The sequence below is a fragment of the Panthera onca genome, chromosome C1, assembly GCF_046562875.1.
Source record: "Panthera onca isolate mPanOnc1 chromosome C1, mPanOnc1 haplotype 2, whole genome shotgun sequence".
Classification (NCBI taxonomy): Eukaryota; Metazoa; Chordata; class Mammalia; order Carnivora; family Felidae; genus Panthera; species Panthera onca.
The window spans coordinates 53,863,441-53,985,336 of NC_138346.1; the positions used below are offsets into that span (position 1 = coordinate 53,863,441).

Below are 121,896 nucleotides of genomic sequence, written 5' to 3' on the forward strand. Positions count from 1 at the left end.
GCCAAACAAAACACACCCACACAGTAAACTCAGCTGTGGTTCTATCTGTTTATTCCCTAACACCTCCTCACACTCCCAAATTCAAGTTTCTGATGCAGTTCTCATGGCCTGGGGAGGGGCTCCAACAGAATATGGCTTGATGGGGTTCTTAGGAATTGGAGTCAAGGGCTCCTGAGAGCGAAAATAAATAAGGCCACCATCTTGGGCAGAACCCTGTCACCCCCTTCCTTATCTCCTAAAAGTCTTGAGAATTAGCCAAGCTAATTCTACTTTTAGTATTATATCTTTTGCTTCTGCCTAGGGCTTTTCTCTGGCCAAGTGAGAAACATGGTAATCTCACAGAATTTACCCTTTTCTCTTGGTCTTAAAGCAAGCATAAAACTATCTTTGTGGGTTTTCTCACAGTTTTATTTTTAATAGTTAAAGATAAAATGGGATTTAAAGATAAAATGTGACTTACATAATGCATATGTATATCAAATCACCATGATGTACACTTTAAATACCGTTAAATTTTATGTCAGTGATAGTGCAATAAAGCTAACAAATAATAAATGAATAAATAAAAATGTGGCTTAAAAGACTGCTACATACCTAGCTTGTTTTCTTCGTCTTTTTCTGCTTCAATGCTAGTACAAAATAAAGAGGACACAGGTGATCAGAGCAGGGTTATGTAGTAAAATATGCCTTGTGTTCAGAAGAATCCTAAAGCAGTTCATAAGAACATATGGGGCATAGTCTCTTGGTAGGAAACTGAAAGGGGAAAGGGATAGTTTTTGAGAAATGAATGGAAATATTCTAAAATCCTGAGACCAGTCCTAGGGCTGAGAGAGAACAAGGGTAAGAAAGGAAACAGTAGCTGCCTCAGTGGCTTATAGGCTTACTCTCCTCCTGCTTCTCTTCAACCTTCTCTCTCTTGCTTCCATAGAATCTACGTTGAAAGATAGTGAGAGAATGAGCAATGGATGAGATGACTTTGAGAAAAAAAAGAAAGACATGAGGTGAGAAGATCCTAAGCTGGATTAGATAGAAGGGAGGGGGTGGCCTAAATCCAGGGGATTCTGTCTGTGTAGCCATTCTAATGAATGGGAAGGAGATCCATTATTAGTCTAGACCAACATCCACTGTTGACCATACCATCCAAGCAAATCCTTCATAGTCCCTCACCTGTATTCAGGGCAGGCACTCCACAAACAAAATAGCAATGATGTGAACTAAGCATTTCCAAAGAAATGTCCAAGGTTATCCAATATTTGAGCAGTGGTTTCATTCTACTTCCTGTTTTAATAGCATAGTTTCAGTTGTCATACAATTTTAGACTCAAACAACTGAGGACAACATTTGAAATATTCATTTGGTTTCAAACACAGGGTTGTTTGTGTCTCAGTGAGTGAGAGAGTGTGTATGTGTGTGCGTGTTTATTTTGGCTGGTTTACATTGCTGAAGTCAAGCAGATAACTTTTCTGTATTCCTTTAGAAAACAATTTAATAAAGAACTTAACTGAAAGGCAAAAACTCTATTAACCAATGAACAAAGGAATCCAGAAAAAATGAAGAGAAAGAGCAGAAGTTGGCCTGTAGTATTCATTTTTGTAAAACTAACCAAAACATACTAACTGGAACTTGTGACCTTCACTGTTTCAACAGGGAAAAAGGAAGTCAACATCTCAGATTGACAATTTTGTTGGAAGCCTCTCTCAAGCAATTTTTAACTTGGTACAAATGTTTTCTGCCAATTAAAATTGTGTAATATACTCATAGATTAAAATATTCTTGGCAAGTACATCTTCTTGGGAAAAAATAAAGAGTTGGGTTTTTTAAGTGCTTAATTTAAGAATGTCTTAAGTAGGTCTAACCACTAAATATTCACTTTAAAATATAATAAACATTTTTAATTACTATTTGGGGGCTGAAAATGAAGACCCAGAAATTTCTCCATTATCAAAACAAAACATAAAATAATCTCTAATGGTTTGCAACATAATTTTATAAGTCTGAGAATTTCTAAAAATTATTAAAGTCATTTCCTGTTGATCTACTATGAGTTGGTCTTTTGATCTGCTACAGGTCCAAACATTGGAAACAAAATTAAAAAAAAAAAATCACTACCCTTTAGGTAATAACGTTTCATCATCAAGTGGCTATGTAAATAAAACAAAGGACAAAGGATACAAAAAATAGATCATTCACATAAAAGGAAATCCACATGGACAATAAACATATGGAAAAAAGTTAATACATAGGGCACCTAGGTGGCTCAATCAGTTAAGTGTCCAACTCTTGATTTCAGCTCAGGGCATGATCTCAAGGTTTGTGTACTCAAACTCCATATCTTCACTGACAGTACAGAGCCTGCTTGGTATTTTCTCTATCTCTTTCTCAAAATAAATAAACTTTTTAAAAAAAGATAACTTAAAATTCTTACGAGCATTAGGCTCTAGACTCAGGTCATTTAAAGTCAAATCTAGGTGACCACTTACTAGCCGTTTGGCTTTGGACAAGTCACTGATCCTTCTATACCTTTTCATCTGCAATGTAAATATCAGATATTCTAACTCACAGGGATACTATCAGGAATAAAGGAAACAATACACGTAAGGGATTATCAAATAATTGTCATGGTATATGCACTCAATAAATGTTGGTTATTATTACTATTATTAGAAAATAGACTCAACCTTATTAGTAATCAGGAAGCTGTAGATTAAAATAAGATTTAATTTTACCATTTTAAAGTAGCAAAATTTTATAAAGGAATTGATAGTACCCAGTGTTGCCAAGACAGTAAAGAAAGTGGTACACATATATACAATAAGTAGAAATATATATTGGTTCTGCCCCTCTTGATAGCAATTCAGGGTAAAGGAGGGAAGTGGGCTATGGGAGAGAAGAGAGGCAAATATATACATGCAGTGTTCCTAAGTACATCTTACTAAGGACATTTTTCATCATCATCATCATTTGTTACACCCTACTCCATGCAAGTCATTTATCAGAAGTTGTTCATTTGCTGTATTTGACAAACCAAAATAAGATCAAAAGAAACTGAACACACACACACGCACACACACACAATCCTGTATTCATGTGAATGCTCTTTTCTAATCCAATGACACAACATTTTCTTTCAGTGAGCCCCTGTAAATCTTTAAATTGACTCTATATTTAATAAAACAACCATGTGGTATCTATAGACTCTTTATTGTAAATAGTCCTTGATATATAATACATAATCTATTTTTTTTTTCTTTCTGCCTCTCTCTTCTTTTTCTATTGGGAAATGTTTTCAAGACTTCATTCTTCTAATCTGAATCAGACTAACTTCATACATTATGGTGGGGAAATTCCCTTGGCCACAACCTTTTATAAAAATAAATAAAACATAAAATAATAAACTATTAAGTAGTAGCCATGGCATGGTAGGAAGAAAACTAGTCTAGTCAAGAAGGCTGAGTTGTGCCATTCTGACACCTCAGGCAGGTTTCTTAACCTGGCTGAGACTCAATTTTCTCATCTGTAAAGCATAAGAATGTTATGATTTCCTAAAATCATAATGGGAAAAATATACCATCCCCAAACTGACGTTTTGTTAATATTTGAAACAACTGTCTCCTCTCAGTCTCTATGGCAATAGAGATATGATCTTGCAGAGGCCTCCCTTGATTTCATCCAAGTTCAAGAAGAACAAGACCTTCTCTAGATCAGTGCTGAAATGGGATTCTCCAGTATTAACATTACCATCATTGTGGGGAAAGGTTAGGAGGGAAGAGAGAGTTGAGAGAGGAGAGACGTAATGATTTTTAAAGGGAATCAAAGTTCATTCTCTTGATTTGATTCTCAAGGACAGAGAAAAACAAAAGGATTATAAATCAAACCAGAGCAATCAGTTCTGTCTTTACTACCCCTGGAAGAATAACATCAAGAGAGACCCAAGAAGGGAAAATGGGGTGAAAGAAGTCTGGGAAGGGAAGATGGAAGGAAGCTCAGGTCTAAACCTATCCTAGACCTTAACCTCACATAAAAATAATCCTTCAGATCTTGGATATGATGAAACAAGAATGAAGTATGAGCAGGTGCAGTGGTTGAGAATTTCCTTTGTCTAATTCTTAATGCTCTAAGCAAAGTCCTAAGTGACTCAAAGGGCATTTGAGATTTTGAGATTGAGGATTTGGTTTTAACTTGCTAAATGAAGTTTCAAGCTTTAAGGTCATGCAAGATCTGGAATTGGCTCCCATCTTTCTTTCCTCCCTGCCTCTTCCTTCCAACACACACACACACACAATATTACATATCCATATATACTGCCTGTGATAATCTTTTAAGAATTTTTTTTAAGTTCACTTATTTATTTTGAGAGACAGAGAGAGAGAAAATTGTAAGTGGTGAGGGGCAGAGAGAGAGAGAGAGAGAGAGGGAGAGAGAGAGAGAGAGAGAGAGAGAGAGAGAATCTCAAGCAGGGCCTCCACTTACTGTCAGTGCAGAGCCTAATGCAGGCCCAAACCCACAAACCTTGAGATCATAACCTTAGCTGAAGTTAGATGCTTAACATACTGAGCCACCCAGGTACCTCCCTGTGATAATCTTTAACTCTTCCAGTCTTAACGTAGGTTAGGACTCTGGAGACAATGCCCAGGGGCCTGGTCTTTCATTCCATGGGGACTCTAGATATGGACAACCTGTTTTTTTTTGTTTTTTTTTTTTTTTTTTTTTAACGTTTATTTATTTTTGAGACAGAGAGAGACAGAGCGTGAACAGGGGAGGGGCAGAGAGAGAGGGAGACACAGAATCTGAAACAGGCTCCAGGCTCTGAGCTGTCAGCACAGAGCCCGACGCGGGGCTCGAACTCACAGACCGTGAGATCATGACCTGAGCCGAAGTCGGACGCTTTAACCGACCGAGTCACCCAGGCGCCCCGACAACCTGTTATTTTTTAACAAGAAGGTTAATTTTTTTTTATGTTTTATTTGTGTTTGAGAGAAAGAGAGAGCAGTAGAGGGGCAGAGAGAGGAATACAGGATTTGAAGCAGAACCCAATGCAGGACTCAAACTCATGAACCGTGAGACCATGACCTGAGCTGAAGTCGGACACTTAACCGACTGAGCCACCCAGGTGCCCCGGGACAATCTGTTCTAACAAGAGTTTGGAGCTTTGGGAACACAGCTTTTGTTATTTTTTTCACCTCCCAGATCAATAGCGCCTCTCTGGTAACTCTGAGTGTAGTCAGAGTCCCCAAAAGAACACTTCCTCTTAGAATTATTGTTTCATTTGGGGCGTTAAAACTGTCTATCAAGATTGCTAAGTTTCTAAAGGTGTATGTTGTAAACCAGGAAGCCCTACAAAAAACTCAAAATAAGTGTTCTATAGAATTGCTGCATTCCCAAAGATTTATTTTCAGTAACTCTGGGGAACAGTATAGGAAGTACATGGAGTACTCATTTGAATCATTAAAAGTGATAAATGTCCACCATTACTTGCTGTCATGGGTTGATGCAATCTGAGACAGTGTCCCAAAATAACAAATGGTGTTATTTAAAAATTAATTAGGTAATACATAACATTTTTACTTTTATATGTTTTTAAGATCCAGAAATTGGTGAAGCCCAGTTTAATGTCAACAGGGCAGAGTTAGCTGTAGGCAAATTTATGAAATAGAAAAGTTTTCTTTGGCCCCCTCCAAACATCATCTACTCTATATTCTGTTACTCTGTGAAGAATCCTCAGCACTGAAATCCCTCTTAATGCCTTCTGGTAAGCCAGATACTCCCATGTAGTGTCCTTCTCTGACTGGCTCACCCTAAGTAGGGCTTCATTAGTTAGGTCTTTACTTCACAGTAACTTCTAATCAAAACTTAACTTGTCATATATTCTACTCTTATTAGACTCTTTTATTTTAGCTTAAAAATTGTTTATGACTAAGAAGTGAAAGTCTGTTAAGCATTATTACTCATTGGTTATAGTCATATTATTAAACACCAATATATTAAAAAGAAATTCATAAGATCTGCAGTATATTTCCACAAGACCCTTTGTCAGCATTAGTGAAAAAGCAATCATCGGCAACACTCTCACTTCAGATGCCTCCAGCAAAGGTTAAGGGTGTGTTATGTATCCAGGTACAAGGCCATTATGAAATGATGCCTTGAACTCTCTCTTCCCCAGTATAAACAAATGGAACATTTTATGGATGAAATTAAAGGATCATAGAAATATGACATTACATCCTGCATTTTTTCTTCTCTTTGGCAAACATCTGGGGATCCAGCCTTTTGTTTTGGGACACCTCTGACTATACCTAGCCAAGGGGAACAAGGTTACTACCCCAAGGAAAGAAAGGACCTCATCTGGATGTCCAGACCTGGGTCTTATGGTAATTTTAAGGGATGGTCATAAAAGAGGTATCAATATTTAACTCGTGGGAAGAAAAGTGGAAAAAGACTCAGGATAAAAGCCCTGTTTAGAAATAGTGTCTTTTGACTAGGGATGTTTTCATCCTCATACCTCTTGAGAATCTAAGTTCCACAATAGTGACTAGAAGGTAAGTGGGTTTAATGGTAGCAAATACGGTTTCTGAGAGAATAAGTCAGTCTCCTCCCCCAAGAGTAAACTACATTTTTCTATCATTATTTCTTATTCCTTTCTTGTTTTGTTGCTTCCACACATAATACCAAAGGAAGAAATCAGTCCCTCTTTATCCCCACTTCATAAGTTGAATTTCTCTTTGTTTTTAGAATTTGATAAGCTAAAAAATCTCTTTCTCCTCTTCTTGCAGTGAGAATTTACCCTCCATCCTCAATCATTGGAAATTAGATCACTAGAAATCCAGAGGTTTCAGAGTAAATAATCTTGACAAAATAAGTTCATATCTGTTGAAACCTTCAGACCTTGTCAGTGGAGACATTTCACCTTGCACCATTTTCCCATTGAGCACCAGAGGCACAATGATCTTGGCCTGTGGTATTTGAGTGCCTTTAAAAAGTGAGATTATAAAAGAGCTATTAGATGGATATGAAAGGAAAAAGAGACAATTCAATAATAGGTGGAGACTTCAATACTCAACTTTTAATAATGGATAGAACGGCTATGCAGAAGATTAACAAGGAAATAGAAGACTAGAACAACACTATAAATCAACCAGACTTAACAGATACCTATGTAATATTTCACCCAACAATGACAGAATATACATTCTTCTCAAGTGCATAAGGAAGATTCTTTAAGATAGATCACATGCTAGCCCATAAAACACACCTCAAAAACTTAAAAGGACAGAAATAATACAAAGTAGATTTTCCAATCAAAATGGGATGAAAGTAGAATAATAGAAAAAGATTAGAAAAATCCTCAAATGTGTGAAAATTGAACAACACACTCCTGAATAATCAATGGTTCAATGAAGAAGTCAAATAAGGAACCAGAAAATATTTTGAGATGAATGAAAATAAAGACACAACATACAAATGATAGATGTATCTAAAGCAGTACTTAATGGGAAACTTATATCTGCAAACGCTTATATGTAGAAAGAAAGATCTCAAATAGTAAAGCTAAGCTTCCACCTTAAAACACTAGAAAAAGAAGAGCAAATTAAATCTAAAGGAAGAAAATAATAAGAATTATTTTATTAATAAAAAGTATAACAGGAATTAATGAAATAGAGAATGCAAAAACAATAGTGAAAAATCAATTTAAAAAAACCTGGTTCTTTATAAAGGTCAACAAGTTTGACAAACCTATGGATAGATTAACCAAGAAAAAATAGAGAAACTTAAAATACTAGAATCAGAAATAAAAGAGAGGATATTACTACCGAACTTAGAGGGGGAAAAAAGTATTACAAAGGAATACTATGAACAACTGTACACTAATAAATTAGATAATTTTGATGAAATAAACTCTTTGGAAGACACAAACTATTGAATTGATTCAAGAAAAAACAATCTCAAAATATCTACAACAAGTGAAGGGAATGAATTATTAACCAAAACCTACCCAAAAAGGAAATCCAAGCCCAGATGGCTTCACTAGTGAATTATACCAAAGAATTAATAACAGCTCTACACAAACTTTTCCAAAAAATATAAGAGGATTAAACACTTCCCAACTCATTACCTTGTATTATCCTGATGCCAAAACCAAACAAAGACATCACAAGGAAAAAAACAAAAAACAAAAAAACTATGGACCAATATTTCTTAAAAATACAGATGCAAATATCCTCAACAAAATACTAGCAAATTGAATCCAGTAACATATTTTTTAAAAAATGATACTCCATGACCAAGTGGGATTTACTCCAGGAATGCCAGGTTAGTTTAACATCTGAAAATCAATTAATTTAATGCATCATATCAATAGAATGAAAAATTAAAATCACACAATTATCTCGATAAACACCAGAAAAGCATTTGACAAAATCCAGTAACTTTTCATAATAAAGCCACATGACAATGAAGGAATACGAGGAAACTTCCTCAACCTGGTAAAGGCCACCGTCAAAAAACATTATAGCTAACACCATACATAATGGTGAAAGACTAGATGCCCTACCCCTAAGATCAGGAACAAGACAAAAATGCTTTTTTCAGCACTTTTGTTCAACATTCTACTGGAGGTTCAAATTAGGACAATATAGGCAAGAAACAGAATACATCCAGATTGGAAAAGAAGAAGTAAAACTATATCCAAAGAAGGGCGCCCGGGGGGCTCAGTCCATTAAGCATTGGACTTCAGCTCAGGTCATGATCTTGCAGTTCGTGAGTTTGAGCCCGGCATCGGGCTCTGTGCTGACAGCTCAGAGCCTGGAGCTTACTTCAGATTCTGTGTCTCCCTCTCTCTCTTCCCCTTCCCAACTCACACTCTGTTTCTCTATCTCAAAAATAAACATTAAAAATAAATTTAAAAATAATAAATAAATAAAAACTATGTCCAAACACAGGTGCCATGATACTGTATAAAAGAAATACTAGGGAATACACTAAAAAATTATTAAAACTAAAAAAAAAAAATTAATTCAGCAAGTTTTCAGAATATAAGGACAATATACAAAAATCAATAGTATTTCTATGAACCAGCAATGAATAATCTCAATACAAAAATAAGAAAAACATAATTTTTACAATAGCATCAAAATGAATAAAACACTTAGGAACAAACTCAACAAAAGAAGTGCAAAACTCATAGGGCACCTGGGTGGCTCAGTCATTTAAGCATCTAACTTCAGCTCAGGTCATGATCTCACCATTAGTGAGTTCGAGCCCCATGTAGGGCTCTCTGCTGACAGCTCAGAGTCTGGAGCCTGCTTCAGATCCTGTATCTCCCTCTTTCTATGCCCTTCCCCCACTCATGCTCTGTCTCTCTCAAAAATAAACATTAATTTTAAAAAAAAGTGCAAAACTCATACTTTGAAATTTACAAAACACTGTTGAAGGAAATTAAGGAAAATCTAAGCAAATGGAAAAAACATCCATGAGCATGGGTTGGAAGACTTAATATGGCAATACTCCTCAAACTGATCTACAGATTCAACAGAATGCCTATGAGAAATTCCATCTGACTTATTTGTAGAAATTCACAGGCTGATTGTAAAATTTATATGTAATTACATAGGACCCAGAATAGACAAAACAATCTTGAAAAAGAGTAACAAAGTAGGAGTACTTATATTTCCTGATTTTAAACTTGCTACAAGTCATTGGTAATCAAAACTGTGTGGTACTCACAAAAGTATAAACATATAAATGAATGGAACAGAACTGAGTCAAGAAATAAAATCATATGTCTATGGCCAACTTAGTTTTTGACAAGGGTGCCAAAACCATTTAATAGGGAGTATTTCAACAGATGGAGGTGGAATTACTGAAGAGCTATGTGTAAAAGATTGAAGCTGGACCTTTGCCCCACGATACACAAAAATTAACTCAAAATAGATCAAAGGCATAATTGTAAAACTATAAAACTCAAAAAAAAGCAAAGGATATGTTCCCTTGGATTTGAAAAAGATTCTCAGATATGACATCACAAGCACAAGCGACAAAAGAAAAATAGATACCTGAATTTCAGCAAAATCAGAAATGTTTGTGCTTCCAAGGATACCACTGAGAAAGTGAAAAGCCAACCCACAAAATGGAGACAAAATAAATCACATACCTGATAAGAGACTTGTATCCAAAGTATACAAAGAACTTTTACAACTCAGTACTAGAGAGACACATAAGCCATTTTTTTAAAAAGAGGTGAAATATTTAAATGAACGTTTTTCCAAGGAAGATATCGAAGTGGGCACCAACCACATAAAAAGATATTCAACACCATTAGTCATCACAGAAATGTAAATTAAAACCACGGCATACCACTTTGTACCTACTAGGACATTAGAATCAAAAGCCAGATAATAACAAATGTTGACAAGAACGTGAAAAAAATCTGAACTTTCCTACACTGCTGGTAAGAATGTAAAATGGTGCAGCCACTTTTCAATAGCAATTTCTCAAACATTTAAACGTAGAGTTTAAATAAGTTACCATATGATCTACTAATTCCACTTCTTATATATACCCAAAAGAACTGAAAGTAGGCATTCAAATAAATAGTTGTACACAAATAATAAAGCAACACTGTTTACAACAGGCAAGAGGTGGAAATAACCCACATGTCCAACTGATGAATGTATAAATAAAATATGGTATATCCATACAATGGAAATATTATTCAACCATAATAATTAATAGATTATTGATACATGCTCCAGCATGAATAAACCTTGAACACATTATGCTAAGTAAAAGAAGCCAGTAACAGAAGACTAAATGTTAATATTCCATTTATATAAAATATCCAGAATTAACAAATCAATAGAGCTAAAAAGCAGATTAGTGGGTGCCTAGGGATGGGCAGGGAGTATAGAGAAACAAGTAGGGATGGTAATACTAAAGTGAATAGGGTTTCTTTTTGAGGTCATGAGAATGTTCTAAAATCTACTGTTGTAATGGTAGGAGTCATTTGTGAATGTACTAAAACCCTTTGAACTGCACATTGTAATGGCACAATTGTACGGTATGTGAATGATCTCTCAGTTAAGATCCTTTTTATTTTTTTATTTTTTTTTTTTTTTAATTTTTTTTTTCAATGGTTTTTATTTATTTTTTTTGGGACAGAGAGAGACAGAGCATGAACGGGGGAGGGGCAGAGAGAGGGAGACACAGAATTGGAATCAGGCTCCAGGCTCTGAGCCATCAGCCCAGAGCCCGACGCGGGGCTCGAACTCACGGACCGCGAGATCGTGACCTGGCTGAAGTCGGACGCTTAACCGACTGCAACACCCAGGCGCCCCAAGATCCTTTTTAAAAAGCATTGTTCTGAGGGCGCCTGGGTGGCTCCATCTGTTAAGGGTCGAACTTTGGCTCAGGTCATGATGCTCCAGTTTGTGAGTTTGAGCCCTGCATCAGGCTCTCTGCTGTCAGTGCAGCAGACAGATCCTCTGTTTCCCTCTCTCTCTGCCCCTACCCCACTCTCATGCATGCTTGCTCTCTCTCTCTCTCTGTCCCTCTCAAAAATAAACCTTAAAAAAAAACAGTATTCTAGTTTGAAAACTAAAGTTATTGACTCCCAACATAAAATAATTAAAAGTCCACAAAATAAATGTGATGTTTATTTCATTGATCATTAAATTTAATATTAATAACAATTTAAGTTACCCAGTACAATTTGTAGATTAGATTGTCTCATTTCAAAATAATTCTCTAGTAAGCATTATTATTCTTTAGAAATCAGAACCAAACACAAATAATTTAAACAACAAAACTATAAAAAGCATTTACATCTTGTTCACTGTGCAGAAATTATACTTAATGAGACGTGAGTACACTTATGAGTTCTTCGTAAGATATAAAACACAATTTTCAAGAGCTAAGTGTTGCACACTAACGAACTCTTAAAATGTCCCTGCTTTTACATGTCTTTCCCCACAGGCACATGCCCAGACATTGTGTTTGTCAGTAAAAAAGCCTTACTATTGCAATGTCATTCCTCTTGACTCAACACATTTTCTTTTCCAGGGACTCTTGGCCCCAGCTTTCTCCTCAAGTTTTGATCATTAATTCTTTTTTGTCATCTTTCAGCACACCAAGGCTTATGCTTTCAAGTAAGAAATATGGAAAATGTGAACTGATAAACCTATTACATGGACTGAACAGATAAAGCACTACAGTATGGATTAGCTCATTTTCATGCAAATGTCTTTATTAAGAGAAAATGTCTTTGTGTCAAGAAAGAAGGGTTAAAAGTGCTACTCTATAAATACCTGAAGTGAAATTCGTACAGTACATAAAGTTATTCCTCTTGAAATAAAATTATAGCTATTAAGTATTTTAAATGTGGCCAATCATCAAGATAGAAAGCTTAGAGACACTTTGGAGATAGATTATCCTAGGTTTGGATCTCTTGTCTTTCATTAACTGGTTGGATGATCTTGAGCCAGTTGCCCAAATTCAGTTCTCTTATTTTTATAAAAGAGAGTAATAAATTATGCATACATCATAACATTATAAGGAAAAAAAAGGACTATGCCTAGCAAAAGTAGGTATTCAAAAATTTTTCCTATCTTAATATTCTATAAAATAGTGATATCCATAATGGCACCACTGGCCATTCAAGAAATGTTGATTCCTAACAGGAATGCTTGATTCCTAACAGCTAAAAAGATCGATTCTGTTTGTTCTAAATACACACAGGTAAATCAGACACTATCGGTAGACGACAAATACATTTTCTCCCTACTGCTTCATACTCCTTAACATTTTATAATATCTAATGAAATAGTTCCCAAAGAGCTTCCTGTGAAAACTGAGGAGTATAGACTCCAGAACAGGGCAATCACTGGAGCACATGTGATAATTAATAGGCAACAGGCACTCAAGTTTACCGACAGTAAAATAATTGATCATCCCTCCCTCTTTGGTGTAGCACTGCATCTACAGACTATCTTACATCATAGGGATGTCATGAAGAACCAAAGACCTAATAAAAACTCATGAGATGATTATAGGCACCAAATGCCTACTGAATTAATGAAAGATAAATAAAGCACAAAAGAAGTAAAGGAAGGGAAGGAACGAAGGAAAGACAAAGTTATCCTCAACTGTAGAATAAAGAAAAAGCAACTTGAGTAAGGTCAAGAAAACATGTTAAATAGAATACTTGAGAGAAGCCTTCTAAATGTTTCTAAATATCTGACGTGATTTTCTTTCTTTCAACTTGCATTTCTTTCTATTCTTCACTTTCCTTCACAAATCAATTCTTGTGAAACTGTCCTGTGCCTATAATGGAAGGGCACACACATAGTGATAGAAATTTTCTAATGAACTATGGCTCAGAAGATAGATTCTGACCTTTTCATACACCTTCCCTGGATCCTTTCAAAGTTAAGCTTAAAAGAACTGGAGTCAGGAAGAGTTGGGGATTGATTTAGTTAAGTCAATTTCTAAAGCGGTCTGGAAATGAACCATATGGATGAGAACGGGATTTACTTGTTTGTGTTTATATTTTCTCTTTGGAAAAATAAGACCATATATTTCCTACTAGTGGAGGAAGGAAAGAGATCGTTTTGAAAGTGTCTTTATGGTCAAAATGATTTATGAAACAAACGGTGGTGTATCTTCAATTAATATAACAAAATCTAAACAAAGAGTTGAAAAACCACATAGTATTTTTAAAGTTTTTAAAATTGTGATTAAAACTACATAACATAAAATTTACCATCTTGGAGAGTGTGGCCAGGTGGCTCAGACCAAGCAGGGTTTTCCTTACCAGCGGATTGAGTAGAACGCACTGCCAGTCTTGTAGTCCATTCACCATGGCTTCTTCTGATATCCCCGTGAAAGAACTGGAGAAGTATGCCTCAGGCCAGGCTTTTAAGCTGATTCTCAGACCTCAGTCAAATGAATCTGTCCCAGAATTCCCCCTTTCCCCTTCAAATAAGGATCTTTCCCTGGAGGAAATTCAGAAGAAATTAGAAGCTGCAGAAGAAAAACACAAGTCCCAAGAAGCCGAAGTCTTGAAGCAGCTTACCAAGGAACGAGAACATGAAAAAGTGCTTCAGAAAGAAACAGCAGAGAACAACTTTGGTAAAATGGCAGAAGAAAAGCTGACCCACAAAATGGATGCCAATAAACAGATCAAGAGGCACAAATGGCTGCCAAACTGGAGCATTTGCGAGAGAAGGGCAAGCACATGAAGAAATGTGAAGTGTGCAAGAACAAAGACTCCAAAGATCCTGCTGATGAAACTGAAGCTGACTAATTTGTTCTGAGAACTGACTTTCTCCTCTTCCCTTTCCCAAATATCCAAAGACTGTACTGGCCAGTGTCATTTCATTTTTGCCGTCCTGACAAATATTCTAGAAGCTAATGTAGGACTATATAGGTAGATCTAGATTGTATGTTGTTGTTTTAGAGGCTAATGGGTAAAGACTCTTCTCCTAAAGTGTTTCTCATGTAGCTATTTTTCTTGTTGTATCTTTTCTATTTCAGTACACTTGGCTGGGTTAATGGCTAGTACAGTACTGGCTCTGTAAAAAAACATGTTTGTGAAAAGAGTATATAGTGGCTTCTTTCAAACTGTTAGATGTTACATCTGTTCACATTTAAATCCCAATTCTGTCCTGATCTTACCAGATGCTCCTGTACTTAACTGGCTAATAAAACTGCATAGTGCTATTGAAAAAAAAATTACCATCTTAACCATTTTAAAATTTACAGTTCAACAGTGTTAAGTATATTCATATTATTGTGAAACAGATATTTGGAACCTTTTCACCTTGCAAATCTGAAACTCTATAATCATTAAACAACTTCTATTTCCCCCACCCCAACCCCTGATAACCACCAGTGTGCTTTCTATAAATTTTATTATTTTAGATACCTCATATAAAAGGAACCATATGGTATCTGTCTTTTTGTGACTGGCTCATTTCACTTGACATAATGTCTTTAAGGTCCAATCATGCTGTAGCATGTGAAAAAATGTAAAAAGGATCCCCCTCCTTTTTAAGGGTGAATAATATTCCATTGTATGTATATATCACCTCTTGTTGATCCACTCACCTGCTGATAAACATTTGGGTTGCTTCCACTCTTAGGTATTGTGAATAGTGCTACCATGAACATGGATATGCAAATATCTCTGAGTCCCTGTTTTCAATTCTTTTGGATATATCCCCCAAAGTAGGATTATTGGACCATATGGTACTTCTATTTTTAAACTTTTGAGGAACTACCATACTGTTTTCCATAGCAAATGCATCATTTTACAATCCCACCAACAGTGTACAAGGTTCCAATTTCTCCACATACTCACCAACACTTATTATTCTGTGTCTTGTTTTTAAATGTTTATTTATTTACGTTGAGGGTGGGGGGAGAAAGAGAATCCCAAGTAGGCTCCACACAGCGCAGAGTCCAATGCAGGGCCTGATCCCACAAACTGTGATATTCTGACCTGAGCCAAAATCAAGAGTTGGACGCTTAACTGAGCCACCCAAGCACCCTATCTGTGTTTTTATTTTTAATAGTAGACATGCTAATGGTTGTGAGGTAATATCTCATTGTGGTTCTGATTTGCATTTTTCAGATGATTACTAATGTTGAGCATCTTTTCGTATGCTTGTGGGCCATTTGTATATCTTCCTTGGATAAATGTCTATTCAAAGCCTTTTTTTAATTTTTAACTTTTAATTTTTAATCAGATTATTTGATTTTTTGTTGTTGAGTTGCAGCAGTTCTTTATTTATTCTGGTATTAATCACTTATCAGATATAGCTTACAAATATCTTCTCCTATTCTGTAGCTTTTCTGTGCTTTTGATGTCGTATTCCAAGAAATCATTGCCAAGTTCAACATGATGAAGTTTTTGCTCTTTGTTTTCTCCTAGGAGTTTTATAGTTTTAGGTCTTGTCTTTATGTCATTAATCCAGTTTAATTTTTGAATACAGTAAAAGATAAGGTCCAATTTAATTCCTTTGCATATATATGCCCACTTTTACCAAAAATATTTGTGGAAGAGATTATCTTTTCATATTGAATAGTCTTGGCACCCTTGTCAAAGAACATTTGGCTATATATGTGATGGTTTATTTGGGGGCTCTCTACTTTATTCCACTAATCTATTTGTCTGTCTTTATACTAATGCCACACTGTTTTGATTACTGTGACTTTGTGGTATGTTTTAAAGTCAAGAAGTGTGAGTCCTCCAACTTTGTTTTTTTTATTACAAAATTGTTTTGACCATTCAAAGTCCCTTAAGAATCCATAAAAATTTTAGGATGAATTTTGCTATTTCTTCAAAAAGTGCTGTTGGAGGGGCACCTGGATGGCTCAGTTGGTTAAGCATCTGACTCTGGATTTTGGCTCAGGTAGATCTCACGGTTTGTGAGTTCAAGCCCTTCATCTAGCTCTGCACTGATAGCGCAGAGCCTGCTTGGGATTCTCTCTCTCTCTGATCCTCCCCTGCTCATGCTCACTCTCTCTCTATTTCAAAATAAATGAATAAACTTTTAAAAAAAAGACTTTAAAAAATTCTGTTGGAATTTTGATAGAGACTGCATTGAACCTGTAGATTACTTTTGGTAGTATGGACATGTTAACAACATTAAGTCTTCCACTCTACAAAAACTTGAGGTGTATTTCCATTTATTTGTCTTCTCTTAAATTTCTTTTAGCAATGTTTTGTGGTTTTTACTGAATAAGTCTTCCACCTCCTTGGTTAAATTTATTCCTAAGTATTTTATTACATTTGATACTACTGTAAATGTTTTCTTATGTTACTCTTGTGGATAGTATATTGTTTCATCTGATAGGTTTTTATAAATAATTTGCCATTAGCTTCCCCCCCCTTTGTTAAGATTCTTTTCTATGGTAGGTGCATATAGTCATGAGGCAGAATGGATGTCAGGGTCTGTGTTCCTCTGATGTACACCCATTTCATTGTCAGCCTCTTCCCTGCTTCCAACCATTGTACCTTCAATACTTTAGGAGACCAGAATCAAAATGGAGAGTCAATGAGATGGGTGACAGAGGAGGCTCCTGAGCTTCCCTCCTCCCCACAGATATACCAAATATGCAGCTATACATGGAGCAATTTCCTGTGAAAAAATACAGAAACTAGTCGAGTTGCTCCTACACACTGGGCAAATGAGAAAATAACATTGAAAGGAGCCTGGATGGCTCAATCAGTTAAGTGTGTCCGGCTTCGGCTCAGGTCATGATTTCGTGGTCTGTGGATTTGAGCCCTGCATCAGGTTCTATGCTGACAGCTCAGAGCCTGGAGCCTGCTTCAGATTCTGTATGTGTGTGTGTGTGTGTGTGTGTGTGTGTATGTCTGTCTATCCCTCCCACACTCATGCTCACTCTCTCTCTCTCTCATAATAATAAATAAACATTAAAAAAAGGAAAAAAAGGAAATATATTGAAATGGGTAGGAAAGGCTGAGACACACTTTTGCCATAAAACCCACACCTAGTACAGCACTATGCAATAAGAATGGAACACGCAACAGCCAACTTCTCCCTCTGGAGCAAAGGGGGTTGGGATCCTACCTCTAACACTCCAACTTTTAAGACTCCCACCTGTGAGACAGGCTCCCAAACACCTTGTTCTGAAAGCCAATAGGACTTTCATCCATGAGATTCACAAGACTGTATCAAACAGAAAAACAGTTCTTAACTGGCTATCCCCACCAAGGCTCAGCACAATGAGAACAGACAAAAAATACCCATCTCCCATTCATTCCCTGAAAAGAGTTTATCTACACATATCAAAAGCTGCTGCCTAAAGGTCAGGCTTCTAATTTAGCAGGCATCCAGGGGCTCTGATCCTCCCTCAGAGACTAGGAAAGTTGGCAAACATTTCCCCCATCTTCTCCCTCCACTCACTCCAAGTCACTAGTATTTCCCTGAAAGAAGCTTGTACATACATCTATACCCCATTTTTTTGCAGCCGCTGACCAAGGGATGGGTCTCTGGATTGTCTGGCTCTGACAGCCAATGGAGTTTCCATTCATGAGCCCCACAGGGATACAGCAAACAAAGAAGTAATTTTTTTTTAATGTTATTTTTGAGAGAGAGAGAAAGAGCACATGCATGCAGGGGAGGGGCAGAGAGAGCGGGAGACAGAGAATCTCAAGCAGGCTCCACACTGTCAGCACAGATCCTGACACGGGGCTAGAACTCAGGAACCCATGAGATCATGACCTGGGCCAAGATCAAGAGTTGAACGCTTAACTGAATGAGCTTCAAGGCACCCTCAAAGAAGCAATTCTTAATGGGCTATCACCCCAGAGCTCAACACAGAGAGAGCAGGCAAAAATACCCTTCTTCCAGTCTATGAGAGGGATTTATTTGCATACTTTAAAAGCTGCTGCCTGAGGGCCAGGTTTCTAATTTAGCATGCATCTAGTGGCTGGCAGCCATCATCTCCAGACACCGGGAAGACCAACAGATACCTCCCCTGTTTTCTCCCTCCAGCCTGCTCCAAGTCACCAGTATTTCCCTGGAAGAAGCTTGTACACATGTCTGCACTCCAACTTTTACACACATGTCTGCACTCCAACTTTTACAGCTGCCACTCAAGGGACAGATTTGCAAATCACCTGGCTCTCATAGCAGCCAGTCCCACAGGATTATAGGAAACAAAGAAGAGTTCTTATTCGGCTATCCCTCCAGGGCTCAATACAGAAGAAGCAGGTGAAAATGCTCCTCTCCAAGTCTTTCCTTGAAAAGGATCTAGCTTCTTAAAAACTAATGAATGAGCGGGGGGGGGGGGGGGGGGGGGGGGGGGGGGGGGGGGATTGGTTTTTGTTTTTAATGTTTATTTATTGTTGAGAGAGACAGAGACAGAGACAGAGTGCAAGTGGGGGACGAACAGAGAGAGAGGGAGACACAGAATCTGAAGCAGGCTCCAGACTCTGAGCTGTCAGCACAGAGCCTGATGCAGGGCTCGAACCCAAGAACTGTGAGATTATGACCTGAGCCAAAGTCTGACGCTTAACCTACTGAGCCACCCAGTTGCCCCACAACTCAAGCTTCTAACTTTAATACATATCTAGGGCCTGACTATGACATAAGTACATACTTTCCCAGCTTCTGCCTGACATTCCAGCTTCTAATCAATCTACATCTAGGTGCCAACTGTAATCCTCCCTTTTGGAACACTGACAAGACTTAACTACCAGGAGCCACTAAAACAAAACAGGCATCTTGGTCAATCACAGAAGTCCGAGAGAAAGTCAAGAGCTTGGCCGGGTTGATTAACAAGTTTGATCTCCTACATGAGATATTATGTCAAGAGGGAAAGAGGTGGCTATTTTATACAATATACAGAAACCAACAAAGTTAGGAAAATGAAGAAACAGAGAAATACTTACCAAACAGTAGAATAAGATAAAACTCCAGAAAGGGACCTTAAATAAAATGAAAATAAGTAATTAATCTAATAAAGAGTTCAAAATACTGGTCATAAAGATGTTTCCTGAGGTCAGAAGAAAAATTCAGTGAAAATTTTGACAAATAGATAGAAAATATAAGAAAATATCAATCAGAAATCATAGAGCTGAAGAAAACAATAACTGACCTGAAATTTTCAATAGATGGACTCAAAAGCAGACTAGATGAAGAAGGAAAAAAAAAAGGATCAACAAAATTCAAAAGACAGGGTAGTGGAATTCAGCCAATTAGAGAAGTTAACAGAAAAATAAATGAAAAAGAATGAAAATAGCTTAAGAAATTCATGGGACACCATCAAATGGGCCAGTATTCATACTACAGGGATCACAGAAGAAGAGAGAGAAAAAGAGAGCATATTCAAAGAAATAATAGCTTAAAAACTTCCCTAACCTAAGGAAAGAAACAGACATCCAGATCAAAGAATCTCAGAGAGTAAAAAAAAAAGACAAATCCAAAGAGACTCACTCCAAGATGCATTACAATTAAACTGTTAGAATCTTAAAAGCATCAAGAGAAAAGCAAATTGCTATGAAGAGAGAACCCTCATAAAAGTATCAGCAGATTTTTCAGTAGAAACTTTGCAGGCCAAAAGAGAGTTGGATGATATAGCCAAAGTAATGGGGGGAAGAAGACTGCCAACCAAGAATACCTTACCTGGCAAAGTAGTCCTGCAGAATTAAAAGAGAGATAAAGAGTTTCCCAGGCAGACGGAAGTTGGGAGAGTTTATCAAGACAGAAGAAGGCAGACAGAAGTTGGGAGAGTTGTTTTGTTCTCAAGCTAAAACAAAAGGGTGCTAATTATTTACATAAAAACATATGAAAGGTTAAATTCAGTCATATAGGTAAATATATAGTTGAATGAAAAATAATATTGTAATGGTAGTAGGTAAACCACTATTACCACTAGCATAAAAGTTAAAGGATAAAAGTACTAAAAATAAATATAACTACAATAATTTATTAATGGATACGCAACATAAATAAAGAGATATAAGTCATCAGGATGCCTGGGTAGCTCAGACGGTTAAGCATCTGACTCTTGATTTCGGCTCAGGTCATAATTTCATGGTTCGTGAGATTAAGCCCCATGTTGGGCTCTGTGCTATCAGCATGAAGCCTGCTTGGGATTCTTTCTCCCTCTCTCTCTACCCCTCCCTTGCTCTTTCTCTCTCTCTCTCTCAAAAATGAATAAACATTTTTAAAAACCATATTTAAAAGATGTAAATTATGATATCAAAAACACAAGAAGCACCTGGATGGCTCAGTCAGGTGAGTGTCCAACCTCAGCTCAGGTCATGATCTCCTGATTCACAAGTTTAAGCCCCCCATCAGGCTCTGGGCTGACAGCTCAGACCCTGGAGCCTGCTTCGTATTATGTGTCTCCCTCTCTCTCTGCCCCCTACTCTGCTTGTGCTCTGTCTCTCTCTCTCTCTGTCTCTCTCTCAAAAATAAATAAATATTAAACAATTTTTTAATGTTGGGGGAAGCAAAAAATGTAGAACTTTTTTATGCATTCAAAGTGAAATTGCTCCAAGCTAAAAACAGACTGTTATAATTTACGTAAGCCTTATGATAACCACAAAGCAAAAGCTATAGTGCATACACAAATAATAAATAGAAAGAAATCAAAGCATACCATGACAGAAAAAAGAAAGCAAGAGAGACAAAAAAGAACAAAGGATTTACAAAAGAACCAGAAAACAACAACATTGCAAGAGTAAGTCCATACCTATCAATAATTACTTTAAATATAAACAAACTAAAATTCTCTAATCAAAATATATACAGTTGCTGAATGTATAAAAATAAGACCCACCTATGTTGCCTACAAAGAGACACATCAACTTTAAGGACACACACAGACTGAAACTTAACACAAAAAAATATCCCATGCAAATGGACACCAAAATAAAGAAGAGGGAGCTGTACTTATGGCAAACAAAACAGACTTAAGCCAAAGACTATAACAAGAAATAAACAAAGTCATCATATAATGATAAAAGAAGTCAATTCATCAAGAGAATATAACATTTCTGGCCAAGGTGGCAGAACACCATGGAAGTTCTGAACTTCTCTCATCCCTGAAATGCAGCTAGAACAGCACCAAACCATCTTGCACACCTAGAAAATTGACCTGAGGATTAACACAACAATCTGCATAACTTGAGCCATAGAACTCAGGAGGTACTCAGTGCAGAGAGGTGAAATGGATGAGAGAAAAGCTACAGAGGGTAGGGAGCTGTTTTTTGGAGAGAAGACAGATGGCGGGGGGCGGGGAGGGGAAGAGTGCAGCACACCGGAGAGTGCAGGAAAAGCACTCTGCCCAAAGGAGCTGGAGAGAAAGAGTAGAAACACAAGGGACTACACAAGAAATCTATTCCCCAAAACCATTGATAAGGAGAAAGGAGAGGGTTTCAATACCATTAGGACTCTATAAACAGGAGAAAACAGAGTCTAAAATTCTGGAACTTAATACCTGGCAGTGCTCTGGTGGGGAGGAAGGGTGAATCCACGGGAGCAGGCAGTGAGGTCTGAGGGGTCTGTAGGTCACATGCGAAGAAGCAGTTCCCCCGCTAGGAGGGCATTTGGTAGAGTCCATTTGGCCACCCCACAAACAAAGGTCCCAGGGGACCCCAGGGAGCAGCCATGTTTGCTGGTATTGGAACAAAGACACCAGGGTGTGATGACACCTGGTGCCAGTTGTGTGTTGTGATTTTCCATAACCCATGAACCACTGCCTCTGAGCAATCGCACACACTTTTTCTGAGGTGCCAGCACATAGCCACAATCTCTGAACCTCTGCCACAGAGAGATTGCAGGAACATCTCTGAGACAAGCCAGCACCCTGCCATTGCTCAGGAAGACCCTCCCCCAGAGGGTTGGCACAGCTCCAAGCCACAGGGCTTTCAGAAGTGAAAAGTTTGGAAACAGCCCCGAATGAAATAAAATTTGGGAGGGAGGAGTCGCCTGGCAGGCTGACAGCTTGGACGCAGACAGTGTACAAGCAGGGAGTGGACAAAAGCCAGAGACAAAAGAGGAGTGCTTAACTGCCAGTAGGTGAGAGTGCAGAGTTCCTGTGCCAGAGACTAGGAAGCTAGGTGATGGCATTTTCACCTCACCCACGCTTTCACATACATATGTACACACACCTCAACAATCCACCCCAGTAAGCCAATCAGCAACAGCTAGTAGATAACAGAGCCTGTACACCAAGCCCCGTCCAACTGCACACAGAAAGTTCATACCCTAGAGGACCACCACAAGTCTCTCCACCTGCTTAGTGTACAGGCTATAAAGTACTTCACAGTTTGACTTCTAGGGGAAACTGGATGTACTTTCATTTGGGTTTCATTCTGTTTGCTGGTCCACCTAATCATTTTTTTCTTTTTTTTTTTTGCTTTTGCTTAAATTGTTATTTCTTTACTTTCTTTCCATTTTCATGGATACTAAAAGATAAAAAATTATTTTTATGTCCTTTTTAAATTTTTTTATCTTTCTGCTATATTTTTTCATTTTTTGCATATTTTTTATTCTATTTCACTTTCTTCATTTCATTCTATTTTATTATGCTTTTTTTTTAATTTTTAAACTTTTTCCTACTTTCTTTTTCTCCTTTTTCTTTACCTTTTTTCTCTATGCTACCATGCTTCTTTCAACAACCAGACCAAAACACACCTAGACTCTAGCTTCCTTTATTTAATTTTTTAAATTTTATTATTTTTTTCTTCCTCCAAAATGATAAAATGAAAGAATTTACCCCAAAATAAAGAACAGGAAGAAATGATAGCCTGGGGCCTAATCAACACAGATATAAGCAAGATCTCTGAACTAGAATTTATAATCACAGTAATAAGAATACTAGCAGGGGTGGGGGAAAAAAGCATAGAATCCCATTCTGTGGAGATAAAAGGAGTAAAAGCTTGTCAGGACAAAACTTAAAATGCTCTGAGATGCAATCTCAAATGGATGCCACAGCAGAAAGGATGGATGAAGCAGAGAAGTGAACCAGCAATACAGAAGACAAAATTATGGAGAATAATGAATCCAAAAAAAAAGAGAGAGAATTAAAGAGTATGATACAAGAATTAGAGAACTCAGCAACTTATTAAAAAGGAATGACATTTGAATGATAGGGGTCCTGGAAGATGAAAAGAGAAAAAGGAGTAGAAGGTTTAGGTGAGCAAATTATAGCAGAAAACTTTCCTAATCTGGGGAAAGACACAGACACCAAAATCCAAGAAATACAGAGAACTCCCATCATATTCAACAAAAACCGACCATCAACAAAACATATCATAGTCAAATTCACAAAATACACAGACAAGGAAAGAATTATAAACGCAGTAAAGGAAAAAAAGTACTAAACCTAAAAGGGAAGAGAGATCAAGTTCATAGCAGATCTATCCACAGAAACTTGGCAGGTGAAAAAGGAGTGGCAGGATATATTCAACGTGCTGAATTGGAAAAATATGCAGCCAAAAATTCTTTATCCAGCAAGGCTGTCATTAAAAATAGGAGAGATAAAGAGTTTCCCAGACAAACAAAAACAAAGGAGTTCAATGACCACTAAACCAATCCAGCAAGTAATTATAGGAGGGACTCTCAAAGGGGAGAAAAGATGAAACAAAACAAAACGAAAACCAAAAACAACAAAGTCTGGAAGGGACCAGAGAACAGCACCAGAAATTCCAACTCTACAGGCGACACAATGGCAAATTCATAACTTTCAGCACTCACTCTAAATGTCAACAGACTAAACGCTCCAACCAAAAGACACAGGGTATCAAAATGGATAAGAAAACAAGATCCATCTATATGCTGTTTACAAGAGACCCATTTTAGACCTAAAGATACCTTCAGATTAAAAGTAGGAGGATGGAGAACCATCTATCATGCTAATGATCACCAAAAGGCAGCTAGAGCAGCCATACTTATATCAGACACTACATTTTATTTATTTTTAATTTTTTATATTTATTTTCGAGAGTGAGAGAGAGAGAGACAGAGGATGAGAGAGGAAGGGGTAGAGACAGAGGGAGACACAGAATGTGAAGCAGGCTCCAGGCTCTGAGCTATCAACACAGAAAACGATATGGGGTCCAAACTCACGAACCGTGATCATGACCTGAGCCAAAGTCAGATACTTAACCGACTGAGCAACTCAAGTGACCCCAATTTTTTAAAATAAAGACTGCAACAAGAGATGAAGAAGGACATTATATCTTAAATAAAGGTCAAGCCACCAAGAAGAGCTAACGATTGTAAACATTTATGCCCCCAACATGAAACACCCAAATATACAAATCAATTAATCATGAACATAAAGAAACTCATTGATAATAATACCATAATAGTAGGGGACTTCAACACCACCACTTACACCAATGGACAGATCATCTAAGCAGAAAATCAACAAGGAAACAATGGTTTTGAATGACACACTGGACCGATGAACTTCACAGATATATTCAGAACATTTCATCCTAAAGCAGCAGAATACACATTCTTCTTTAGTGCACATGAAACATTCTCCAGAATAGATCACATACCGGGACACAAGTTAGCCCTCAACAAGTACAAAAAGATCAACATCATACCGTGTATATTTTCAGACACAACATTATGAAACTCCAAATCAACACAAGAGCAAATATGGAAAGACCAAGAATACCTGGAGATTAAGAACATCCTACTAAAGAATGAATGGTTTAACCAAGAAATTAAAGAGGAAAATAAAAAGGACATGGAAGCCAATGAAAATGATAACACGACAGCCCAAACCTCTGTGATGCAGCAAAGGCACTCATAAGAGGGACGTATATAGCAATTCAGGCCTTCCTAAAGAAGGAAGAAAGGTCTCTGATACACAACCTAATCTTACACCTTAAACAGCTGGAGAAAAAGAACAGCAAATGAATCCTAATACCAGAAGAAGACACGAAATTATAAAGCTTAGAGCAGAAATCAATGCTATCCAAAAAAAATTGAATTAGTAATCAAAAATCTTTCAAAAAAACCAGAGTCCAGGGCTGGATGGCTTCCTAAGGGAATTCTACAAAACATTTAAAGAAGAGTAAACACGTACTCTGTTGAAGGTGTTCCAAAAAATGGAAATGGAAGGAAAACTTCCAAACTCATTCTATGAGGCCAGCATTACCTTGATTCCAAAAACAAAGACACCAGTAAAAAGGAGCACTACAGACCAATTTCCCTGATGAACACGGATGCAAAAATTCTCAACAAGATACTAGCCAACCAGATCCATCAATACGTTAAAAGAATTATTCAGTGCGATCAAGTGGGATTTACCTGGGATGCAGGGCTGATTCAATATCAGCAAATCAATCACTGTGATATATCACATTAATAAAAAAAAGAATAAGGGGCACCTGGGTGGCTCAGCTGGTTAAGCGTCTGACTCTTGCTTTCAGCTCAGGTCATGATCTCACGGTTTCATGAGTTCAGGCCCCACATGGGGCTCTGTGTTGGCAGCAATGAGCCTGCTTGAGGTTCTCTCTCTCTCTCTCTCTCTCTTTCTGCCCCTCCCCCATTCATGCTGTCTCTGCCTCTCTCAAAATAAATAAATAAACTTAAGAAAAAAAGAATAAGAAACACATGATCCTCTCAATAGATGCAGAGAAAGCATTTGACAAAACACAGCATCCTTTCTTGATAAAAACACCCAAGAAATTAGGTATGGAAGGATCATACCTCAAAATTATTAAAGCCATATACTAAAGATAGTATATCATCCGCCTTATGATGATGGTATATCATCATATAAAGACACTAATATCATCCTCAATGGGGAAAAACTGAGAGCTTTCCTGCTAAGGTCAGGAACAGGGCAAGGATGTCCACTATCACCACTATTATTCAACAAAGTGTTGGAAGTCCTAGCTTCAGCAATCAGATAACCCAAAGAAATAAAAGGCATCCTTGGGGCGCCTGGGTGGCTCAGTCAGTTAAGCATTCAACTTCAACTCAGGTCATGATCTCACAGTCCATGAGTTCGAGCCCCATGTCAGGCTCTGAGCTGACAGCTCGGATTCTGTGTCTCCCTCTCTCTGCCCCTCCCCTGCTCATGCTGTCTCTGTCTCAAAAATAAATTTAAAAACATTTTAAAAATTTTTTTAAAAAGAAATAAAAAGCATCCAAATTGGCAAGGAGGAAGTCAAACTTTCATTCTTCACAGACAACATGACACTGTATATGGATAATCCAAAAGATTCCACCAAAAAACTGCTAGAACTGATCCATTAATTCAGCAAAGTCACAGTATATAAAATCAATGCATAGAAATCAGCTGTACTTCTGTACACCAATAATGAAGCAGCAGAAAGAGAAATCAAGGAATTGATCCCATTTTCAATTGCACCAAAACCATAAAACACCTAGGAATAAACCTAACCAAAGAGGTGAATAATCTATACACTGGAAACTATAGAAAGCTTGTGAAAGAAATTGAAGAAAACACACACAAAAAATGGAAAATCATTCCATACTCATGGATTGGAAAAACAAATATTGTTAAAATGTCGATACCACCCAAAGCAACCTACATATTCACTGAAATCCCTATCAAAATAACATCAGCATTCTCCACAGAGCTAGAACAAACAATCCTAAAATTTGTACGGAGCCAGAAAAGACCCTGAATAGCCAAAGCAATCCTGATAAAGAAAACCAAGGCTGGAGACATCACAATTCCAGACTTTAAGCTGTATTACAAAGCTATAATCCTCAAGACAGTATAGTACTGGCACAAAAACAGACACTTAGATCAATGGAACAGAATAGAGAACTCAGAAATGGGCTCACTAACGTATGGCCAGCTCATCTTTAACAATGCAGAAAAGAACACCCAATGGAATAAAGACAGTCTCTTCAGTCAATGGGGTTGGGAAAACTGGACAGCTACATGCAAAAAAATGAACCTGGACCACTTTCTTACACCACACACAAAAAATTAACTCAAAATGGATGAAAGACCTAAACGTTAAGACAGGAAGCATCAAGATCCTAGAGGAGAAAGCAGGCAAAAACCTCTTTGACCTTGGCTGCAGCAACTTCTTACTAAACATGTCTTCAGAGACAAGGGAAACAAAAGCAAAAAGAACTATTGGGACCTCATTAAGATAAAAACCTTCTTCACAGCAAAGGAAACAATCAGCAAAACTAAACAGTAACTGACAGAATGGGAGAAGATACTTGCAAATGACATATCAGATAAAGGGTTAGTATCTAAAATCTATAAAGAACTCATCAAACTCAATACCCAAAAACAAATAATCCAGTAAAGAAATGGGCAAAAGACATGCACAGACACTTTTCCAAAGAAGACATCCAGATGACTAACAGACACATGAAAAGATGCTCAACATCACTCATCATCAGGGAAATAAAAGTCAAAACCACAAGGAGATACCACCGCACACCAGTCAGAATGGCTAAAATTAACACCTCAGGCAACAACAGATATTGGCAAGAATGTGGAAAAAGAGGAACTCTTTTGCTCTGCTGGTGGGAATGCAAACTGGTGCAGCCACTCTGGAAAAGAGTATGAAGGTTCCTCAAAAAATTAAAACTAAAACTACCCTACGGCCCAGCACTTGCACTATTAGGTATTTATCCAAAGGATACAGGAGTACTGTTTTGAAAGGGCACATGCACCTCAATGTCTGTAGCAGCACCATTGACAATAACCAATGTATGGAAAGAGCCCAAATGTCCTCAACAGATAAATGGATAAAGAAGATGTGGTATATATAAATACAACGATTACTCGGCAATCAAAAAGAATGAAATCTTGCCATTTGCAACAGCATGGATGAAACTAAAGTGTATTGTGCTAAGTGAAATAAGTCATCAGAGAAAGACAAATATCATATGACTTCATTCATATGTGGACTCAAAGATACAAAACAGATGAACATAAGCAAAAGGAAGCAAAAGTATTTAAAAAAAACAAAAAGGGAGACAAAACATAAGAGACTTTAAATACAGAGAACAAACTGAGGGTTGCTAGAGGGGGATTGGGTGGGGGGATGGGCTAAATGGGCAAGGGGCATTAAGGAGGACACTTGTTGGGATGAGCCCTGGGTGTTATATGTAAGGGGTGAATCACCGGATTCTACTTCTGAAATCATTATTGCACTATATGCTAACTAATTTGGAGGTAAATTAAATTAAAAAAAGAGGTTATAACATTTGTAAATATTTAAGCAACCAATATAGAAGCAACTTAATATATAAAGCTTATATTAACAGATAAAAATAAATAGGCAGTAATACAGTAATAGCAGGGGTCTTCAATAATCCACTTTCAACAATGGATAGGTCACCCAGACAGAAAATCAATAAGCAAACATTGGAGCTAAAGGTGCATTGATTGGATCAGATGAAACTATCAGACATATACAGAATATTCCAACCAACAACAGTAGAATACACATTTTTCTCAAGCACACATGGAACCACCTCCAGAATGGACCATTTGGTAAGCCACAAAACAAGTCTTAATAAATTGAAATCAGATCAAACATTTTTTTCTAGCCACATGATATGAAACTAGAAATCAGTAAGAAAACTGGAAAATTCACAAATACATGATTGAACAACATGTTCCTAACAACAAATGAGTCAAGAAACCAAAAAATAAATCAACATAATCTTGAGACAAATGAAAATGGAAAGAGAACATACCAAAACTTATGAAATGCAGCAAAAGCAGTTCTAAGAGGAAATCTTATAGTAATAAATGCCTACGTGAAGAAAAAAGAAAGTTCTCAAACAACCTAACTCTACATCTCATGGTACTTGAAAAAGAACAGATGAAGCCAAAGCTTACAGACGAAAGCAAATAAAGATTAAAGTCGAAATAAATGAAATAGAGACTAAAAAGACAATAGAAAAGGTCAGTAATACTAAGACACGTTTTTTGAAAAAATAAGCAAAATAGACAAACTTTTACTAGACTTACCAAGTAAAAAAACAGAGCTGTCTGAACTATATAAAATTGGAAATAAAAGAGATGACATTATAACTGATACCAAAGAAATATAAAGTATCAGAAGACACTACTATAAACAATTATACACCAACTAATTTGACAATGTAGAAGAAATGGATAAATTCATAGAAACATACCACCTACCAAGACTGAATAATGAAGAAATAGAAAATTTGAAAAGACCAATTATCAGGAGACTGAATTTGTAAGCCAAAACCTTCCAACAAAGAAAAGTCCAGCACCAGATGGTCTCACTAGTGAATTCTACCAAATATTTAAAGAGTAACTAATACCCATCCTTCTCAAACTCTTCCAAAAAAATAGAAAAGTATGGAACATTTCCAAATTCATGTCACAAGCCCATTATTACTGCAATACCAAAATCAGAAAAGAACACAAGAAAAAAAATTGCCAGTTAATATCCCTGAGGGAGCAAAGATGCAAAAATCTTCAACAAAATATTACCAGAGTTCAATAATATAAAGGATCATACACCATAACCAAGTGGGATTTATTCCAGGGATGCAAGGATGGTTCAACACCCACAAATCAATGTGACATCACATTAACAAAATGAAAGATATGACTGTCTCAATAAATGCAGAAAAAGCATCTGACAAAACTCAACATCCTTACATGATAAAAATGCTCAATAAACTGGGTATAAAAGAAACATACATCACTTAATAAAGGCCTATTTAACAAGCCCACAGCTAACATCATATTCAATAGTGAAATACTAAAAACTTTTTATCCTGGATCAGAAATAAGACAAGAATGCCAATTTTATTCAATATAGTACTAAAAGTAATGAGTCAGAGAAAATTAGGCAAGAAAAAGAAACAAAAAAATACCCAAATTGGAAAGAAAAAAGTAAAATCATTTCTATTTGCAGAAAACATGATATCATATATAAAAAAAATCCTAAAGAATCCACCAAAAGTCTATTAGAATTAATAAACAAATTTAGTAAAGTTGTAGGCCACAAAATCAATATGCAAAATAACTTTCATTTCTATATATCAACTATCAGAAAGAGAAATTAATACATTTACAATAGCATCAAAAAGAATAAAATACTTAGGAATAAATTTAACCATGGAAGCAAAAGATTTGTACCTCAAAGATCATAGGACACTGATAAAAGAAATTGAAGTCATAAATAAATGGAAAGATATTCCACATTCATTGATTCTAAGAATTGATAGTTAAAATGTCAGTACTACTCAAAGCAATCTACACTTTCAATGAAATCCATATCAAAATTCCAATGACATTGTCTACAGAAATGGAAAAAAACAATATTACAATTTGTACAAAACCACAAAAGACCCTGAAGAGCCAGTGCACCTTGAGGAATAAGAACAAAGTATACTGTTGGAAACATCACACTTGATTTCAAGCCATATTACAAAGCCATGGTAATCAAAACAGTATGGTACTGGCATAAAACTAGACAGATCAATGGAACAGAATAGAGAGTCCAGAAATAAACAATTACATAGATGGTCAATTAATTTCTGACAAAGGAACCAAGAATATACAACTGGGAAAGGACAGTCTCTTCAATTGAAAGTGTTGGGAAAACTGGATAGCCACATGTAAATGAAAGAAACTGGATCCCTAACTTATGCCATACACAAAAATCAAATCCAAATGGTTAAAGACTTGAACATAATACTTGAAATCATAAAACTCCTAGAAAAAAATATAGGCATGTAAGCCCCTTGACTTTCGATGTGGTGAAGGTTTCTTGGATTTCACACCAAAAGCAAAGGTACAGAAAGCAAAAATAAGCAAGTGGGACTATATCACACTAAAAAGCTACTGCATAGCAAAGAAATTATCAATAAATAAAAAGGCAATCTAAAGAATAGGATAGGAGAAAATATTTGCAAATCATATAGCCAACAAGCAGTTAATATCCAAAATATACAAGGAACTCCTACAACTCAATATCAAAACAAAAAACAAAAAACAAACAAAAAGCAATGGCCTGCAGGTACATGAAAGGGTGAATATCACTAAATATCAGAGATATGCAAACTAAACCATAATAAGCTAAAACCTCATATCTATTAGGGTGGCTATTATCAAAAAGAGAAGACATAACAAATGCTCACAAAGATGTGGTGAAAAGGGAATGCTTGATACACTATTGTTGGGAATGCACACTGCTACAGCCACTATAGAAAACAGATGGAGATTCTTCAAAGAATTAAAAACAGAATTACCATATTATCTTGCACTTCTAGGTATATACCAAAGGAACAAAATCATTATCTCAAAGAGATATCTTTACACTCTTTACAATGCTTCACTGGAGCATTATTTACAATAGCAAGGTACAGAAACAATCTAAGTATCCATTGACTCATGAATGGATAAAGAAAATGTGGCATATGTATACAATGACATATGATTCATCCTTAAAAAAAGAAGGACATCCTGACATTTGGAACAATACAGATGAACCGGGAGGGCATTAGTTAAGTAATACAAGCCAGACAAAGATAAACACTACATGTATCGTTTATATGTGGAATTAAAAAAAAAAAAAAAAAGAGTCTCACTCATAGATACAGAGTGGAAAAGTGATTGCCAAGAACTGAGGATTGGAGATAAGGAGAGGATGGCCAAGGGTATAAACCTTCTATTATAAAGTAAAATGAGGTATCAGTATCTAATGTAAAACATGGTGACTGCAGCTAATAACACTGTATTGTGGGGCACCTGGCTGGCTCAGTCAGTAGAGCATGTGACTCTTGATCTCAAGGTTGTGAGTTCAAACCACATTAGATGTAGAGATTACATTAAAAAATTAAATAACCCTGTACTGTATAATTGAAATTTGCTATAAGAATAAAAAGTAAATATGTGAGATGATAGATATGTTAATAAACTCAATGAGGGGAAATCCTCTGACAATGTGTTCATAAATCAAAACATCAGGTTGTATACTTTAAATATCTTATAATTTTATTTATCAAGTATACCTCAATAAAGATGAAAAATGCTTCAGACTAAAAGCAATCCCTCCTCACCAAATATTTAGGAATCCTCAATGACAATATCAATATAAAAAGCTAATCTTAGTAACTATAAACAAAGTAAACCTCACCTTTTTCCTCTGTTTTTTAATGTAAATTTCTCTACCTAGATAATTGTCTTAAATCTCCATTCTATAGTTTAATACATTACCACTACCAGTTAATACCCAACAATCTCTCTGCTTTTATCTCTGAAGAAGAATTAGATGGCTCAGAAGGGTGGAGAGTCATAGTAATTTCCTGAGGAGACTGTTTTAACCTGTGAGGTTCAGGCATGACGCATGGTGGAACAGAAACTGAAGAAGCAGCATAAGACTGGAGAAGGACTGGATGTACTAAATGTGCTCCAAGACTTGGCCTCCTGGTGGGAGGCTGTCCACACACCAAATCTCAATACCCAGAAGAGTTTAACAAGCTCAGAGTCAATTAAGAATGGCATTATTACCATGGCAATGGCAAACCAGAGGTGGTTTAGTGTAGCTACAACAATATCTTCTATGAGTATTTTTGAGAGACAGGCAAAATATAGTACTCTTAGGATGCCTGATCAAAAGAGTCCTCCAATCATGATGTTGGTGACGTGGCTCTAATTTCTGGGGAAAGGAAAGTGCCAAGTGTCTAGGAGTCCAAGCTAAGAGGATGGAGGTTAAGCCAATAAGAAGACAGGTTGGAGTATAAAATCAGAAAACCAAGATAGCAGTTCCTCATTTGGACTTTGCAGATACAATTAGGATTTAGGAAAGGGTTCACTAAAAATACTGAAGCTCAAGGGTGCCTGGATACCTCAGTCAGTTGAGCACCCAACTCTTGATTTTGGCTCAGGTCATGATCCCAGGGTTGTGGGATTGAGCCCTACACTGGGCTCCGCACTGAGTGTGGAGCCTGCTTGGGATTCTCTCTCTCTCCCTCTGCTCCTCTCTCCATCTCTCTCTCTCTCTCTCTCTCTCTCTCAAAAAATAAATATAAAATACTGAAGCCGAGAACTAAGCCTCATCCTAGACATAGCATACCTAGAGCAGAGAATTCTGGGTCTAGTAGCAGGGATAATATGCAAAACATTTAAAAACTAGGATGACATGAGCCCTGACCATCAAAACACATGCTAGTGACAAACACACTGTCTATAGGTACCCATACATACTCCCTGATCTGAACAGTATTCCAGCAAACTAGAATACCTTCAGGTGAAAATAAGTACAAATACCAATCCAAATGTAAAACATTGTGTTTCTCAGTTGGGAACCACTATTAGCATTTTAGCTAGGACAATTCTTTATTATTCAGAACTATTCTTTACATCACAAAATGTTTACCATTCCTGACTTCAGAAACTAAATGTCTGTAGTAATGAGTTCTGACAATAGCACCTCTCACAATCAAAAATAGGGGATAGTATAAACCTTGGTTTAGAATTGCTGCCAAACAGTTCATAAGTAGGCTTCAGGTCAGGCTTAATCTTAACATTTGTAAAGTTAGTAGTTATCTGTTTTTCACAGGCCAGCATTGATCCCAGGTTAGCCCCCAACATAACAATGGCTGCAACAATTTCAGACTTCACATTCCTATCACATTGTCCAGAAGGAAATAGCATCTTTACTCCAGCACTCCTATCAAAAATCTCAAGGCTCACTGTAAGTAGACTGCCTTGGTAAAATCCCATCCTTGAAACAATACTGACTCCAGGGAAATGCAATACTTTCACTGACCTTGATCACATGTCCTCTGGTTGAGTGAAGGGATACAGTTGGTTTCCCCAGGTTGAAAAGCAACCCCAAAGAGAAAATTAAAGTCTTCTGTGAAAGGGACAAGTTGAGAAATGGACACTGGGACTATAATCAACAAATGAACTCTAAGAGTTCAAAATATCAGTGTATGCATTGTTTGTTACCAATTAAGGACAATGTAACAAATGTTGTAACTTAATGTAAATCACTATGTCACTGGAAAAACACAGTTTAGTTAATACTTATTTCATAATAAGACTTTCTCAGCGAAATTGACATCATGTGCCTCCTGACATCATACACTGAGAAAAAAAATACATCATTGCTTTTGGGGCTTTCCTATCAAATGAACACACAGACTAAATCTAATCGTGAGAAAACATCAGACACACCCAAATTGAAGGGTATTCTTCAAAATAACTGGCCCAAGCTCTTCAAAAATGTCGATGTTACAAAATGCAAAAAAACTATTCCAGACCCAAACAGACAAAAGAGGCAAGACAGCTGAAAGCAACATGTGATCTAGGACTTCCTTTTGCCATGAAGGACTGGTAAATTTGCAAAATTTGCCTAAGATCTATAAATTAGATGGTAATATTTTGTGAATGTTAATTTCCGGATTCTAACCATGTTATGGTTACATAAGAGAATGTCTTTGTGTTTAGAAAATAAAAGCCAAAGTATTTAAGGGTAAATACATCATTTTTATAGCTTCCTCTCAAAAGATTCCCACACACATACACACACACACACGCGCGCGCACGCGCAAGGGAGGTGGAAAGACAGAGAAAGGAGAGGTGTGTATACATGTGTTTGTGTATGTGGAGAAAAAGAAAGAGAATGATAAAGCAGATATGGCAAAATGATAAATGTGAGAAATCTTGCTTAAAGGTATATACGAATTTTTTGCACTATTCTTATAAATATTCTGTAAGCCTGAAAGTATGTTTATTTAAAATTAAATGAAAATAAAATTTTAGAATTCATAAACAACAGCAATAATAAGGAAGCTTCTATTTAAATATTCACTCAACTTGCTTAAAATGCATGTGTAATTTTTTAGCTACTGCCTCAAGGTCTTATTTTTATTTTTGGAGTGTATAATTCAATATACATGTGTGCATGTGTGAAGAATATCAACTATCTGAAATAAAAATGCTCTTCTTTTTACAGGAAGCCAGAAAAACAGATACATAGGAGCAGTCTTAGAGTGTGAAAAGTGAAAAGTTTGTACTGGTTTCATGAAATCTGGGATTTTAAAAAAATCTTGCCTGTACTTCCAGTAAACCTCATGAAACCTTTTTAGAGATAATGTTGACAACTTTAAATATCAAATCCAGAAGAAAAGAAAAAAAGAATACAAATTTACTAGGGTCCAGAGCCCTGCAAATGTCCAGAAGCCTCACCCAGAGCAATCTCCAGAAAGGCCCCATCCAATCTTTGGTCCATCACTGCAGAGATGCCTATGGGTACTTGACTTCTGTGCTAGACTTAAAGGCGATGAAATCTTGGCAAACCTGAGGTCTTGCCACCTTCGGTGCTCCATCCGGTCCTTCTTGCAATCCTGCCATCCTCCCAAAACAGGGCACTATCATTGAATGGGGCCTAATTTCCTCATACTTGCAGACTTACCCACCTCTGTGCCTCCGGCCTTCTCCCTCTCTCACTATGTGAGCCTCTCTTCCCTGCCACAACAGCAGTCTTCCCTGCAGATGTGCCTACCTTCAGAAAACAAAAGCCAGCAAAATCTTAGGGCAAGTGGTTTCTATTTCTAGACCTATCACTAACCTTCCTTGAGGAAGGTGGTCTCTATCCACTTGCAGGCTTGAAATGGGGAAATATAAAGGGAAAACAAACTCAGTACATTATCATTTCATATCTATGGGCAGAGACGCTTTTTTGTCAAGGAGAAGAAAGAACATTTGTTCAGTAATTTTCCTGATATGGGGTTTAGCCATTTTTAACTAGCTCTGGAAAAGAACAGTGGTAGCTACTGCTTCAAATGGTTAGAGCAAACACTGTTGATACTGTGACCAATATCCCTTGTCCTCTGCAGAGGTCACCTACACCGTGGTGGACTGTTCTTCTAATGGCTTTTTAGCACAAGCACTGGCATCTCTCTGCCTGAGGCCTTTCTGGCTACAGAAGCAAGCTTAGCTGGAATGCCAGCCTGCCAGAAGAAATTAACTCCCTCAGGAGCAGCTCTTAGTCAATGAAGGATCACACTGTCCCACTAGGGACAATTATGAAGTAAGTTCTCTAAGCTGTCCAATATGGTAGCTACTAACAAATGTACCTCTTAAGCCCTCAAAATGTACCTAGTCCAGATAGCCACTTTAAATGTAAAATATACACTGGACTTCTAAGATGTAGCATGAAAAAAAGGTAAACTACATCATTAATATTTTTATTGGTTATATGCTAAAATTACAAAATTTTGGACATATTTTACAAATAAAATACAACATCAAAATTAATTGTACCTTTTTTTCCATGTAATTTACTAGAAAATTTTAAATTACATATGTGGCTTACATTACATTTCTGTTGGACAACACCATATAGTTTATTACAGGATCTTTCACAGAAATGTGCTGCAATTGCCCACACTAACAGCTTAACCATTTTGATTTTATATCTTCCCCACTTTCATCTGTACTAAAAACATTAATTTAGGAACTGTGACAAATTATAAAGACATGTTTTTTGTGGGTTTTTTTTTATTTTTTGTTTTGTTTTTGGTTTGGTTTGGTTGGAGTCTGGTTTAGATGAAATCAGACTCAAATCTGTGCCTGTAGTTTAGGCTTAGCAGAAAATTTGCATTTGGGGAAAGACAGCTCCTTGGTAAAACACATTATAGACGTTTATGGGCCTTTAAGTTAAGCAAAGCAAAGGAGAAAGTGGGGATGGAATACATGAGACAATGAGAAGGGAATCTGCTCTATTTTACTTAAGGCCATGTGTTATCTCTGCAGAGATTATGATGATGTCACCTGGTTTTCGCTTTTCCTTGAAAAAGCTGGACACAGAGCAAATGGAGGACCTGGGCCCTGAGAGAGAAAGCAGGAGTGAAGAGACATCCATCAGGGGAAAATGAGTCAAGCCCTGGACGATGGCAGCAAAGCAGGAGAGAGGAAGGAGGTAGCCTGCCAAAGAGGCTCTTTGGAAGGCATGAATAATGAACTCTGAGAGAAGTGGCACACACCTTCATCTTAGGCTTCTTTTCCTGAATTGCACTATCATCTCTTAAATGACTTCAGTGAAGTTCTTTAAAATGTCAAAGCTGTGATTTGAGCAATTAAGGGTTAGAAGTCCTGTTTGTCATTGGGGCATAACTAGTATGGGAAGAAAACTAGATAAAGTACTTACAAGATGATGATGAACCCGAAAAACACATAATCCAGTGAAGAAATGGGCAGAAGACATGAATAGACACTTCTCTAAAGAAGACATCCAGATGGCCAACAGACACATAAAATGATGCTCAACATCACGCCTCATCAGGGAAATACAAATCAAAGCCACACTCAGATACCACTTCACACTGGTCAGAGTGGCTAAAATGAACAAATCAAGAAACTATAGACGCTGGAGAGGATGTGGAGAAACGGGAACCCTCTTGCACTGTTGGTGGGAATGCAAACTGGTGCGGCCGCTCTGGAAAACAGTATGGAGTTTCCTCAAAAAATTAAAAATAGACCTACCCTATGACCCAGCAATAGCACTGCTAGGAATTTACCCAAGGGATACAGGAGTGCTGATGCATAGGGGCACTTGTACCCCAATATTTATAGCAGCACTCTCAACAATAGCCAAATTATGGAAAGAGCCTAAATGTCCATCAACTGACAAATAGATAAAGAAGATGTGGTTTATATATACAATGGAATACTACCTGGCAATGAGAAAGAATGAAATCATGCCATTGGCAGCAACATGGATGGAACTGGAGGGTATTATGCTGAGTGAAGTAAGTTAATCAGAGAAAGACAGGTATCATACATTTTCACACATATGTGGATCTTGAGAAACTTAACAGAAGGCCATGGGGGAAGGGAGGGAGAAAAATAGTTACAAACAGGGAGGGAGGTGAAACATAAGAGACTCTTAAATACAGAGAACAAACTGAGGGTTGGTGGGAGGTAGAAGAGGGGGGAAAATGGGTGATGGGCATTGAGGAGGGCACTTGTCGGGATGAGCACTGGGTGTTTGTATGTAAGCCAAATTGACAATAAATTATATTAATAAATATAATGGGGATGAGCAGAAAAGCCTCACAGTGATTTTGCGGAGAAAAATGAGCAACACTTTTCTAGCTAATAATAACACACTCATGTTTTTTGAACCAGACACATTTGAACTACTAGGTTCTAAGTATATTCACAGATTATCTCATTTCATTCTTATAATAACCCTTTAAGTAATATTATTATTATTCCTGCTTTATAGATAGGAAAACTGAGGTACAAAGATGCTAATTAACTTGATCAAGATCAAACAGGTAGCAAATCAGGTACAAAGGCAGGGTCAAGGTACAGATGCTGGCAGTCATGATTGTCTTGGAGTCAGTCACCTTAACCACTTGTAATAGTCTGTCTCTTGAGACAGGTTTGCAAAACAAGCCTACTCCCTCTGGAGTTCGAGAAATCAGGAAGGACATCTGATAAGAGAATTGTATGACAAATAAGGCCTTTCATAGAAGTTCTCAACTAGATGGGAAAAAAAAATCATCCTTCACAAAAAAACTCTCAATGAGACAGAAAATTTGAAAGTAGAGAACAATTTCCTAAACTTCACATTCTTCATTGTGCCTCTGTGATCTGTGCTTAATAATAATTCCTACTGATTAAACACACAAATGTGAGAAATAGCCTTTTTTCCTTTTATACCTAAATGTCCTGATACATTAAACACTGACTTTTAAGCTGCCCAAATAGCATTTTTCCTAGCACAGCTTTGAGTGTCAATAGAATATCTGAAGTATTCTAATACAGTCTTAACTAATTTGCTAACTACAGATATAGGACTTTAAAAATACTACCAAGTAATATTAAATTTTAACTCAATATAAACCTCAACTTCAGGTAGTGAAATCCCCATTATTGCTTTTTTAGGGTACTTTCATTCTACTTAATCTGAGGATTATCAAACACATGCTGCATGATTCAATGAGATTGTAGAGACCTTCCCTCTTCATAATTATAGTCTAGCAATTTTCCTTCACTGAATTGCTTATTTAAATGTCCATAACTTTTACCAAACTTATTCAAAAGAATTAGGGGAAAAAAGACCTTTTAAATATGCTATACATGATTTAAGCAGGAGAAAGCTCAGCCTTCACTCTACTCTTCTTTCCCAAAACCTGCTCTATCCCTACAATTTTTCCTATATATTTGTTCTCCATCCCAAACTTTCTGTTTCTATAAGGATCTGGGCTTTTGGAAACCAAACCAGGAAAACCAGCAAGCCTGGTCCCATTTTGCCATATCTTAGTCCTCAGGAATGAGCCAAGAAAACCAACTTCTTGCATAGGAGAAAGAAAAAGGAAATCCCTAGGAGGAAAAGCAGTCAATATTTCAAAATTATTATTCTACATAAGGCACTATGTTCCGCATCTTACATATATCATCTTAGTTCATCCTTAAATAACTCTAATGTTGTTTATTGTGTTCTTTAATGCTACCAATGGCCTTATTTATCCTCACTTTAGAGCGAGGAAAACTGAGACTTGACAGTTTGGGCTCCTATCTGGTGGGATAAAGCAGCCTCTGAGATGACCCCTTGTGTCATCTCCTCCCCCTGAGCATGGGATGATCCTAGTCACTTGATTCTCATGAAAGGAAGAAGATCCAAATGAGATGTCACTTTTAGATTACAGTGTGCCCTGTGTCACCCTTTCTCACTTGTTTGCTCTGATGGAAGCCAGCCACCTTATTGTGAGCTGCCCTAGGGAGAAATCCACATCAGTGCTAGGGAACTGATGATTCCAGCCAAAGGCCAGTGGGAAGCTGGCCAACAACCACATGGGTGAGCCTGGAAGGGATCCTCTCCCAGTCGGGCCTTAAGATGCCTGAAGCCCTGGCCAATACCTTGACTACAGTCTTGTGAGAGGACCTGGCTAAGCTATACCTGAATCCAGTCTTGCAGAAAATGTGACATAATAAATGTTGTTTTGTGCACTAAGCCTTAGAGTTAATTTATTCTGTGACAATAAGTAACTAATACAGCTGGTAAATTTCAACTCCGGTAATCTGGCTCTGGATATCATGTTGAGCCAGCACACTCTTCTCCCTAGGACTGGTTCTGTCAGCTTCTCTCACACAGGCCACCATTTGCAGCCAGGCCCAGCATGTTCCCTCCTGTTTGCAAAAGGCCTGAGTCGTGCTGAGATTCCAGCACATAGCACATACCAAAATCAACTCCTTCTCTTGTACTAAAGAAAGGATTCTTGGCCTCTTGTTTGCACTACAAAGTCACTGGTAATGCCTGTTGGATTATGACTCAGAAATGTCCATTCTTGTTACCATTTCACTTATTTCTTTCCATTTCCCAACCTTCTCTTTTTTCACTGTGTTTCTGCTCCTTTTTTGCTCTTCTTTACTCGTAGACCCTATTCTCCTCTTCATCTCCACTTTCTCCTGTAAACTGTTTTCTCTTGCTGCTATTTTTACTTACAGAAAAATGCACTATTTGCCTCCTGGAAAAATTTAATGTTGGTCTGAAAAGAACAGTTTTCTGGAAACATCAACAGAAAGAAAAACACAGGTGGAGAGTGGGCTTGGGGGGTGGTGCAAGAGAACCCTCTTTAGTGGGTTTTTGGTTTTGCTGTCACCCGTCTCCCATATCAAAACATCCCCTATGGCAGTTAAAAGCTGTTGGCCACCCCAATTAAAGTGTTTTCAAAGAAACTGTCAGAAATAGTTCCAAGAGCACTTTTAACTTATTACATGTGGGTTACATAAGCACTGGAAGCTTGTTAAAACATTCAAAATATGATATGAATTAAGTCACACAACAGTGGGTCAAAGCTTTAGCTTTTCGGTGTGACTAACTCCATCATCTGTGATTTAGCACCCTCAACAAAAACACATCTTAAAGAAAATCAATTAAAGAATATCTTTGGTTCCTTCCAGGAATCTATATTCCTAACATTAAAAGTATGGCTATAATTACTCTGTATTTGGATTAAGTATGCTTTTAAGCATAGCTGTAACAGGACCTGTCACATTACAAATTGGATATGGGAAGCAATAGTAATTCTTTATTTGATTTAAACTAATTTTATATTTCTCAAGAGCCTTACCCACTAGTTTGTGTGGACAGAAAAAAAACAAAAAAACAAACAAACAAAAATGCCCAAACTGTTAAGCCATTCTTCTAAACTCAAATGAACCTTGTGATTTAAACAACCCCTTTCATATTTCTCATGATAACTCAAGTGGCACACTGGGTGGGACAGTTCTTCTTAGAGCTTGGCAGACATTTAGCACTCCCTCCCTCTCATCACCTCCTCTACAAATGCCAGTAGCAGTCTTTCCTGGCATGCTGACAACCTTAACCATCCTTACACATTTCCAAACCACCCCCTTGTGGGTCAGTACTGCCCTCCCTCTTAAAAAAAAAAAAAAAAAGAAAGAAAGAAAGAAAGAAAGAAAGAAAGAAAGAAAGAAAGAAATCTAAGTAATTCTCAGGTATTTAGGTTAAACTTTTAGTGCTCTAGATCCATCTTTCCCCCACCTCCTCTCCAAGATGCCCCTAGGTTTTATACAAAACGGAATTAGCAAGGACCCCTAAATCTGTGCAGTATTCCCAGGTCCTCTGGTCTCCAAGGCAATGGTTATTACTCAGCTGGCTGGCCTCCACAGCTAAAGTCAACAGCTAATGTCATTCATGAGCTGGTCTCCATACATAGTCAACCCCTGTTGATACATGATTAAAGGAGAATTATTCTCAAATGTGACACTTTACATAAATGTTGCAAAAATGTTTTGTCCAATGTATTAAGGAAATATTCTTATCAATCCTAGGTAAAAAATTACATTGCTGTCAAAATAAGGAGGCTCAGGAAAAATAGTTGTTTCTCAATTCTTAGAAGTCAGTGAGAATCAGATCCCAAAGGCAGAGTCAACTGAATTGAAAATTTGAAATAGCTTCAAAAAGAAGATGAAGAAGAAGAAGGTACTCTCTTCTGTGTATGAGAACTACAAAATTAAAATAACACCAAAAATATTCTGAATAAATTACATGAAATTTTCCTCATTAGTTTATTAAGGCCACCGTAATTAATATTGTGTCTGCTTTTGGACAGAAAAGTGTCTTGCAAATTCTGACTTGGTCTACTGGTACAGACTGACAGTTTCTCAAGCAATGTTACCTTGGAATATTGTACCCTCTTCTTTGAAATATCCATAGTTCAGAGTACCTAGTGCAGTCTTTTCCACAGGGCCAATAGTAATACAGAACATACCAAACCAACCTAGTTATTTATAGAATCTCTCCAGTGCTACTACTTGTTGTGCAACATATAGAAATGCAGCATTCAGATGTTCATATCCCTCTTCAAGAAAGGACTTATGGCCTCTAACTATTAACTCCTTCCAGTTGGCCTCTGCTTTGGAGCTCAGGTCATGGTCCTCCTGGAGTGGTCCCAGCTAATGACCAAGCAACATGTGTCACAGGGCCTAGACTTTGACCCAATGCAAGACCCTTTTAATAGTTAATCTTCACTCTGGACCTCTCTGTAGAGCTTTCCGAGACTTTGTTAGACCTGAATCATGGTCTGTTGACTCTTCCTACTCAATCCTACTTCCTGCTTTTTCCTTTCTCAGGTGTTACACCCCCATAAACCTTTTATATGCCTGTCCCCACCTCAGTGTCCACTTCTCAGAAGTCCCAACTGACACAGTGGTACCAGGAATGACCCAAAAAAAAGCAAGTGGTAAGTTGGGATTTTGAGACTGTATCCCTAACTGCCTGACTGGCAAAGAAGAGCCAATCCCAGGTGGTGTATGGGGTACAATTAGTCTTTGGCACAATATGGTAGTATAATTGCTCAACAATACTAGATATGAAAAGTTTATTGATTTGGGGGTACTCTCTTGGAATATAGGATTGAACACACTGGAAAGGATCCAACGGTGTAGAGCAAATCTCAGGTAGGGTGACTCCCAGACACCTGGAGAAAGTAATGACTCATGCTGAGTAAAATGAAATACCTGAACTGCCATAGCTAACCCTGGAGAAAGGAAACAAAAAGCCCAGGAAAGTAGATATGCTACAGTGAATATATGAGGCCAGAAAACCTACCAGAAAAGTATTTTCCATGACGGCTTGGAGAACATATTCCACAAGGTTAATAGGAATGTGCTAGTAAGAGGGGCACTAGCATCACGAGGATGTCCAGTGCTAGTCTTCTTTACAGGTAAGAGCTGACTATAGAAAAGGGTGTCATACCATATATGAAAAACCCACACCTAACATCATCCTCAATGGTGAAAAACTGAGAGCTTTTCCCCTAATATCAGGAACAAGACAAGGATGTCCACTCTCATCAATTTTATTCAACATGGTACTGGAAGCCCTAGACACAGCAATCACACAACAAAGGAAATAAAAGGCTTCCAAATTGGTAAGAAAGAAGTAAGAATTTCACTGTTTGCAGATGATTATATATGGAAAACCCTAAAGACTCCACCAAAAACTACTGCAACTGATAAATAAATTCAGTAAGGTCACAGGATACAAAATCCATATACAGATATCTATTGCATTTCTATACACTAATACTGATGTAGCAAAAATAGAAATTTAGAAAAACCATCCCATTCACAATTGCACTAAAAATAATAACATACCTAAAAAATAAACCGAACTGGGTGGGGCCGAGATGGTGGAGCAGCATGGAAGTTCTCGGCTTCTTTTGTCCCTGAAATGCCGGTAGATCAGCACCAAATCATTTTGCACACCTAGGAAATTGACCTGAGGATTAACACAACAATCTGCATACCTTGAGCCACAGAACCCGGCAGGTATGTGCTGCAGAGAGGTGAACTGGGACAGAAAGAAGCTGCAAGGGTAGGGAGCTGTTTTTGCAGAGGGGGGTAGAGAAAGGGGGAAGAAGTGCGGCACACTGGGAGAGTACAGGAGAAGCACTCGCCACAAAAGTAGCCGGAGGGAAAGAGAAAGAATGGAAACACTCACAAGGGACCAAACAAGAATTCTGTTCCCCAGAAACACAGATGGGGAGAAAAGAGCAGGTTTCAGTACCATTAGGACTCTATAAACAGGGGAACACAGAGTTGGAAATTCCAGCACTTATTACCTGATGGTGCTCTGGTGGAGAAGAAGGGCAAATCCCCAGAAGCAGGGCAGCGAGGTCTGAGGGGACTGAGGGCCACACAGGGAGAAGCAGTTCCCCTGCTTGGAGGGCATTTGTTAGAGGTGACACAGCCTCCCCACAGGCAAAGGTCCAAAAGGACCCTGGAGAACAGCCATGTTTGCTGGTATCAGAACAAAGACACCAGATTGAGGTGAAACCTGTCAATGACTGCGTGTTGTGGTTTGCCATAATTTCTGAACATTAGCCACTGCATAATCACATGAACTTTTTCTCAGGCAGTCTGGCACAGGGCCACAATCTCTGAACCTCCACAGTGCAATCACATCAATGTTCTCTGGGCAAGCTGGCAAGTGGCCATTGCTCAGTAAGACCCTCCCCCAGAGGGTCAGAGCAGATCAAAGCCACAGGGTTGAGAGATTTGGAAACACAGCCCCATCTGGGATAAAATTGGGAGAGAGGTGCCGCCTGGCAGGCTGATGGCTTGGGCACAGACACTGTAGAAGCAAAAAGTGGATAGAAGCCAGAGACAAAGGAGAGATGCTTAATTGCTACTAGGTGAGAGTGCAGAGTTCCTATGCCAGAGACTGGGAAGGTGGGTGACTCCATTTTCACCTATCCTGTGCATGCGCCACATGGATCGACTCCAGTAAACTAAGCAGCGCCACCTAGTGGAGAATGGGGGCTTTACACCAAGCACTGCCCAACTGTGCCCTCCAAATACATGCCCTAGAGGACCACCACAAGTCTCTCAACCTGCTAAGTATACAAACTATAGAGTGCTGCATAGTATGAGTTCTAGGGGAAACTGGATGCAAATTCATTTGGGTTTTAGTCTGTTTGCTGGATCATTTATTCATTTTTTTACTTCTTTATTTGTTTTGCTTTTGCTTAAATTATTTTTGTTCTTTTTCTCCTTTCTTTGCTTTTCCTTGGACACAGAGAGAAAAATTTAGTTTTATTTTCCTTTTTTAAAAAAATAAAAATATTTTTTAAATTCTTTTTACTATGTTTTTTTTAGTTTTTTGTAAAGTTTTAAATTCTATTTCACTTTCTTCATTGCATTATATTCTATTTTATTGTATATATTTTTAATTTTTAAACATTTTAATTTTTTTCCTCTTTTCTTTTCATTCCCTTTTTTCTCTATTCTACCAAGCTTCTTTCAACAACCAGACGACAACTCACCTAGAATCTAGCTTCCTTTACTTGATTTTTTGTGTTGTATTTAATTTTTTAATTTAATTTTTTAATTGTATTTTATTAATTTTTTTTCCTCCAAAATGATGGAGAATAATGATGCAGAAAGAAAAAAGGGAAACTAAAGCACAAGAACACAATATAGAATTAGAGAACTCAGTGACTCATTAAAAAGCAGCAACATCCAAATCATAGGAGTACCAGAAGATGAAGAGACAGAAAAAGGGGTAGAAGGTTTAGGTGAAGAAATTATAGGGGAGACTTTTCCTAGTCTGGGGAAAAACTCAGACATCAAAATCCAAGAAGAACAGAGAACTCCCATCATATTCAACAAACACAAACTGTCAAAAAAACATATTATAGTCAGATTCACAAAATACACAGACAAGGAAAGAATAATGAAAGCAGCAAGGGGGAATAAAAAAAGTCCTTAGCCTATAAGGGAAGACAGATCAGACTCATAGCAGACCTATCCACAGAAACTTGGAGGCCAGAAAGGAGTGGCAGCATGTATTCATTGTACTGAATCAGAAAAATATGTAGACAAGAATTCTTTATCCAGCAAGGCTGTCATTCAAAATAGAAGGAGAGATAAAGAGTTGCCCAAACAAACAAACAAACAAACTCTAAAGAAGTTGTGACCACTAAACCAGCCCTGCAAGAAATTATACAGGAGACACTCAGAGGGGAGAAGAGACAAAACAAAACAAAAAAAGACCAAAAGCAACAAAGACTAGAAAGAACCAGAGAACACCACCAGAAACTCCAACTCTACAGGCAACACAATGGCAAAAAATTCATATCTTTTGGTATTCACTCTAAATGTCAATGAACTAAACACTCCAGTCAAAAGGCATAGGGTATCAGAATGGATAAGAAAATAAGATCCATCTATATGTTGTCTACAAGAGACCGATTTTAGACCTAAAGACACTTTCAGATTGAAAATAGGGGGATGGAGGACCATCTATCATGCTAATGGTCACCAAAAGAAAGCTGGAGTAGCCATACTTATACCAGACAAACTAGAATTTAAAATAAGACTGTAACAAGAGATGAAGGACATTATATCTTAATTAAGGGGTCAAGCCACCAAGCAGAGCTAATGATCGTAAACATTTATGCCCCCAACGTGATCTCCCAAATATACAAATCAAGTAATCACAAACAGAAAGAAACTCATTGATAATAATACCATAATAGTAGGGGACTTCAACACCCCATTTACAACAATGGATAGATCATCTAAGCAGAAAAATCAACAAGGAAACAATGGCTTTGAATGATACACTGGACCGATGGTCTTCACAGATATATTCAGAACATTTCATCCTAAAGCAGCAGAAATACACATTCTGGAGTGCACATGGAACATTCTCCAGAATAGTTCACATACTGGGACACAAATCAGACCACAACAAGTACAAAAAGACTGAGATCATACCATGCATATTTTCAGACCACAACACTAAGAAACTCAAAATCAACACAAGAACAAATTTGGAAAGACCACGAATACTTAAAGATTAAAGAACATCCTACTAAATAATGAATGGGTTAAGGAGAAATTAAAGAGTAAATTAAAAAGGACATGGAAGCCAATGAAAATGATAACATGACAGCCCAAAGGCTGTCCCTTTGACCCCAAAGAAAGGTCTCAGATACACAGCCTAACCTTACACCTTAAAGAGCTGGAAAAAGAACAGTAAATAAAGCCCCAAACCAGCAGAAGATGGGAAATCATAAAGATCAGAGCAGAAGTCAATGATATCAAAATCAAAAAAACAGAACAGATCAATGAAACCAGGAGCTGGTTCTTTGAAAGCATTAACAAAATTGGTAAACCCCTAACCAGACTGATCAGAAAGAAAAGTAAAGGACCCAAATAAATAAAATCATGAATGAAAGAGGACAGATCACAACCAACACTGCAGAAATACAAACAATAATAAGAGAATATTATGAGCAATTATATGCCAATAAATTGGGCAATCTGGAAGAAATGGGCAAAACCCTAGAAACATATAAACTACCAAAACTGAAACAGGAAAAAATAGAAAATTTGAACAGACCCATAACCAGTAAAGAAATTTAATTAGTAATCAAAAATCTCCCCAAAAAATAAGAGTCCAGGGCCGGATGGCTTTCCAGGGGAATTCTACTAAACATTTAATTTAAAGAAGAGTTAACATTTATCCTGTAGAAGGTGTTCCAAAAAATAGAAATGGAAGGAAAACTTCCAAACTCATTCTATGAGGCCAGCACTACCTTGATTCTAAAAACAAAGACCCCACTAAAAAGGAGCACCACAAACCAATTTCCCTGATGAACATGGATTAAAAAATTCTCAACAAGATACCAGCCAACTGGATCCGACAATACATTAAAAGAATTATTCACTGTGATCAAGTGGGATTTATACCTGGGATGCAAGGCTGATTCAATATCCACAAATCAGTCAATGTGATACATCACATTAAAAAAGAAAGAATAAGGAGCACATGGGTGGCTCAGACAGTTAAGCGTCCGACTCTTGCTTTCAGCTCAGGTCATGACCTCACGGTTTCATGAGTTCGAGCCCCACATGGGTAGGACTCTGTGCTGGCAGCCGGGAAGCTACTTGAGATTCTCTCTCTCTCTCTCTCTCTCTCTCTCTGCCCCTCGCCCACTCACGCACTCTCTCTCTCTCTCTCTCTCTCTCTCTCTCTCTGCCCCTCCCCGACTCACGCGTGCTCTCTCTCTCTCTCTCTCTCTCAAAATACAGTTAAAAAAATTTTTAAAAAGAATAAGAACCCCATGATTCTCTTAATAGATGCAGAGAAAGCATTTGACAACACAGCAGCCTTTCTTGATAAAAACCCTCAAGAAAGTAGGGATGGAACAATCATACCTCAAGATCATAAAAGCCATATACTCAAGACCCACCACTAATATCATCCTCAACAGGGAAAAACAGAGCTTTCCCGCTAAGGTCGGGAACACGACAAGGATGTCCATTCTCACCACTGTTATTCAACATAGTATTGGATGTCCTAGCCTCAGCAATCAGGTGACCCAAAGAACTAAAAGGCATCCAAATCAGCAAGGAGGAACTCAAACTCTCACTCTCATAACATGATACACTATATGGATAACCCAAAAGATTCTACAAAAAAACCTGGTAGAACTGATCCAAGAATTCAGCAAAGTCGCAGTATATAAAATCAATGCACAGAAATCAGTTGCATTTCTATACACCAATAATGAAGCACCAAAAAGAGAAACCCATTTTCAATTGCACCGAAACCCATAAAATACCTAGGAATAAACCTAACCAAAGAGCTGAAAACTATAGAAAGCTTACGAAAGAAATTGAAGAAAACACACACACAAAAAAATGGAAAAACATTCCATGATCATGGATTTGAAGAACAAATATTGTTAAAATGTCATTACTACCCAAAGGAATGTACACATTCAATGCAATCCCTATCAAAATCACATCAGCATTCTCCACAGAGCTAGAACAAACAATCTACAATTTGTATGGAACCAGAAAAGTTCCCGAATAGGCAAAGCAATCCTAATAAAGAAAACCAAGGCTGGAGGCATCACAATTCCAGACTTTAAGCTGTATTACAAAGCTATAATCCCCAAGACAGTACGGTACTGGCACAAAAACAGACACTTAGATCAATGGAACAGAATAGAGAACTCAGAAATGGGCTCACACACGTATGGCCAGCTCATCTTTGACAATGCAGAAAAGAATACCCAATGGAATAAAGACAGTCTCTTCAGTCAATGGGGTTGGGAAAACTGGACAGCTACATGCAAAAAAATGAATAAGAACCCCATGATTCTCTTAATAGATGCATAGAAAGCATTTGACGACACAGCAGCCTTTCTTGATAAAAACCCTCAAGAAAACCCTGGACCACTTTCTTACACCACACAAAAAATAAACTCAAAATGGATGAAAGACCTAAACGTAAGACAGGAAGCATCAAGATCCTAGAGGAGAAAGCAAGCAAAAACCTCTTTGACCTTGGCTGCAGCAACTTCTTACTAAACACGTCTCCAGAGACAAGGGAAACAAAAGCAAAAAGAACTATTGGGACCTCATCAGGATAAAAACCTTCTTCACAGCAAAGAAAACAATCAGCAAAACTAAAAGGTAACTGACAGAATGGGAGAAGATATTTGCAAATGACGTATCAGATAAGGAGTTAGTATCTAAAATCTATAAAGAATTTACCAAACTCAACACTCAAAAAACAAAGAATCTAGTGAAGAAATGGACAAAAGATATGCATAGACACTTTTCCAAGAAGACATCCAGATAGCTAACAGGCACATGAAAAAAAATGCCCAACAACACTTATCATCAGGGAAATACAAATCAAAACCACAAGGAGATACCACCTCACACCAGTCAGAATGGCTAAAATTAACAACTCAAGCAACAACAGATGTTGGTGAGGATGCAGAGAAAGAGGAACCCTTTGTACTGTTAGTGGGAATGCAAACTGATGCAGCCACCCTGGAAAAGAGTATGGAGTTCCTCAAAAAATTAAAAATAAAACTACCCTATGACCCAGCAATTGCACTACTAGGTGTTAATCCAACGGATACAGGTGTGCTGTTTTGAAGGGCACATGCACCCTGACGTTTATAGCAGCAATATAGACAAGAGCCAAAGTATGGAAAGAGCCGAAATGTCCATCAAGTGATGAATGGATAAAGAAGATATGGTGTATATATACGTGTGTGTGTGTGTGTGTGTGTGTGTGTGTGTGTACAACAGAATATTGCTTGGTAATCAATAAGAATGAAATCTTGCCATTTTCAACAGCATGGATGGAACTAGGTGTATTATGCTAAGCAAAATTAGAGTAAGATAAATATCATATGACTTTATGTGGAATTTAAGATACAAAACAAATTAACATAAGGGAAGGGAAGCAAAAATAATATAAAAACAAGGAGGGGGACAAAACATAAGAGACTCTGAAATACAGAGAACAAATGAGAGTTGCTGGAGGAGTTTTGGGTGGGAAATGGGCTAAATGGGCAAGGGGCATTAAAGAGGACACTTGTTGGGATGAGCCCTGGCTGTTAAAGGTAGGGATGAGCCACTGGATTCTACTCCTGAAATCACTGTCGCACTATATGCTAACTAATCTGGATGTAAATTAAAAAACAAAAACAAGCAAACAACCAAAAAAAATAAAAATAAAAAAACCACAGCGGCCCAGAAAAAGGATCAACAGCCTTGTCAATAAAATGCCAAGAACAGAAACTTGATTTCTTGAAATAAATAAATAAATAAATAAATAATAAATAAACTAAACCAAGGGGGTAAAGGACCTATACTCTGAAAACTATAAGACATTGATGAAAGAAACTGAAAAAAAAAAAAAAAAAACATAATTGGAATGGTATTCTATGCTCATGGACTAGAAGAACAAATAGTGTTAAAATGTTCATACTACTCAAAGAAATCTACAGATTCAATGCAATACCTATCAAAAGAGCAACAACGTCTTTACAGAACTAGAATAAATAATCTTAAATTTGTTTGGCATCACGAAAGACCCTGAATTGCCAAAGCAAACTTGAAAAAGCACAGCAAAACCAAAGGTATCACAATCCTACATTTCAAACTGTTCTACAAAGCTGTAGTAATCACAAAAGTATGGTACTGTTACAAAAATAGACACACAGAGCAATAGAACAGAATAGAGATCCAATAAATAAACCCACAATTATAAGGTCAATTAATCTTTGACAAAGGAGGCAAGAACATGCAATGGGAAAAAGCCTCTTCAACAAATGGTGTTGGGAAAACAGGACAGTAACATGCAAAAGAATGAAACTTGACCACTTTCTTACACCATACACAAAAATTAACTCAAAATGGATTAAGGATCTAAATGTGAAACCTGAAACCATAAAATTCCTAGAAGAGAGCACAGGCAGTAATGTCTCTGACATTAGCCATAGCAACATTTTTCTATCTATGTCTCCTGAGGCAACAGAAACAAAGCAAAAATAGACTATTGGGATTACATCAAAATAAAAAGCTTCTGCACAGCAAAAGGAAACAATCAACAAATCTAAAAAGAAAACTTACTGAATGGGAAAGGTATTTGCAAATGACCTATCTGATAAAGGGTTAGTATCCAAAATGTATAATGGAATATTATTCAGCCATCATATAGAATGAATAATGGAATATTATTCAGCCATAAAAAAGAATGAAATCTTGCCATTTGCAACAACATGGATGGAACCATAGAGTAGAATGCTAAGTGAAATTAAGTCAGCCAGAGAAAGACAAACACCATTTGATTTCACTCATATGTGTAATTTAAGAAACAAAAACAAATGAACAGTGAAAAAAAGAGACAAACTAAATAACAGACTCAACTACAGAGTACAAACTCATGGTTGCCAGAGGGGAGGTGGATGGGGAGATTGGTGAAATAGGTGAAAGGGATTAAGAATACACTTAACATGATAAGCACTGAGTAATGTATAGTATTGTTGAATCACTACATTGTACATTTGAAACTACTGTAATGTTGTATGTTAACTATACTGGAATTAAAATTTAAAAATTAAAAAAAAAAGAGGAGGCTGCCATGGAACTTGGTTCATTTGTAGCAGTGAGGATGATGGGTCTCTGAAGCAAGAGAGGCTAAGGCAATACTTAACCCTCAGAAGCTAGAGAGTCACAAGAATCATGGTACCAGTTGTTGGAATAGTGGCCAAGAGTGAATTGTACAGATGGTTAACAGAATAGGGTGTCACTATGGGCAAAATATATGGATTGCCAATGAGAGTAATGCCTCATATACATAATTAAATGAAAGAATAAATAAGCAAGAGACTGGTCACCCCAATAAAAAGTCACAATCTCTTGCCCAGTTCCTGGTTCTGTATCAGTTTTCAAACCATTGACTGAAGATTTTTCTGGGTCTCAGAAAGAATCACCCTGACTTGACCATGTCTTGATCACCCTGACTTGACACCATGTCAAGTATATATCATGGTGATTCCCCTGGACCTTCCCCAAGGAGACCCATTTGCACTTATCTGAATTACCATGTCCTGGGGTAAGGGGAGTACCCACAAATTTTGAGGACTATTAGATACCTGGTTAGAGTCAACATTAATACCTGAAGAACTGAAGCAACACCATGGCAATACTATTGATTCTCCTTGGCCTGTGGAGTAAGAGTTATCATAGTGGGGAAGGCCAAGTAGACATCTTTGAAACTGCCTCTCCTGGCCAAGAAAGTAAATCTAAAACAATATCACAATGCCAAAGGGTGGTGATTAACAATACCGTTAGGACATAAAGCATGCAGGAATAGTAGTTCCCATCACACCTCCATTTAATTCGACAGTTTGGCCAATGTAGAAACCAGACAAATTAGCAGAATGATTGTAGACTACTGGAAGCTCAACCAACTAGCACCCCCAAGTGCAGCTGTCATGCCAAGCAAAGTGCCATTGTTAAAGCAGGATAATATGGCCTCAAGCACAGGCCACTGATTTGGAGAATGGATTCTTTTTTACCCCATCAATGAACACAATTAGAAATATTAATATCCAAAGGAAATAAACAAGCAACAATATGCATTGACACTTTAACCCCATGGCTATGTTAACTCTCCTTTCTTTCTCATAATACAGTCCAAAGAGATGCAGATCATCTGGAAATCCTGTAGAGTATCATATTGATCCATTATATCAATGATACCATGCGGATTAAACATGTTGAGCAAGTGTTGGCTAGTATGCTAGAGGTTTGTGTTCTAGAAAGTAGGGGATCAACCCTGTGAATAATTAGGGATCTGTCCCTTCATTAAAGGGTTTAAATGTCCAGTGTTCTGGGGAGTGCTAGAACATTCCCTTCAAAGTAAAAGACAAACTGCTACCTCTTGCATCCTCTACAAGAAAGGAGAAAGCACAGTGCCTAGGAGGCTGCTTTGGGTTCTGTAAGCAACATAATTCACACCTAGAAATATTTTTCTGGCCCACATGCCAGATGACATTAAAAGCTGCCAGCTTTACAACCTGGCAAAAGAGCTCTGCAGCAGGTCTGAGTAGTGATGCAAAAAGCCTTGGTACTTGTGCCATAGGATCTGGCACTTTCTATGGTGTTAAGAGTTGTCAGTTTTGGGAAAAGATGCATATGGAGTTTATAGAAATCTTACACAGTTCAAGCCCTCAGGGTTCTGGAGCAAGGTTGCACATTTTTTAAAAGTTAAGTCTTGGCATGCTACTGGAAAAAAAAAAAAAGAGGGAATGCTTGACCATGGGACACTAAGTGACACAAAATGCAATGTGTCTTGTTGAACCCATCATGTCATAAATTCTGGAGGACCCAGTCATAATTCATCATAAGATGAAAGTATTATATTTGGGATGGCGCACAAAGAATAGCAGAGGCACAAAAAATCCACATGAACAGATAAGTCTAGGCCTTGATATCACCCTTCAGTTGCATCAACACCCTCTCTCAGCTTGTACTGATGGCCATATTCGGGTAGGGGTGGTGTCTTGATCACCAGCTGAAGAAAGAAAAAAATGGCTGAGTTTAGTTTACAGATGAATTGGCTAAGTATGTGGATGAAACCTGAAATTGGACAGCAGTACAGGCTCACTCGCAAATAGTTTGAAGACAGGAGAGCTTCCTAATGGGCAGAGCTTCAGGTGGTGCACCTGGTCTTCCGCTTTGTATGGTAAGGAGAAGTGGCCTGATGTCAGGGCATAAATAGACTAATAGGAAATGCCAGTCAGCCTGGCTGACTGGTCAGAAGTCTGAAAAGAAAAAGATTTTAAGAATTGCAGACAAGGAAGGGCCCCTTGGTGTCTCAGTCAGTTAAACGTCTGACTTCAGCTCAGGTCATGATCTCACGGTCTGTGAGTTCGAGCCCCACATCGGGCTCTGTGCTGACAGCTCAGAGCCTGGATCCTGCTTCAGATTCTGTGTCTCTCTCTCTCTCTTCCCCTCCCCCACTCACACTCTGTCTCTCAAAAATGAATAAATGTTAAAAAAAAAAAAAAAGAATTGCAGACAAGGAGGACTTAAAGAGTTAGAGGCATGTGGATATGCATAGCATTGTGAGTAAAAAGTGTGAGGATCTTTTTATCATACATCAATGTCCACAAGAAAGCATACATTACAGAAGAAGTATTAAATAATCAAATAAACAAAATTACTCAGCTAGTTGATGTTAGCTTGTCTTTGTTAGCAGTCACTACAGTGCTGGCACAATGAACACTTGAGTGAAAGGTTATGGTGGCAAAAATGTAGTCTTTGCGTGGGGTCCATCAGCATGAGGCCCATTTACCATAGTTCACCTACCTATGATACTGCCTTATTTGCAAGTTCAACCTGCCAGCAAAAGAGAGCAATGTTGAGCTTCTAATATGTCATCACTCCTTTAGGAGATCAAGCAGCCATTCCATGCCAAGTTGACTACATTGGGACCTTTCATCCTGAAAGGGGCAATAGTTCAATCCCATGGGAATAGATTATACATACATATTGGGTATATATTTGCACTTCATACCCACAAATCTTTATCCAGCACCACCATATAGGAACTTATACAATGCCTAATTCACAGACATGGAACACAATACAACACAGCATCCAACCAGAGAAATCACTTCACAGTAAAAGTAGTGTAGGAAGTGCCTGTGACCATGAGTTCCACTGGGTGTATCACATGTTGCATTTCCCAGAAGCTGGTGGCCTAATAGAGCACTGGAATGATCTGTGAAGGGTATAGTTCAAGCACCTGCTAAGAGAATACTCTACAAGGAAGAGGTGCTGTTCCCCAGCGTACAGTAGACTTTAAGATGGCTTAGAATCTCCAGTAGGAACAATATATGGGTCCACAAAACAAGGGATTAAAACAGGATTAGCCCCATTTACAATCATTCCCACTGACCCATAGGGAGACATAGTGGTCCCCAAACCTGCAACTCTGACCTTTTTGGAATCAGAGGTCCTAGTCCCCAAAGGTGTTATATTCTTGCTAGAGGACACAGCAAGAGTCCCATTGAACTGAGCTTCATCTGCTGCATAGGCACTTTGGACTTCTTGAGTTCAGGGAAAAGGAGGCAAAAAGAAGAGTTAACACCTTGGGAGGAAAAGCTAACTCTTATCATCAGGAGAATGTAGGCTTGATGTTACATAACAGGAACAAGAAAGACAATGCGTGACACTCAAGTGATCTATTTGGGCAACTCTTAGTGCTACCTTGCCGAATAGTGAGTGTTAATAGCCAACTGCAGCAGCACCTGCATGAGAAGGTGATTATTACTAAGGGTTCAAATTTCTCAGGAACTAGGGTTTTCACACAACTAGTGTAACTACCAAGACCAGCAGAATTGGTAGCTGAGAGTGTGGGGAATTTAGAATGAATAGTGGAGGACAAAGGCAATGGTTCAGCTGTGGTTCAAAACCAACTGCAAAGATGGGGACTATAGTTTGTCCCACTAACTTCTCTCTACTAAGTTTCTTTTCAGGAAAAGAAGCCACTGGAACCCTAGAGGAATTGTTCTCTGAATGTGTATACAGAGTGGATCTAAATGGTGCAAGGGGTTGACTGTGACAGAGAAATTCTGTTCAGATACCCTTTCAAGAAAAGGCTCTTTGCCTAGCTGCTAGGAGTAGTTAGGTAACACCATTCAAATGTTAATACTTCCAACTGTATATCAGGTTTTGAATGGTGGCCACATTTTTCTTGGGGTGGCTCCAGCCAATGACTGAGCAAAACTGTGTTACAAGGGCCTAGCCATTTTTATCCCAGTGTGGGACTCTTCATCCCAGCGTGAGACTCTTCATCTTTGCTCTGGAGTTACCATACCCAAGCCAGTTTCCTCCCTTTTACTTTTACTGTTTTACATTCTTTTTTAAAGAGTTTATTTATTTATTTATTTATTTTTGAGAGAGAGAGAGAGAGAGAGAGAGCGTGAGTGCACATAGGGGAAGGGCAGAAAGAGAGGGAGAGAATTCCAAGCAAGGTCCACACCGTGAACCCACAAACTGTGAAATCATGACCTGACCCAAAATCAGGAGTCAGAGGCTCAACTGACTGAGCCACCAAAGCGCCCCTGTTTTACATTCTTAACCCTATGTCACAGTTTGCTTCCTGGATTCCAAAACGACAAACCTCGTCTTTTCCAGCTCCATCTAACTACCCTAGCTTCAACTCTAACTTTCCTATTGCTACTGATAATTGTAGAGGTGGTATTGTGCTTCTTTTCAGTATGGATACAAATGTTTACCAGATTCATCTCCTATGCCCTGTATTGGTACAACTGAAATCTATTCACTTAAATATTTAAAGACACCAAAATGTGCCTTTATGGTCAAACATGTTAGATAGGAAAAAAAAGGATGGATAATACTGTTATGTAGTAAGAATTATCTCACATACATCAAGTGTATCAACGAATTCAATTCTTAAGAGTATTCTATGGGATGGGCACTTCCCCCCCCCCCAACATCAGAAAATGGGCACACAGTGTTAAGTAAACTGCCCCAGAAAAATTATCCATGAGTATATCAATAGATTTAAGAGTTAAACATAAATAGGACTTCTCCAGTATCTTTATCTGTAATCACTGTACTCTTCTGCCTCAAAGAAAGGGTTACTCGCATGAGTACTCTAAAATCCTAATAGAGAAATGTTTGGATAAACCAGGCCTGGTGTACACAAGGGTGGGGAGAATAAAGATATAGTTGCTTTAGGAAAAGACAGTTTCCAAAACAGTAACAAGCAGTTGAATTTTTTTAGGTTTTGTTACTCTTGAAAAGTAAAGCATAAGAAAACAATTTCATGAATTACCTCTGATCTCTGCACAGTTCGCTATTTCCAAGTTGGCCAGCCAATCTCCTTATCCTCACGATGCCGTGCCAGCTGGTACCTTAAACTCAATTAGAAGCATCATCTTCTCTACAAAATTAGCTTTTCCTCATTACTTCACTTTGTGGTCCAAAATCCTCCCGTTCTCGCAGCTTGAAATCTTGGGACTTAGTAGGCACTTAACGTTTCCTAACATTTTTCCTTATATAGGCTCTTGATCTAACTACTGCCAAAAGTCTGTCTGCTCCTCTTAAAGATTTCCACAGAAAAAATGACTACTGAGGTCTACTTCTTGCCAACTGCAGAGAAAGAGCTTTAAAGTAAATTTTGAGAAATCCTCATCACTATCAGCTTTCAGATGAGCCGCCTGGATGTGCTCTCGGGAGCCTACTCAGAAGAACTACAATTCCCGTCGTACATTGCGACCTTCTAAAAATTACAATTGACGCGTCATTTCCGTCCTTACTGGCGGCGGATGCTGGACTTTGTAGTTTGCGTTAACTTCTCTTTTGTCGCCGTCTTGGAAAGAGGAAATTGTGGCCAGACCAACTGCTCTCAACGTGGTATTAAGTTATGGTATTTAAAGTAAATTAACAGGATAACGTTTTAAAGTGAATTTAGCGTCAGGTTTGTATTTCACGTTCCGCCTTCCTCGTACTGCCGGGGCCGGAGAAGGGGAAGTGACGTGCGTCCGGTGTAATGGCGGCGCGGTGGAGCTCCAGGTAATTACCGAACTCCGTAGACTCGCCTCAGGCAGCGAACCAGATTGGGGGTGGCGGGTTGCCGGACCGGGTGGGAATAGAAAGGGAACTAGGGGGTGAGTGAGGATTTGCTGGTACCTCCGCGGGCAGCTCGGAGGTGTGCGCGCCGGCCCCCGAGACTGAGGTGTGAGTGCCGGTAGTGCGGAGGAGTCTGAGCGGGTAGGGAAGGGGCCGTGAACTCCGTTCCCGCCTGCGCGGACGGACCTCGCTTCCTGGTGAGGTTGCTGCAGCTGTCTGGCCGTGGTGTTTTTGTTGCTCAAGTCTAGCACCAGCGCCTGGGCCTCTGTCTTGTCGGCGGGGATCACTTAGAACTTCTCAAATCCTTTAGGTTTCCCGAGGCTCCTTTTTTCCCGGCCGGGCCCCAGGCCGTGGGAGTGGGATTAAGGAACTGTGGTTAGTTAGAAAATAGTGGAAGTTCCACTGTTACGCCTCCATCCAGCGTATATCCCTGTGATGGCTTCTTTACATTTTCATTAATCGTTTCTTTTTCATTCATTTGCCCTGTAAATACTAGATGCTTTCTAGTGTTTAGTCCTGGGGGCTCTTCTCTGTCGTCCTTTATCCTTCCATAAGTTGATCTACCTCCAGTAAGGTACTAACTCTCCAACTTGGATCTCCAGTATGTCCACCTCTCTGTAGAGCTCCGGATCCTACAATACACTTGTGCATATCGCTACCGTAATAGTTAATTTTATTGAGTCTTCACTGCAATAACCGCTTTACCTATTTTCACTTCACCCTCACAACACCTCTTTGAGATAAATAAGGAAAAAAAAAAATGAAGAAAGGATGTTCTAGATGCAAGATAGAGGTGATTGAAAGCATACTAACAGTTCCTTTTACGTTTTGATATGTCCACAGACTAGCAATAGCAGATAGAAAAACAAACTTGGCTTTCAGAAAACTAGTTAGCCTGCCTCCTCATCATGTTTAAACTTGTTTTAGGATTGCCTGTGAATCTGGGAGTTAGCCTCAATTATCCTTCTCTAGAAAAGCGGATTTAGAATTGGCATTAAAAGTGTGACTTTGTTCTTAGAAGCATTGTGACAAACAGCATCTGTAGGAGGAGGAGACCTGCTAGGGTGGGTGCTGGGTGATGGACTCCTAAGCCAAAGATTCCAGTCTTGATTCAGGCCTTAGAAACTCTGTCACTTAGGCAGGTTACTTAACATCTCTAGTCTCAGCTTCCTCATCTGAAAAATGTGGATGATAATAATATCTAACTTAGTGGGTTGTTTTGAGGATAAAAATAAATAACAATGCTTATATATAAGGCCTGTGTACAGTGCCCGGCCTACAGTGTTAACTATTATTGTTACTGTTGTAATATAGTTGATGAATCCTCTATGCCTCAGTTCTTGTTCTTTGGTTTTGAATATTGCTCTTCCATGTTTGCGTGCCCATTCCACTTTCGTGGAGCATTTCCCACCCCGTTTGACTGGGGTTCTGGTTTGTGTTCTCCCTGATGATTGTACATTGCCAGGTGATTGATTGACAGTAAGTTGTACCTGAGACCATCTAAGAGAGCACACTTTTACAGCGCCAGTGCCTTAACAAAATTATTTTCTGTTTACTACCCACTTGTATCTAGACTGAATTTTGTATTACCTGGTATCTCCGTAACGTAAGTTCTAGCTGGCCTAAGAAAGAGGTGGTTATTGGTAATATAGCTGACCATACTGATGACTCTGTGGGCTTCCTTGTTGCATTTCTCTTCTGTAATGTTTGAAAATTTTAGCATGGGAGGGTGATGAAACAAAAAAGCCTCTGGCACATTAGTTTCATCATACTTCTGGACTGAACCTGTCACCTAAATATTTTATCTCAGTGTATACATTTCATTGCAGTGCCTACAATAAAGTGCGAATTTTCGAAGCATTTTCTTCCAAAATAATACATCAGGAGAGGAAGCAGTGGACTAAAGCAAGCCTTTGCTATTTGTAGCCAAGCTAGTAAGTGTTTTCCCAGAGAATAGGTAACAACAACAGCAACAACAAAAATGGTATAAATTACCTTGGCCTGGAGACATTAAGACTGCTGTGATTATAGAAGCTAATCGGAGGAAGAGACTAAGTGGAGAGTCATGTTTAACTTGACTTTAGGCCTAATTGAAATGGATCAGGATAGACAGAGTTCAGCACTTCCACCTGAAAGGTCCTGTGAGTTCTTCCCTCAATTATTTTATCAAGACGGTTTAATTCTAGACTTGGTGACAGGTGCCTCCGTAATGAAATAAAGTGCTTTGTGTCTAGGGATTACTTCATAAATTTCTCCGTGGAGACCACCACTTCCAAGTTTTCTTTAACACTTAGAACATGGTTGGAGTGCCAAGGTGGCTTAGTCTTTTAAGCATCTGGCTCCTCATCTCGGCTCAGGTCATGATAGGGTTTGTCGGATGGAGCCCCATGTCGGGCTCTGTGCTGACAGCACAAAGCCTGCTTGGAATTCTCTGTCTCCCTCTGTCTTTCTGCCCCTCCTGCGTGCATGTGCTCTTTCTTTCTCAAAATAAATAAACTTTCTTTAAAAATCTTAAAACGTGGTTTACTAAATAGCTCTTTAATTAATAATCAGAAAGGCCACTTTCAAAGCTGTGCTGAGTGTTGACAGAATGTATTCAGCCCATATACGTATTTAAGCAAGCTGAGGAACACATTTTGGGGGAGGGGGAATAAAGTGGTATGAGTATTCAAAGACATGAAACAGACTCAGTGATTAAACATGGTTTTGTAAGTTGAAGTAACTGCACCTTCAGGATCAGGTTTCCTCTTGCAGTGCCTTTAAAGGAACTGGTATTTTTTTCATCTTCCATAAATTGGAAATTTATTCAGCCCTCCAGGTTAACACGGGGTGAAAACAAGGGATGACCCCTGATAGTACTGTCTTGATGCAGTTGATGACAAACAGCTCGGGGCTTCCTAGAAGTCAGCATTGATAGTTAAGACAAGTCTGCTGTGGTATTCCTTGGTAAAAGCTGTCTAAGTATCATTATAGAGAGTTCTTTGTGGGAAGAAATAGGAATAATCAGGACACCTAGGTGGCTCAGTCAGTTAAGCGTGTGACTTGATTTTGGCTCAGGTCATGATTTAACAGTTAATGGGATCGAGCCCTGCTTCCGACTCTGCGCTGACAGCACAGAGCCTGCTTGGGATTCTCTGTCCCTACCCCACTCGCACGCATGTACACACACTCTCTCAAAATAAACACATTAAAAAAAACAAGGAATGGGAATAATCATTAGAAGTCCACACGCCCCCTTTTATGTTTAACTTTAGAATTGGAACCTGTGAAGTGGTAAGTACTGTCCTGGGTTCTCAATGTATAGCAGTGACCAAGAATCTCAAAAATCTTGTTCTCATTCAAGGTGTTTCATGCTTTAGCTTCATGAGTCTCATGTTCCATCTCATTTCTGCTCAATCTTACATTCACACCCTGTACTCAAACAACTGAGAATCCCCTAAACTCTTTTCTTATATCTCAGTCTTTACACATGCAGATCTCATTGCCTGAATGACCTCTTTCCCCTTTCACGCGAGAAGTGATTTTTCCCCCTTTCCTACTTGTACTTCAGCATTCAGCTTCTGGACCCACTTTCTTCTGTATGCCCCAGACCCACTTAGTTGCACTTCCTCTCTTCCAGGAGTACTGTGTCTATAACATTGCTACAGCACTTAAGACTTTTCTTCTCTCCTGACATTAGCAACTTTTCATTTCTCAGATCCCAGTTCCTTGTGCGCAGCTTAATGTATCGCCTCACTATTAACAGACACTGCCTTTGACCCCCTATTCTTAATTTGTTTCCAAAAAATAGGAGGTAGAGTAAAAAAACAGAAAAAGACCACAACCATACTGTTCTTTTTCTTAACCTTATACTTTCTTATTTTTTCTATACTACTTTACAACTTCTTAATAGAAGTGTCAGTTTTGGCTTATCCTCATCATTTTTGTTTTAGTTCCATTTACCTGTGTCAGTCCTATACCAAGTGTCTTAATTTTTATGACCTTACAAAAGAGACTCTTCTGCAGAAATTCAAACTTTAACATTAAATGAAAAAGAAAGCATTCAGTGGGTGATAAAGAAGCACTAAAGCTATTTCTTTACTACAAGACTGTTCTTTTACTATCAAGTAAAGTGGTGAGGGTTATGGTATAGATTTGAAATTTAAGTTTTTATCTATTTGTTATTGTGAAAATGGATATAAAACTTAGCTTAATCACTAGACCAAGAAAACCCATAATGTTTGTTCAGTGAATGAAGATGCTGGAGTTAGTGAGGAAAGTTCAGTCCTGTTGCTGTGCAGTTGAATTGTGAACCAAAGGGTGTGTGGAGAAACTAAGGCAAGACGAGGTGGGCTTAGGCTGTAAATACAAGTGACTGAGTGATACAAGTAGTAGCAGCAGACTCCTCCCTTAGGATTTGTTTTTATTCAGTAATTACAGGAAGTACTACTGAAGAACTCTTCTCTTAAAGATTTTTATATGGAAACAGATTGTTGATGCATGAAGCATTGAGACAGAAATTTCCATCCTAAAAGCTTAGAAGGAGGGCACCTGGGTGGCTCATTCATTTAACTATCTGACTCTTGATTTTAGGTCAGGTCATGATCTCATGGTTCATGGGTTCCAGCCCTATGTTGGGCTCCATACCAGCAGTCCAGAGCCTGCTTAGGATTCTCTCCCTCCTTCTCTCCCTCTTTCTCTCTCTTTCTCAATTTGCCCTCCCCAGCTTGCATGTGCTCTCTCTCTCAAAATAAATAAATAAACTTAAAAAAAGCTAAGTAGCATATTGAAACGATTATATCACTTTCTTAATTTCTTTGGTTAAATACAGACCAGTATGGACTGGCTTCATGATATAGGAAATGAATGAAGGATAATACCTCCTCTCAGTTTATAATGAGTAATTTTTATTAAAATGTTAAGAGCTTTTAGATTTTGTCTTTTTTTTTTTTTTTTTTACTAATCTGTGTCTTTTTACCATCGTCTTAGGATGTCCCCAAATTGGGGCTGTCTCCCCTACACAGAGTCAGAGACTAATCAAAGGCCTTTATATTTTGTTTATTCCTCATAAAAAGTCAAATAGTATCCAGGTACTATTTGCACACCTCCCAGCCCTATAATTGAACATGGGAATCTTCAGTCATTCAAATGGTTAGAAGTCAAAGAGCATACCTGGTATATGTATTGACTAGGAAACAAACAATAAGAGAGTACAGGTCCACAGTTCTTTATTTGTAATCTTAGAGCCAGAACTGTTTCGACATTCAGAATTTTTAAGATTTTAAAGAAACACAGTGCACATATATTTATGAAGTAATAGCACTTTTGGAATCCCAGGCAATATCTTCCAATCAAACACATTAATATTTCTACAGTTCAACAAATGAAGAGTCACATTTAAGTCTCAGGTTGGTGCAGGTCAAGTTTTGCTGCCAGATGAGTTTCCCACAAGCTTAAGAAAAATCTTTGTGGGGCACCTTGGTGGCTTCGTTGTTTGAGCCTCTGACTCTTGATTTTACCTCAGGTCATGATCTCATGGTTCGTAAGTTCAAGCCCTGTGTCAGGTGCTGCGCTGATAGGGTGGAGCCTGCTTGGGATTCTCTCTCCTTCTCTCTCTGTCCCTCCCCTGTTTGTGCTCACTCTCTCTCAAAATAAATAAACTGAAAAAAAATCTTTGTAAGTTGTGCTGAGCATAGCATAACGTATAGAGTTGTCAAATTCCTATGTTGTATACCTGAAACTAATATAACATTGTGTGTCAACTATCCTTCTATAAAAAAAAAAAAAAAAAAGGAAGGAAGGAAAAGAAATATTGTATTTTCAAAGCTTTTCAGATTCCATAATTGCAGACAAGGGATCATCACCTGTACCTGGTGACTTTTCCTTATAGTGATAGTAGTGTTCAGATGCTTTTATTTTCTTGAAATTGTGGACCTATGCTGAAATCAGATTACAACATCATTTGTCCTTGTGTGGTATATAATGCAGCATATTTCTCACCAATATGTATGCATTTTTAAAAATAACAAGAAACAATAGTAGGAAAGCAATTCTCTTAAAAGGATTTTTCCTTCAATACAGATATGTAAAGGCCATAGACATCTTATCATATATTAAGAAATGTGGCCAATCTGTTTTTCGTATCTTTTCCCTGGGAAGGAAAATTGCCTTGTGGAAGGGCCAGGGGCTTGGGTCCTCTTTGGGGATTTTCTTGAGGATCCTACTACTATCTCCTTCCCATTTCAGTTTTGTATTTAGAACATATTTAAACTAGTTTTTCTTTTGAATACTGTGTAATATTACCATTTTCCCTTATTGAGCAACTAAGATTGTTTTTTTTTTTTTTAACTCTGTTATCATGTTTGACATTTGTCAAGTGTGCTGTTACTGTGTAGAATGCAGTAGAGCAACCTGAAGGAAAGGGAATGGACTTTGTTGACTTCCTTTTAATTTATGACAGTTACAGCAAGTCACGTTGGTTGAGGATGCCTTGGGGACAACGGGGACAACGGTAGGAGTGCTCAACAGAAATCATTGAGAAAGCAGTGCATTACAGCCATTAGTTGACGTTTTCATCATCTGAACTTTTAAGATAATTACAGAATTTACAATTTCATAGTTTCCAGTTAACAATCTAAAGTGCATCCTACAAACGTTATTAAATATTTTGCCTTCTGATGCTTGCTGACACTGATGGGAAAATAATTTTTAAACTACCATCTTCTTATCATAAAATGCCCTCGTTCTTCAGGAGAGCAGGTGTGGTTTTGCTGAGTTGCTTACTTGTGACAAGGAGAGAGAAATTTAATAATTCATCATAAAATCCACATAGTGATACTAAGAAGAGCAGCGAGAGCTATAAACTCTAGATAAATCGCTCTCATTGCAGGAATTTCCAATTAGTCTAAGTATCAAGCATGCACATGTTGAACTCCCAGAATTTCCTTATGGGCGTATTCTGTATAAATCTGGACGATGATAGGACTTTATGCATTTTTTGTTAGAATTGTAGTAGCAGTCTACTTTGTAATATTGTCAATTTCACAGTTACATTTTGGGACATGGAAATCTAACAGAGTGTGCTTGATTGCCAGAAAATTATTTGGTGATGATGGTTGAAGGGTAGAAAGGAAAAGATGACACACACCGATGAGAAAGAAAACTCATTACATTTAGATAAGTAAGGTAATTTGAAATAAAATACACAGAAAATTGCTGTGTATATGTATGTGTAGGTAAGTTGAAAAGAGAAACCAGGTTTCAGAACCAAGGATAGCCAAGGAAAATGGTGAATCTTGCGCAGTGGAGTCAAGTGACTTATTTGCTTATACTGTACCTGGTCAGAGTGAATTCCGGCTATGCTAACTAAACAAAGGGAACCTTTAAAGTATTATTTTGCATCTTTAAAAAGAAGTGGGTAGGGCTTTATATTAATATCAAAACCTTTGCTATCTGAAACTTCGGAAAAATGGGTCAGTTTAGGATAGGAAGATTTTCTGTATAGTAGAGACTATATCTGTTTACATTTTATAGTTTACCAATATTGTATCCATATATTAATGTTGTCATTTTCATTGGGATGCAATATCAGATGATTTTGGCATCAGATAAACCATCTAGATTTTAGCTCTGCCATTTACTAGCTATAATTTACTTGGACACATTGTTTCAACTCTTTGAACCTCAGTTCTTCCATTGAAAATATGGCTAAAAAATTAACAAAGCAAGGTAATTGTGAGGATTGAATAAGAATATATAAATGAAATGCCTAGTGTTGTATTTTTGCGGCTGCAGTAATTTATCATTATTTATTGCTATTGTTATCTTAATCTAAATTACACATTTCAGACTTCTAAAGTATATGTAGTTAATTGTTAATCTCTGGGATATCTCAGGAATATCATTGTAATGTGCTATATAGACTCTATTAGTGTCAAGGGTAGATTTGTTTGTTGAAGAGCTACTGTGTACATTGGCAGTTCTCCCATTGGCTGGTTTTGAACGGTGATGGTTAGTCTACATTCACCACTGCACATCAGCTTCAGGACATTCATCATTATATTATTCTAAAATGACTTTTGTATCAATGGAATACATGTTTATAAGTTGAGGAAAATATTAAAGTTCATATATTACTAGCATTAGAGCTTAAAGTATCTCCATTATCAACTTGGGCACAGTATTTAGGTAACAGGTGATTTTGAGATGAGTCTTATTTCAGGTACATACTAAGATAAGTTCTCTTGGATGGAAAATATGTAATAAGGATTTAAGTAATTCTGAGAGTCTGTGTCCCCCCATATTTTCATTCTTCTCCCCCTCCCCGTCCAAAAACCATGATGTAAACATGCTAATAATTTTAGCAAGTTGATAATTGAACTGGATTAGAAAATGTTCTCTTCCATTATTTCATCCCTTATTCAGAAATAAGAACTTCAGCCTACCTCCATTTTAGAAGGAAAGTTGAGTAGAGTTTATTAGTCAGTTGAGTTAGTACTGAATTCAAGTTGGTAAAGTGGGTTCTACTATATAAATACATCCCATTTTAGAGAAGGGAAAGTGTTCAACTCAGGATCTAAACAAGGGCCACACACTAAATCTGTTGTCTCTTTTGTTCTATAATAGCTATCCTCCTTTTTTTCTTTTTTCTTTTTTCTTTTTTTGTCCCCCACGGCATTGAATTATTTGAGAAACTGGATCATTAGGCTTGTATGTGAAAGCTCACTAGTGAATAATCACCAATGACATACCTCATTAGCTGTCAAAGTTTAGTATTAATATGCAGCAAAGGAGACAGTATACTTTGGAGGACCATGGAGCATCTCAAAAAGGTGGTTTAAGAACGGGTACTTAACACACTATCTTTGTGAGACTAGAGGTTAGTTATCAGATCATCTTGGCAGTGATTGGGCAGAATTTGAATTTGTAAACTAGCGAGTTGCTGGGACAGTAAATGGTCATACCTTTAAAACTTATGGGTTCTTGCAGACATCATTTTGTGGTCTTACTTTGGAACAGATGGGTCTAAAGTAACTAGAAATAAGAGTATGACCTTAGCTAATCCATGATAAGTATATTGTGACTTAAACTGGCATAATATTTATGTTTTTCAAGTTAGCAGAATCCATTTTATAAGTAGTAGTTTCTGTTTCAGTTGTCAATTCTCCCTTCATAGCTGCCATCAGGGTTATTTTTTAACTTTATTAGTACCTCTGCTTACTCAGCCTCAGCTGCAGAACAGGCCATTATCTTCTGGAGATACGATCAATCAATAGCTACACTGTCTTTCAGTGGGTCATGATCATGTATCAAGTTTGTGATTGTCCTAGTATGTCTAGTGCCATGTTTTCTTGATGTTTATGTTAAACGATTGTTTGGCATCATGGTGGATGCACTGCATTTAAGACTGTAGAGCTCACACCTTGGTGATTGAAACATAGACAGACTCTAGGACCAGGATTATTATATTATCCCTTATTTCCCATAATCTGAACCTTTCGTAGGAAATAACCAAGTGACTTTTCTCACAAGTTGGATATGAGTTATTTTACTTTGTCAGTATCTAAAGAATTAATACCATATCTGGAGATTGTCAAGGACAAGGATTTTGAAGTACCATGATTAAAAGACCTAAGTGTCTACTAATCATTTAGAATTATGTTGCCCAATATGGTAATCACTAGCCAGCCACATATGGCTATTCAAATTAAAAGTAAACTTAATTATAAAATTAATAAAATTATAAAATTATAATATTAATTTTCTCAAATCCATTGGGCACATTTGAAGTGCTCAATAGCCACATGTGGCCAGTGGCCATTGTGTTAATGAAGTGGCTACTGACAGTGCAGAATATGAACCTTTCCATTAATGTAGAAAGTTCCATTATACAGATTTAGAAGCATCAACCAGCAAGGAGAGAAAAAATAAATAACCAAGAGGATAAAAAACAAAAATACACAAAGAAGTGCATTATCATCGGTGGTTTCTATCATCAGGGGAAGGAGGGCCTTATTCTGTAGCCTTGGTCAGAAGTAGTTTTCAGTGTTTTCTGCTTCTGGACCAAAAAAGTCCTTGAAATCAGTCGCAGGTGATGTGTGGTGGTGATGATGGCAGCAGCATCCATCAGGTTATTTCCTGTAAATAGTAAACAGAACTAGGTGGAGTCTTTCACAGATTCTTTTGATGTTCCTTCTGGACAATTCACTTCCTAATGTTAGTTTATAGAAGGAGTGTTTAGATGAATGTAGGGAAGCAAAAACTGTGTACAATAAGTAACTCTGATTAATTTATATAATAATAATAGAACCCAAAGAGAATGGAATCCTCCACTGAAGTATACTATAGTCTCAATTTTATAGGGACTTAGTCACTGGTTATCCTGGAAATAAGAACAAATTAAGGACATTCATAGTTTTCTAGGCTTTTAATTTTTCCATAAAATATATTCCAGATCTCACTAATTAAGCTTATTTAAACTTACAGGCAAATATTTTTACAGAAGTTATTTTAGTCTTTATATATGAATGTATATGAAATTTGTGTCCAGTTTACCTAGGAAGGCTGAACTTCTCTGTTGATGTAGGTTTTTTCTCTTCCTGTCTCAATTTTTCATGTTTTATATTAATTTTAAGAATAATAAAAGCATTTTATAAACATATTTTATCATCTGGATGACTCCATTTTAGTGCTTATGTTTGTTTGTGGCCATGTTGCAGTAGGTAATGTTACTTTAATTATCATGGCATATATCTTAAACTCCCACAGAACCTGTGCTACGGCAATCAGTGCATTACCACTGAGAATTTTCTCCCTATGAATTGTGCCCAAAATTTCTCATTTAAAAATCACTGCTATTGATATTCTTTTGCACGCATATATATGCTTCTTACCATTGAGTTAGTAAGGATTAATACATTTGGAATGTATGTGTTCCTTTCCAAATGATTTTTGACTAAACACTATAAAGGAGGTAGGCTATGAAGTCTCTGTATTTTACCTAAAGTAAAGTACAATTTTACTCTCAATTTATGGCAAATTGAGAACCAAGATTTCTCATCCAAAATTGGAAAGCTGAGCCAACCTGGTGATGAGTTGTATATTGGAAATACATCGGGGATACTTTCATGAAACCAGCATGCCTAGGCATCCCTTTTCCCCTACACATCTGATGTAGTAAGTCAGGTAGGCCCCAATATATGTACTAGTAATTCTATACACAAGTGTTCATAATTTAATTACTTTTAACATAATGAACTCGGGAACCAGTTTTACATTAAGTAATGATTTGAATGAAACTGGCATTTGCAAAAAAAAAAAAAAAAAAAAAAAAAACTTAACCAGCCACTTTGCTTGAGCAGCTTAGTGCTGTGCTTATCATTATAGATTTACTTTTTAGAACTAGAATATAAGCTCAATGTGGGCAGGGGATTTTGATATGGTTGTTCATTGCTGTCTAGCCAGTGCCTAGAAAGGTGCCTGGCAAAATAACAGAAGTAGTAAATATTATTTGTTGTTGAATGAGTGTATAGATAAATGATGCTGGGTGATAAAGGTGATAAGTATTTGTTAGAAATGATATAATGATTGGGCTAGTGGGGGTAAAAACCATCACCTTTAAGCAAAAGTTAATTGAGTGAAATTTTGAGTTTCATGGCTCTATACGTTTATAGCCATAAATACAGGAATGAGTCATGTCAAAAAAAGTCATGAAATTTGTGTAATACGGCACAGTCATCTTGTCTGAGAAGGCACATGGGACCTAAAACCCAGTGGAGACAAGATCATGCCTTCAGGGTCAGATCCACCTGAGGTGAGAGAGAAGTAGCTTCTGTTTGAGTTGTTTGTTCATTAATATTTAATATAATAACAGAGTTAGATTTAGGTCTGCCATCTTGTTTTTTTTTCCTCCTTCTGTTTTTTTGTTCCTTTGCTCTATCTTGCCCTTTTAAATTAATTTTAATTTTAAATTTTAAATTTAAATATTTTTAAATTCTATTTTAAGTTATCTACAGGCTTTTTAGCTATATTTTTTTAACATTACTTTTACAGTCATTGTTCTAGGGGAAACAATATGTATCCTTAACTTTCCATAAGTTTCTTAGATTTGATATTAATTAATACCACTTCACAAAAAACTTAGAAATCTTGGATCATGTAGGTCTATCTTACCTCCTCCTATATGTGCTACCTAATGTGTCTATTTCATCTACATACACTATAACCCCTCAAGATGTTTTTTTTAATAAGTGCATTTATTTATTTTGAGAGAGGGAGAGAATCCCAAGCAGGCTCTGCACCAGCAGCATGGAGCCTGACGCGGGGCTCAAACTCATGAACCGTGAAATCATGACCTGACCCAAAACCAACAGTCAGATGCTTAACTGACTGAGCCACCCAGGTGACCCTCAAGATGTTATTTTTACTTTAAACAGACCTATGTATTTTAAGTGAAGGAAAAAGTAGTCTTTTATACTTCCCGAAAAAGTCACCATTTCCAGTGTTCTTCATTACTTTCTGAAGTCTCCATTGGTGTCATTTCCCTAAAGCCTGAGAACTGCAGCATTTCTTGGAGAATGGGTCTGCTGGTGCTGCATTCTGTTTCTCTTAGTTTTCTTTTGTTTGTTTTAATTAGTAAATGTCTTTATCTTCATTCTTAATATTATTTTTGTTGTAATCTTAGGGTAGCAGGTTTTTTTTAATCTTTCAGCACTTTAAAGATTGTCTTCTAGTCTCCTTAGTTTCTGATGAGAAGTCAGAAATAATTTGAACAGTTATATCCCTGTATGACTGTGTGTATAGGCATGGTTTTCTTTATATTTATCCTATCTAGGATTATCTGTGCTTCATGAATCTGTAAATTTATGCCTTTTGCCAAATCTGGGGGGAAATTTGGCTATTTCTTAAAATATTTTTTTCGTATTCCATTTTTTTCCTTCATGAACTTTGATTACATGTAGATTAGGCCTTTTGATAATTGTCCTACATGTCCCTGTTCATTAATTTTTTTGTCTGTTTCTAGATTGGATACTTTTTATCTTTTAGATTATATAATTTCATTGACTTTCTCTTATCTCCATTTTGCCTTAGGTTTGGCTAACCAGTGAGTTTTTCACTTCATATATTTTTCAGTTCTAGAATTTCATTTTGGTTCTATTCTTTTCATTGTTGTTTTTGTTTGCTTTTGTTTGTTTCATTTTTGCTGAAATTTCCTGTCTATTCCTTGCAAGTGTGTTTTCCTTTGTGCTTTGGAATATGCTTTAAAAACCTTGTATGCCAATTCCAACATCTGGGCCATCTTAATGTTGGTCTTTGATTATCTTTTTTTTTAAAGATTGGACCACAGTTTTCTGATAACTTTTTTAATTGTATTCTGGTCATTATAACTGTTATGTTAGGACTGTACATTCTGTTACTTTCCTCTGAGGAGTGGTGACTTTTTAGACAATTAACTTGATTAGACTTAAATGGCAAATTCTGTCTCTTAGGCAGCTATTCATATCACAGTTCGGTTCTTTGATCCTGAGTACTGTTTTGTTCATGTGTTGGTTCAGAGGTGGTCAGAGATTTGGGCACATGCGGCTCCTCTTCTCGGGCTCTCTCCCTTCTGAGAGTCCCCTAGCAGCATGCAAATCTAACTGCAGCTACAAATACTTAATTGGTGGTATGCTTTAGGCTGCAATTATACTTTATACGTTAAGTTTGTAAAGAATCTCATATATATTGCTCTTAATAACCTTGATACCATGCTAACCACTGTAATAGAAACTTTTCTTGATTTAGTGATCTGTGTATATCCCTATCTGCATTGAATGATAGCAGCTCTGTGTCACTTTATAGTGTTAGTATTATTTTTGTGTATGTGGTCTAGTGGAAAGAAAATTTAATTGGGTGTCCTTAGGCTAAGTTTCCAGTTATAGGTCTGCCATTAACTGGTAGTATTGCTTAAGACATTGAAATAACTTATCTGACCTTCATTATTTTTATCTATAAAAAGAAGGAATTGGACTAGATAATCTATAAACCTTTCTGGCATTCAAGCTTAAAAATTTTCCTAGTTGTATTCAATTATTTTGGTACTGGCACAGTTCTTTCTCTGTATTTTCTACCTCTTTTAAATCTCTTATTTTCTACTCTTTCATTTGATTTTTGTTGATTTCATTACCTTACACCAAACCATAAACCATTTAGATACATAATTTTTTTTTTAATTTTTTTTTTTTAACGTTTATTTATTTTTGAGACAGAGAGAGACAGAGCATGAATGGGGGAGGGTCACAGAGAGAAGGAGACACAGAATCTGAAACAGGCTCCAGGCTCTGAGCTGTCAGCACAGAGCCCGACGCGGGGCTCGAACCCACGGACCGTGAGATCATGACCTGAGCTGAAGTCGGACGCTTAACCGACTGAGCCACCCAGGCGCCCCTAGATACATAATTAAAATAAAATACTTAAATGACAGTTCTGTGTTAACATAACTAGCAATTCAGCATTTTTCAAAAATTCCTAAAATGTAATTAACAGATAGATACTGGAAAACTTTTATTTTAGCATTTAACATTGGTGACTAGGTTTATTCTGAGCCAAATACTTAGTTCTCATGCCTGAATATATCTGAAGTCATGTACCTTTGATAGATTACATTAAAACTTAATTACTTATATTTTTATGCAGAGCATATTTATTTCTGAGTGATCATTATTACAAGATAATGATAATTGGATATTTCATTCTTAGTCTATATAGAAACATGGGATATTTTGTACTCAGTTTATATAGGCTTTATCTTACATCATTTCCTTTGTTTACTTGTTTAGTGTAATACCACAGCACTGTTTTATGATGTAGGTATAGGTTTCCCTCAATGAAAACGATTTGAATAAAGTTATCTGACATCAGTTATTAAATTAATTTTTGTTCCTTTCTGTCACTAAAATACCTTATGGTGTTTAATAATGTTATTATTTGCTCTCTTATTCAGAGTCTGTTCTACATATGTGTTCTTTATACATTGTTATGTGGAACCATTTAAGGACTTTTTTAATTTTTATATAATTATTGATTATATATCTGTGCCTAGTGATTAAGAAAAATAAGATGGTCAAGTGTTCATTGTGTGGAAATAATATGTTGTTATTTCACATACATTTTATCGATGTTAACAAAACTTTCTTTGGTCTATTTCACAGGTAACGTTTGCAGACAGAAAAAGTAAACTGTCAAGGAATTCATACTGTTTGGTACCGGTTATTTGGACCAACTTAAGGAGTCTTTGATTTATCAGACCACTGTCAACAAAAAATGAAAAGTAGTGTGGCACAGATAAAAGTAAGTGTTTGAAATTTATAATGAAGAACATAAGCTTGTAGTCCATTATCTGTCCTTTAATCAAACATGCATTTACATAAATAGGACATTAGAAACAGACATTGTACGCATATCTAACTTAGACAATTTCAAATGTAGATCCTTGGTCAGATAGAAGCAATAGTGAGCAAGAGGACAAGTGAGAAGAGAACATGTGGGACGTGTGCGCATGTATGTGTCCATGTACATGTGTGTGTATATCAATGCCTGCACAAATCAAGAAAGTGCATGTGAGTGAGCACATGCAGAAGAAAAGTAAATAACAGGGCAAGAGAATCCACCATTCTTAAAGAGCATACTTTCCTGAATGAGCATGAAATGGAGGACAGGTGTCTGCTTCCTCAGTTGATCATAGTTCCTGCATGTCTATCTACAAGTGAGCCTTTTATTGAATATTTCATATGCATAAATGAGTTCTTTATTCTGTGTCATCCTTTACTTAGACATTATAAATTCATTTATTTAACAGATAGTCACTGAATTCTTAATTATGTCCCAGTGACTGTTCTAAGTACTTTAGGTAAAATGGTAAACAAAACAGAAATCCTTGGTTTTGTGGAGTTTGCATTCTAGTAGGGGAAGACAAAATAAATTATAAAATTAATACATAAGTCATTTCTATGGTATGGTACAGTGTTAAGTGCTAGATTCGGGCTGTAGACAAAAGAAATAGGATAAGGTTGATCGGTAGCATTGGAAGTTGCAATTTTTAATAGGGACCCACTGAAAAAGTAGCTATCTGAGCAGAAACTTGAAGGATATGAGGAAGTCAGCCATGCAGATGACCAGGAGAATCATGTGCCAGGCAGAGTAAACAACAAGTATGAAGACGGAGTCTAGTGTGGCTGAAGCAGGCTGTAAGAAAGGTAGAGTGGTAGATACAGTCAGAGCAGTAACAGAACCAGTAACTCCATCTACTTTCAGAGCTGCTCCTCTGCCTGTTACTGGACTAGCAGGAGGAGAACAAACCATTCCACTTTTTTTCAGTTTCACAGATCTATAAACAGGCGCGTCATTTCTTGGGGCATAGAGTCAGTAAAGGGGAGGGTATATTTTTAATTATAGATCTAGGCACTGCTCCCTTCCTCTCTCCCCCACCACCCCTGCACCCCTAAACTTTCTTCTTTAAAGAGAACCAGTAGACCGAGCTTAACAGTGGACACCAGGCACTGAGGCAGGCTCTGCTGCAATCTTTTCTAAATCCTGTTGACTGTTGTACTGTCGAGCAGAAGGCTAGGTAGACACCCAGCCCGTCCTTGCATCTATTTTGGTGGGAACTCACTGTCTCAAGCAGACCCATCTGTCAGTAGATACCTTCATATATTGTTCTGGAATCTGCTTCCTTGGGACTTGTACTCGTTGGTCCAGTGGCACTTAAGCAGTTGATTAATTGTGAGCCTAGTAGGTTGCAGACTGTACTAAGAGCCGGGGACATAAAGAAAAAGGAGACCTGGTGTGTAACTGGCTCTTGACTGACAAGAGCACTCAGGTTTAGTCAGATACTTTTTTCACAGAGGGAGACGTGTTTAGTCTTTCTCAGGATCCTCTTCCTGCTCCTCTTATACTGTGCTTCTCCACCTTTGCCTCCTGTGGTCCTGCTGAGTCCTCTGTGGCATCCCCCTAGGCTGAGAGTGGCTATCTTCAGTCACATGCCCTTCAGGCTTGATGGCTCAGCTCTCTCTGCTAGTACTCAATCTAGTCTGCCTCCCTTTTTCCATCCTTTTAGCTACAGGCAGGTCCAAAAGCTGGGTGGGGCCCGTTTTTACCTCCGGTGAAGCTCACATCTTCCTTTAATGTTCTGAGGACTTACCTGCTAGGTTCAGGAGGCTTTAGCTGAGGATTCCTTGTTTTTCCATTGAGTCTTACTGCAGCCTCCTTAGCTATCTAGAAGGAAGTTACCCACCTATTGCCAGCCCTTCCTCTCCTTGCTCTTAAAGACTTGTTCCCTGCGGCTAATGGATGCTCAGAGGTCTGGATTCAGGGTTTCTGCTCCACTCACCTTCATATACTGCTCTGTTTATATTGTTAGAGACTATAGGTAACTGTATGATATAAACATTTGTTTTGCTTAATGAACAATTTAGAGAATTTTTTAAGGTAATTTTGACAATATATTATTTTCAACTGCTACTCTGACTTACAATCTGAACTTTATGATAAAGGAAATAGGAAAATTCAGGTTATTATTTGGATCACATGTCAAAAATGAGTGAAATCTTGTTTATCTACCAAATCCGAGTTCAAATCCTCCTCTACCCACTGTCATCCCTCAGTATTCAGTACTGTTCCCTACTCAAGATGTCCTGTTAGCACTTCTGTGTGTGCCAGTCACGTTAACTTGATCATATTTACGAAATTCTGATTCACGACTTCAATATTTTTGGTTTCCCCCCATGCCTACAACAGATGTTGCGGAGATGTGTTAAAAATCATTAGCAAAGAACTGAGGCCTTTTCCCTAATGTAATCAAAATAATTGCTGTGCCTTATAAAAGAAAAAGTAGACCATGCAGTTTTGTTGAGTTCTCTCTCTCCTCCTCCTGTCCTCCTCTTCCTCCTCTTCTTCCTCCTCTTCATCCTCCTCTTTTTCTTCTCCTTTTTATCTCTGTTGTTCTCTCAGGAACATACAATCTGATATGTTTAATTACGGAAATCTTTACAATCGTCTCTCTCCCATAAGATCCTAAGTTCACTGAGGGTTTTTCCTATCTTGTGTATCCTCCAGAGTATCTACACAGGAAGAGCTGTGTCCTGTAATAAATGATCAGTGAATACTATGTTTGATGTTGCCATGAATCTAATGAATCTTGTGCTCCATTTTAGGTTTAGGATCTTGGTGTCAGGTTTTGTAGAAATCTATGTCCTACATACTGAACAAATGTCCTACTTCATTGTGTTGCTAAGGGAAATAATTTTTAAAACTTTCTTATATGCATTAGAAACATAGAAACAGGATTTTAAGATAGTTGTATTCAGTATAAAATAGTAGCCAAACTATGGCTACTGTAAATTATAAATTTTGATCACATGCTAATTCACCTACATACAATAGTTTGTATATACTATTAGAAAAATTCAATAGTTGTGGGGGGAGAAAAATTCAATAGTTAATGAGATTGTTTGGCAATATATTTATGAGAATGTTAGACTCAAACTGCTGTTAATTAGATGTTCATAAAACAAGAAGTTGAAGTTTGTATTTCTGTGCAGTATAACTTTCTATTTTTTTTTAATTTTTTTTTTTACATTTATTCATTTTTGAGAGACAGACAGAGACAGAGCACAAGCAGGGGAGGGGCAGAGAGAGGGAGACATAGAATCTGAATCAGGCTCCAGGCTCCCAGCTATCAGCACAGCGCCCGACATGGGGCTCGAACTCACAAACCGCGAGATCATGACCTGAGCCAAAGTCAGATGCACAACCAACTGAGCCACCCAGGCACCCCATAACTTTCTATTTTGAAATGTTTCTTTTTCTTATTAAGGAGACAAGCATATAAATATGCAGAACAAGTTGCTCATTATTTGATTTACATTTTCTTAGATTTCTAGGTGAAGGTACTTTAAAAAAACATACAATTTTTCTTTTCTTATAATTAGGTAGTTAAAATTATTTTAATTCTAAAAAAAAAACCAAAAAACAAAAAACTGGTCAACATGAATTTTCACCAGTAATGTAAAAAACTTACCTATTTACAGAGATAAATATTTTGGCTTTTTAACTATATTTGGATTTTTAAATTAGGATGTGTTCTCACTGGATAGTTCATATCTCTCACTCCTGTGACCTGTCTCTTCAGTTTCATGTTACAGTGCAGTTACTTATTTGTATGTCTTTTTTTTTTCCAAAGGATTTGGCATAGGAGCTATCTCTCACAAATCGTGTTTTTCAAATCTTTAACATAGTGCTATACATATCAGACTTTCAAATGTTTTCTGAAAATAAAAAAGAATTTTCATAAATATACTAGAGTTGGTTTCTTCTAGCTGTTTATTCAGATTTACTACTGGATTAAAGTGGTTTTATAAGCCAAAGTAGATCCAAGGAGGTAAGTGCAGTATTATAAGACTTCGATATAACCACAGAAGTGAGCTCTTTGTGCCAGAAGACCTCTGGCCCTTAGTCATGTTTTTCACCAAGAAAAAACTTTGGTCTTGTTTTTCACCAAGAGAAGGTCTTTATAAAAATGATACTCTATACATTTATAATTTATTATATAGGAATAAAATATCAACTAAGTAACTTAGCATCACAAATTTGAGAATTATTTTCTTCTACCTTGAATTTTTCTTGTTTCAAAAAAGTGGTTGGTCCATAGTGAAACCAGAGATCTGCCCCAGATACTTACCTTGGAGGCCCTGAAAATTTTCTTTTATCTTATGTACTATTTAGATAACATGTATTATTCTTATGATTTAAAAAAATGTTTTGAAATAATTTGTACGGCACTTCTGTTTTTCTGAAAGACATATTTCATTTTCTGTGTGTTTTTATCATAATTTTTTAAATGTCCCCCCCCCCCCCTCTTTTTTTTCCCTTTGAAAGCATTCTTCTGGTCATGACAGAAGGGAAAACTATAATTCATATCAGAGGACCTCCTCTCCAGAAGACAGGTAAATAATTTTATGTGCTTCTGAAATTTAAATTTTTTGTAATAAGTTTAAGAAATTATTTAGCTGTTAGGTTCCTAATTTTAGGGTGAACAATTTATTTTTGATGGTTTTCAGTATTATTTGAATAAGCTTGAGGACAAATCATTTTTGAATGACTGTTCTGGTAGTTTCTAGTAAATAATTCTAAATTTTATCTAATTTTGGAGGTGAGAAAGAATAATTTCAGCATATCAAAAAATTAAAGTTATAAATTGAAATGAATACTAAATGAAAATTTATAAAATGGAAAACGGAGTTGAAATTATTTTGAAGTGTTGCTTTTGTTACCACTGTCCTATACATGGCTCTTAATAGATTTCAGAATGCTTTTATGTGTATCATATAATTGTGTTAAGATCAAAGATCTAGAAATATTACTATTGTTTTAAGTTAAGTATTTATTTTGAGAGAAAGCACATGAGTGGGAGAGATACAGAGAGAGAGGGAGAGACAGAGAACCCCATGCAGGTTCCGCCCTGTCAGTGAAGAGCCCCATGGGGGGCTGGAATCCACGAAACGTGAGAGCATGACCTGAGCTGAAATCAGGAGTCACATGCTTAACTGAACCACCTAGGCACCCCGACAAATATTACTATTAATGTTCATCAGGCATTCATAGTAGTACTTTGATTATTTTACTTAGTGAACTATGACCATTAAAAATAATTTATGAAGGGAAAAGCATCCTCTAAACCTTCTTTCAGTTGTCTGATCTCTGCCTTACCCCGTATGTACTTTCTTTCTTTTTATGCCACTCTGCTGTCTCTAAAAACTTTTGTTTCATTGACATCAAGTTAATTGTGATGGTTTGCAACTACTTAGTACTTTTCATCAATCATCTACTCTGTCTAAAAGAAAAAAAAAAAATCTCTGCATGTACTGATGCACACCTATATCTGTATGTATATAAATTACTTGTAGATGTATACAGTTGACCCCTAAACAGCCTGGGAGTTAGAGGCAGTGGTGCCCTCTGCAGTCAAAAATCTGCTTATAACTTTTAACTCCCCAAAAAGTGACTACTAATACTTTACTGTTGACCAGAAGCCTTACCAGCAACATAAACAGTCAACTAATATTTTGCATGTGTTATCTGTGTTACATACTGTATTTTTACAATAAAGCTGGAGAAAAAATGTTATTAATAAAATCATAAGGAAGAGAAACATATTTATAGTACTATGTTGTATTTTTTGGAAAAAAATCATGTATAGGTGAACCCTCACAATTCAAACCTGCAGTTGTTCAAGGGTTAACTATACATGAAATATGAATCACTATAATTACTGTGTATGTTACTATGTATGTTTATTATGTGTGTACATGTTTAACTTCTCTTAAGGTTCTCTGATTTTATTGTTTTAGGTTTAAGGCAGATCTTATACTGTCATCCTTGTTTGCTAATAATTTAAATCTGTTTGCACTGCTATTCGGTAAAGCAGATTCAAGAATAACAGCTGATGTTTTTTGGATGTCTGTTGGAGTGAGTTAAACTGTTCTTTATGGAGGCCAACCCATGACTTTGGTCTCATTTGTGGTTATTGCTTTGATAAAATGAGTCAACTAGGCAAACGAGTCATTTGCAGGGTGGCCTTTTTCATGCTAACTACATATGATATCCAGATATATAATCCTTTACTTGAGACAGTGTGAATCAGGATGACAGGTTTGGTTACGTGAACTCTAGTAGTTATTTTGTACACAAGCTGAAAGCTTCTATAGTCGAGACTAAATGAATGTCAAACCAAATAAGCTGTTTGTTAAAAATAGTTTGATAAGACATTATTCAGTCGTAGAGTTACTTTAGCATTACCAGTATATGACTTTGCTAAGTATTTATAACATAGTTGTTTTCATCTTATAACTTTGGTTTTCTTATTTTATGTGTTAGATATGCAGAACAAGACAGATCCCCTCGGGATAGAGATTGCATTGATTACAGCAGGTCGGACTATGAGCGTTCAAGAAGAGGACGATCTCATGATGGTAGCATGGAGTCGCGGTTAGTACTGGAAATTTTAACTATAGAAAAATCACACTCGTTTAAATTTTTTTTTACACTTCATAATGAAAACAATAATAGCTAATTTTAAACGGATGTTCTTAGGTTCCAGGTTTCTAATAAAGACTTCATGTGGATTAACTCCTTATTGCAGTAAATATATGAAGTAGATACTATTGTGTATTTTATAGATGAAGAAACTGAGGCATAGAGAATTAAGTCATTTGTTTTTGTTTTAGAAGCAAGTCTGTGGCAAGGCCAGGTCTGTCTGACCCTGAGCCTAAGCTCTTATTCATGATATGATACTGTAGTGCATGAGGATGAGTTTTTGAGGTCCCTTACTGAGTGAAAGTCATTGATACCATATGGATAGAGTGATCTCAGTTTACTTTGCTGCATGATGGCACTAGGACAGTGAGAGTGAAGCTGCCCGTCTAGTTTTTATCTAAATATATTCTTTCCTGAGCCTTTGGAGAATTTGAATACCCACCTTATTATTGGTCATCCATGTTCAAAAACTTGTCTACTATATTTTATTGTTCACTGAGGTCTGTATCCTTTTGATATCTCCCTCATATTACCCACTCCATGACTACCAAGACTATACCCCCATTAAAATTTTGATTAAATTCCTCTGCAGTTTGGAGCTAATCACGTTATGTGATATCTGCAGCCAAAATTTCCTTCTCACTACTTACTTTCTAATATACTATATCTAAAACCAAAATGTCAGATTAAATTAACCTCCAAAAGCCAGGCTCATCTGCTATCACCTTAATGACACCCATTAAGAACAACGACTGCAATCATAATTGGTGAGCTGGGCATTCTGCATACTTTGTCAAATAAGGTTAAAACACTTAAAACTAGATACTATTTTTCACAATTTACAAATTTTAAAAAGTGAGTTTGAAGGGATTAAGTGATTTACCTGAGGTTGCAGTTGCCTATCTGGTTGACAATGAAACTGGGATTTGAATTCAATTTTGACTCCAATGCCCGTATTTTTTTCCAAAATCTCTGACTATTGCCTCATTGTAACTGTTTTTGGTCCATTGTATGTACATAAGTCTCATTTGACCCGTACAACAATACTATGAAGTAAGCAGACTGTGTATTATGTAGAAATAAAAGCTAACAGTATGAAAGCATTGGAAGAGATGCTATTTAGTCTCAAAGAAGACTGACTCTATTACCTCTGCACTCCGAAGGTCTCTTACCTAGTGTTTCTCAGAAGAATCATAACCGATGCCAGTAAATTCCTGCTGTAGCTGCTTTCTTGGAACATATCACACTCACAATAAGAAGCAACTCAGTTGCAAATCACTGCCTAGATTTCAGTGCACCTGGCTTTGTGACTAATTAACGTGTCTATTTGGAACCACTTTTCTTCCCTTCTGTTCACTGTGTCTCCGTGGATAGTGGTATATACTTAAGTTTCAAAGCAGCTTCTCTGCATCTACCTGGCTAGGTGACTGCTTTCTCTTTGTGTAAGTTGTATTACTGTTTGTTAAGACAGACCATCTCAAATACACCCTTCCTAGATCTAGCTAAAATCTAGCCAGCAGTTTCCTGGTAATAGTGATAAATGAAACTTGTTTTTATTTACTGTATTCATTTAACTCATGGTGCCCAAAGTGTGAGCAGAATGATCTGAGTTTCCCAGGTAGTATAGGTAAAAAATAACTAAGTGGACAAATTCTTCTCAGAAAAAAGAGCAAAAAGCAGGTATATACTATTTCCCATTAGTTCTTGATAATTTCAGAGAATAATACCTTGATTGTTTTAAAGATGTTAGCCTAAGAATGGATACTCACTCACTGTTTCCCATTAGTTCTTGATCATTTCAGAGAATAATACCTTGACTGTTTTAAAATGTTAGCTTCAGAATGGATACTCAGCTACAAAAATGATAGCTTAAGAATGGGCACTTATTATAGGTAGAAAATAGTTGATTTTTTTTACACTGTCTCAAATAACCAGATGTTTCTGATATTCTGAGGTTTTAAATGCCACTTCTATGGAGGAATAATTTCAAATGTTACAGTTTTTTAAGATAATTTTACTTCTAAATTGCCATTTGGAGATAAATTCTGGTTTCTTTTTTATACAGTTTATCATGTATGTCAGAGGCTAAATTGTCTTCTTAAAACACAATTTTCACGTCATTATCACACTCAAAAGCTACTAATGATTCCCCATCAACTCCAGTATAAAACACTTGAAGTCTGTTCCTTGTCTTTAAAGATTTCATAGTCTGACTCAAATTCATCTTTCCAACTGCCATTGTACATGATTCCTTATTGTTTCCTGACTATTCTGCTAATTAGCTTGAACATCCCTGCTCACTTTTCTAGTAGTTACTCTGTCTTCCACTAGTTGCAGAATGCCCTCCTTCCTCCTCCACTTTCCTCTACTTGCCCCAGTGTAAATTCTGTCAAGCTTTGAAGACCTCTTTTAAGTTCTATCTTCTCTGTGAAGCACTTCCTCACCATTCCAAACCACTTTTCCTTATCTGAATTTGTGACCTGCAAATGGTATTGCTCATTTGGTATGTAGCTCATTTAAGAATGTAATTTATATGGTCTTTTCTCCAAAAAAAAAAAAATTTTTTTTTAAATATTACAGAAGTAGGGACCGAGAAAAACGCAGAGAAAGAGAAAGAGATGCTGATCGTAAAAGGTCTCGGAAATCCCCGTCTCCTGGGAGAAGAAGCCCAGAACCGTCAGTAACCCAGAATTCCCCTGCTCAGGATGAACCTACTGCAAAGAAGAAGAAAGATGAACTGGATCCTCTTCTTACTCGTACTGGTGGAGCATATATTCCTCCTGCGAAGCTCAGGATGATGCAAGAGCAGATTACAGATAAAAACAGGCATGTTAATATCACTAAGTGTACAAAGCGAAGATACCCTTTCTGAAAAAAAATCAACTGTGGTCTAATTAACCTTGGCTATTGAGAGTTTACTTTTACCAGTCCAAAATGGTAGAGACCTCAAATTAGACTTCTCTTCTTTATTCCGTAAGCTCCCTTGGAGCTCTGCTTACTATTTGCCCTGACATTAGCTCAACATTTTATTTTTTTGCATGAGTAAATCAAAGAGTTTAAGGAAAGATCTTTTATTTTTACTATTTTCAAACTATTCCTTTTATAGTTGTATGCATGCCTATTAGTAGTATCCATTTTTCATAGATGGTCAAGAGCATTATTGATATTTTAGAGCTAAAATGGATCTTTCCAGTTATACCAAACCAAGAGTGGCAAACTTTTTCTGTGAAAGGCCAGGTAGTAAATATTTTAGGTTTTATGCGTTGTTCTGTCTGTTGCCGCTGCTTGACTCTGCTCTGGAATGCTGTGAATACAGCCATAGGTGATATGTAAACAAATGAATATGGCTTTGTTCTAGTTAAGCTTTATTTATAAAAATGGACTATAGGATGCATTTGGGTCATGGATGTAGTTTGCCAACTCCTATACTAATCTATGACATCAAGTTGACAGTTTTCTCTACCCATACTTTTCTTAGACCATACCATGTTAGACTATAATTTTTTGCTAAGGCAAACAGTCGAAATTCATATATGAACATACACCCTGAAAATACATATCTTCACTTCCCTTTTCAAAATAATTGAGACGAGAAGAACTATGTATGAAAATACAGCTAAGTTTTCAAGATGTTATTCTCTAGCAGAATGAGGTAATACAATCCAAGATTGAAATGATCACTCAGTTGCCAGTTAGGTAATAAAAAGATGGGATAGAGGGTAGCTACACTTTAAGAAAAACAGATTTCCAGGTGAGCCAGTAGTGTTCCCACATCTTTCATAGGTATTTTAATGGCAACTTGAAAGTACTTGAGAACCTTTTTATAAATGAAATCTAAAGTTACTTCATGAATTGGCTGGAAGTAGAAATGCCATTTATATCAAGTATAAATATTTGAGATAAAATTTGTAAAATTTATGATCTAGAAAGGGACATTAGATGACATTAAATTTAAAACTAATTAGTAAGTTTCTCTGTATGTGTCATATTCCAGTACTTGCTGGCAATGCCTGCAGTGTTATGTTGGGAAGGGATTTGGAAAGGGCTTCTGTGGTCAGTAGGAGCTTCATGAGCATGTAAGCATTTTGCTCTCTGCTCTCCGAGGCAGTAGTAGCAGCATTGGTGAGAAAGAGTCATGGTCCCCAATTCTGTCCAAAGCAATCCTAATTGTAAAAGACCAGAAACATTGTTATTAAGCCAAGTCTTACTTCCTTGTAAATAAAGTGAGTGGAGAAGAGTCCACAGTGTATGTAATTTTACACAGATTCCTGGAAGATAATTTTATATACATTTTAAGTCTGTTCATAGGCAGGGGACAAGGAACAAAGAGAAGTCTCTAAAAGAAGCCTACAGACTTTGCTTTTAGTAGATATTAAGTCAGGTGAATTGTATTCTTAATTAGGCTTCTTAATTAGGAAGTACAATTGTACTTGATTAGTTTTTTTCCAAGCTTTATATAGAGAGATTGGTTGTGTATCAACAATCTTATTAATTAGGCTAGTTTTTAAGCCATTGATCTTCTTTCTCAAATAATAGCATACTAAAGGGATGAGGTTGGGGGCCATTGGGAGTGTTCTGCCCACCTCAGATGCAGGCATTTAGGGGATACATGATCTATACGGAATTTAAAACAATATAATTAACTGCAGGTGAGTCCGCTTTTTGTCCTCAGTATCTTCTGAGGACAATGCCAGTGATGAAATAACTCTTCTGCACCAGGGCAGACTGCTCTCACCACCTCTGCCTTGGTAAGCCACTGCAGAACAGGGACTCGTAACCTACAGACCTTCTACCCATGGGTAGAATTTAGGCAATCTGTGAATGTAAGTGGAAAGAAAAAAATTGCATCTTTATTATTACTAATCTCTCACTAAAATTTGGCATTTCTTTATATTAGGAATGTAGGCAATAGATCATAGTATTAACAGACTATTTGTTGCAAATATCTCAAAATATTGTTTATGGCCATGCTAATTTGGAAATTAAAGAAGTGATTAGGCCCACCACCACCTTGTATTATTTAATGTGTTAAGCCCATAGAGGGGCTCCTGAATGTCTCAGTCGGTTAAGCTTCCGACTTCAGCTCAGGTCATGGTCTTGCGGTTCATGAGTTTGAGCCCGGCATCGGGCCCTGGGCTGACACCTCAGAGCCTGGTGCCTGCTTCAGATTCTTTCTCTCTGCCCCTCCCCTACTCGCCCTCTGTCTCTCTCCCTCTCCCAAAAATAAATATTTTTAAAAAACACACACACATAGAATATTGTATCAAACTTTTTTTCTTTTCATGCTTTGAAAACTATTTAAATATGATTGCTATCCTTTGTAGTCCTATATATTTATATATATTATTCCAAGAAGTCCATCAGCTTCACCAGACTGCCAGAGAAGTATAAGAAAAAAAAGATATGACTTTCTGCAGGTGAAATCATATTTCACAGAGAAATAAATGTAAAAACCATAAAATTTTAGAACTTTAAAAGAAAATAAACCCAATTAGGCTAAATTATTTGCCTGAGATCTAAGTTAAAAAACAGCCAATATAGCTGTGGGATTACTGCCTAAATGTAGAGATGTTCTTTAAAATACAACAGTCTTTCAGCCCTATGATTTCATGTGACCTTCCCTTTTCCTGTAAATTTTACCATTTCTTTATAGTTTAAAATATTTGTTTTCTTTTTCATGCTTTTATGAGAAAGGTCATAATAAAAATCTCCTTTTTATGGCTTATATTTGGATACTTCATATTATAATTTAAATTTTTTAAAACTGTCATTTTTAAATATTTTTTAAAGATAATTTAAAGTAAGTGAATGTTATAATGTAAAATAAATATGCATTGAATCTAATAAATGGATGTTATGATTTGTAATGTACATGGATATAAGAATAAAACATTATCCTTACATAATTTTATTATATTATTAAAGAGAAGTGATCTATAGATGAGCATCATATGTATAGAACATCAAATATGGTTTAGGATATAATCTATGTATTTGTAGTCATATAGTCATATATTTTACTGCACTTTGAAGTCATTTGTGAATATAATGTTAAAAACAAAGGAACACTAAGTATTTTTTAAGTTCTTATTATAACCTCTTGTTATTGTAATCATTGTGTAAGTTTTCATTTTATTAAAATCAATTCTTTTTAGCTTAGCATACCAGAGGATGAGTTGGGAGGCCCTAAAGAAGTCAATCAATGGTCTTATCAACAAAGTCAACATTTCTAATATAGGTATTATTATTCAAGAACTTCTTCAAGAAAATATAGTTAGAGGAAGGTAAGCATCAACTATTTTATTTATAGTATTTCATAGCAATTTTTCAAAGGAACATAATATCCACATGGACAGTAATCACTGATTCATTGTGCTGCTTTAATAGTAGTTGAGAATAATTATTTAAAATGCAGTTCTTGTAAAAATGTAAACTACTAACAAATAACTTGTGCTTCACTGTTAGAAATTGCATGGAGTTTTTGCTTTTTGAGAAGGTTTGATGTCACATACTGATTTTGGGGCAGATATTTGTTTACTGAATACTTCTAATTTAAACTCATGAGGAATAATGAATATTTTATTATATTTTTATTATATTTATATTATATTTATTTATTATTAAAATGTTATTATATAACGTTCATTTCTAATGAAAGCAAAGTGAGAATGGGAAAGAAATGAGAAAAATCAGTGGTAAATTTTAGAAAAGCAGAAGGGAGTGACAGTCATTTTCTCTGTGGTTTTAAATGGTCATGATTTTAAAAGGGTCAGGAAATAGAAATATTTCATATGCTATTTTTTATTTTAAAATCTGAGGGATGCTTTTCTATGTCATTTCACATGACCTTGATTTATCATCTCAAAAACATTGTGGGGAGGTCATATAAAGTAAGGTGTAGCATGTTGTGGGGATATAAAAAGTTGACCAAGAGGCACCCACTGTCCTTAAAAGGTAGGTAGAGCTCTCCCGTTTTAGTCAGAAAGCAGCAGAAGCTTTATGGGTTGCTTAAGATCTCACAGTTTTATAAGCTGGGTGTTCTTTTCTCATTTTCTACTCTGGTGATTCAGTTGTCAAAGTTAAACCTAATAACTGTTAAGATATTGTTTTCCTGCCTTTTGGCAATCCGGTAATTATTTGTCATTACATTGCTAAAAATAACTCTTCAGTTAGCTCACTTTGCATTTCTCCCCTTATCAAATGCATATACAACCATGCTTACTTCAGAATGAATTAGAAGTGGAATGTTATATTTTCCTGTCATTGTTTTTAGCATTATTATTCTTGCAATGCTTTAACTATGTCTGTCTCGTAGCAGTATTCCAAATCTTCATTTTACTAACATAGGCTTAAAGATGGAAACCATCCAAATTTGTCTTTAATCACAGAATTAATTTTATATAAATGATGGGCTCATAGTGGAAATTCAACTTCTAATTTTAGTTTTTGATGCAGATCTTTTTTTCCTTCACTTTTTTGAAGATGTAAAACATATTAGTATAAAATGCTTTAAAAACTCAAATTCATGATTAGATCGAAGAGACATAAGTAAGGAAAAGAGGAATTTAGAGAAAAAAAATTTTTGAAGAAAATAATTGTAGACAAAGCTGTTTTAAAAACACAGATTCGAAGTTTTGTTTTTCAAAAGTTTTTGTTTATCAGTAAGACTAGATAAGGTGAGGAAGATTTAGTCCAGTTTTAGCTATTGTGTTTATTTACAGATGAGTCATATTGCTGGATTTTAAATGTTTTTTTTTCTTTTAATTAATTTGGTGATTATTGACTCTTTTTTTTCTTTTTTAAACAGAGGCCTGCTGTCCAGATCTGTTTTGCAAGCACAGAGTGCTTCTCCGATCTTCACCCATGTTTATGCAGCATTAGTGGCAATTATCAACTCAAAATTTCCACAAATCGGAGAATTAATCCTCAAGAGGTTAATTCTTAATTTTCGAAAAGGCTATCGAAGAAATGATAAGGTATATATTATGGGCTTGTAAATTGCCTGCCACATAGGGACAGACTAATCTATTATCAACAGTGGTAAGCAATATTGATTGCTACATAGGAATTCCTTGCATTCCTTTCATGAGAACATTTTTTTGTTTTATTAAATATCCCTGGCGACTAATGATGAGCCACAGACACAATGGCTATAACTGCAGAATTGTAATTATTTAGCCAGAAACGGCACTATTTCACATGTAATAGTTTTTATCTTATAACTTTCTGTACTATAAAAATTACGTTTGTGTGCTACATATTTTAAGTAGTGTGTAAGTGAGCTGGAGATTCAGTAGTTAACTGAAAATTGGTTTTAGTTTATAGATTAACTTTGTCTCTGTTCACTTTTCAGCAACTTTGTCTTACTGCTTCAAAATTTGTGGCACATCTTATTAACCAAAACGTGGTAAGTAATTTTTAATACTTGATCCCGTTCAGTGGCATTAGACCACATGCTTGATGCCACTTCATTGATACATCTCTATTTTTGTTTCTCCTTGTAGTCTTTCAGAAAAGTATCTTGGATGATATTTTAGTTTTAAAACTATAATAAACGTGTTTAACATTCTTGAATAAAAAGAGGAACACAGAACAGTATTTTATCACATTGATAATACTATATGTGGTTATTCAACTATAAATTATTCCTTCAAAGAATGTAATTTACTCATACTTATAAGACAATAAAGTTGATATTTCTTCTACTCTTTTCTCCTGTACCTGTTGTTTTGAGAACCTCATGCTGATATTCTATTCTATAAGAAATTCTTTTCTCTGCAAAGTCATATATTCTTAGAATCAGTTTATAAAATACAAATTTTAAGTAATTCTAAGTAATTTTAATCTGTTTTAAATGTAAATAGTTTTGTCTTTTTATTGTTCAGGTTTTATGATTATTTTGTATTCATCCATTGATCTATTTGAGAGGGGTTTTTTTTAATTTAATTTCTGTTTAAACTTGAAAATAATAAAGTTGCTCTTATTAGCACTCAAAAGGTTTCTTTCTACATATAAGATGAAGAATTTTGAAGTCACACTTAATCTTATTTATCTACCATTAATATTTTAATTCTTTCCTACATGAAATTCTTTCCAGTGTTCACTCTTAGAAATCTATTAGATTTTAACCTAATAAGTTAAATTACTACAATGCTAACCTGCTTCTTAAGACAATGGAGACTTAATTTCACGTGCCTATAACAGAACAGATAGTAAGTTTTAGTTTTGAATGTATATTAACTACACTCATTTTGAAGATATTTTTGGCATTGCTACAAAACAGTTAAAATGTTAAATATTTTAGATCTTCTCAATTTTGGTACAAGGCAATATTTTCTAATCACTGATATAAGACTGTTAAGACGTGTTTTTGATATTGTGCTCAATGGAAAGAATATTTTCCTAAGAGTTAGACTGTTTCCCTCCCCATCTCAAAGAAGGATTCAACCTTAGAAAGGCATATAGAGAGTGTCTTAAAAGTGCCTCCCGGTACATTTTCTTTTCACAGCAAAGCTTCTCAGGAGAATTTTATTCCCACCCTTCCTGGCATTATTTAGAAGTACTAAGTTTCAAACGTGACCAGTGTAAATAACTTGATTTAGTTAAAAAAAAAAAAAAAAAAAAATAGAGGGAAGTATTTCAAAAGTGTCCTTGAGTACCAGAAACAGTTATTTTTGGATAAAATCATTCATATAATTTATGAACTATTTGCTAAATAACAGAGTGGCTAATAGAATGACCTGGGAAATGGCTGTAAAGACTTGTGGTTGTGAAGAAGTGTATTAGAAAAAATATAGTATTACTATTCTTCACATAGTGATTGTAAAAAATTAGTACATAATTTTTAACTTATATTTGGAAGTTAATTATGGCATTTCCTATAAACATATTGTTTGATACATGTAGTGTGTAAGAAGAATTATTTCTTCTGGAGATAAATCAAATAGTTGTATTCAGTATAATTTAGATTTTTGGAACAATCATCTGGAAATTTTTAACAGATGCATAATGAAAGTAAAAAAAATTGTATCCCATATTTGGAGTATTTCTATATGCATTATAAAACTTTGCTCATCAAATGTATAATATTATTACTGCAAAAACAAGATTTGCTAATTTTTTAAATTACTATTAATAGTAGGTTAATGTATTTAAAAATATTTTCTCTATTCCATATGTCTTCATTCTGTTTAAGGCACATGAAGTTTTATGCCTAGAGATGCTCACTTTGCTCCTGGAAAGACCAACTGACGATAGTGTTGAAGTAGCTATTGGTTTTCTCAAGGAATGTGGCCTTAAATTAACACAGGTGTCACCAAGAGGAATCAATGGCAAGTATATGCTCTCAGTTTGATATCGAGCTTTGGCTTGAGTATTATATTTTTTGCTTATTTTCCTGTTTTTTCCTTTGATTTTAACTTTAGCTATATTTGAGCGCCTCCGAAATATTCTCCATGAGTCTGAAATTGATAAAAGAGTTCAGTATATGATTGAAGTGATGTTTGCTGTACGGAAGGATGGATTTAAGGACCACCCTGTTATCCTAGAAGGACTTGATTTAGTAGAAGAAGATGATCAGTTCACTCATATGCTTCCTCTGGAGGATGACTATAATCCAGAAGATGTTCTTAGTGAGTCAGGGGTTGGGGGAGATTTGGGACATGGGACACCAACAAATGTAAGTATAGAAAATAAACAGTATTTTTTAATTTCTTTTTTTAAAGATGTTTTCAAGATGGATCCTAATTTCATGGAGAATGAAGAGAAGTACAAAGCTATTAAGAAAGGTAGGTAGAATTTTATAGTCTATTTTGGATTAGTAGAAGCAATTCATGTAGCTCTATAATACTAATAGAAAGGTTTAGATCACTGACCTGATGAAATCTCTGCTCTTATGAAGCCATTTTCTTCACTTTTTTCCCCATGCATTAGTATTCTGCCTAGTGCTTGTTGGTGGTATTACTTCATTCTAAATTATGTACCTCTTTGTCCCTCTCCTCTTTCCCTGTGTTTAAATTATACAGCCCTTAAGTCTTATTCCTCTTAAGAAATATCCATATATTACTAATGGCCTTTATTTTATTTACTACCACTTAAGAATTACTGGTGGTTTTCATTTTAACTTCACTGCCACCTAAGAATTAGTACTTAAGTTTACCCCTGATTTAATGATCAACTAAATGCTATTCTTTTATTATAAAGTGCTGTACTTTATTATTTCTTGAGAGCAGATTGATATCCTGATAAAATCAATCAATTCCAGACAGGGTATCAATGGTCAATAAATTGGTTATTATTATCATTTGTATGTTGCCAATGTATTGTAAACACTAACTTTGGACAGACTTTGGTTTGTATTTTGTCTGCCTTTACAAGCTAAGTGACCTAGAACAAGTTACAAAACTTGTTTGATGTAAATGTTACTTGTTTAAGGATAAATAAAGTGTAGAGCCAGTATTTAGGCAATGTTTTTTTTTCACATTTGTATCATTTTTCTTCTAAAGCTAATATTCAGAATTACCTATATAATTATATTATAATTACAATTTTATGAGTTCCATTTCCCTCAAGCTGTGATTTTGTGTGAGAAGTACTTACTGTTCTGAAATCTCTCAGGAAGCAAGCAGGCAGCCTAGAGCTCTGTCACTGCCTGCATCTCCTATTTTAGTCATTTGGAAGTAGAATGAAATAGCAAGTAAAGTGTAAGCAGCTTCACATTTCTATACATTATTCTACAAATCTGGTTCAATAAATAGATTTCTCTTCTTAGGTACCAGGTTCCTAGGGGCATTTCACTGCAACGGCCAGATTCCTTTTGCTATTATAATTTAATTTCTAAACATGGAGAATTCCTTGGACCCATTTTGCCTTCTTTTCTTATGAACTTCCTTTTCTACAGTATCCCTCAAAGATGCTAAATGGATTTATGGAATTTTTACCATACCTGTTGTTTTTGTTGTTGTTGTTTGTTTTTTTTAACTTGGGAACTCTCCATCCGTTTCCTTACGATATCAGCAGTTGGGCAGTGCCAGGAAAGTGGTACTTTCTTTAATTGTAGCACTTTCTTAAACTCTTTGAACTCAAAATCCCTTTCTACTCTTAATGACTACTTTATGAGACAAAAGAAATTTAAGAAAAATGGCATGTTTCATATATTTTGTACAATTTAATATCTGACTTAATAGGAAATGGATTTTCATATTGTTTGTGTTCAGTCTATTGCAATAGGTTGTTTGGATGTATAGGAAAAAAATTTCGCCTCACAGATAATATGTGGTTGGAAAAGAGAGAAGCATTTTAATAGCCTTTTCAGATAATGTGTATATTCTTCCTTAAGAGTATGCCTGTACTTAAAAGCTAATAGTTTTGGGTGTTTTTTTTTTTTTTTTAATGTTTATTTATTTTGAGAGAGAGAATGCAAGATGGGGAGGAGCAGAGAGAGAAGGAGAAATAGGAGAGAATTCCAAGCAGGCTCCATGCTGTGGGCACAGAACCCAAAGTGGGGCTCAGTCACATGAACCATAAGATCATGACCTGACCCGAAATCAAGAATCGGACACTTAATTGACTAAGTTACCCAGGTGCCCCCAAAAGCTGATAGTTTCTTAAAGATTAATTGAAATGTGAAACCTGAAACAGTATTCATGAATTTTCATACTCTATTACATTAAAATCCCCTGGCATATCACTTTGAATGGATCTTTTACCCATGCATGATTTCGTAACATGCTCCACTGATCATTTGGGAAATAGCAGTTCACGCAGTTATGCATATCTTCCAAGTGTTAACATGTTAACATTATCAAAATTAAATTAGCACAGTATCAAGAAATCACATTTATTAATATTGCCACCTGTCTTACCAGAGAAGTCTGAGTATTGGGAAACTGTCAAGCTCACAAGAATGGATACGAGTTTTCTAAAACTCTAATTTTCTCTTGAGAATTCTGATTTTATCATGGGGGTAAATATTTTTAATTGTTTTCCTTGAAGTGACAGTCTCACTTTGTTTATATTTGAGAAAATGTCTGACAAAATGCCTAACAACTAACATCAGCCATTCTGTCAAGTAAAAATGAAAAATGTAGCAAATTCCTGTGGCAGGTCAAGCAGTCACATATGTGCTTTTCTCTAAGATAACCATCACCATTGTGCATCTGTCTTTAACAGAAGGGCCGTACATGAACTTCATGTTTTGTTGTTCATGCCTATGTATGCCTACACATAAGGACTGAGATTTAATGAAATGAAATGCCCTTCCTCTTCAAGGGCATTCTTAAGTCAGACTGGCTTTTTAAAACCTCCTGCAAGAGCATGGCAGTAAAGAACACAGTGACTGGTGCAGTCTGGTGCCTTGATTTGTGCTCAGGTTGCAGTGGTTTCAACCCCCATTGCTTTTGGGCCACTGTAGATGTCAGCACAGTGAAAAGGCAGATAATGTCTTTGTATTGTTATGAAAACAATTTTGACCTCGCAGACCACCTGACAGGCCTCACTGACCCCCGAGGGACTCACAGAGCATACTTTGAAACCACTGCTTCATTCAGTTAATGAAATCCAATTGTCATTGCCTAAGTGATTTCAGTAAGTAGATTCTAAAGTGGAGAGATGAGGAGAGGATGATGTAAACGACTAGACAATTCATTTGACCTTCATTCGTTCATAAAATGTTCTAGAACTGGCATAAAAAAAAATGGCCACAGCAGGAAGTGGGCACAGCTTTAGTAATTAGCACCTTAGAGTGACCCAGGTGCACTTGTGTTTTAGGTCTTACAGCATTTGGGAAAACAGCAGGAGTGCCTGTCTTCCTACTATTGAATGCTAAATAGTTTCCTCTCTTAAAAGTCTGTCTAAGCCACATTATATAATGGGAAACTAGACACATTAGATTATTACTTGAAGTCACATTTGTTAGAAGTATTCTTGGGATTTGTGTATCAGCTAAGGATTGAATGACACCTCTTCATTTTAATAAAATGATTTATTTTTTAAGATAGGAAGTTTTCTGCTAACATTAAATGTTATATGTAGCTCCTGATTTATAGTGCTCAGTTAAATATGAGAAAGTAGAATTTTCCTAAAAATAAGTTCACCCCAAAACTTTATATTAAAATCTCTGATTGTAATAGAAATGCAGAAGTGAAGTATTAGCCAGGTTTGTAAAATCTTTTATCTGATTAATAGAGGACACCATTGGGCAAAATACAATTTTAGTTTTTGTCATTTGTTAACTGTTAATATGGTGACTGGACCCACGTAGTGTCTGATTTACATCACTGTTTTCATCTCCTTCTGAAGGTGAGTTGTATTTTAAGAAGCAATTTTGCAGTGAAGCGCTTATCTTACTAGTTTTTTTTAAGGCTTTTAAACTTGTTTCTGTTTACATATGGAAAGTCTTTAGATTAATTGTAATGTTCTATTTAAGTATACATAAGAATAAAAATCTCATCACTGTTTATTTAAACACTAAATTATGCAATTATTTTTTCTTCGTTCTTAATCTTTCACAAAACATTCTTACCCTAAATTCTTTTTTTCCTAGATCTAGCATTAGCGTTTTATAGTAGATGATCTCTTTTTTGATGCTGAACTATTATTTTGACTCCAGTGTACCTGTTTCCATTCATAATTTATTTTTCCAGTGGTCTTGCTCTTTTGGAAAACCTTCATCTACTATTTCTTTGTTCTTTTCATCCCTTCCTTATTTTATGACCATTTTCTAGCTGGCAGAAGAATGATACATACGGCTCTCTGACCACCTAGGCAATAACATAGGCCGGGGTGATCATCTTTGTTGGGTGGTAAACTGGAACAACACTATGGATTTCGGCCAACTGAGAATTATCTTCTCAGAATGAGATTCATGTGTATCACTTGCTCACTGATACTTTCCTATACTTTGTTCTGGTAGAAATTCTTGATGAAGGAGATAGTGACTCAAACACAGACCAAGATGCTGGAAGTAGTGAAGAGGAAGAGGAAGAAGAGGAGGAAGAGGGAGAAGAAGATGAAGAAGGTAAAAGTGTAGCTCGTTCAAATAATACTGTAAAATATTCTGAAATTAAATTAATTTTAATGTAATCCTCTAAAATAAATTAGGATTGTTCATTAAATTTATTATTTATGTATTATATTATTTAATTTATTAAACTGACATTATCCTTTAAAATTAATTAATAAATTAATTCTAATGTAATCTTCTAAAATAAAATCTGTGGAGGCCTGGGAATTGCTACTGGCATCCGGTAGCTGGAGGCGAGGGATGCTGTTAAACATACTACAAGTCACAAGACTGCCCCCCAGGACAGATTATTATCTAGCCAGTAAAGTCAGTATTACTAAGGTTGAAAACTCTGCTCTAAAAGTATTAAACAAGGAAATCATTTTTTTAATATCAGCATAATTTTAATTTGACATTTTATGCATGTGACTATAAACTGTGAAAAAGATGCATTCATGTTGAGTGCATGTGATTTCTGCAACCCTGGCATGAATGTGATACATGAAAGTGATGAGGTATTTTCTATTCATTTTGGCAAAATAGAGTGGGGAGGCCAGAAGCTGTGTTTGCACAGAGCAGGCATGATCTTCTTTAGCTTTGATTGCTTTATTTCACAGAAAAGTAAGCTCAGAACTTTAGTTTGGTTAAGTCTCAGTTAAACATCAGAACGTACATACACTGGTCATTATTTACTTATATTACATACTTGAAAATATTAAAAGTATATCTTTTCCTCCTAAGACACAATGCATTTTAGTTCTGTCTTGAAGTGTAATTAGTTTTCTGCAACATATTTTATAAAAGTAAATTCAATTTTTCCAGTGTCTTTCTTATTTAAAATGTTTCCTAACTACCTGTGTACTACATTTACTTTAGAATTTTTGTTTCATGTGAAAATACTGTTCAAATAAAAACTATTAAATATTTCTAAGAGAAGTTTCCATGAATTAGATAAGAGAAAATTTTGATAAATACACATATTTAAAATGGACCCATCCAGTCTGTCATGATAATCCAGTGTTCTCTGAAACTGAATTTCTACCTGTAAATTACAGTTCTTCCAAATTGTCATGTTTATAACTCTAGAAATAATATCTTAGCAAACAATACCATGAGCGCTGCCTTTTATAGTGTCTAAATGAGCAAGTGGCGCAGAAACAAAAATAATATTTCTGGCTTGATTCTGGACTTCTTTGAACTGACACAGTTATTAAAATACTCTAAGATATGACAAGAGACTAGAAATGGTTACTTTGAACTGCGCAGAAAAGAGTAGTATTATTATTAAACTAGATTCTAAATACTTATGAAAAATTATTATGTAGAGATACATGTACATTTCTTCACATTTATTTTTGTAGTTTTGTAATTGGTTATGTTTAATTTCTTTCAGGACAAAAAGTGACTATTCATGACAAAACAGAAATCAATCTAGTCTCATTTCGTCGTACAATTTATCTTGCTATTCAGTCAAGGTAAGATACTGTAGCTCTGTTGATCCTTGCTTTTCACAGGAGATGGAAAAGAAAATGAAATTTTTAGTATCTGATAACAGAAAACTAGACCATTTCAGGGATTCTCAAACTACCTGCCCAACTTCATAGATCCCTACTGTTGGTTCTTTGATTCAAAGGAAAATTATCTTTTCTTATTTGGAAGGTCTATTCATGTTACATAATTAAACAGAGTTCTTTTAACTGTCATTCCTCATAGTTAAATATAACTAATAAAAACCTGAAAACAACTCTATATTATAGAGCTGGCACAGTATATAATTGTGTAGTAGAAATTTAGCATTTTTTTAATTTGGTTTCTAATTCTGATTCTAAGCAGAGAAACACTGTTATGATAACTTTTGGATACTGATTTGCCGTGCGGATGGAAATGAATATAAATGGAAATAGGAATTAGGAGGTTTTGAGGACCCTTTGAAGTAATGTTAAGTAAGAACTACTATGATGTCATACGCATATCCTATTCCCTTTGAAGGCTGAGTTTGGTTTTGAAGAGAAATAAATGAAATATGAAATGCTTAGTACATCTGTTGTTTTTTATGCGAATCAACCTATTGATTTAATGGGCACAGTGTTTACATTTTACACTGGAGGATGAATGTTTTCTCAGTTTTGTTTTCTTACTAGGTTTTGTATATTTCCATTTCATGTGATGTAATAGCAGAAATGATTCATACGTAGGAGTCATCCTGTTTTTATTCTGTCTGAAAACTTTTTGGCTTAGATTCATCTTCAGAAAGAAAAGTTAAAAAGCAAAACATTGGCTAGAAATATTTTTGGTTTATCCTTACCTATTTCTTTGCCTCTCAAATGAAAGAAAAACTATTAAATATTTTTTCATACAAACTTAAAATGGAAAATGAGTTTTTGTTACAGATAAAAATTCTTAGAGTTTGACCTTTCATTTATCCTTTTTTACAAATTCAACAGTAATCACTTGTAAACAGTAGATTCACTGCTTTAATATTGCTGTTAACATTAATTTTGAAAGAGTTACAGTGGAGCTCTTTGAATAAGTATTTAAATAAAACTGTTTTTTTAGCTTACCAAACCTTGATAATCCTTGAATCACATGAAATATTTGAACAAGAAAGCATTAGGTCACAGTCACAATTACAGAGTGGTAAGAACTCTAGTAACAGCAATACTCTATTATATGTTAGTATTTTTTAAGAGTTTTGAGCCCCCAAATGCCAAGTAAAAATAATTTATTTATAACAAAATTTGCTGTACTTAATTAAAAGCTCATACAAATTTTAGGAAAGAACCACACAGACTTCAGCAGAAAGGTGTTTAAAGGACATGGTTGAGGGATTCATGTAATGGGATCCTGAAACATAAAGTTATCAAATAAATACCACTCTAGAACAATAAATGCTATTGTTGGTCAGTAAAACAGCAAAGTGATTTACTTTGGTTTTTTTCCCAAAGCAACAGTACTCAGTACTAATGATTTTAGTGAGATACATATAAACATCGGTGGGAATTTAAAGGGATACACTGTCTGCGGAAAGCCTTTTGGTAACATGAATCAAGGGCTTAGTGTCCATGCCGTTAGACAATCCTTTTTCATTATATTTCTTAAAGAAATACATACTGACAGAAATTACAGAGAGAATTGTTCAATATGGAAAAAAAAGAGACCATCTTGTCCAATACAAATAACAAAATGTCCAGTTTATGCCACCATTGAAAATCAGGCTAGGGGGGAATTATTACTGATTTGGGCAAGTGGTCTGACTTAATGTTCAGTGGGGAAAAAACTGTATAGACTGTATAGTACTGTACCAGTAGTATTTTCTTCACTGTTTCAATACGTAGGCAGATTCTAGAAGTAGTATATAACGTCTCAACAGTGGTTGTCTTGAGAGGAAATTGGATTATAGACTTTTTGTGTCTACTTTTTCCAGTTTTTTTTAGTCTTACATTGATAGTAAACCAATCTATACGAAATACAATATAAATCAAGAATGGAATATAACTCATCAAGTCAGATGGCAGTGAGGGCATCATACAGTTTGCTTTCGGAAATCTTGTAAACAAAACTAAGGTCGGACAGCTGAACTGTGTAGTGATTTTATTGTTTTTATTTCTTTCCTTTTAGACTTGTTGACTGATCTCACCAGCACTCTTTTTATCATCTTGTTACTATCCTGGTTCCTAAATGACCCTCTCTCATTGACACAAAACATAAAACAACACCGTTGGTTTTATTATTGAAAAGTAGACATTCCTGTTTATTCTTGCTTTCAAATGATGTTCCACTCTGATTTTGCATTTTTGAAGCTGTAGCATCAGGAGGTGGGACTGTCGTTGCCCATCAGAGTTTCTTAGGTTGGAAACATCAACAAAACCATTTGTAAACACAGCTTGAAAACTAGTATCATGTAAAATCTTTTTTTCTGTACCCTTCCCTCAATACTTATTTGTGTTAAACCTGAAATTCATTTGACTTAGCAACCTAAGATAACTGAAATATCAAACTTAGTTCATTTAATATTCACGTTTAGTGTAACTTCAAAACAATCTTGATATGGGGAGTCACCAAATACTTTTAAAATAAAGCAAGAAGGAAAAGAGACTATCATACAGTTAATTTTCTCCCTGGTACTTACTAGATAAAAGGACAGTTGTAAAATATTTTCCTTGACTACTTATTTTTCAGAAATTTCATGGGTTTATTCCTGCATACTAATGCTCTTTCTTGAGGAAAATTAAAACTAGAAAAGAAAACACTGTGTCTTTCAAAATACTTTTTGGTAATACTGCTATATTCTTGAAGTTTATCAACTGTAGTTTAATATTTTAATCTTAGTGCTAGATATTTAATATTTCCCATTGCAAAAGCTCTTTTTGATATATTTCTTTTCTCTTTATAGTTTTTTTCTTAATCCCATTACATTGTACCATCCACAGTTATTACTCTGTTGTGCTTATGAAGCTCAATAAGTATCAGAAACTAAGGAATACAAAGGAACTATAAAACTAAATTCATAATCATTCCCATTATTTTATCCTGATGTTATCAAAAGAATAAAGGTTGAACATTCTGCAAAAAGTACAAATATATTAGCATTATTCCTAAATTGAATTCACACTGAATTTGATAATTCTCTTAAGCATATTAGAATTATTTTTACTGCAACTTATATGGCATAAAAGCAGTTTTTTTCCTTGTAAGTGATTTTGGTTATTTACTATTTTTATACTTAGTTTTTGAAAATGTAACACAAAAGCACTGTGTTTGAGTATGAATCAAGATAACTTGTAAATGTGGTGATTAAGCCCTAGATGTCATGATGGGCTCTGGAGCGTCTTTATCTCTTCCTGACTTGGGTCAGAGATAAGTGCAAGTAGTTAGCAGTGTAATAAAATTTGTCCACTTTGTATCTATATGTTTGCCTGTTCTGGGCATTTTATATAAATGGAATCATACTGTATGTGGTCTTTTATATCTGACTTTTTCCACTTAGCATAATTCAGAGTTCATCCATGTTGTAGTATGTCTCAATACTTCATTCTTTGTAGAATTAAGAGCTATGTCTTTTGTTTATACACAATAGAGTACTGTGAAGTTACTGTAAAAAACTTGTTTAAAACAATTATTAAAGTAAGATCCTTTTTTATAAAACATAGTTCAACTATGCTGCAAGTTTTTAACCTATTGTGTCTGTTTTATCTCTACAGCTTAGATTTTGAAGAATGTGCTCACAAATTGCTGAAAATGGAGTTTCCTGAAAGCCAAACAGTAAGTTGATGTTTTTTTCTTCTATTAGGAAATAATATAGTTTATAAAAATGTTTAAAGGAGTTCATAGGTTTTATGAATTGAAATAACTCAGTTTTGGATATTCTGTTTTTAATGTAGTTATTCTAAAATTTTAAAGTAACTTGAAACTTAGTCCTAGGGTGTTTCATAAGTGTTACTCATTGCAATGAATTAAATGGGCTCCTTAAATGGGATGTGGGGGAAAAAGGAAGAAGTCTGTCAGAACCACTACACATTACATGAGTTTCTGAGTGGTTGCCTGTAAATCAAATAGGTGGCCTAAATACAATAAGAAATTTGTTCCTTAGTGAATTGCTTAGCCCATCTACTTAATGTGCTCAAGCATTCTTTTGTGGTAGAAATTATAAAGGTCACCATACATGTTATTACATTACTTTAATTGTATATGGAAGAATCTGTGTCATTTTTTTTCATTCATTAATTCAGCAGTCTATGTTTACCATATACTACATGTCAGACACTCTACAAGGTGTCAGGGATTCAGTGGTCCATAAAGTACATATTAGCCCCCTCTTAATCCATGGGACTCATAGTCTTATAACTCCCTATACTTCACTGTTCAAAGTATCATGGAACCCTAATGCCAAAGATAGTAAAGACTGGATTGAGTAGATTATCTTGGTTTTTTTTGCTAGTTGCATTCTTGTGTATGTTGCTCCCTGCCCATCTGCATTTTAAATCCTTGGAACCTGAGCCAAGGCTTTTAGGGTTTTGTTCTTCACATCTTGCTTTACATGTGGTAGACCCAGCAGAGATTCCAGAGTGAATATATCAACTGTAGGCAGTTTCGTTTCTAGTTCTAAAAGATCTTGTCTATCTGAGCTGTTACCATTAGGTGTGAGTGCTTTGTCTTAAGGCTTTAAATATGATCTGTTATGGGGATTGGCAGACTGTAGCCCAGGCCCACTGCCCATTTTTGTAAATAAAATTTTAGTGGAATACATCCATGCCCATTGGTTGGTGGATCGTGTATAGTTGTTTTCACCCTATAGCAGCAGAATTCACTAGTTGCAACAGAGACCGTATGGCCTCTAAAGCCTAAAATATTTACTATTTGGCCTATGATAGAAAAAGTTTACCAACCTTTGTTCTAGATTATAGATTTCTTCTTGAAATGCCATGGTACGTAATTTTGAGATGAAATAATTTTTTCAAATTTAAAAAGTTCTTTTTTCCCTCTTAAAGTTTATTTTTTGGTATATTAATAACAGTATACCTATTTGTACCCTGGGTGTACCTGATGTGTCACCATTGAAAGGAAATTTAGGGAATTAACCTTTAAAATTATAATTGAAACTGAAATTACTATATGATCTTGTCACATTATTTGAGGAGTATAATTAAGTCTTTATACGTTTTATTAATACTAATTCAGAGGATAGTTGTTCTAGAACTAACCTCAACATATTTTGATAGCATTTGGAAGAATGTCTTAGTACATCTATTTTCATGCACTCTGAAGACGCTCCTGAAATTGCTATAATATTTAATTAAAATGTTAAAATATTTAATTATTCTAAGCCACAGGGAATAACTCTTATAATTGCATTTAGTCTAGGGAAGAAAGTAATTTGTTTTGCAAGTAGCACTGGCTTTATTAGCAATGCTATCAGTATATTACTATGTTATATTGTTTAAAACCTGATTAACTGTTATGTTATTGTAAAATACAATGTTGGTAGAAAGAGTTGAAAATGCATTTTAATATCAAATTAACATAATATGGCAGAACTCAGTGGCTACTGTCTAGTACAGTAGCCACTAGTCACATACGGATTTTGAGTACTTGAAAATGTGACTAGTGTGACCGAAGAATGGAAATTTTATGTAATGTTAAGTAATGTAACTAATTAGCTACATATAGCTAGGGGCTACCATGCTAGTTGAAAATATAAAGGTAAAATTAAATAGAAGTAAAAATGAACTGAATGGGTATATGTTATATTTTGTAGGCTGGCTTTCCATTTATAGAAAGCAGATATGTTACAGTTACTATATTTGGAAAAAATAATTTTTAACTTTTTGATAAATGTCTTGTAGAAAAAGATACTTAATCACTACTACAGCAGTGGTCAGAGAATGAATATATGCCTATTTTCATTTTGTCTCCAGTGATGTGTCCATGTTGTCTGAGTTTCATCATCAGTGAAATTGATACAGTTTGAATATTTAGATATTTCATTTGAGTATTTTAAAATTATAAATCATTTGTGATGATGGTATTTCCTGTCCTGGATTTACTCTTGCATTTATTAGTTCAAGAGAATTTTTTTTTCCCCCAAATAATTTTTTTTAACGTTTATTCATTTTTTGAGAGCTAGAGAGAGAAAGAGTGCTAGTGAGGGAGGGACAGAGAGAGAGGGAGACACAGAATCTGAAGCAGGCTTCAGGCTCTGAGCTGTCAGCACAGAGCCCAATGCAAATCCCGAACCCACGAACCAAGAGATCATGACCTGAGCCAAAGTTGGACGCTTAACTGTCTGAGCCACCCAGGCACCCATAGTTCGACAGAATTTGTATACAGGAATTTTCAAAGCACAAAAATAGCTGATTGGCAATATATTATTCCAGCAGTTATGGAATGATTTGATCTATTTGTATAGATTTATCAATAGATCTATATGTATAACATTTATTTTGAGGCTAGCAAATCCAACCACAGAGGTGTTTTTTTTTTTTATTCTTTTAAATACATTTCTTGTTGGGGCGCCTGGGTGACTCAGCCCGTTAAGCGTCCGACTTCGGCTCAGGTCATGATCTCACAGCTTGCAAGTTCGAGCCCCGCGTCGGGCTCTGTGCTGACGGCTCAGAGCCTGGAGCCTGCTTCAGATTCTGTGTCTCCCTCTCTCGTTGCCCCTCCTCTGCTCACACTCTGTCTCTCCCTCTCTCTCAAAAAAATAAACATAAAAAAAAATTAAATACATTTTTTCTTTATTAACCAGAATGTCATTTAAGTTAATGTTGTAGCTGTACTTATTTATGCCTAAATAAAGACTCATCTTCTACCTTTTCCATACTAATTAAATATATTCTTAAGAATTGAGTTTAAAGGTATGTAACTAAACTGTCAGGTGGTATATTGATGATCTATATTTTAAAAAATTTTGTGTAGAATCTTTTTAGAATATAATCTATTCAATCTTTTCTTGGTGTATCTTTTTCATATAGTAGATTTTATTGAGGTGGTTCATACTTAATTTGAATTGAGAATTTTATAATCTAATTAGCATAGATGACCTTGGAAACTGTCAGCCAGACTGAAGGCTTTGAAAAACTATAGGCCTGACATAGATTGAATTTTTTATTTTGTCTTAATAACTTAAGTTCACAAAGCTTAGGAAATTTTGTGTGTTTAAAATCTTATTTAAAAATTCAGGCTGTCTCTATCATATTGATAAATTATAGCATGGATTCATTGTATTTTGAATCATTAATGAATTTTTTTTCCAAATAGAAAGAACTCTGCAACATGATACTTGATTGTTGTGCCCAACAAAGGACCTATGAAAAATTTTTTGGCTTATTAGCTGGGGTGAGTTCCAGCCTCATTTTTCTTGTTGGAATTTAATAGCATCACTAAGGGAATCCTTAACATGATTATTGTGAATTACTGTGTCTTCTTTGTGGTCTGGTCTAATACAATAGCATATCTCTGATAAAAGCTCGTTGCTCTTCCCTTCCTCAGGTTTCCTACCCTGTGTAGTTTCCTCCTTTCCTACTTCATTTTGTGGTGCCTTAACATTGCATAGGTCTTTTCCAGAACTTTTTGAGATTCTATATGCTTTGTAACAATTTCCCAAAGAGGACAATTAAATGTTGCCTTTTCAAAATCTCAAAGCTGTTTTTGAAGTCAAGTGCATGTTCAGGCAGCACAAATAGATCATGAGTTAAAATAAGTTTTTAAATCTAAACTCTACCCACAGAGAAATATATTTGTGTACTATGCAAATGTATGTGTCTGTGATAAGATACTTGTATAATTTTGTTTTAGCATATAAATCCCAAGTAAATAGGGATGATACATATTATCTTTTTTTTTTTTGAGCATTCTGTCATACAGCACAAAAAGATTGAGTAATGTGATGTATAAAAGATTTACTAATTTTTGATTCAATAAATTTAGGAGGATCTGATATACTCATAATGGTATCGACAGTCAACTTTTAGTAGTACTGACATTCAATTTTTTTTATTTATTAGCGATTTTGCATGCTAAAAAAAGAATACATGGAATCCTTTGAAAGTATATTCAAAGAACAATATGATACCATCCATCGCTTGGAAACAAACAAATTGAGAAATGTTGCTAAGATGTTTGCTCACCTTTTATACACTGATTCACTTCCATGGAGTGTAAGTAGATGGATCGATATTTATACTTCCTTCCTAATCCTGTTATTCTCAAGTAGGTATTAAGTATAGTATAGCCGTACTTTTCCTATGTAGGAAATGTACTTTAAAATGAAATGTATAGTTGGGGTGCCTGGGTGGCTTAGTCGGATAGGCATCCGACTTCAGCTCAGATCGTGATCTCACGGTTAGTGAGTTCAAGCCCTGCGTCGGGCTCTGTGCTGACAGCTCGGAGCCTGGAGCCTGCTTCGGTTTCTGTGTCTCCCTCTCTCTCTCTGCCCCTCCCCCCGCTCATGCTCTGTCTCTCTCTCAAGAGTAAATAAACATTAAAAAAAAAAGATTTAAAATGAAATATATACCAAACTTTTACTGTAATGGCAGTCTTTGAGGCTATATTCAGATAACGTGAGATCGAGAAGCTAAGTAAATAACATGAGTGTTAAGAAATACAACCCGGGGTGATATTAACAGTCCATACATCACAGTGCTTTTTAAAAGTGATAGCTAGTGGTGTTTTCAGGGAAAACAATAGATTTTTGTCTTCTCTGTGTGTGCACAAATGCATGCACACTCATATACCACATACATCTTACTTTGGCGGTCATGTATCATGTAGCCATAGTTATTTAGAACAAGATAAGATATTCTTGATACAGAAATGTACACTGGATTGGAATTTGAAATGCATTCATGAAACTGGCATTTATTGTACAACCTCTGTTCATCCAACAACCATTCATTTAGTTACTAGATAAGAGCCTAGTCACTTGAGAGGGATAGTGGGCATCCAGAGTGAATTATTTATGGTCTCTGCTTTCATAAGAAATATATAAGGTAAGGTATGCCCATAGTGCTAATATAAAATAAAAAGTGATAGGTTATGAGAAAAGTGAAATTGAAAGAAGGAAATTACATCCAAGAAGAAAGAAAGAAAAGGATCACACTGTGGAATACCACAACCTGATGATAGAATGAAGCAACAAAGTGAGCTCATAAACATTGGATGGACTGTTGTAATACTGTAGGTACTAAACATGTCTAGCTGTACTAATAGGCATTTTGTGAGCAGACGTAGGAGCCTGATCATAATAATTTTTTTACTTCTTTCTTTTCCCTCTGGGAATGAAAATGAAATCAAGTTTTTAAACAATTGAAGCAAATGGGTTTCTGGAACACAGAACTCATAAAAACTGGAGGTTACTTTTATTTTTATTTGCCCTAAAACCTCTCTCCATGAACTTCCCGTTTTTAAGCCTCGATCTTAATATTCAGAACAAGCCATCACTCTTTCTGTCTTTACTCTTGTCGTATATGTCCTATACAAAACTATAGCCTAATGCTCTAAGTGGAAATTTGCCCCAAACCCTTATACATCCATGTTTTGATGAGTGAGTTTTAGGAGCTAGTAATCTTTGCTTCAGCATTATATACTCACGGCAGAATATATCTCTGCTATAAAAAGCACATTACTCAAGAAAGAAAGAACTCTATTTCTGTAGCATCTTAGCATTATGAAAATTAGCATAGAGAGGTAGTCTTAAACTTTGCCAAGAAGTAATACTTACTAGGACAAAGAAAGATATTCACAGATAATTCTTCAGAGACACTTCAGGTTATCAGTGTTGGTCATTTTATCTTTTGAACAAAATAAACTTGTCTTTTTTAATTTTAATTTTCAGGTTCTTGAATGTATAAAGCTGAGTGAGGAAACCACTACATCATCCAGTAGAATTTTTGTTAAAATATTTTTCCAAGAATTGTGTGAATATATGGGTCTTCCTAAACTTAATGCAAGATTAAAGGATGAGTAAGTTTATCGTTATGCACTTTTTATTCTTACTGTACTCAGGGATTTTCCTCCATTTTAGCGACATAAGTCCACCCTTAGTCGTAAAAACAAGAGGTAAGCCCCTAGGACTTTCTTCATCCGTTAGTTACTACTCTGAATCTCATGTTCTGTGGCACAGGACAACATGTAATTTTAGTGATGGATTTTAGTCCCAGTAGAGACAGCACAGAATTAATGCCTCTTTGAATTTAGTTATAACACACAGGATTATTTTGCATGCCCACTGGAGTTTTCCAATAATGAGTGCTTACAGTTTTATTTTCATTTTTAATGCTAATTTTGAACCTTAGAATATTAATTTTTGTGTTATCAGTGAACAATTGTGAATATATACAGATGATTCAGTCATGTAATTGTTCACATTATTACACTGAATTAGGGCCTTATTCCAGAACTATCGTGTAATCCCTATCCCAGTTTTCTTATTTCCTGTATATTCACATTGCCTCCTGCCACTCACATCGGCTTCTACTGCATTCACACTACTGAAATCATCCTTTCAGATTTCTTAGTGACTATCTGCCAAATCAAGTACTTTTTCTCAGCCCTCACAGCCCTCACTTCCCAGCCTCCCTTAGACAGTTGACCACTTCCTCACTGTGGCTCCTCACTTTCTTGTCATTCTGCCTTACTCTTCATGGTCTCTGCTCTTCAGCCTCCCTCTCCTCTTCGCCACAGTTTCTATTCTGGGCTCAACATGCCCTCTCTGTGCTATTCTGTCTACTCCCCTTGGCTTCAGAGACTTACTTATTGTTCTCCATCTATTTCACCAGGTTTATCTCCCCCCCTCCACAGCCTGCACCAACATTGCTCCACTCGTTCATACTTCCTAACCTCCAGAGCTAGAAATATACACTCTTGGTCTATCCATCAGACTCTTCCTCATTCTTATTTGTCAGTTTTTTCTATGAAGCAGTTTGTCCTGACTCTGCTGGTTAGTCATTCGGTGTAGCACTCCAAAGGACACATCCAAACCACCTTGTACTATTAATGTTTTCTGTTTGTTCCCCTCCATAGAAATAGTAATTGCATGCAGTCTTCATCCATCACTTCTTCCTTTTGTTGACGATTTTTCCCCAACCCCCAATGCCATGCATAGTGCTGTGCATGCATCCATGTGGGTATATGTATACAACAGAGATTTGTTTTTACTTTGCATTATATACATTCACATACTGTGTGTGTGTGCACGTGTGTTTGTATATGTTGCACAATATGTGTGTGGTGTATAAAAATGTTTTTAAATCCTCTGTTGTACATTTATAGAAATCAAGTATGGTAAATTATGACTTGACCCTATTCATTTCATTTAGATAGCATGTAGTCTAACCTAATAAATGATATAAATCACCTCCTTGATTGTATTTCATTTATTAATTTCCTAATACATAGAAAATCTGAAAAATGACTGTATATGAACTTTGCCTTTTAATCTTCAAGCAATGTGTTCTCTTTTGTTCATTTTTTTCTTCTTTTAGAACCCTACAGCCATTTTTTGAAGGGTTATTACCCCGAGATAATCCAAGAAACACTCGGTTTGCCATCAACTTCTTTACTTCTATAGGACTTGGAGGTTTAACGTAAGGATAATTTTCAGGATTTTTTTTTCATCTTATAAAGTTATCCCACAGTTGCCTTTGGAGCAAAAACTAACAGAGGTTGTATCTTTAATTAGGGATGAATTGCGTGAGCATCTCAAAAATACACCAAAGGTCATTGTGGCACAGAAACCAGATGTTGAGCCAAATAAATCCTCTCCTTCCTCTTCCTCTTCCGCATCCTCATCTTCAGAGTCTGACTCCTCTGCCTCTGAATCGGACAGCAGTGATAGCAGTTCGGAGTCTTCCAGTGAGGAAAGCGATTCTTCATCCAGCAGTAGTCAGAGCTCTGCCTCAGGTACTGAAACTCATTTATAATTGATTGGGCTCTTTTCTAACAAGTATATTGCTGGTGATGTTTACAGTGAGGGAAGAAAATAAGTTGATTGCTTAATTATTTTAGAGTTCAGTTGTTTAAAAGCCACGATTAATAATATAAATGATCATCTGTCACTGCTGGAGTCTGTAGTGAATTACATCATTTATAATGCTAAGATTGGCTGTTGGAATCTTTTTCATAGAAATGAAGATATTTCATTGGTAAATGTTTATTTGAATGATGACTGAAATACCATACATTCATAATGCCTGCAGTCCAGCTTACAGCTTTCCTGGTGTTTATATTTTAAATAAATTATAGTTTTTTACTTTAATTAGAGGGTTTGTGTTAGTTACTGGCACGTGCCATGCATCGAATGCATACATACTTCGCAAGTGTACAGCTCTAGAAATTTTCATGAGAAGAACATATCCATGTGCTAGCTACCCATAACAAGAGTTAATAGCTACTGCCACTCCCCTGTCCACTGCCTCATGTTAGCCACTACTCTCATTTGTGATTCCATAAATTAGTTGTGCCTATTTTTAACTTTATCACTATGTTTTGTGAACTCCTTTGTCTGGCTTATCTTTCACAATCACTTTTGTGAGCTTCATCTGTAATATTGCATTTAATTATAGTTCATTCTTTTTGCTGTATAGTTTTCCACTATATGAGTATGCTACAGTTAGTTTAACATCTCTTTTACTCAGTAACAATTTAGATTTAGAAATATTCCCGTGAATACTCTTATTTACATTTGGTATGTGTATATATACATATGCATTGAGCCAAATAAATATACATATATATATACATATACATATGGTATGTATATATACACATATGCATTTCAGTTGGGTGTGTACTTAGAGATTCACTGCGAATTCCTGGGTTGTAGGTTGTGTGTACATTTAGCTTCAGTAGATACGGCCAGTTTTGCAAGTGGTTATTTCAGTTTATGCCCCTATCAGCCGTGTATGAGAGCTCTAGTTGACCCCAACCTTGCAACACTTCACTTGGCTATCTTTTTCATTTTAACCATTCTGGTACATATGTCATGGTATTGCATTGTGGTTTTAATTTGCATTTTCTTGATCGCTAATGAAATTGAGCACTATTTTATATTATTATTGGCCATTTGGGTAGTTTCCTTTTGTTAAATGGCTATTCAAGTCCTTTGCTACCCACTCTTTTTGTTTGTTTTATTGTTATCTTTTTGTATAGATTTGTAGGAGTTCTTTAGGTTTTCTGGACATGTATCTTTGGTTGCACATATATATTGCAAATAGTTCCATTCCATTCTTGTATGTCCAGCCCTGTGCAGCTGCCAGAGCTCTGCTGGTCTCTCTGTCCCTCAGCAGCAGCCCTGAATCAGCAGACAACCTGCAGGGAGCAAGTGGCTATATTATGTCAGCTTACCTCTCTATGGTTCTGCCTTCTCTTGAATCTTGGTCCTTATTCGACCAAGTAAAGAAAGTTGAAAAAATAGTACAGAAAATTCCCATATAGCCTTCACCCAACTTCGCCTGGTGTTAGCATTTTACATAATCATAGTTCAATGATCAAAGCCAGGTAATTAACATTGAAACAACACATTAAACAAACAACAGATCTTATTTGAATTTCACCAGTTTTTCCATTAATGTCCTTTTTCTTGTTCCAGGATCCTACATGCATTTAACTGTATTTCTCCTAAGTCCTCTATAACCTGTGATAGTTCTTCGCAGGCTTTCCTTGTTTTTAAAGGCTTTGGTACTTTTGAAGTCCTCTGGTCACTTATTTTTTAGAGTGCCCTTCAATATGGAGATCTGTCTGATGTTTTTACATGATTAGATTGAGGTTATGCATTTTTGGACAGAATGTCATAGAAATGCTATGTTCTTATGCATGTTATCTGGGAGTTCATAATACTGGCATGACATTAACTGATCACTTGGTTAAGTTGATATCTGCTGGATTTCTTTCTGGAAACTCCTTTTCTCTGTAAATTAATGTGTTGTAGAGAGATAATTTGTTCAATTTTAGCATCTATCTTTAGACCTTGTCTGCAATACTTAACTGCCGTGGTGTTTGCCGAATGTGATGTTTATGTTTGTCTTTTTTCTTCTACGCTTAGTAATTGAATTTCTTCTGTAAGTAAGAGTTGTCCCTCAATCCCCATTTATCTATTAACTGTATATATTTCATCAGTCTGGACTCATGGATATTTATCTTATTCTATGAGTTAAAATCCAGTACTATCATTTATTTTGTTCAGATCATTTCAGCTTTGGCAGTTAAGAGCTCCTTCAAGTTTAACCCCTTTGTTCTTTCAACATATCCCCATCCTTTTTTTTGAGCACCACCCATCTTTAGAACATCTCAAGTTGTTTAAGATCTTTATTGCCTCTAAACAGAAGATTTTACATTTTTATCTGGCACTTCTAGTTGTTTTCAGCAGGAGCCCTGGTCTTCCACAGCTTTCTCCATTCTCCCTGGAAGTGGAAATGCTGTAGTAAAGGATTTTCAAATGTGCCATTTTCTGAGGAGGTCTCTGTTGTTTTCCCCAGGGTCAACTCTGCTTTCTTCCATTGTAGCATCTTAGTCTGAATAAGACGTAGTCTGATTGTCCAAAATGCATGTCATCTCTTCTTAACTTCTTAATGCATATTTCAGAGAAGCAGCACTTTTCCCCGTAGTCTTAGTAGGTTGGAAGGTTGATCTTTACACTCTGGTTCTCTGGCTTGTTGCACTTGAAAGTGTGTCACGTAATGTGTGGCAGCCAGAATTGTGGGACTCTTGGTGTTTTAAATTATCAGAGTAAGATTCCATTTGTCCACAGGAAGTCTTACTCTTGAATTAAAATATATTAACATTGTTCATTTAATATTCACCTCTTTTAATTCTAAAGAATTTGTTATTTCATGGTTATCTGTTTTGAGAACAGATGAGAACACAGCATGAATTGCTGCAATAAGGGATCTTGCTGATTCAAAATTAATTTGCCTCATCATACAATTTCAGTAGAGAATTTTCAGTTTTATTAGTAAAATATTAAACAGCATAAAAGCGGTATGAACTATCCCCAAATTAGAAAATTGGAAAGCAAACGCCAAAGACGGGAGATTGCACGTTGTGGTGGGGCTCGGGTTCTCATGTCAGCAAAGCCCTGAGAGTAGCATAGAGTAGGGTCAGAGAGACATTGATGGAGCACACAGCCAGATGGTTTCTGCTTGGCGAGCTGCTGCTCAGCTGAGCTGCTTGATAGGAGCCAGAGAAATAAATCCTTAGTGGCAAACCAATGGACTGTGCGAAGGGTAGGCATTTGGCAGAAGAAATACGGGTTGGTACGGTGAGATTTGGGTGGAGATAGGATGAAGGTGGACACTTTTCTTCCATATTTTCTTCTTTCTGTATGTATATGAATTTGACAGAAATTTTGGTCATCTCAGCACCTTTGATTTATGTACCCAAAAGAAATCACACAGATAAAGTGATTAAATTTTATACCTTAAAATTTCACTGTGATTATTTAACATTTATATTTATGATTCTATCAGATTAAATTGTTCTAGGCCTTTTCAGAAGAGTTTTCTCAGAAATCAAGCCTTCATGGCTCTCATAAAGCCTGTGATTATGTCATAACATCACTTCTCTTTCTGGTGCAGGTAGTGCTTCTCTGATAGCAGAACTGTTGTTTTTTGTAGGAAGAGGTTTTTATTTGAAAAATATATATTCATGCTGTTAAGCAAACTAGTCATCCCTCTCCCCTTTAAGGGGGATATTGCTGGCATGTATTTTGATTATTAACATAACCAGATCTGACACAGTACTTTACTTTATATGATATAATGCACATGGGCTGAAATTTCTGTTTTTGAATAAAATTTGTAATGGAAATATACCATGCTAGTCACTTTATAAAAAAAATTTACATTTGCTGTAGTTCATTTAAAGTTTCTGTTTACTGCTTTCAGTCTAAGGATCAAAACAGTACTTTGGTAACTAATGGTGATATATCGTATATTCTTAAAATTATGCATCTCGTGAAATATTGTCATTAGACTTTCCGTTCAATCAATTTACTTTTGCATCCAGTTTATCTGAATTAGTAAGCCTGCAATGGACCAATAAATGTCATTGTTAAATTATGAAATTAAAGATTAAAATAAAAGCTAACTATTTCATTTTACATGTACAGCTAAAGGTAAAAGAAAAAAGGGACAAGGGAACACCAGAAGTAAAGAAGTAGATAAATTGATCAGGAAACAACACACACATGATAGGAAACAAGAAGAAAGAAGACTGGAGCAAAGGCATCAGGAAATAAGGACTGAAAGAGAAAGGAGGTCAGAAAAACATAAAGATAAAAATTCAAGAGAGCCAAACTGGAGAAATCCCGTAACAAAATACAGTGCAGACAGAGGTGTCCCTGCTGAACGAAATAGTTACAGTAGAATCATGAATGACAGAGACCAAGAAATGCACACAGATTTGGAAAATAAGCATGGTGATCCCAAAAAGAAGAGAGGAGAGAGAAGAAATTCTTTTTCCGAAAATGAGCACAGGCACCGAAATAAGGACAGTGAACATTTTACAAGAAAAGATAGGTCAAAGTCAAGAGAAAAGAACAGAAAACATTCGGGTTCTAGAAGTGATGAGGATAGATGTCAGAATGGTGCTGAGAAGCGATGGGAAAAATCGAGCAGACGCTCTGAACCCTCCAGAGAATCCAGGAAACATCCGGACCGGCGAAGAGAAAAGTCTCCAACAAAGCAAAAAAAGTAATGCTACAAAATTACAGAAACTGAACTTGTCTTATATTCAGTTGAAACAAATTATTTTTTACATTAACGAACTTTATAGAGAATTCTTGTATAAAGTACTGGTTTGTATTTGTACATTTAAAATTTTTTCATTTTAAACATGTTTTATAATTGATACATCTCAAGGCCCTCCACATAAAATTATTTGAAAAGTTTCACCAGAGAGGGATGTAATCTTACTTATATTTTGTTAATAAAATGATCAAATGCTCATTGAATCAGTGATTTTTTTTCATTGACAAAATTTTTTTTTCCTGATGTTTCCAATTGTTTACAGAACTATTATATGAATTAGTAGTGGCTTTTTTTAATAGATATAACTAGAGACCAAAATAGGTGAACCATTTCCATGTAACATTTTTGCTTTGTTATGAGATGCTATGAACCTCTTTTAGGAGTCACCCTTTTTTAAAAACGAATTATTTCAAGTCTCATATTACATCTTGAACAAGATAGGTATGTGTAATTTTTTTTAACAGGTGTTTTCATGAAGCTATGGGTATGTTAGTCTTTTAAACACATACACAGTTATATTATTTATAATTAGGACTTCTCTGTTTAATAACATTTCTTCTCTCTGGACTGCTAGATTAACATTTAATTGAAATTCTTTGTGATTAGGGCATTTTCTGAGCCTTGACATTATATTGTTGTTGGTGAGTTAACGTGTATTTAACTTTTAATTTAGATTAACAGGTTGTTGGAAAACATAGTCATGAGAAATGTGAACAGCTTAACTGAAATAATTCCACTTTTTTATAAGAATTTTAAAGGTTTCCATCATTGTAACTCTCACCAATTAATATGTGGCCATATTATTTATTACTTTTGGAATAAAATACTGCCTCTGAAATTTTAGATTTACCTGCATTTAACCCTACTTACCAAATAGACAACTTGTGCTTGTTCACTTTTAAAGTACATAAAATCCATTTTAGCTGATGTTTGGTTTCAAGAGTAATGGGACCACCATCTTTAATGTTTGACTTTCAGGCATTTTCTGATTCAAAATGTTTTCTATTTTGTTCAAAAACTGGAGTATAAGTAACAATAAAGTCCATGTAAATAAATAAATATTATCCTCTCCTCCTCCTATCCTCCTGCCCCGCAAAAACAAAACAAAACAAAACAAAAAAAGTATTAATTGACTATGGCAGCCTGGAAAAATTCTTTTTAGCACTTTCTCCTCCTGTGGTGGTTAGAAGATGCTGAGTTGTCATTAGAAGGTACTGTCATGGACACCGTGCATTTTACAGAACTATGAAGCTCAGCAAATTGGATTTAAGGAACACATAGCGCTGTGAGCCCTAAAGGAAATAAATGAGGGTTTATTTTTGTAACTGAACGCTAAATTTGGGGGATGGTAAAAAGGAAAAAAAAATGGACTAAAAATTTTAGCTTTTTTTTCTTCCCTTTAAGTTTAAAATTTCTAAATGTAAAAATAGGAAACCATTCTTTTTATTGAGTAGTAAGGACCTTAAAGAGTTATTAAAGTAGATAATTTTTTAAACATAATGAATATTTATTGGGCTTCTATTATGTGCCCAGCCCTGTTCTAGGAACTAGAAATAAAGCCATGAGGAAAACAAAGTCTCAGTTCTCACTGAGGTTCGGACTATAGTTGGTAGGGAGAAGAGGTCATGATACTAGCGGGTAGTTGGTAATTTTCCATAGGAAAGTCATAGATCTCTGATAGGGTGACTTTGCCCAGATTGTTAAAGGAAGAAGGTATGTGTAGATTGCTATGGGGAGGAACGTAAGCAAAAAGAACTGCTTGGGTATAGATGTTTCTTTATAACAAATATTGTCTGGAAATTTATGTTAACATTTCCTATTCAACTAGTTGGATTTTTTTTTTCCTCCTCACTATTTTATTTACTTTTTTTTTTTTTAATATTTATTTTTGAGGGGGAGAGTGCGCAAGCAAGGGAGGGACAGAGAGAGAGGGAGACAGGATCTCAGGGCAGGGCCCAATGCAGGGCTTGAACCCATGAACCACAAGATCATAACCTGAGCCAAAGTTGGCCACTTAACTGAGCCACCCAGGCACCCTATTTTATTTACTTTTAACAAAAGCAGTGAACAGAATACCTAACTATCTTTAAGCAGATGTATTTGAGTGTAACTGAGTCCCATCAGGGCACAGTAAATGGGAGTCAAGAGGACAGAACGGTACTGTTGTCTGCACAGTGCATTTCTACAGCATCAAATACGGTATGCTTACATGCAAACTCTGCCATTCACTCTTGTCCTTTTAATATGTGGACAAGAAACATGTTGACTATGTTTGCCGTTTCTGACTTTTTACTTCTTAGGATTAGCTCTTTTTTTTTTTTTTTTTTTTTAAGGATCAGCTATGACCTATATATTTTGCATGCATTACTCACTGTTTTTCTGTTTCTCAACTTGTTGCATCCAGGGTTTCTCTGTCGCTAGTATGTCCCTAACGACCTATGCCCATGGTCTTCCCCTTTATGTTACTTCAGAATCCATACCATCTCTCAATCTCTTCTTCAAGCATCACACTTTGACCACTGCCCATCCCGCTCACCTGCTTTCCTAATGCTCTTCTAGGAATCTTTTCATTTCATCAAAACTTCAGATGTATTGACTTTGTGAAAATTTCTCATTGCCCTTCCAGTTTTTCACTTGCTTGTGGGAAAAGATTCAGGTTCATATCGAGTAACTTATTACCATTTCACTTGAAAACTGGCTAACTGCACATTTCAGTCTCACTAGGCTTTTATCTGACCTATGCCACCTGCTGGCTGTTGACTTTTGTGCAGGTCCTTTGACCTTTGTGTCTCCATTTTCTCATTTGTACAACAGAATGATAGTGCCTCCCTTAAGTAATGAAGATCTCTGTGACATGAACAGGGCACAGACCTAAGTGCTCGGTGTTACTATCTTTATTATTTTTGTCACTAATGCTGACATAGTACCACTAGACCAGGAATTGCCAACTCAACACAAACAAGACCAGTCAGATTGGGGAGTGGAGCCCCTTAAAGGCAGCAACGGTTACTCTGTTCCAGTTGTGCTTTTAAAAAAGAAGTCCAGGGACACCTGGGTGGCTCAGTCAGTTAAGCGTCTGACTTCGGCTCAGGTCGTGATCTCATGGTTTGTGAGTTCGAGCCCCATGTCGGGCTCTATGCTAACAGCTCAGAACCTGGAGCCTGCTTCGAATTCTATGTCTCCCTCTCTCTCTATCCCTCCCTGACTAGTGCTCTGTCTCTCTCTCTCTTTCAAAAATAAATAAATGTAGAAAGAAAAAAAAAAATCTTTTAAAAAGAAGTCCAGGGCGCCTGGGTGGCTCAGTTGGTTAAGCGTTGGACTTCGACTCAGGTCATGATCTCACAGTTGGTGAGTTCAAGCCCCCTGTCGAGCTCTGTGCTGATAGCTCAGCCTGGAGCCAGCTTTGGATTCTGTGTCTCCTTATCTCTCTGCCCCTCTCCCACTTGCACTGTCTCTGTCTCTCTCTCAAAAATAAACATTAAAAAAAATTTGTTTAAGAAGTCCAAAGACTGACAAATCTGCCAGATTCTCAAGAGAATTAAAGAATTAAGATTTTTACATAGCTTCTGATTTTTAAATGTTGAAAATGATTTATTTTTAAGTTTAAAACAGCCCAAAGTTATTTTATTAAAACTCCACACATTATGATCCCTTTGGGTGAATTAGCTTTTGAGTAGCTAGTTTGTAACTCTAGACGCTCAAAAGCTATTATTTAATCTTGAAATGACACTATTTGTTACACCAACCTCATCACTCTTTTACTTTCTGCTCATAATAGTGGGAGAAGTCTTCTGTCATCTTTCGTGAGAAAACTCATTTACTTTGCTAACCTCAGCAGTCCCGTCTTGCTCTAAAACTTTAGCCGAGTTTTAGTTCTGCACTTCATTGGCCTACTCCTCATGTTTCATGGATCCAAAATACAATTCATTTTTCCTCAGAGCCACATCTTTTCTCACTTAGCTGAAGTCAATTCCACAGATTTCCCATCATTTTTGAATTTTCAAAGCTGGTCCCCTCTCCCCAGATCACCAAATTCTATCAGTATTGCTTTTGGAAATCTTTGGCATATGTCACTGTCTTCCCACCCAGAATGCCACCACCACCATAGTTCTGGCCCTTTGTATGTTGTGGCCTGACTTAGTTTATTCATCATCCTACTGTGCTCCAAGTACTGCTCCGAGGAGATAGCAAACAGGACCTGTTTTCAATTGAGGCTAAGTCCTTGCAGGGGAAAACAAAATAAAGTTTAAAAAGTAAAAACTCACACTTTGAAAAATGTTAGCTATTCAGAAATGCCAAAAGAATAGTGCAGTGACCACCTATGTGCTATCTACCTCAATTCTGAATTCAATAATCTAAAGTATTATTTCCATCCTGTCACTTCTTTGTGCTTTGAATTTCAATGACTCCTCTAGCCTAGAGGATAAAAGTAAATTCCCAGCCTGTTACTCTGTCTGGTTTCCTTAAAGTTCAAGTTCAACCTGTCTTTCTTAATGTTTGTTCTAGAAGCTGCCATCCTTTGAGCACTACTTTGGGGCAGGCAGTTTAGAATTCCTAAGTTTCACATCAACAACTGTAAGGTAAGAAGATATCCCAGTTTTACAGCTTGCACACTGGTGTCTACCCAGCTAAGGTGTGGCAAGGCCAGGACTCCACCCATCACTTTATCTCACATGACTGGTGAAAGATTTTTTTCTTAAGGCTACCCTACCACACAAACCCTGCAATAGCTGGGCTGCTTATTTACTGTCCTGAAAAGACACTGCTGTTTCTCTCATTTCTGAATTTTTGCCTCCTTCCTACCCTCCACCTGAAATTTATCCTTCTTCTATTCACCTACCCAAGATTCAACACACATCTACCTTGCTATTGACGTGAAAGTTGCTCTGATGTAGAACCCAACAATGGTTTTTCCTTCTATATCGTTTGATGCAATTCAAGGCACATGCAGTAAAGAGCATGTGATTAGCACCTGTATATTGTACTGCGAGATCACTTTTATTTTTTATCTTACCCCCTTAGGTAGATAATACATTAATCAGCCATGAGTTTTGTGTTAAATATTGCCTTTCTGTCTGCACCTTGTATAGACCAGAGCTTCTTAACCTCAGTAGTATTGACATTTGGGGTCACTTAATTATTGTGGGGGCTGTCCTGCACATTGTACAATGTTTAGCAGTATCCCTGGCCTCAGCTGCTAGATGCCAGTAACACCAATCTCCCAGTCAATAACAATCAAAAATGTTTCCAGACACTGCCAAAATGCCCTCCAAGGTAATGTCATCCCTAGCTGACCACCACAGCCATAGACCTAGCACTTAGGAACTACCCTTCAGTGGATCACAATAGTAGTGCTTATTCTGGGAACATCACTGTGCCCAGTCATATAAAGCTGTGTCTTACTATTCTGTCCTCTGCTTTTTGTAAGGGTAAGATTTGTTTTAAATGAGTATTTAATACTCATTTAATAGAGTAATGGACAGCAATGTTCCAATTGTTTTTGTTTGAGCAAAATACCATATCATTTTAGGGAAGACATTCTTGTTGACATTTTAAGAGGGATGTTTTTTTTTGCAAATGGATGCATGATTCATAGCCTGTTAATAAGATTGTCTCCTATAGGTTCTGGTTTCTCACTGTAGCTGTTTTTTATAACCAATACATTTTAGGAATGGAAAATAACCAGCTGTGACCATTGTATTATTTTTAATCCTATAATAGAGAATTAGATTATCCAATAACCAAACACCTCAATTTTTGATCAAACACTTCAGTGACCATCAAATGGTTGCTAAAGTGAATTAACTAGTCATTTAATCAGTAATTTCATGCATCATAAGACCTAAAAGATTGGGAAAATGGGATTTAATCTCCTACGAGTTAGAGTCCCTCCGGGAAAAGATCCTGAAACAAGTATCTGGTATGAATTAAGAGTCCTTATGAGTCCCATACTTTATATAACACCTTGTTTTGTTTAACCAGAGATTGTCCCTTCCCCAACAGTTTTTATGACGAATACATGTGAAGTCCCTTTGAAGGCTGTACTCAGCATTTGCAATTTTTGTCTGAGGATTATTCCTTCTCTCTGATCAGATAATTCTGAGAACCTGCCAATAAAAGCACTCCTTTGCCTGGCCATACAGAGGACCCAATCCCCTGAGCAGTGTAATGGTTTCAGGAATGAGCATGTGACCTGAGCTGATCTACCCAGAATCCTTCCCCAGTAGTTCTGCAGTTTGGGGCGTGAAACACAGGGCCATGTCTAAAGGCACACAGAGCAAGAAGGCTGTTGATTGAAGCTGGAGCATCCATGGTCCTGGGGAAACAGCCAATCTGCAGTAGAAAGGAGCAGTGCATCTCAAAAGCAAGCAGCCCCCAGATGGAGGAGGAGACAATTCTGTTTGAGTCCCTAATTAATTGAAATGTGGCTGAAGCTAAACTCTCAGTTTTATGAGCCAATGAATGAATCCTTTTTCTATTTAAGCTACTTGATCTGGATTTATACCACTTGCACTAAAAACATCTGTATTAATTCAGGGTGATTCCTGTTGATGAACAGGATGGAATCATTTGGATGGTAAAGGCAGCTATTCCCACCTCACCATATTTGTGCTTACCTACTTTTACTCAAAGAAAGATAGAAGGAAATAAATATATACCCAGTAAAGATGTCCTGTGGAAAAAATACAACAAAGTGCCTTTGGGTGGCTCTTAGTACTTTATAGAAACATCTAAGTGAGCGATTTAAATTAGGTTAATTTTATTACTAGTGATTTTAAATGAGGTTAATTTTAAATGAGGTTAATTTTATTACTGATGATCTATTTTTGTCGATAACAGAACCTCACTTTTCCCATAGCACTCTTTGTGGGCTCTGAAATGTATTGTACAGATGTAACAATTCAATTCACAAACAAAAATTGGTTTCATATTACCAATGAAAAGGACTAACTGCATCTATTTTGAGAGCTATAATACCTCCTTTAAGCCACAAAGATACTTTACCTTAACAACTAATGTATTCTCCTGATCATTTACAGTATGAAATACTGAACAGTAAGGACACTGCAAACACTTGCAATCCTCTTACACAATATAAAGGCAGTCTGAAAATCCCATTATATACAAATACCTGCAGACTCTTCCTTCAAATACAAAATGCGAAAGTAAATATTGCCACCATTCCTCAAGTTTTGAGAATAATTTTGTTTGTGTCCTTAACAGTATTTTTTGTCTAAAAAGGGAGAAAACGAAATTCTTATGGGTAGTTTTCCGAAGAGAGAAAAGAGAAGAGGATAAATTGTATTTGTGGCTCATGAAAGATCCCGCATTGCTCACCTAGGCTAGCGGCAAGTATTGGAGAAGTGGTAAGAGAGGTGAGAGGCACCAGGGAGGAGCCGGGAGTTGCCGATAAAAAAGTCCTCTACTATACATACTTCTCAGAGGTCAGAAGTTCAATTATACATTCCTTTGTAGCCCCAGGTTCAAATCTAAAAATCTCTTGCAGATGCTCAATGATTAACAAACAGGGAAACAGAATATTTTGGTTTATTTGCTAGGCAGAGTAATTTGATAAACTTTAGGATTCCTGCGATTTTGTGAAGTTTTAAATGAAGAATCAACTACTATTAGCCCAATTGGAGTCCAAATATAACTATTTTAGAGTAGAGCAAGAGAAAGTAGGAGACAAGAACATATTAGCTTAAAACCTAGGACACCAAAATGAAGGTAAAATTTATGCATAACATCAAATTAAAGGAAAAATGCACAGAGGCAGAGGGAGTATAAATGAGTAAAAATTACTTTAGAAAACTGTTTGACAGCATCCGCTAAACTTGAACGTACATGCTTCCTATCAGCCGGCAATTCCACTACTAGGCATTCAATAGTGCATAGGGAGGTTGGTATGAGGGTATATTAAATGAGGGGAGGTTGGTAAAAGGGTACAACCTTTCCATTATAAGATGAATAAGGGGAAGATCTAATATATAACATGGTGACTATAGTTGATAACACTGTATTCTATCATTGAAATTTGTAAAAAGCAGAACATAAATGTTCTCACACAAAAAAGTGAGAAGTGAAGTGATAGATGGGAGAAAACTCACAATGTGTATATACATCAAATCATCATTT

General features: G+C 36.4%; 1 protein-coding gene and 1 pseudogene across 3 annotated transcripts; both read left to right on the forward strand.

Moving 5' to 3' along the window:
• The first annotated feature begins 13,850 nt into the window (after positions 1-13,850).
• LOC132673190 (stathmin pseudogene) lies at positions 13,851-14,322 on the forward strand (annotated as a pseudogene).
• Positions 14,323-58,169: 43,847 nt separating this feature from the next.
• Positions 58,170-113,963, forward strand: CWC22 (CWC22 spliceosome associated protein). 3 transcript variants are annotated; one of them, XM_060622020.2, is made up of 21 exons: positions 58,170-58,413; positions 70,122-70,261; positions 73,638-73,776; positions 78,361-78,428; positions 80,359-80,469; positions 83,098-83,343; positions 86,673-86,801; positions 88,325-88,493; positions 88,871-88,924; positions 90,713-90,848; positions 90,942-91,148; positions 91,242-91,304; positions 95,429-95,533; positions 96,912-96,993; positions 100,720-100,780; positions 104,276-104,353; positions 105,022-105,174; positions 106,851-106,978; positions 108,499-108,600; positions 108,696-108,916; positions 113,121-113,963. In XM_060622020.2, exons 3-21 carry the CDS (start codon positions 73,750-73,752, stop codon positions 113,705-113,707), a joined length of 2,727 nt encoding a protein of 908 aa, XP_060478003.1. In that variant the 5' UTR covers positions 58,170-58,413; positions 70,122-70,261; positions 73,638-73,749; the 3' UTR covers positions 113,708-113,963. The 3 variants fall into 3 exon arrangements, with proteins under 3 accessions (XP_060478003.1, XP_060478001.1, XP_078307254.1); XM_060622018.2 differs by lacking the exon at positions 70,122-70,261; XM_078451128.1 differs by lacking the exons at positions 58,170-58,413; positions 70,122-70,261 and adding an exon at positions 64,913-64,960.
• The last annotated feature ends 7,933 nt before the right edge of the window (positions 113,964-121,896 follow it).

Excerpts from the sequence above, each read along its gene's own strand:
- CWC22 (XM_060622020.2), top strand. The coding sequence starts at position 73,750 with ATGAAAAGTAGTGTGGCACAGATAAAA. Across the intron at positions 100,781-104,275 it reads AGTTTCCTGAAAGCCAAACA|AAAGAACTCTGCAACATGAT; the intron begins GTAAGTTGATGT and ends TTTTCCAAATAG. Across the intron at positions 105,175-106,850 it reads CTGATTCACTTCCATGGAGT|GTTCTTGAATGTATAAAGCT; the intron begins GTAAGTAGATGG and ends TTTAATTTTCAG.